This window comes from Pantherophis guttatus, chromosome 2 (assembly GCF_059756535.1).
Source record: "Pantherophis guttatus breed Tessera chromosome 2, ASM5975653v1, whole genome shotgun sequence".
NCBI lineage: Eukaryota > Metazoa > Chordata > Lepidosauria > Squamata > Colubridae > Pantherophis > Pantherophis guttatus.
The window spans coordinates 27,147,882-27,292,060 of NC_142064.1; the positions used below are offsets into that span (position 1 = coordinate 27,147,882).

Below are 144,179 nucleotides of genomic sequence, written 5' to 3' on the forward strand. Positions count from 1 at the left end.
TTTATATAAACTATTGAGTGGTCATAATAACAAATACAACTTTTTCAGAAACTTCATGATGTCAGCAAGAAAATAAATGTATGCCCACAAACTTATTCCAATGTGGTAACACAAACAATGCAGAATTCTCAAACAAGAACCACCATATAAAGAAATTGCTTTCATTATATTTTAGACTTCCTTTCCACCCAGCACTCCACCCCACAGTTCATGAATAGGTACCAAGAAATAGTCTCAGTCATCATATGAACAAGCACTTTCAATGTTTATTTAAGGAAATGTCACATATCACTTTAACTTGACATGCCTTATTTATTTTTGTACTGCCTACAAATTAGACTAAATTTAATACAATTTATATAAGGAAGGCTTGGAGGAGCACCTAGCCAATCTCAGCTGGTCCTTTAAAATTAATAGTCTAATTCCTGTTTAAGATCAAATAATTAAAACTTACTTTTTGTCCTACGGTCCCATTGAGTTTTGTCCCAATTCTGCCTATTTTTTTTTAAAGAATGTCACTCCAGTGTATTATTTAAAAAAAAAAAACATTTCCGTTCTCAGTCTTGAAAAAACTGCATGGCTCTGGTATAGATAGTAGGCATGCCTGGAGTTTTGTATGCGTTTTATGGTAAAGAATTGAAAGCTGATAAAAATGTAGTAAAATGCAGTAAAAATGACCTGGAAACATGCAATAATCAAGAACCTAAGGTGAATGTGTAAATATATGGGGAATTATAAAGCTTGACTTCATAAAGCATTTTACAAAGCCATAAATAAGGTTTTAAAAAATCTCAATAGAAACAAGTAGAAATGAGCCAAGAGCCTCAATAGAAATAAGCAAAAAAATACCAGAAGGAAATTTATATAATAAAGACTATGTAGGCATAATACTCTATGGAGATGACCTTGCAGAAGCTATTCAGAAACATTACAAAACCAAAATGTACAGACACGTGCACTTACAGTAGCCCAAGGAAGTGGGAAAGTACTAAGAGACTCAGACTATTAGCCCAAGGAAGTGGAAAAGTATTAAAAACAGACTCAGACAATTTCCTGGCATATAAGAGAACTAGGTCTAAGACAGGGGTTTGCAACCTTAAACACTCAGAGCCATTTGGACTCGTTTCCCACAGAAAAGAAAACATGGGGAGCCAATAATTTAACAACCAGTGTGACTGGATGGGCATGGCCAACTCGACATCACCCACCAGTCACATGATCCCCCCAGGCACGCCTACCCTGCTGGTCATTAGGGCAGAGAACCGATTGTTAAATTATTTGCCACACCCGGCCCTGCCTCAACCCTCCCCTCCCAGCCACCTCTTGCCACACCCAGCCTTGGGTGTGTTTTTCACCTTTCTCTCTCTCCTCTCTCCTTCTGTGTCTGTGTCTGTCTCTCTCCACGTCTCTTCTCTCTCTCCCTCTTTCTCTGATTTTGATTCTCTGGCGCCTCATCTCTAGCTGGGTCTTGCTGCCCAACAGACAGCAGCAGGAAATGGCAGGAGGCTACTTCTGGCCTTTGTTGGTGCTGGACATGTCTCGGTTGCTCAGGGAGATGCATAACTTGCTCTCTGCCCTGAGACACTGGTGTCACACCGCGGCTAACACTGCTGCTGTTGCCAGGGGTGAATGGGACAGGGTCGCATTGTGGGTTCGTGTCGTAATGGGCTCCAGGAGGAGGAGGGGACTTTGTCTCCCCCATTGTGAAGTGCACTAAATTTCACTGTGCTGTGCAAGGTGCTGAGAGAGCAGCGGGCAGGCCATGGAGGCAGCAACAGCTGCGGCGTTGCCCGTGGCTGGGTTGGGCCAGTTTCTCAGGGTGGAGAGCAGGTCACACATCTCCCTGAGCAACCGAGGCATGCCCAGCACCAACAAGGACTGGAAGAAGCACCCACAAGACCCAGCAAGAGATGAGGTGCCAGAGAACCAGCCCTGGCTGCTTCTCTCCGCAGCAGAGGGATGAAAGGAGGGAACTACAGCAGAGGGATAAAAGAACCACATGCAGTCCCGGAGCCGCGGGTTGCCGACCCCTGGTCTAAGAGAACTGGGAATTTTACCTTGAGAAAGAAAGATTCATAGAGTGCTTCTTCGAGAGCTTCTTCGAGCTTGGAATTGGAGCTATTGAATCCAGGTTGCAGAATTCCATATGCCCATTAGAAGGCAGCAAAGAGACCATTTACAACAGGGGTGTCAAACTCAAGGCCAGGGCCAGATGCGGCCCAGAGGGAGCTTAGATCTGGCCCACAGGGCCACCCTAGAAACAGCAAAGGACCGGTCCGTGGTGCCTCTGCCAGCAAAAACAGAGCTCGGGAGGACCACGTGCAGCCCCCCCTGAGCTCCGTTTTCTCTGGCAGAGGGCGGCAGAAGCCGTTGTAGCTGAAAATGGAGCTCTGTAGCCAGTTTTCACTGACAGAGTGCTTTGGCAACCCCCGACACAAGTGACGTCAAGCTGGCAACGTCCACCCCGGCCCCCAACATCAAACACAATCCTGATGTGGCCCTCAATGAAATTGAATTTGACACCTCTGATTTACAAGGTAATTTTTATGCCAGATAGTGTAAAATAGTTCTATTGAATAGCTGTCACACAGAATAATATCAATGTATGTTCTCTATAGTTTCAAAATGAAGGGACAGAATAAGAATCTCAAGTATAAGAAGGGAGGCCTCTAATAGTATGAACTGTCTGAAGGGAAACAACTTACCTCCCTGGAGCTCCCTAATGAATGAGCTTCACTTCAAAGCCTATTATTAAGAATATCTTGAAGCAGAGATGGGATAGCCAAGGGGTGCTTTGATTTGGATTATTCATCTGAACAGTTCATTGGCCAAAATTCTTCCCAATTCTAGAGTTGTATGAAATCTTTGTACACATAACTGACGTAAGGAGGATAGTTCTAGGAAAGGAAGAAACAGTGATGCAACATTCAGGGTTTTTTTTCTTCTTTTTTTGCAGTTGGGAGTGTTTTTCTTCCCTTCTAGCTCTAGACAGGATGTAATCACAGTGTAGTGAGAAGTCTATGTACCTTAGATATTTTAAAACTCAAAGAAAGGGACATTTCCTACTTATTAATCCATTTATTATATTTATTTCCTGCCTTGATCAAGAGATCAAGATGTCCTTCTTTCTTTGTCTTCTCAAGAATTGTGAAATAACCAAGGCTACTCAGACTTGGTCAGAGGAAAATTAGGTAGTATCAGCATAGATATAAAAGAATACATAAGTTAATGAGTTACTTCTGGGAAGTGTTTGAGTAAAGCAAGTCATACATGTCAGAGTAGTCACAAATCTATGAGTTATGAAAGGGCAAGTCTCCACTTATTGTTTATGACATTTAACAATGTTTTCTTGGTAACTAAGGAAGAGATGGGGAAAAATAAATTTTATTGGAAAACTTACTTTATTGTGCCTCCAAAGATGAACAAATAAAATATATTTGTTGGTCTGGTGTCTGCATACATACATACATATACATACATACATACACATACACATATACAGTATTTGAGTGGGATATATAGCCTGACTTAGTTTTTTGAGTCAGATAACATCAGCTAGGTTCTGTCAACAGCTGAGAAAAAAACCCCCACACGTTTGTTATATAGTATATATGCCAAATATCCAGAAAATTGGGGGGGGGGAATGGGAAATGACATTAGGAAAAAGTGAACTCCCATTTTTTGAGCTGAGTTGCCAGTGGGACATATCCACACAATCATTTCAACCACAGCTCAGAAATGATTTGATACTGCCTTTTTTCAGGGTGCTTTTGACTTCCAAATCTAGGGAGGATTTCATGGTGGTCTTCTTTCCCAGCACAAAGGGGAATCAGCAGTGGCTTCTGATCCAGAAAAAGACCAACAAGCGCCTTCATACATGCTCATACGTGCTTGAGTCACTCTGTCTGGATGAATGGTGACTCCTACTAATTAAACCACTAAAATACTTCTCTTCCAAATACAACATGTAAATCACAACATGTAACTTGCCTTAGGTGCCAGTGCCACATAGTGGCAACAAAAACCACCGCCAAACCTTTCTCTCCCCTTTCGGAGCGGGTCTTTATACATCACACACCCGTCCCTTCCCCTCTTAAAAGAGCCCTTGATGGACCCACGGAGGATGAGAGGAGACAGAGCATCTCTGAAGGGGGAAGTTGTGTTCCGTTCCCCGCATCTCTTCTACTTCTCTCTTCTTATTTTGGCCCTCACCCGAAATTAGCAGGAAGCGGGCAAGAGGCCAGAAAGCTCCTTTTGTTGCACGTAGCGTCTTAAACACCGGAACGGAAGAGTTTTTAATTTGTGGAGGCGGCAAGGGAGGAAAGAGGAGGAGGGGCTTAAACTTCGGCGAGCGGGGAGGAGGAGGAGGAGGAGGAGGAGGGCCGGAGTAGCTCGCCGGTTCCGAGGGGACCCTCGGGGGCGCTTGCAAGAGCGCGCCAGGTGGGCGGAGCTGCTCTCCAAGGACTTGAACACTTTTTTCCCGGCGCCCTCCGTCTCTGCTTCAGTCACGGCTCCTTCTTGGAAACAATGGGTGATGCGAGGCGACTTCTGGGCTGCCTGGCTTTGCTGAGCCTCCTCGGCTTAAGTAAGTTGCGGCGTTCTTTCATTCGGGAGGCGGGAGGGGGAAGGTGGGCAGAGAGAGGCACCGCGTCCCTGTTTCGGCTGCGGGGGGGGGGGGGGATTCCAGAATGGGAATCTCCTTCTCCATCCAATCGCGCGCAGACTCGAGGGTCTCTCTTCTTTTGAAAAGTCTGCGCCCCCCCCCCCCACTCCCAGCCCTCCTGGGGGGGGGGGGAAGCGGCGTTTCCGAATTACCGCTTTTAATTGTCACACGCTCCCTTCCCTTTTGGAGCAGGCTGGAACAGGTGCCGTCTAAACCCGGTGGAAGTTTTAGCGGGCTTGGATTCCTCCCTCGTTAAGTTAAAGCGTGGTTGAACGCCCGTGGATCTTTCTGAGGACAAGGAGGGTGCGTTCTAGGTTGAAATCAATGGGACGGAGCTTTTATTTTTGGGTGGGTGGGTGGGTTGGAAACCATCTCCGGGCTGGGTGACTCTGTTTTTATGTTTGCATATTATTGGCCGCGTTTCCAAAGACTTCGATTGGAGGAAAGTGCTCTACTATACTGTTGAACATAATAGCCCCTGGAAGGCGGCAGGATGAGTAGTCGCGATGAACGAGAGCCTCCTCCACTACCTTAGTGCTTGCTGTGTTGGATTCCAGGAGTAGGGCACTCAAGCTGTGGAAAACGAGGTGGAAACTTGTGAGGAGTTGATGCTGAGCTGATGCTGATCAGGCAGAATTTAGGTTTACTTATAACAGGATTATAACAGGAGCTGAGTTGGAAAAGACCTTGAAGGTCATCTAGTCCAACTGCCGGGATTCGAACCGCTGAAGTGTGGACATTTCTGATCGACAAGCTCAGCATCTTAGCCACTGAACCACCTAGCCAGGCTTGAGCCACCTTCACGGGGTTGTTGTGAAAATAAGTTATAAATGCTGCTTTTATGCTTTTACTATATTATATTGTACACAGTCCAGAGGTCCTCTAAGAGGGAGATAGGAGATTATTATCAAATTATTGATAATAATTTTCTTATTATCAATAGCAATAGCATTTAGACCAGGGGTAGGTTCTAAATTTTTTTACTACCTACCGGTTCTGTGGGCATGGCTTATTTTGTGGGCATGGCTTGATGGTCATGTGACAATTCTTTAGGATTTAGCAGAGGTACTGGCCTACCAGGCTTTTAACTGCAGAGCTGTACCCGGCCACTCATTTGTTTTTGGAGGCACTGGTCTACCCATTTATTTTTGCAGGCATCGGTCTACTCATTTGTTTTCTTTTAACACTGATCAGCTGTAGGGTGGCCCTTTGAAGCCCCACGCAAGAGTCTAAACAGTTTTTTCCCCTCTAACCGATCAGCTGGGACTCAGGAGGCAGCAATAGATTGGGGGTGGGGTCAAATAAAAGGTAAGAATAATGCAGGGGGTCTGGGGGGGGACAGAACCGGTTCAGTGACATCATATCGTCACAACTACCGGCTCGGCGGAACCGGGAGGAACCCACCACTGATTTAGATTTATATACTGCTTTTACAGCTCTCTCTAAGCGGTTTACAGAGTCAGCATATTGCCCCCAACAATCTGGGTCCTCATTTTTCCGACCTTGGAAGGATGGAAGGCTGAGTCAATCTTGAGCCTGGTGAGATTCAAATGTCAAACTGCAGGCAGCCTGCAGCCAGCAGAAGTAGCCTGCAGTACTGCGTTCTAACCACTGCACCACCGCGGCTCTTAAGCAGTAATAATAAGTAAATAAACAAATGTAAGGCGAAGGCCTGCAGGTCCCCTTAAGCATTTAGGAAGCATATTTGTAAATAAATATCACATAGGACTAATGGGGTAGTCCTTGAGTTACGACCACAATTAAGCCCAAAATTTATGTTACTGAGACATTTGTTAAGTGAATTTTGCCCCATTTTACAACCTTTCTTGCCACAGTTGTTAAGTGAATCATTGCAGTTGTTAGTCACACCTTTAAGTTAAGTGATTCTGGCTTCCCCATTGATTTTGCTTGTCTAAAGGTTGCAAAAGCTGATCACATGACCTCAGGACATGTAACTGTCATTTATATGAATCAGTTGCCAAACATATGAACTTTGATCATGTGACCATGGGGATGCTGCAACAGTCGTGTGAAAAAAGATCATAAGTCACTCTTTTCTGTGCCGTTATAACTTTGAATGGTCACTAAATGAACTGTTGTAAGTCGAGGACTACCTGTATTTCTCTTTTCAGATCACTTTAGCTATAAATCTTTTTGGTGTATGGTTTCAAGTCAACATTAACTTCTGGAGACTGTCTGGACTAGTCCCTGCAGTTTTTGTGGCAAGAATTCAGAAGTGATTTGCCATTGCCATTTTCCTAGGGCTGAGACAGAATGACTGGTTCGAGATCATCCAGCTGGCTTTGTGCCTAAGGCAGGATCGGAACTCATTGTCTCCCAGTTTCTCGCTTGGTGCCACTACCCCAAATTGTATCTGTGTAACCCAGACTTAGAATATTTTATTTCAGTAATTCTTATACCCCTGCTTTAAAATAAATTAATATTATCCTCCTGATATCACCAATCTATATGAGTTGTTTCACATATCATGCTTGGTTTTAATTTCCTTAATAATGATTTATTATATGAACTAATAAATGCTTGCATACTGTGACATCAGCCATTCTTTACAAATGCAATGCAGGGTTCATATAACATAATAAACCACATTATGGCTTATTGTGTTGGATGAACCCAGACACTGTGATTTTTGAGAAGTAAGATTGCTTGAATTCAGTGTACTAGCTTCCAAATAAATGAATACAGGATAGTAATCGTTGCTGAGTTATACCTAAATAGAGTACTGCAGTTCAAAACTGAGATGAGATGTTATCTGAAGACTTCGGGGTGAGGCTGAATCTGCTCTTACTTCCAGATTGCAGAAATCATTTTCTTTACTCTAATTTACATTTATAGTTTATACATTAAATCCATGCCAGAATCTATAGAACAGAGCATCTTTTCTTCACCAGAGTTGGTTACTTGAGTTTGGAAATTAGATGGTGCTCAACAAGAAACAATGGTTGGAAACTAATCAAGGAGAGAAGCAACTTAGAACTAAGGAGAAATTTCCTGACAGAACAATTAATAAGTGGAACAACTTGCCTGCAGAAGTTGTGAATGCTCCAACAATGGAAATTTTTAAGAAGATGTTGGATAACCATTTGTCTGAAGTGGTGTAGGGTTTCCTGCCTGGGCAGGGGGTTGGACTAGAAGACCTCCAAGGTCTCTTCCAACTCTGTTATTCTATTTCTATTTCTTTTATTAGCAAAAGCCAGTAGAGATGAAATACATTCACATTAAGTGAATGTGAACTGTGGATATATGAACTCTGTTGAATACTTGGATGGGTTAAGACTCTTTGCAGCCATTTTTTGTCATAATATTTTCACCCTAACATTCCAGAGTGTAAAAATCAGCCTGTTATTTCATCTGAGCTGGTTATTAAGCTGGACGGCATACAAAAACATTTACCTGTGAGAAGTTTCAACTTGTTCCTAACTAAGGGAGACATTGCAGAATGTTAACAGCGCTCGAGGGACGAAACCAGATACAGAGACAATAACCTTTTGCAAGAATTGTGCATGCAAAGTGTCCTGTATTCTGTGCTCTCTTCTGAAAGAACGAATTTTCAGAGCGTGGAACATTCTCTCTGCATTTTTATTTAATCTGTCTTTTATCCTGCTGGTGAAAGTGACTGGGGTTTAAACAAAGGCCCTGGGTTCTAAAAGGCACTTGGCTAGAGTGACAGGGTTATGCCAACGATGTTAAAACACATAATGGATGGAATTTAGAACGTGAAACTGAGTGCCTCGGTGAAAGCCTGTAGCAAAATAAATGCTGATTTAATGACTTAAATTACTGATTATGTTGAATTTAAACTTTCTGAAATGGGAAAAATGCTTAAAGAATGGCTTAGGCATTAATGTTAAGCTATGTTTGCTTATGCCATGGTTTGTGGGATTGCGGGAAGTGGATTGCGGGAAGCCACTCCTTCCCAGAAGAATGAAATATTTTAGAAATATTAAAAAGTCAGAATATTATATTTCCCTAAAGGAGAAATAGAGAAACATGCTCTTGGAGACAGAAAGCAGTGCCCAAGTCTTTCTTAATAGCCCTCAGCAGATGTCAGCACTTAAGTCAGAGATCTTCAAACTTGGCAGCTTTAAAACTCGTGGACTTCAACTTTTAGGAGTTGAAGTCCACAAGTCTTAAAGCTGCCAAGTTTGAAGACCTCTGACTTAAGAGATAAAGAGATAGCTAGCTCTATTCATAGGCAGAAATTCCCTGCAGCAAGGTCTTAACAAAGGTAGAATTAGCCCTCAGCCACAATAGCAATTACCCAACAAGCCCCTTCATTGCATCAACCAAACTTCAACCAAGCTTAGCTCAGACAGACTCCTAGGATTTGTACATGCCACCGTGGGAGTCTGACAACAGCCAATAGAATACACGTTCTTGCACAGGAACAGAAAGTTCAAGTGCAAAGAAGGTATAAAAATCCCTCACTTTCAACTCCATGTTTGGCCAGATTTAAGGAATGAATTTTGCTACTTCAAAAGCTAAGCACAGCGGACTGAAGATTTATTTGCAATTATTCTGAATGGTATCAGGGCTGCAAAAGAGATGTTGTTGTAATTTAACTTGGGGGATATGGTTTAAAGTTTTATCCATTAGTTGCAGTCCCTGCTATGAGTTTTCTCCTGTTCCAACAGCAAAAAAAAGGGTACACAGTTTGTTTTCCTCCAATAGCCCCACCTGCACCTGGTGTGAGTCAGCAGTTATATTCAAAACGTGTGTAGGCTAACTTTGAAGAGTGGGTGGGACTGCATAAATTTTCTTCTCTCTGAAATAATGCCAAAGCATTAAACGTATAAAAAATAATATGGGAAAAACAAGACCATTAAATCATTTTAAGAGCAAATCTTTGCTATTGAATTTTCAATTGTGTCAAGAAAGATGCAGCAATTTCTGGGAAGGAGAATGCCTTATTCATGACTTAAATTACTGATTATGTGAAATTTCAACTTTCTAAAAGTTGAATAGGAAAAGTTAGTCAAATTAGTGGCTCTAATAGCTAAATAGAGAGGTATTAACTACTTTTAAATACCTGTTATTTCAAGGGGTTTCCCATTTCCTAATGCCAACTTCTTGAAATTTAAATGCATCAGGCATTAGAACATTTGTATGACACATAAAACTTGGTTAAGTTTTTTGTGGCTCAGTTTAGTTTTTAACAACATCATAGTTAAGAATAAGTTAAGAGTACCGTCTTTTTGTATCTTCTTATAGTATGGTACGGTACTATAAACATGAGGAAAAAGGAAAACAAATCCCAAAATTAAGCCAGTTGTTTAAGCAGTAAACACTGCAGTTTAAAATCACCTTGAAGGTGATAGATTGAATGCAGAGCTTGTATTAACTATTGTTGATGTTAGATATACACTGTCTTCAAGGATAAAAGAAATGGTTGCTTCTATCAACTTTGAAAATACTGTTTGTCTCTTGACTATCTCCTGTCATTGATAGCATACTTTGCATTGACCAAGAGTAGACAGAAAGGAACATTTAAATCTCTTCATCAGAAACAAATAGCATATAAAGAGTATATCAACAGTATTTCAGCCGCCAGAGCCCAAAGACATTGCAACTAGCAAATAACCCACAATCACTGTAGGAAAATTTGAAGACCAACAGGATTTCTCATTCAGGGTGCCCTCAGGAAGCTTTCTTGTCTTCTGTTTTTCCCTTTCGTTTGAAAGTTTTTCCTCGCCTATTAATTGGGAGCAAAATACATGTGTTATCCACTAGAGAGCTTGTATTTGTCATAAGTTTTGATATCAGGGCTCAAAAAAAGGACAAAGTAATGTCAGGGTGAATAAAAATAAATGATTTTTTTTTTAAAAAAAAATCAGATTTCTTTGATTTAAATCGGATTTTTTTGATTTAAATCGGATTTTTTTGATTTTTATCAAATTTAAATAAAAAACTTTTGGGGTAAAAATCTATTGTAAGATAGTTTTCTATTTAAGATACATAAATAATTTAGTTTATTCAGCATGAAATGGAGCTTAGTTATGTAGCATGAGGCTGTATATTCTGCAACACTGGGACTATCGGTGAGTCAACAGTGGGTCAAAGGAGTAGCAGAGATGACAGTTGCTCTTTAAAAATTATGATTTAAATCGAGTTGATTTAAATCAAGCCTTTTTACTAGTGATTTAAATCATGATTTAAATTGTGATTTAAATCAACTCGATTTAAATCAAATCCACCCTGATTATAGATGCTGTTGTTAATCAGCTTTATTAGAATAACAAAACTTTGCCAGCATTATCCATAGAAAGATTGCTGAATTCACATAGATCAAAAGTTTCAGGCTATCTCAGAAATTAACAAACACAATAGGGTTTTAAGCCGTTATAATTGCTAATTAATGAGATACTTGTGATCTGTTTCATATTTAAGTTGCACCTGCATAGCCACTCTTTCTCTCCCACCTTCCTATTTGTTTTCCAATCCATTAGTTTAATTACTCTGTGCATTTGAAAAGTGAACTACAGTTCACAAAAACGTACGCTTTTTAATAAAATATGTTAGAAAAGGTGCTACTCAACTCTTCTTAAGTTTCCCCTGCCACCCTGTGGGTCAGGATACTGCAAGGAGTTTGGTTCCTGGTGATATAAAGCTGGGTGTTGCTTTTTGTTTTGTCTTCTCATGATGGTCCATCTGTCCCTTTTTTGTTTGATAGGTTCTCTGCTGATTGGGCAAGGGGATTTGAATCACTCCCTTTGAGATCCAAATGGCCATTGAATTATGAGTGAATATGGCACAATTAGTATTAGAAGCTGTATTTATAAAGGAGATTTATTTTACAGAGGTAATTGAATACTGTAGAAAGGAAAAGAACTATATATATATATATATATATATATATATATATATATATATATATATATATATATATATATATATATATATATATATATATATATATATAGTATATTCACCATACAGCCTTCTACTTTCAAATTCCGAAAATAATTCACGTAGAACTCCCAACTTCTGCTAGATTAACAAAATGTTTAAGAACACTGTGAATATAATTCAGATTGGGGACACTGAAGTCAATGGATGTGTTTGTGAGTTTACATCATTTTTCAGAAAGACTTTGCTAAGCCATGAATTCTGCCAAAAGACTGGGGCATTCCTCATTCAGGGCAGTTATTTTCATCTATTCGTTCCAGGTGTTTTTTGGGGAAGCTTTGTGCAGACTTGCCACTATTTCCATGGTTACAATATTGAAAGGCATATGAGACACAAACTGCATGCCAATCAGAATAGTCTGTGAAGCTTTATACCCGAAGCAGAAGTTTGAAAGTTCCAGCAGTTCTTAAACAGAGACTCTAAGGGGATCTTTTAATAAACTTATTTTATTCTTTATATCTATGCCAATTAAGTTTTAGTAATGTGTTTAAATTGAGTCTTTTCCATGTGGGGAAGAATTAATAATAATACTATTAAAGAAATCACAGATTCTGCATCAGAGGTTGATCAAAGCAACATCCACTGTTGCAATAATGAATTGAATGCAGAGGCAGATAATTACCATATTTTTCGGAGTATAAGACACACTGGAGTATAAAACGCACCTTAGTTTTTGGGGAAGAAAATAAGAAAAAAGCTGATTGGCAGGCGGATGGCCTCCCAGAATACCCCCAATCAGCTGTTCCCAGAGGTGAATTTTAGCAACAGGTTCCCTGGTTGTGAGCTCTGTGCCTTGCTTTTTTTTTGCTTTTTTTTCTGCCTCTGAAACTTCTGAAACTCTGTTTCAGAAAAAACTTTTTCCTGCCTCTGAAAGCCTCCAAAACAGCTTCAGAAAAAAAAGCCTCTGAAGCTCTGTCTGGGGGCTTCTTTACTGAAGCTCTGTTTGGGGGCTTTTTTTTCTAAGCTCTGTTTGGGGGCTTTTTTTCTGAAGCTTCATGTCTGATGCTTTTTTCAGCCTCTGAAACCTCCTTTTGAGAAGCTGGGCAGGGCTACATTCGGAGTATAAGTTGCACCCAGATTTTCACCCTCTTTTTTTGGTGCGTCTCCAAAAAATACGGTATCTTTAGTGTTTTGCAGTCTTTCCATAGGCAATCTGTCTGAAGAGACACCTGTGATTCTGCTGAGAGGGAGGGGGCGGGGGAAGTGAGTGAATGAGAGTGAGAGTTGTGGAATTAGGAATAGGGAGACCAGTGAACCAGTTGACTTTGGGCCAAACACTCATGACACTTAGCCTATTTGTTTGTTTCTTTAAACCCCACATTTAATATTTTTACGAATAGCTCAAGGTGACGAACATATCCAACACATTTTTGTCCTCCTATTTTCCCCACAACAACAAGCCTTTGAAATGAGTTGGGCTGAGAAAGAGTGACTCGCCAAAAAATCCTGTTAGCTTTCATGGGATTTGAACTCATGGTCTCCTGCTTTCTAGCCTGGTTCTTATGTGGAGAAATTTAAAAACAATAACAACTGTCTGCCAACCAACTTTGGACTTGGTAGATTTACAGTGAATAGGTCTTCATTCTGCAATAGATGGATTCAGTCTGATCATATGAACAAATAATGCATGTTATGGTCATGAATCCAGGGGAAACTTAAACTTAAAACTACAAATAGTTTTAAGTTTAGTTTAAATTAACTCTAATTGTGCTGCAGAATTGGGCACAGAGAGGCAGGCAAAGAATGGAAAATAGAGAGGAAATAGTAGGACAACACAGAGAGGAAATTGTACAGTTCTGCACTATTGGCCATGGTCCCATCCTCTGCCATTATGCAGCCTCAACAGCTGTACCCTGCGGAAATTTGACCCTTAATTGTAAAAAGGTCACCCTTCCTAGAAAGCATAATTAGGATTGTAGCATTGCCTTAATTTTTTAAGGCAAACACTCAAGAACAGTGTTCTGCCCATATTTCTGTTCTTGGCATTCACAAAGTTTTGTTTCTAAAAATGCAGCAAGAACCGTTCCAGATTTGGCCCTTCTTTCAGCACTCTTCCTGACCTACTAGTACAGAAGCCTCCTTTGTGAACAGAATAAATACAGATAATATGTTCAAAATACTCTTGGGTTTGGCAAGTACCATCAGAATGTGCACATTTAGAAAACAGTCATTTTTAGTACCCACGGTTAGTTAATGATTCCAGAGGTAGTATTGAGTGGCGTTTTACTTCCGTGGCCCCAGAGTGTCATCTGATCATCTGTGACATTGTGGCAAATAAATTTGCCCTCAATTGTTGTGGCAGTCAGATCAATTTTAGAAGAAGAAATCCAATTTGAAAAAAAAAACAATACCGTGCTATATTTGTGGAAGGAATGGAACAAGGACTGTTCTTCATTGATCAGTTTGCTTGCTCCTCTTCACTGTTGCGGATATAAATAGGGGTGTGGAGAACAGGGGAAGCAGACTTAGAAATAGATGTTTCCTGTATTGGGTGACACCAGATAAGTGTTAAAACATTCTTCCCTTCTCCATCCCTTGCAAATTAATAATAAAGGAAACCTTAGCAAACTAGTCCATTAGATTTTTTTGGCTCTTTTATTCGTTAGATTTATATCTGCTTTCCTTCAGAGCTCACAGTTGCACACAGAGTACTTTTTCCCCACAACAACATTCCAATAACTCAGCTAAGAGAAAGTGGCTAACCCAAAATGAGCTTCCGTGGCTGAGGGTGGTCTAGAACCTTCTTCCACGAAAAGCACCCATTTCTTCCAGTTCTTAATCTTTTTATCCTTTCTTCTAAGCATAGTTTCTATTGAATACCATAGAGTTTACTTCTGGGGTAAACATATATGGAATGTTGTTGTTATTAAGCAATGTTTGCTGAAATACAAATGCAAAAAACCCCCCATGTTATATCAACATTGTGCAGGTTTACTTGCATTTCCCTTCAAAAACAAAGGGAGGAGATCATAACAAAGAACAAGCTCCATAGGAACTTTTGTTTTCCTTTTATCTACAAAAAACACTTGGGGAGAAGGGCTGCTTTATTTTGTTTATTTATTTATTTTTGGAACCAGCAATAAATACAGTGTTACTGGAATACCATTCAGGCCTGTTTACTTTATGTTAGAGATGGAAACTTGTGGCTCTCGAGGCATTATTGAATTGCAATTCTCAACCGTCATCACCAATGGTGCAGAATGCTGAGACAAGTAGTTCAACATCTAGTGGTCCCCAGCCCTGCTCTGTATTTCTATAGAGGACTCAATACTGATAATTGGATTAAAAGCAAGGAAATACACAAGGACTGTCAATTATTCAAGATAGTCCAGATCAGGAGTTTGTAATGCATGTCTCCCCTCCCTGTCTTTATGTTCAAGAAAGCTGCCCAATTAACTTTGGACCTGTTTCTATTGGTTCTTCCATAATAAATACTAAATCATCCGCAATGCTTGTAGTTTATATTCTTCTTTTTTAATTTTTATTCCTTTTATTTTTTTATCTTGTCTTATTTTTCTGTTTAAGATTTCTAGAGTCTAGAAGTCTTTTTATGGATGGGGCAGATGGCAATTAAAGACATTAGAAATACTGTTGGAAGAAGGGATTAATTTAACTTGGCTACAGTATAATCAACTTCAACTGAGATGGAAAGAAGAACAAAAAACTGGTATAATGATGCATGAAGAAGAATTGGTTAGACATATAAAAGAGAAAGGTCCAATGCATATTAAGAGGGTTTATAATGTTTTGCTAGAAAGGGACTTGGAAAATGAATTGGTTAAAGATTGTATGATAAAGTGGGCACAAAATTTTGCAGAACCAGTGATGTTGGAAACATGGGAAAAAATATGGGTCCAGAATGTTAAATTTACACAGTCGCAGAATTTGAGGGAAAATTTTTATAAAATGTTTTATAGGTGGCATTTAGATCCTAAGAAATTATTGTGTATGTATCCTAATGTTCAACCAAAATGCTGGAGATGTGATTGCTTAGATGCCACATATTATCATATGTGGTGGACTTGTAAGAAAGTGAAGGCTTTTTGGATAAAAATTTGGTGGGTTATGCAAAATGTTTTGAAGAAAAAACTTCAGTTTTCTCCACAATTGTTTTTATTGGGTATAGTTAAGGGTTTTACATTGGGTGAAACAAAGCTGATATTGTATATGGTGACAGCAGCGAGATTATTGATAGGTCAATATTGGAAAAATGATGCTATGCCCACTATTGAAGAATGGACTTTGAAGATGGCCAGTTTTGCAGAGATGGCGAAGATTTCAGCATATTTAAAAGACTGAACTCAAGAGACTTATGTATGGGAGTGGAAAATGTGGATAGATTATGTGCAGAATAAATATCAAACTAGGAAATATCAGATAGCTTTTAGCTGAATGAATGTATTATGTAGGGATAGATTAATTGAGTTTTATGAAGGTATAAATAGTATACAGGGGGTGGAGGGGTTTAAGTTTTATAAAAAGTATTTTTGATTAGGATTTTATCTTGTGGAAGTCCTGGGGGGGGGAAAGGGGAGGGTTAGGGACGGTTTGCGGGGCTTGGGGGGGGGAAACTGGGGAGAAAATGTATTTGTAAAACTTTTTAAATAAAAAAAAAAAGATTTCTAGAGTCAAAATAAATAATAACGGAGATAGTGGACATCCTTGTCTGGTTCCTTTTCTAATGTCCACTTTTTCTGTCATTTCACCATTTACAATTACCTTTGCCGATTGGTTTTTATATATACACTGCTCAAAAAAATAAAGGGAACACAAGCAGAAGACATCCGAGATCTGAATGAATGAAATAGCCTTATTAAATACTTTGTTCGTTACATACAGTAGTTTTGTGTTCCCTTTAGTTGTTTGAGCAGTGTATAAACTACTGTATGTAATGAACAAAGTATTTAATAAGGCTATTTCATTCATTCAGATCTCGGATGTCTTCTGCTTGTGTTCCCTTCATTTTTTTGAGCAGTATAGTTTTAACTATAGAGAAGTAGAGGAATATGGAGTAGTAGCGGGACTGAAAATTAATAAAGATAAGACAAAAATTATAGTTAAAAACATGAGAGAAAAACAAAAGAAGCAACTAATGGAGAAGTTAGATATTCAAGTAGTGAAGAAAGTGAAATATTTGGGCATCCAATTAACTTCAAGGTGTATTACGGTAAAGGAAGATAATTACTATAAACTGAGAAATCAAATTGAGATAGATTTGGAAAAATTTGCAGTTATCACTAATGGGAAGAATAGTGTTAATTAAAATGAATATATTACCAAGAATTTTGTTTCTCTTTCAAACGATTCCAATAAAGTTGGAGAAAAAATATTTTGAAAATTTGAATAAAATGATGTGGAAATACATATGGCAAGGAAAAAAAAGCAAGAATTAACCTCAAACTGCTCCAAGATTCTAGAACTAGAGGAGGGTTTGGCCTACCAAACTGGGAACTTTAAGATCAAGCAGCGATGTTAACTTGGATTAAAGAATGGATTTTATTGAGAAATACAAGATTATTGTATTACTGGAAGGACATGATTTGCAATTAGGTTGGCATGCTTTTCTATGGTACGGGAAAAACAGGATACATGGATACTTCCAGAGACATTGTGTAAGGAATGGTTTGTTAAACAGTAGGGGAGAAAGTGAAAGAAAAACATTATATGGAAATACCAATGTGGCTTTCAACAATAGAAGCGGGATGGACGTTGACACGTCCAAATATGATTAACATGGAAAATATCGTGAAATATAAGGACATTTAACAGAGAAGGGAGAATTAAAACAGAAACAAGAACTAGAAAAACAAGGGATTGAGACAGACTGGTATATGCGACTGCAAATACAATCAAGATACGACAAAGACTTGAAACAGTATGGTTTTAATTTGGGAAAATCAGAACTGGATGAAATAATGACTGGAACAGATGAAAAATGATTAAGAAATTGTATAATTACTTATTGCAAATTAGATTAGAAGACGAAGTAAAAGTGGCAATGATAACATGGGCAAAAATTTTTGGTTATACAATAGAATTAGAGAGATGGCAACAACTATGGGAAAGGAATTATAAATTAACAATGGCAACTGCATATAAAGAAAACTTACATAAAATGTTTTATAGATGGCATATGTCACCAGAAAGATTAGCAAAAATGTTTAAGGATAAATCAGCTAAATGTTGGAAATGTTTGCACTTGCCAGGATCATATTATCATATGTGGTGGTCATGTATAGAAGCAAAAAACTATTGGATTAGAATACAGGATAGAGGAAATGATACACCAGCGTATAGAATTAAAACCAGAGATTTTTCTATTGGGCATTTTACCAGAGAGATATAGTAAAGAAGATACGTATTTAATTATACACATAATAACAGCAGCAAGAATTGTATTTGCACAAAATTGGGAGGTAGAAAAATTTGTAATAATTGGTTTTAAAGCCAATCGAAGGGTAATAAGTAATCATGTTTGATGGTAAAAATGTTTACTGTTTTGATTATAATCCATCAAGCTGATGTTGGCTCCTAGTGACAAGATAGATAGACTTCATCTAAGACGGGTCAGCAACTCACAGTTCTGAAGCCACATGTGGCTCTTTCATCCCTCTGCTGCGGCTCCCTGTTGCTGCCACAATTTTGAGAGGAGCTTCCCTGTTATGGGGAGGAAAAGCACGGCGCACCAGGAAGAGACTATGGCAAGGGGCAGGTTTTCCGGTTGGCTCCAAAATTGATAGAGCTTTTGGTTAAGACAGGTAGAAGAAAAAGGATGCCGCGCTAGGAGGAGACTATGGTGGGGGAACCAGACTTCCGGTTGGCTTCAGAATTGAACGGGGGGCTTCCGGTTAGGACCTTTGTGGCTCTTTGAATGTTTAAGGTTGCCGACCCCTGATCTAAGATCACCTGCCCTGAACTTGCCCCTTCTGATCTTCCAGTGATACATCCAACATTAATATTATTGAGTCCATCCACTTTGCTACTGTTCATTTTTTTCTCTTTCTTTTCACCTTTCCCATTATAGATTTCTCAAGAGAGGTAGGTATTCATCTTGCTCATATGGAAGATGGAAAACTAAGCATTTCCTATCTTGTTATATCTAGTATTTCTACAGATGCTTTTTCTCCTCAGCCAGATCCCAAATAGTTAGAAGAAAGAAGTCCACCTTCTTCTACTTCTACAACAATTCTGTATTAGTGTCCCCCAGAAACATCCATAGAATTGGAGATATTTTTTGGGGGGGTCAAAATGATTAAAGTAGCATTGTGGCATCACAATACAGACTCTGCCCTTTTTGAACGTGTGTATAATTTATCAACACACATGTAAAAAAGGCAAAAGTTGTGTCACAACTTTTCACAACTGCTTTCATCATTGCCAGTTTTGAGCATATGATGGATGCCTCTGAATACCATTTCTTGTTATTTGTCAGTTTCCTTTATAAAAAATATTTAGGGCTTCTATATTTCATGGTTAGTACATGTTTAAAAAACATGCAATCACAATTCAAAATATGAACATATCTTTGAGTATTTAGACCTGATTCCTGTCTGATGACAAGCATTTGTTTGGTCTTCAAAGGGACCTTAATCACAGGAGATCAAAAATATAACCTTCAATTTGGAAGACAAGAATTGAAGACTCTATGACTTCCACCTGAATAAAGAGTTGTTTGTGTGAGATTTCAATGTTGTAATCATGTAACTTTTAAATCCTAAAAAGAGTTATATTTTTATAGCATTAAGTCTGAACATTTATGCCATTCCAAAAACTTAAAAAAAGAAAACATTTTCTCTAAATAAATCATGTTTTATAGCAATTTGTCGCAAATTTAGTTGTTCCACTTCTGCTACTACTTTTTATTTGTACCTATTGTTTATTTTATTAATATTTTATTTTTACTGTTTTATCCAAATGAGATATAGAGAATAGGAGAATAGAAAAGCAACATATAGCACAAAAACAAGAAATAAATTGAAAGGTCATTATAAGTTGTATACTTTAGGCAGTCTTTTTTATTTTATTTTATTGGAATAGATTTATATTCTCAGTGGGAAAACTATTGTCACATCATTTTCTCTCTGGAGACTTAATCTCTCCAGATAATAAAGCATCCTGCCAAAAATGTTCATTTTCCCTGTTCAAGCTCAAGTTCTTAATTACAGTTTCTGAAGGAAATGAGAGGGACTTTAGGCTTTTTGTAGTTATTTACATTAGAATAATTGACACTTCCACTACAGTATTACAACTGTCAAGTTTAAGTATTTGCAAAATAAGCCATTGAGTTTTCTAAGAAATGTTTATCTACACCAGGATGCAATAGACATTGTACCATCTGGAAAAAGTTCGAAAAGCTGCAGATCAGTGGTGGGTTGCTAACGGATTGGGCGAACTTGTAACGGTGACAGCGGGAGGCTCTGCCCACCTGCCCGGACACTTCTGCGTATGTGCAGAAGCGTCACGCACACGCCCGCGAGCGAACCGGTAGCAATGAGTTTTGAAACCTGCCCCTGCTGCAGATATATCATCTTTTTTCTTTTCCAAACAGAACTCTCATTACCTACCCAAAATGACACTCACAAATATATCGAAATTGTGATCAGACATGTTATGTCCTCAATTTTTTTGAGTGATTTTTTCCTAGAAGTCTGGCTGGGCTTTAAAATTTGAGGAACTTTAAAGGATTTGGGAACTTTTTGGTTCCCCGGAGAACCCCTTGTTAAATAAGTCTAAGTCGTTTTTCACACAGATATCTACTAGTTTCTACACCTTTTCCCTAAAAAAATATGAGTTAATGGAAGAAATTCATATGACGCAATTTGGGCAACCAATTTCAAAAACTTCATTTATATATTGTCATGCTTCTAAATTTGTGAAAAACTGAACTATTTAACTGTTTAAGTTACAGGCCAGGAAAATCAAAAAATACAACTGGAATATGCCTGAAAATGTTGCTCTGTGAAATATTTCTTTTTTCAACATTACAGCCTGCCAACCATCTTTCCTTTCCTTTCCTTTCCTTTCCTTTCCTTTCCTTTCCTTTCCTTTCCTTTCCTTTCCTTTCCTTTCCTTTCCTTTCCTTTCCTTTCCTTTCCTTTCCTTTCCTTACCTTACCTTACCTTACCTTACCTTACCTTACCTTACCTTACCTTACCTTTCCTTTTCCTTTTCCTTTTCCTTTTCCTTTTCCTTTTCCTTTTCCTTTTCCTTTTCCTTTTCCTGGCCCTGCCCTGCCCTGCCCTGCTTATACTTCTTGCTTATGCTTGAATGGGTGTATTTGACTATGTATCAAATACAGCTGTATTTTATGAGGAGTGTAAGTCTTGCCATAGTGATTCACAAGAAACATAATTTAACAGCAAAATGTTGTAATTATTAGTTTTAATTTATTTTTATATGTAAATTTTCTTGAAATTCACAAATTTCTCATAACAGTGCTGAATAAATGTACACTTGATAAAGAGAAGCTCTTATAGATTCACAGGTTAAAGATGTTGTTTTTAGTCACGAAGTCGTGTCCAACCCATCACAACCCCATGGACAACATTCATCCAGGCCTTCCTGTCCTCTACCATCCCTCCATTTAAGTCCATTTAAGTGAGTCCATTTAAACTCACACTGACTGCTTCAATGACTCCTCCATCCAGCCACCTCATTCTCTTTTGTCCCGTTCTTCTTTTGCCCTCAATCGTTCCCAGCATTAGGCTCTTCTCCAGTGAGTCTTTCCTTCTCATTAGGTGGCCAAAGTATTTGAGTTTCATCTTCAGAATTTGGCCTTTTAAAGAGCAGTCAGGATTGATCTCCTCTAGGACTGACCGGTTTGATCGCCTTGCAGTCCAAGGGACTCGCAAGAGTCTTCTCCAGCACCATAGTTCAAAGTTCACCTCAATTCTTCCTTATGGTCCAACTTTCACAGCCATACATTGCAACCGGGAAAACTATAGCCTTGACTATACGCACTTTTGTTGGCAGGGTGATGGCTCTGCTTTTTAGTAAGCTATCTAGATTTAGTAAGCTATATAGCTTTCCTCCCCAGGAGCAAGCGTCTTTTAATTTCTTGGCTGCAGTCCCCATCTGCAGTGATCTTGGAACCAAGGAAAATAAAATCTGTCACTACCTCCATTTCTTCCCCATCTATTTGCCAGGAATTGAGGGGGCCGGGAGCCATGATCTTAGTTTACTTCATGTTGAATTTCAAGCCAATTGCACTCTCCTCCTTTACCTGCATCAAGAGGTTCTTTAGTTCCTTTCACTTTCTGCCATTAGAGTGGTATCATCTGCATATCTGAGGTTGTTGATATTTCTTCCAGAAATCTTAATTCCAACTTGTGATTCATCTAGCCCCGCCTTTCTCATGATGTGCTCTGCATGGGTTAAAGATAGACATATGTAATTATTTGCATATTTGAATACATTTTTCTGCATGCTACAGCTTAATTTAAAAGTACAAAGTAGAATATTCGTGTGGGCCTATGCATAGCAGACAGACTTTAGAAACAACTCTATTTGCATCAGCAAGATGCAGCAATTGACAATAAAGGACCTTGACAAAACATTTTAGTTCACTCCTAGGGCCTACTCCAGCCTTCTCAATAGTGGCAAAGGAGACTCCAGAAATGACATGGTATGAACATGGAATTACTTTTTCAGAAAAAGGTTCACATTGATTCACAAAATAGTTTTGAATAGCCATCCAGTCAAAACTTCTTCATATAGTAGTAAAGCCCTCTTCAAAGTTTTACCTGGCCCTGAATCCTAGCTTGTCCATAAATGACAAAAGAAATGTTGTACGTATTTTAATTGCCATTTCCATTAAACACATTTGAGAATTTACAAGGTACTTGTAGAAAATAGATATTTTGGGGATAACTTCCTATAAGAAATAATGCCAAAATGAATGAGAAAGGGGGAAGCCCTCAAACTTCAATTGGTTTAAAAGGATTACTTTACATATTGTAGTTTAGCTCACTTTCACATGTTCTTTATTTGAGGTGTTGTCCCAGATCCTATTGACATCATTTTAAATAACTTCAAGAAGTATAGAAGGGATCCTTCTCCATGCATTTATTTTCATACTATAATAATAAAGTTAACTTCTAATTTATGCATCTACAGTAGCATCAGTCTTGGACTGGAACTTTTTGCGTGGCACATTGGATTATTTGGGGCCCGTTTCCATCATTTAGCTCAATTTATCCCACAAAGTGCTCTCCCAATGATGTTCAAAAGGAAATTGGACTTCCTTGTTTTTTTTCCCTTGTAACCGTTTCACTTCTCATCCAAGGAGTTTCTTCATTTCTGGTTGAATGGTAGGGAATGGAAGGATTTATATTCTTTGCAATCATATGGTTGTTAGCACTCTGAAGGTCAGTGGTTAGCTCTCTGAGAGTAGTTGAGGCCACTTGGAAGCTTATCTGTATCTTCAGGGTCACCTGAATCAGAGTGCAAATGAGTGTGGAACCTTCTTGATACTGTTGAAAGATCTGTGTAATAACTAGGGGATAGGTGGTATCCTATTCCTCCCCCTCTGATGGAGAGGGTTGTTCAATTTTAATATTGATAGCCTGTTTGAACCCTCTTTCAAAGTAGCAGCCCTGTCTATCCAGCATGTGGAGTTTGCTGTCTTCAAAAGAGTGACCTTTGTGTTTCAGATACAGATAAGACTACTGAATCTTGTCCTGATGGGTTTGTTCTCCTATGTTGTTCCATGTATTTGTGAAGTGATTGTTTTGTTTCCCCAGCATACATTGCATTGTACCACATATACCAAATTGCTCTGTTTATGCCTGGGTGTTTTATCTTTGGGATGGACAAGCTTCTGCCTTAATGTATTCTTGGGTTTAAAGTGTATACATTTGTTGTGTTGGTTGAAAATCCTCCTGAGCTTTTCAGATAGTCCTGCAACTTAAAACTACATTGCCTTCAGTCTGACCTAAGCGTAGTACATAAAATTATCTGCTACAATGTCCTACCTGTCAATGACTACTATAGCTTCAACCACAACAATACACAAGCAAACAATAGATACAAACTTAAGGTAAACCGCTCCAAACTCTATTGCAGAAAATATGAATTCAGCAACAGAGTAGTCAATGCCTGGAATGCACTACCTGACACTGTGGTTTCTTCCCCAAACCCCCACAACTTTAACCTTAGACTGTCTACTGTTGACCTCACCCCATTCCTAAGAGGTCTCTAAGGGGCGTGCATAAGAGCACCAGCATGCCTACAATCCTTGTCCTAATGTTCCCTTTAGTTGTATTCATTTTATGTATTCATAATCATGTTTATACTCTTATCTATTATCTTATATATGCGAAAGAAAGAAAGAAAGAAAAAGAAAGAAAGAAGGAAGGAAGGAAGGAAGGAAGGAAGGAAGGAAGGAAGAAAGAAAGAAAGAAAGAAAGAAAGAAAGAAAGAAAGAAAGAAAGAAAGAAAGAAAGAAAGAAAGAAAGAAAGAAAGATGACAATATTGCTTCATTTATTGTTCTTTTCTTTGTCTGTTGTGGAGGAGCTCCTGCTGGATCTTTTCCTGGATTTGATGAAGGTTCAGTTGGGATAGCCACAGGTTCTGAGGGATTCCTTGATATATTTTAGTTCTTTTCCTTTTCCCTCTTTGCTGGTAGGCAGATCTTCAGCCCAGTGGTGCAGGATTCTAATCACTCCGGTTTTGTGCTCCAGTGGATGGTTAGAATCAAAATGTAAATACTGATCTATGGGTGGGTAGGTGGGTGTTTCTGAATCCTTCTATGTTGAAGTTTCTGTCATCCTTGATTTGTACTGCACAGTCCAGGAACATCAGACTGTTTTCTTTAACATCTTCCCGTGTGAACTTAATGTATCTGTCCACAGAGTTGATGTGTTTGGTGAAGGCTTCCACTTCCTGTGTTTTAAACTTGACCCAAGTATCATCCACATTCGTATACCACTGAGTGAGTGGACTTCTTGTGAAGGAGTTTAGGGCTTTGGTTTCTTCCATGTAGAGATTGGCCACAGTGGAGTAAACCCCGTGACAGAACTGTGTTTTTGTCTGTAGAAACTTTAATTGTATTTAAACTAGGAAGTGGTCAGGCAGAGGTCCAGCATTGCACATATGTGGTCTGGACTGATGTTGCTTCTTACAGCTTCAGTTACTGAAATACAGGTGAAGAATGAAGTGACATTGTCAGCGAAGAAATAACTGCTACAGGACAGCACAATTACAGCTGAAACAGAGACTGTAGTCAGTTATTTAAGTAATAATAATACCCTCTAGTGCAGGGATGTCAAACTCATATCATCACAGCGTCGTCACCTGACATATCACAACTTTTTCCCCTTTCGCTAAACTGGGTGTGGGCGTGGCCAGTGCATGACGCATCCAGCCCGTGGCTTGCGGGCCAGGAGTTTGACAGCTCTAGTGTCAACAGCAAGTCTTCTGATGCTATTACATTATGGGAAAACTAATACACACACTATAAGAAACATCAGTATTATAACAGTAACAGAGTTGGAAGGGACCTTGGAGGTCATCTAGTCCAACCCCCTGCTCACGCAAGAGACCTGTACAAGGGATTCGAACCGCCGAACTGCCGACCTTTCTGATCGACAAGCTCAGTGTCTTAGCCACTGAGCCACCTATGTACTATCAAGAATTGGTCTGTAATTTACAATGAATGGTAAGCTGTGTCTCTTAAATGTTGTGTGTACAATAGTAGCAACACAAAACTTTCACAGTGTAGTAAAATAATACCATTCTAGGACTACTCTCATTTGTAGTAGCAAACAAGCATTTGGACCTTAGACGATATCCATCTTTACCAGTCACAAAGAACTTGCATTTTCTATTTAGACTACCATACAGATGCCATAACCTTGACATGTCTGGGAATGTCACACACAATTGTGTAGTTCCAGTAACTGTTATCTATAAACAGTCTGGGGGTTATGAAAAGGTTTCTGTTTTCTATGACAGGTAGTGGCCTTTCATACTCAGAAATGCTCGGTCATGCAGTAGGTTTCCTGATTTTAATGAGGTCATTCTTGGTTGTTGGACATTTGTTTGTTTTTTAAAATATAAACTAGTTTTGCAATGTGCATGCCGTGCATGGTAATTACAGAGACACAACTTTAAAAAACTTAAATGGCTGTTTTTGAACAGCTGTCCTTATGATGCTGCGAGTAAGAAAGGGTTTCTGCCAATGTAGAGAACTGAAAGGTTAACAAAATATTGGTAAGTAGTTATAATTGTCACAAGGAGGTCTACTGGGAAAAGGGATAAATTGTTGTGTCTATTTGAATTTACTCCCACATATTTTTAGCCCAACATGTAAAGCTTTTCTTCACTGTTTATCTTTGTACAGAATTCTAAATATCTTTATTCATTAAATATCTGCAAGAGAAAAATTTAAATATATTTAATTTTATTCCTACGAGCTCTACAATGATAGCAAATTATATAAACAGTTATATTTTGTTGGGTTTACCGCTAATGCGTAGTTGTTCTTGAACTTAAAAACAAAACAAAAACAGTAGGAAATATCAGTCTGCTTAAAAGATATGCCACCTGGAAAAAGCCAGGACTGTAGCTAGACTGGGAAATTAGGGAAAAAAATGTACTAGAAGAAGGCAGTATCAAAAACTTGGCTATCGTTTTCAAGAAAATTGCATGACTATGACCATGTAGGTTGCCATAGTTCAGTTCAATTCAAAGGTGACTTTATTTCATTACCTTTTTTTTTTTTTTACTGCTGAGTCAGTTCTTATTCTGAGATCCCTTCTTCAAATATTTACATTTAAATGGTCTGAACTTGTAAATGTTTCTGCTCCCTTGAGCAGGCCAGGGTTTAATTCTGTTGGTACCTATGCTATAAAGCTGAGATCTTGGCTAGGTTCACAAAACATACTAAGGTACTGTTGGAAGAAATGCCCATCTGGGTTCAGTTCCAAGTGGGGAGAAAGACACTGGAAACATGGAGGCTGCTTGGAAAGATGGTTTAATGGTGAAGAAGAACCACCAAGCACCTGTGATTCTGGGTAGCTGAACACATGGAGAGGAGAGAGATTTATACTCTCTCTTGGGCCTTGCCTTTGAGCTTCCTGTTCCTGTGGCAAGGAATGTATTCTATTGGTTGCAGTCAGAGTCCCATGTGGAGTCATATTTGTTTGAATCAAGTTTGGTGGAACCTTGCTGGGTGATGTAATGAAGGGGCTTGGTTGTGCCATGTGATGAGCTCTGCTGATAGATAATCCTATTATGTTTTGGAAGGTGAAGGTCTTTTGTTTTGTGGATAGGCTGTTTTGTGGACAGTCTTTTGTCTTGTAGATAAGCTGGCACCAAAATATCTGCTGGGGGCAGGGAGCTGGGGGTGATTTACTGTTTCCTTTTAAGATTTTTATTTCTCTTTTAGGGGAAATATTCTGCCTTTTTAATATTTCCTAGAATATTTCATTCTTCTAGGAGAGGGGTGGGTGCTAACTTTCTTCAGTACAGAGTGGCTTGTTTGGATTTTAGTTTTGCTTGCAGATACTATATAAATTAACCATGTATAACCAAACCTTGGCTTATGTATAGATGGGGAATTCTTTCTACAAATCCTGGTCTATCAAGTGTTATGCCCAGTGAAATATACAATATGTTAATGGGAACACTGAATATACCTAGAATAGATAATGTGATAAAAAATATCATGAATGAGTGTAACTAATATTAAGACAAGAAGTGCACCGCTGCCTTGATTTTTTTATGATAATATTTCTGTTCTTCTTACTAGACATATTTGAAAATTGCTGTGAAGCACATAATATTGGCCTTGAAGGAGCTAAAGTGTTTTCTGGTTCCCGAAATGAACAATTTGGATATTTAGTTCAACAGATTGCAAACCAAGAAGGCAAATGGTAAGCATTACTGTACTTTCTGCACAATAAAAGAGAAGATGAAAGGATCAACTTTGTTATACTGTGTAGGATTCTTTTTTTATTTTTTAAGGAAATGATAATTTGGTTTCTATTTTATTTTTCTCCTTGTTTTTCAAAGAGCTGTAGATAAAATTAGTATATATACATTTACATCTTACTATTTCCTTTTGGAGTAACCAACTTTATGCAAAATATTGAAAAGAAGTAAGTAATCCAAAGAAATTACGGCAGAAGGTTAAAATAAGGAAATAAGGCAACACTCTAGTTTACAAGGTTACTCCTCAATATACACCTTCCTATTTTTATACCTTTACAAGACGTTCTTGCTTTTACCACATCCATTTAAAGATACATATATTCTTTCTTCTTTAAAATTCTCACTTTTCTATATCTGAGGATCCACCTATGGCTTTTTCAGTCTTTCTCTTCTTCTTGACCGTTTATTTTTCCTTCTGTCTTTGATTTGTGATTCAGTTCTTATTCATTCTTTCTGTACAAATCCTCTCCAAATAGATCTTCCATACTGGTCACTCTCCTTTGTATTGAACCCACACACAGGTAATCCTCGATTTAGGACCACAATTGAGACCAAAGTTTCTGTTGCTAAGCAAGACTGTTGCGAGTTTTGCCCCATGTTACAACCTTTCTTGCCACAGTTGTTAAGTGAATCACTGCGGTTGTTAAGTTAGTAAAATGGCTGTTAAGTGAATCTGGTTCCCCCATTGACTTTGGTTGTCAGAAGGTCGCAAAATGTGATCACATGACCTTGGGACATTGAAACCATCATTAATACATGCCAATTGCTAAGTGTCTGATTTTTGATTATGTGACCATGGGGATGCTACAACGGTCCTAACCATTCATTTAGTGACCATTCAAAGTTACAATGGAACTGAAAAAAGTGACTTAAGATCATAAGTCACTTTTTTCAGTTCCATTGTAACTTTGAATGGTCACTAAATGAATCGTTGTAAGTCGACTCACTACCTATTTGCTGTGAGACAATAGAAAAATGGTAAAGTCGCAACTGTAGATAATATAAGTCTATAAATGTTAAAATGTGGAATGTGGTTCCTTGATGGAGTTGCTTAGTTTGATAAGTATGCCTAAGATACTTAACAAAAGTTGACATTAAGTCAAGTTTGGGAAGGGCAATGTGGCTTTATGCCAGGTACATGTGCCAATCAGATTTGTCCTTTTCAAGAAGTCATATGTAAGAAATAAAGATTGGTGTATCTTTGTTGATTTGCAGGAAACATAATGAGTGATAGGCATGAATTATAGAACTTACATACAAATGTAGAAAAAGGATTGTTGAACAGTATATGGAGGAAATAAAAATATGCATGAGAACAAATAGAATATTTAGTGAATAATTTAACATTGAGCAGGGAATAAGATAAGGATACATGATGTTTTAATATATTCATCCACAAAATGAATATTTTATGAATGAAAAGTATTAGGAACACGTGGTAAAAAAACTACAACAAGCAGATAAATTTTGTTTACCTTGGTAGTTTGTTCACTAAAGATAGGAAAATGGATGGAGAAACTGGTAAGAAGGTTCTGGACAGTCTTCAATCATTAGCAAGAAGTAAAAGAGTGTTAGGAAAAATGGGACAATGCAAACCACCTTATGTTTCTGCCCAATATAATATATGGAAATAAGAGTTGAGTATGACAGAAGAGGGACACGGTGGCTCAATGGCTAAGACACTGAGCTTGTCGATCGAAAGGTTGGCAGTTCAGTGGTTCGAATCCCTAGCGCTGCATAACGGGGTGAGCTCCCGTTACTTGTCCCAGCTTCTGCCAACCTAGCAATTTGAAAGCACGTAACAAATGCAAGTAGAAAAATAGAGACCACCTTTGGTGACAAGGTAACAGCGTTCTGTGCGCCTTTGGCATTTAGTCATGCTGGCCACATAACCACTGATTTGTCTTCGGACGCGCTGGCTCTTCGGCTTTGAAACGGAGATGAACACCACTCCCTAGAGTCGGGAACAACTAGCACATACGTGCGAGGGGAACCTTTATCTTTACCTATGACAGAAGGAACAAAAAAAAAAAACCCTCCTTGAATGAAGTGGAAAGAATAAAAATGTGGATTGAACTAAAATATGACCGACTAAATATAAAAGATGTCCCTTCACATGGTTTGGACATATTGAGAGAACACTAAAGAATTGATTGGCTTCAAAACAATCTGTTCCACTGTGAGGAGGGTGGGCAGGCTGGGAAGAGAAAAGATCAATACGTTGGGAACTCAACCCAGGTGAGGGCAAATCTGGGAAAAGAGCTTCAAAGTACTTAAGTAGGAATTAACTCATTAGCAATGAGCCTAAGACATTTCCATGGCAGTTTCCAAGGTTCTGTATTTATGCCAGCAGAGCATGAAATATACTTTTCTAAAATCCATGTATCTTTAGTTATGTAGAACTTGATATGCACTGCTACGCATTTATTGGTACTTGGTGCTGCACCCATATGTATTCTTGAAGGATTTGTTTCCTCCCACAGTCTGTAATCTTTAAACAGTTCTTGATGTCACAGAATTTCAATCCATGGCAAGAACATCCATGAGGAAGACATTCAATAGGCTGACTAATTGTTCCCCACAATAGCTTAGTCACAGTATTGCGCAAAGGAGAGAAACAATTCACAAAACTGCAAAAAGTTGATGTATAAAGTAAGAATGTCTGAAAACTAAATCATACAATGAACGTCTAAGAAAAACTAGACACTAGAACTATGCTATGTTTAGTCTAATGAGCAGAAAGCTTAGAGGAGACGTGATAATCATCTTCCAATGCTTGAAAGGCTGTCACAGAGAAGAGGGGGTCAATTTATTCTCCATAGCACCTGATGGCAGGACAAGAAAAAATGGGTGGAAGTTCATCAGAGGGAGATCCAACCTGGGAATAAGGGAAGAATTTTTCAACAGTGAAAATGATTAATCAATAGAACGATTTGCCTACCCGAGTTGTGGGTGCTCCATTGCTGGACATTTTCAAGAAAAGTTTGGACATACCATTTGTCTGGCATGATATTGTTCTGCCCCAGCGTCGGATTCCCAGAGAATGTGACACATACCAAGCTTTCGCAAACACTGTTTAATTCCAAACAAACCCCTTTCAAGAATGCAGGCTTCCCGTGCAAAGGGTCCTTATCAAAGTTATTAGGAACAAAGTCCGACAAAGGTTGGCAATCAGCCCAGAAAACCAGATATAAGAAGTCGCTCGCTCTCCAAGATGCTCTGTAATAATGAGAAGTTGTTTCTAGCAAGAAAGCACTAGCTGCCTGCGATTTAAATAGGCTAAGGGAGTGGCCAATTATCCTCAAGCCCTACTCTCGAGTAGACCTCCTCCTCCTGAGTAGCCACTCCTGCCTTTTGGCAGCCCTGCGTGCCCAAGCATTGAGGAGAGGCTCCTCCACTTCGCTCTCTCCACTCGAAGGAGCCTCTGGAGGTTCTGAAGGCCCTGGCTGAGTCTCTGTCTCTGGCATCACATCCTCTTCAGTCTCCTCGCTGTCCGACGCGAGCGCTGGCTGCGCAGGCTGCTGGCGCGACACCACACCAGCCTCCTCGTCGTCAGGATCAGTCACGATCCGCGCAGGCCACTGGCGGGCCACAACAGGTATAAGAACTCCTGCCTTGGACAGAAGGTTGGATTAAAAGACCCCCCAAGCTCCCTTCTAGCTCTACGATTCTATGTATGTGTATGTCTATATCTCAAATGTTAATAAAAGAAGAGGGAAAGATAAGCAATACACATTTAACAAGAATTAAAATGCCATTAAAAAAAAAAGAGTGGGAAAAGGGATAGGGGGAAGAGCTATTAGGTTTTTAACTCTCCCCCAGAGAGTCTGGCCAGCGAGCAGATATAAAAACATCAACCAAACTATAAAGTAAAGGTAAAGGTTTCCCCGCGCATGCGTGCTAGTCGTTTCTGGCTCTAGGGGGCGGTGCTCATCTCCATTTCTAAGCCGAAGAGCCAGCATTGTCCGAAGACGTCTCCGTGGTCATGTGGCCGGCATGACTAAATGGCAAAGACACATGGAGCACTGTTACCTTCCCACCAAAGGTGGTCCCTATTTTTCTACTTGTACTTTTTACGTGCTTTTGATCTGCTAGGTTGGCAGAAGCTGGGACAAGTAATGGGAGCTTGCTCCGTTACACAGCGCTAGGGATTCGAACCGCTGAACTGCCGACCTTCAGATCGACAAGCTCAGTGCCTTAGCCACTGAGCCACTACATCCCTAAACCAAACTATAGAAATCCATTAAAAAGAAATGGGGCTGAGGTCCTTAAAAAATCACAATATCAACACATCAAAAAACCCCATCCCCCATGCCAGAATTCCATGATCATCCGATTCCCAATACTTTTGGAAAGAGACATATCTTTATGGCCTTCTGGAAAATCAGTAGTGAAGGTTGTCCTTATGTTGGGGTAGAGGCTGTTCCACAAGAAAGACACCATGATGGAGAAGATATGCTTTCTAGGAACAAGTTACAAATGGGGAGTAACTTACTCTATAATTAAATATATTTCTTTGGCAAATGCATGTGACAACCTCCCCCAATACCTCCTCTGTAATATTGGAAATGTCTCAGAATTTGCTCTTAAAATACATCAATGACAAATGTTTTTTTAAAAGAGAAGTTTGATAGAATTTGATATCTACTTCTAGCACATTGCATACTAATTGTAATTTACTCCAAAACAGACTTTATAGAAATGTTCTAGCAGGGGTGTCCACAGGGAGAATATCCGTATGTGTGTGAGACAAATAAAAATTAAATGAGTCTTTGATTGCATCATTGAACTTCTTGAGTTATTTGAACATCAGTTACAGGTACCCCTGCCCTACATACTGCCTTTCTGACTCTTCTAATATAATTGTCATCAGTACTCAAAGTGGCTATTAGTGATAAATGATAGAGATGCAAGCTACCTGTTTGAAGAGCATCATGTAAGGAAAGGCTTCTGGCAGACCCAAAAATGTGATTTGAAAGGCTAGTATCACATTAACAAAATAGCTCTTTTCAGTTTTTCATTTAAATTGAATCTTCTATCAATTATGTCAGGACGTTTAATAAGAGTTTGTCAATTTTTCAGGTTGCTTGTTTCTTCACCCTGGAGTGAAAATAGAATGGGAGATATCTATAAATGTGCTGTTCGTCAACAGGGATCCAAATGTTCCAAGATGGACCTACAGAGTAAGTTCTGTTATTAGTTTGTTGTGATAGGCATTCTTTGGTGGCCACTTTGTAAAATAGCAACCATTTAATTTCAGCATCCACGTCTTGATTTCTAATGAGTGACCCAGAATCTGAGAAGGCCAGCTATTGGTCACAATCCCATTGGTGCTGCACCAAACAACAGTCAGAAGTAGACCATTTCTGATAAATTTGGGAATAAAACCATTGTGCATTGGATTGGAAAAAACTGCATTTTCTTCCTCCCCACAGTCCATGCACAACCTTGGAGAGATCAAAAGCTGGAGGTCTTTTGTTTGGCTTCTCCTTTAGCAAAGGAGATTGTTTCCAATGACTGTTTGACCAGATAACAGTAAGCTATGGTGTACCAAATATATTTAAGATGCCATAGCTGGCAAGGGAATTCTGGGATTTGAAGTCCACTCAAGTCCACTCAAGTTTCCAAGATTGAGAAATACCACACTATGTTTGCTCCACAGTTTAACTCATAGACCAGGGGTATCAAACTCAAGGCCCACAGTCTGGATCCGACCCATGGGGTTTTTAAATCTGGCCCATGGGGCCAGCTTGGAAATAGAAAGGACCGGCCCACAGTGCCTCTGGCAGCCAAAATGGGGTGCTGGGGGGTGGCCCCTTCCACCCCTTATTTTCAGCCTGGACTGCCTCCTGCAGTACTCTGCGGGCCAAAATGTCCATCCCATCTCTCTCCCACTCCCAGCTGGCTCACGGAGGAGAACTACAATGCTGATCCAGCCCTCAAAGAAATCCAGTTTGACACCCTTGTAAATAGACTAAGTTTCATGTTATACTTTTTAATGTATTGCTTAGATTTACATTCATTTATTTTTTTTAGCTGTTACAAGCATACCAAATGTTAATGAGGTAAAGAAGGACATGAATCTAGGGTTAACTCTCGTAAGAAATCCAAGAACTGGAGGCTTTTTGGTAAGTATAAAGATGTGAGCACTACAAATATAGGTTCTTTCCATCAGTGACAAATTATAGTAGTTTTTGCTTGTCTCTGTGCAGATATTGAGCAGATATCATTCCTGAACAGTAAATCTATTTTCTAAATGGGATACATGACTGAAAATATCAATCTGTTTGATATTATACAGGTAGTCCTCAACAAACGACCATAATTGAGCCCCAAATTTATGTTGTTAAGTGAAAAATTTGTTAAATGAGTTTTGCCCCATTTTGCAACTTTTCTTGCCATGCCTGTTAAGTGAATCATTGCAGTTTTTAAATTAGTAACACGGTTGTTAAGAGAATCTGGTTTCTACATTGACTTTGCTTGTCAGAAGATCATAAAAGGGGGATCACATGATCCTGAGACACAGCAACGGTCATAAATAGGAACCAGTTGCCAAGCATCTGAATTTTGATCACACGATTATAGAGATGCTGCAAAGTTTATAACTGAAAAATGGTTGTGAGTCATTTTTTTCAGTGCCATTGTAACTTTGAAGAGTGGCTAAATGAACTGTTGTAAATTGAGGATTACTTGTATTTAAAGTTGCTTTATCTGTATCATATATAATAGGGAATCTTTCCTTGGATCTTCTTTGGAATTGACAATTTCATCTATAATCCCAAATTTCACCCACAAAGTCTAGAAACTACCTGCAATTATTTTCCAACCAAACATAACTTGATATTTTGCTTACATAATCAATTTTTATTTCGGTCATCAGCCAGCATATAACTAAGATCATCACAGTCACACTAAAATATAAATAAAAATAAAATTCATATTGATGGAATAAAATGAGGTAAAGATAACATTAAGGATAAATTTCAGATATTAAAACTCAAAACAGTCCTATAAACTTACAATTACATTTTACAATGAGTAATCTAAATGCTATAACTAAGACCTATAGGTAGAAAATACATAAGAAATACTAGAATTTATAAAACAGTATGAGAATGTAAGACTATTTGTTCTGACCCAGCTCCCCAAACATGACAAACCCTCTGAAGTGAACTCTAAATTCCTTTAATTAGGAGTGCCGGCAGCAAAAAGTTTCTCTCTCACCGTAGGCCAGGGATCTCCAATCTTGGTAACTTTAAGACTTGTGGACTTCAACTCCCAGAATTCCTTTGCTGGCTGAGGAATTCTGGGAGTTGAAGTCCACAAGTCTTAAAGTTACCAAGATTGGAGACCCCTGACGTAGGCTAACAAGTCCACCCGGAAGATGAATAGTTGTCTGCCACATCTATTCATATACACCCCCTGCCTTTTATCTCCAGAGCTAGGGTAGGACTTCACTAGCAGTGGTGGCACTTCCTTCCCAAGGATCGGCCCATGGATTTCCACTGTTCTTCTCTCCTCTGCCTTTGCGCATTTGCACGTCAGGCACTGGATTCAGCTGTTCCTCTTCTTCCTCATCAGCCATCTCCATCTGAGGGCTGACAGATGCCCCAGACTCCGCCTCTGTCTCTTTCTCTGCCAGCTCCACTCCCTCTTCTCCCTTGGAGCTCTCAGGTTGCCTTGATGCTGACACTGACTCACACGCTGCCTTCTCCTCTGATTTGGCTGCTGGAGGGGCAGGAGCTGATAGGCCACAACACTATCCTAATTTAAGTCTGATAATTGCTGAAGCCCTGCTAGTGTTTGTTGGAATTAAAGCCATTATGTTCCAGACAATTACAACACCCAAATAGCAAAATAAAAGTAGTATGCATAAATTTGAAAGGAAAAGAGAAAGAAAGGAGGGTTGTCTTGATATATAAGACATCAGTGGCCTATTTTTTTTTCTTTAGCTTTGTTGCAACTTTAGTTATTTCTAGGCTACATTACAGTTGTGATGATTTTCTGGACTGTTGACAAAATAACAACCACAGTTTACCATTACAAATTAAAAGAAAGGGTTGAATGTTAAGGCAGTAGCCATCCACAGCTGGATAGAAAAACAATAAACAAACTAAATGTGAGTTTTGCATTTCATTTAACTTGCCCACCACATTCAAGAATATTTCAAGATGAGATTTTTGAATCTTACTTAGTACTTTTGCCTTCTGTCTAGAGCAGTGATGGCTAATCTTTTCCAGACCGAGTGCCCAAAGCGCGTGCCCGAACTCCCAAAATGCAATGCGTGTGCTGCCCTCGCGCATGTGCCCTACCCCCTGTGCATGTGCACGCAGCCCCTGTGTGTGCCCCCCTGCATGCATCCCAACCACCTGCATGCGTGGCAGAGACCCAAAGACCAGCTGGCCAGTGGGAGGCATGCACCCATGTGTGGCAGAGCTGAGCTGGGGCAATGGCTCACATGCCCACAGAGAGGGCACTGTGTGCCACCTGTGGCACACATGCCTTAGGTTCACCATCACGGGTCTAGAGTATTTGTTTATATATAGAGAGAGCTACCTTTGAAGTTCCTGTATTGTAAAATTAGATACATTATTAAATATTACATCATTCAGAATTAGCTCTAAGAAATCTGAAACAGAGCAAGGTTGCTTTTAAACCAGGAATCTTCACGTTAGAAAGGTTCTGTTTCTAATTAATTAATTAATTAATTAATTAATTTGTTTGTTTGTTTGTTTGTTTATTCATTTATTCATTCATTCATATTTCTATGCCGCCCACTCTCTGAGGACTCTGGGCGGCTTACACCAAAGACAGTATACTAAATAGCATATTGGCCCCAACAATCTGGGTCCTCATTTTACCCACCCCGGAAGGATGGAAGGCTGAGTCAACCTTGAGTTGGTGAGATTTGATCTGCTGATCTGCTGAACTAGCAGTCAGCTGAAGTAGCTGCAGTACTGCACTCTAACCACTGCGCCATCTCGGCTCTTCTTTTCTGCTCTATTTAAAGACAAGTCCATTAGATAAGCTCTAAACAAGGAGACAATATAACAAATATCTTTTACAAAATCTTGTCCTAACGTAATTCTTGTTTTGCTGTCACAAATACTTACCAGTTAAAAAGTGCCATATTGGATAGGACTCAGTAGTCCAAAATCTGATACAGGTTTTTGAGTTTTTTCCTATAAACTTTTAATTTCTTGTTATCTAATGAATTTCATGAGTGGATGGGGATTTGAACATGCAAATTCTTGATCCCCATCCAAGATCTTAATCATTACACTATGCTTTCTCTGATAAAAATAAGTAATTTATGTACCACATTTTTAAATGCAATTTACTGATAATAATTGTCAACTCACGATCAATTGCTTAGCAACCATTCAAAGTTATGATGGTGCCTGCCCCCAATGGAACCTACAACCAGGTTCTAAGACCCAACTCTCCCCTGAGTCACATGTCCACATGTTGGGTGCTCATCAACCAGCCGTTTGCAGCAACTCAGTCACATGTCTGCATTTTGTGATGTTTTTGCTGAAAACTGGCATTTGCTTCCAATATTTATGGCAAAAATAGCCCATAGCAAAAAATGAGTTCACTTTATGACTACATGTTTGCTTAATGACCAGCACAAAATTAATGCAAAAGTAAATGTCACACGGAGACCCACTTTACAATTGTCATGACTTATGGCCATAATGGGCCATAATGGGCCATCCATTATAATTGTGATGACCCGGGGCCTGGCACGAAAGCAACACAGCCAAAGAACAAGTCTAATTCCCCTTTATTGATCCAACTTTGGCCCCAAACATCCCCATGTTTACTACAAGTCCTGGAGCAAAGCTTCAACAGCCTCTGGCTGCGAGTAATTCAGTAAGCAAGGTTAGTCAAATAGTAACCAGGGCCAGCAGTCCAGTAAGCCAGGTTAGCCAAGCAGTAACCAGGGCCAACAGTCCAATAAGCAAGGTTAGTCAAACAGTAATCTCCAGGTGTCAGCACACAAGGCTCCACAGATTCAACACTTATTCCCAACAAGTGCCTCTCCCACCAGCACCTCCTTACATCTCAGTCCACAGGTGTGCCTTATGAAAGGGAGGTGGGTACTCTCCTCCCTTGTAGCCGGCTCAGTCTGCGTTGTTCTCGCCTTCTCTCTTCTCTGCATGCCCTAGGATTAGGAGGGAGTGGTCCTTGCTCTTCGCCTGAGCTCTGTCTCTCCTGCTCCTCCTTGTCTGCAAGCCTTTCTAATCCTGAAAAGCCTTGCCCGGACTGACTCTGCCCTTCCCCAGTTTCCTCCAAGGCCAACGTAGCCGCCCTCTCACTGTCTGTCGGCTCTTGTTCCAGCTCATCTTACCCCGCAGATTCAGACTTTGACAGGGACATAACAATAATCATAAGTCAAGGACTGTACTGTACTTGGAGTTATTTCTATAGAATAGAATAGAATAGAATAGAATAGAATAGAATAGAATAGAATAGAATAGAATAGAATTCTTTATTGGCCAAGTGTGATTGGACACACAAGGAATTAGTCTTCGGTGTATATGCTCTCAGTGTATATAAGGAGAATAAAATACATTCATCAAGAATAAAAAGATACAACACTTAGTAATAGTCAAGGTTACTAATAAGCTATCAAATTGTACTAGGAAACAAAAACAATATAAATTGAAAATTACAAGTGACATGGTTATAGTAATAAATCTAATCCTGAGAATTAAATTCTAAATTTAATTTAATTTAATTTGCATATGTATTTAATGCCAATGCATGAGGTCTGAGGAAGCAAACTTAAAAGTAGAGTTCACTTTTGCAGTCCCAGCAACATTTTTTGTGCTTACTGATAATGCGATTTGAACTTACGTTTGGAGAAACCTTTTAGAGTACATTATTTACATAGTCTTGAAAAGTGCAGTTCAGTAGGTTTAGTTTATATATTGCAGACACACAAAATTAAGTCCCTTATGACTTCCTTGCGTTGTGGATAATGTTTCCTATACTACAGAGACTATTCCAACATAGTGCAGCATTTATGGGAACTACTAAAAGCGGATGCATTGTAAAGTTATGCACACGGCAATATAAATATTTTCAGAAGTTCAACAACTTTGTTGGAGTTTAGCCAGATGTTGGCCATCCTTGGTTTGTGATGTAATTCAATTTTTAGTCCTGTTAGAAGTGCTCAGGGTTCCCCAATCCTCCCCTAAACCAATCACAAAAGTCTTCCTGATCCAATTCATCTATACACATAGGTGATTAATGTTGTGTGTTGTTCTTAATAAATAAATACTTTTAATAGCAATTTAAAAACTGCCTTGAGTTCTGCTTTTTTCTGTTAATTTGTCACTATCTTTTTTGTTTGTTTGTTTTTGGTTCGTTTTTGAAGAGAAGGAAAACTGAACATTGCAGGTTTAAACTAAGAAGACTGCACAACTAGTTCATATGGTATATTCCCCATTATATGCCTGATCACTTTCTTGTAATCCTTTCCACTTCAATTTCTCTGCTCTGCAAGGTAGAGGAGGGGGAGAAAAAGCAAGAGTCAGGTACAGGAGAATGCAAAGGAAAAAAAAAGAAAAAAGAAAAAAAATTAGACAATCTCTCCAGTGCACGACCCATTTCCCATTTGCCTTGCAGAGTGGAGAAATTTGAGAGGAAGGGATTACAAGAGAATAAACAAACATACAATGGGGAATACCCATCAAAGGAAATGGGCTAACGCCAGCAGACCTGAAGGTGCTAGGCAAATAGATGAAAAAAGAGATCAAAGTTATGTCTGCTCTACTGTCGGATGCTGTATTTTTGGTTTTGCCTTAGAATATTATTTCTCTTTTTGTTTTTAAGGCATGTGGTCCTTTGTGGGCTCAACAGTGTGGAAGCCAGTACTATGCAACAGGAATCTGTTCTGAATTCGGTCCCAGTTTTCAGATCCTGAGAAGTTTTTCACCTGCAGTGCAAAGTAAGGCAATAAGTATCAACACATTTATTATAAGAGATGTTTGAAAAAGGAGACATAATAAATGCATGAAACAGAGGATCGCCAGATTTGGATTGCAAAAATCCAGGTGACTACTAGGTGGCAGAAGCATTTAGAGCTATTTGAATCTCATTGTTGCCATCTAACAATCACCAAGATTTCTGCAACCCATATTTGACAGCTTAATATAGGATAAGTGGTGCAGCCTTTAAGTATGATGAATGTTTCATGTGCCCTTTGGACTAGAAATGTTAGTCTCTAGATCTCATGAGAGAGATATTTAACAATACTTATTTTTGCTAGAATTTTTTATATGTTTAGACCATTGTGATTGGTGGCTAATTGCTGTGATTATAGAAATGTTTAATAGTACCTTTGGCCTCTTGCCCATATTATTTGGGGAATTTAAAAATCTTTTATATTTTAAATTTAGGTGAGCAATTATACTGAACCACTTTTAAGTGGTAACTAACAAAATAATATAGAAAAAAGCAAGGCTTCATATTATGTTTTAGTATTTAGCATTTACATATTGAATGATCATAGCAAACATCCATATAAATGTAATTATCTTTCTTGTTATGTATTGAATGTATATAGTTGTGTTAAGCCCTGCTAAGTGAAACTAACCTTTAGATGACCCTAACTGTTAACCCTGCTAAACTGAAACTAACCTTTAGATGAACCTCACTGTTAGCTCCAACTGTTTTCGAGGGAAACTTTGAGTGTTCATATTTGGGCAGGCTTTTTCAAGGATTATGATCAGTTAAGGCCCTGTGGGCCTAGAGTATAAATTACAGCCATTTGCCTGCTGTTCCTCAGTTCAAGTTTTGAGTCAATAAATGCTATTGTAGCTACGCTGGTCTGGTTCTTGCCTACTGAAGCCCACTACACAATATTTCTCTTCCTAATCTTTTTCAATATCTTCTCTCTCTAGCTTTTTGAGAGGTCAAATAGCTTCCGGAGGGGAGTGGTGGCAGGAATAGGATTGAAGTTTATTGCACTTAGCACGGAAAGAGTTAAATCTCTGTGCTTTCCACTTCACAATGTCCTGTAATTCTGAAAAGAATACAAGTAGTCCTCATTTAGAGGTCTTATTTAGTGACCATTTGCAGTTAGGATGGTGATTCTGGCAAATCCTCATATTTCCTACCTTCACAGATCTATAAAGCAAAGGAAAGTTTTGATCACTAGCATAGTTGCAGTTTCACACAGCACCTACTTTTGCTCAATGACCGAGTTGCTGCTCCCAATTGTGGTCATTAAACTAGATAAAGCTGTCTCTGACTGACCTGGGAATGTTTTTTAGTCCTTCCATTCCACTACAAAACAAGATACTACCTGTATCTTTTCTTCTCTTAAAAATGGAGATAGTGGTTTCTCCTTACTTGAATAAGGCAGCTTTCCTTTCAATATATTAAGGATATTCTTCTTGCGCTATTGACACTACTTCATTGTTAGAGTCAATGGAATTTAAATATAATTTTCAGGAGGCAACTACACTTTCTTATTTTTTTTTTAAAGACATTTTGCTTCTCATCCAAAGAAGCTTCTTCAGCTCTGATTGGATGGTGGGGAATGGAAGGATTTATATTCCTTGCAGACAGCTGGTCGGTTGCATCCTTTTAGAGGGTCATTGAGGCCACTTGGAGGTTTATCTATGTCCTCAGGGTCACCTGAGTAGTGCAAATGGGTGTTCGGAGCCTTCTTGGCTGCAGGAAGTTTCCTGCTCTGTGTCCCTTCACTGTTGAAGAAAGGCGCAGGCTGTTGGGGATGAGTCTGGGTTGTCTGCATCTCAAACTGAAGTGCAAATGGTTCCTGTAGCCTGCAGTTTTTCTGGAAATTCGTTGATATTCCCGCATCATTCAAAAGGTGTTCATCCCAAAGTTCATAGCTAAATGTCTATGGAGATTCTCAGTCATCCAGGTCATGGTTGTCCCAAAGGTGCTTTTTCTGGAGTTTCTTGTTTTTCTTTGAAGACATTTCGCTTCTCTTTGCACTACTCAGATAAACCTCCAAATGGCCTCAAAGACTTTCTAAAAGAATGCAAATGACCAGCTGTCTGTAAGGAATATAAATCCTTCCATTCCCCATCAGCCAGCCAGAGCCGAAGAAGCTTCTTGGATAAGAAGCGAAACGGCTTCAAAGAAAAACAAAAAAGTTGCCTCCTGAAAAAGCACCTTTGGAACAACCATGACCTGGATGACTGAGAATCTCCATAGAGAAATTTAAATGCAAGTAGCAAAAATCGTTTCCATGCAGTTTTAATTTAACTCTGTAAATGTTTTAACACCAAGTGGCACAGGTTTCAAAGGAGAGAATTGTTAGAGAAACATGATTTCTACCCTCTTCTTTTCAGACTGTTCTTCAGCCGTTGATTTGGTGATCATATGTGATGAGTCAAACAGTATTTATCCATGGGATGCTGTGAAAGAATTTTTGAAAAAATTCGTTCAAGGTTTAGATATAGGGCCAACCAAAACACAGGTAAGCAAATTAAAACAATATAAATGCAGATGTAGATTTTGGCTCCTTGACCAATATTTATTTTCCTTAGCCCTGAAGACTTTTTTTTCCTGCAGTTTTAGCATGAGAAGCAGAAAAAACAAAATAACACAATACAAGAATTAAAGCTGAAGAGCCTTGGTGGAGCAGTGATTATAATGCAATATTGCAGACAAACTCTGCTGTCTGCCTCCAGGAGTTTGATCCTAACGGGGTTCAAGCTTGATTTAGCTTCCCATCCTTCTGAGGTCAGTAAAATGAGGACCCAGATTATTGGGGGCAATATGCTTACATTTGTAACTGCTCAGAAAGTGCTATAAAGCACTATGGGATGATATATAAGTCTAAGGGCTATTGCTATCATCAAATTACTACTAGGTCTCTATTTCTCCCAAGATAAATAGAGGGGGCCTCATAATATTAGTACTAGTTTTTCCTTTCCATATTTTTATGCATTTTTGTTCCAGCTGAGACAAATGCATGTTTGTTGTTTTTGACTGCATCTTAGAAAATAAGGGACAAGTGCATTAACACATCTTTACTTCTGCTCTAATGCATTATTTCATTGATAATGGTATCAGATTGGCCTGCAAATCATTGACCTTGCCTGATGAAATACCTCTGAAGAGAAGAAATGGGCCAATATTATCATTGCTATAAAGACATCCAATTTTTATGGAGACTTTGAATTCATTTCCCCCCCTGAAGTTTATTAGTAGAGTACTCTCTGGTTCATAGCACCCACTAAGTTATACTATGGTTGATCTTGTTTTGCTTTAAGAAATTGTATGAACCCGACCAATTATGGCTATTCAGGGTAGCATAATTAAACGGTAAGTTAGCATGATGGATGGTGATAAAAAATATTTGCAAGAAATATGTAAAGCTTCAACTTTGTGTCCATGGTGTTACCATGTTTTCTTGGAATCAATATTCAGAAATAATTTTAATCCAGTTTTGAATGGAAGTTACCTTCTTGGTTATAAAAGCAAGTGTTCCCTTCTCAGTCATTGGTTTGTGTATATTGGAAGCCTTTGTACTAATAAAAAACACTTTTGCTGCATGAAATGTAACGCTGAACTTTGGATGGTGCAATCCATCTACAATGTCCTTTGATATCACATTCCAGATGTTGCCAGATCAGAGCAGAAAATTGATTGATATGGAAAATCTTCTAAAACTGTTTCTACCAAAATAGTTTTTATTCTAGAAGTTCCATTTACCTGGTTTATTACTGAATTCCATAGTCCTCAGAAACTATTCTTGGAAGCAGGAGTTGGCCTGCAGTGTATTGAAAAGATTAAATGTTAACGTTTTGCATCCATAAGATACAGCCATAGTAAGAAAGTTTCAGTTTATGCACAAATTGAAAAATAAACCTACATTTCATATAATGCAGAGAAACAGATTAATGAAGCTAGTTGATTATACTCTTCTTTTTATTTCTTTTAACAATTATTTCAGGTAGGCTTAATTCAGTATGGCACTTACCCAAGAGTTGTTTTCGACCTTAATACCTACATTGACAAAAAAGAAGTTGAACATGCAATGTCAAAAACCTTTCAAGATGGAGGGATTCAAACTAATACATTCGAAGCCATTGAGTATGCAAGGTAAACCTTAAAGTAATGGGCAGTTCTGGTAAATGGGTATTCTTTTTAATACTAAAGAAATCTGAGGGCTGTTAATGCCAACAGATCTATATACGAGAGCATGTTTAAAATATGGGGACTAATCATTTGGCATGAAAAAGCCTTTTTTAAAATCAAGAAAGATGGCCAGTTTTGGATAGGACTTTTAGGGTTTTTACTTGCTTGGATGGACTGGGATCTTTTTATTTATTTATTTATTTATTTATTTTTAATTTGATTTATATGCCGCCCTTCTTCGGAGATTCAGGGCGGCTTACAATGCAATCTATGCATTTTTTAGGTGTATTAAGCTAGTCCAACACCTTACACATCTTCTGACTTTGATTTTCTTCTGATAATCATGAGGAACAAGCATCTTTGCAATTTGATGGTTTCCTGTTGAATTTCAACAGCCTGATCCTAGGGACTTGAGAAGATCCAAAATGAATTCCTGTGGCCCCATGGGTTCCATTGGTTACTGATCCCAGATTAAAGTGATATTGGAATAATTATTTTTGTACCAAAAGGTTACTGTCTCCCCCCTGCCCTCGAACTTTATTTTGTTGCTAGGGAAAACTGGTAATGAAATCATGTATAAAAAGCAAGATTCGTGTCATGTGAATTGCATCTGTGGTTTATTGCAGGCAACATGCTTTCTCAAAAGAAGCAGGTGGGCGACCAACAGCCTCCAAAGTCATGGTGGTTGTTACAGATGGTGAATCGCACGATGGCTCAAAGTTGCAAGAAGTAATAACAAAATGCAATGCGGATAATATCACAAGGTTTGGCATAGCTGTAAGTAAAGATTTCATTCTTGCCACTTTAGTTTCTGTTAGTCTTGTATAAATAAAACATTTTTTTAAAAAAGTTTTAAAATGTTTATAGCACACTCAAATCAAAAGACTCTGGTTGCATTTTAATACGTATGAAGCAACAATAGTAATAAATCAAATTATAAATCAATTTTTCCCCAAGACATATGCTAATAAATCTTTCTAAGAATCAAGGCCCAGAAAAATAAAATTGCCTTTAATTATCTTCTGTCTTTTAAGATCTTGACTGAAGATCTACTCACCTCTTGATAAATCCAGAGCCATGTCCTCAAAGAAGTCAGTTCTTCTTTTGGTAAACATGGCCATCCCACCCAGGACCCAGCCTACATCTTAGTTGTGCATTTGAGAGTTCTGTTGCATCAGGTTTCCTCTGCATAAAGCTCCTTAAATAGGTTTATTGCCATATGCCTTGAGGGAAAATTGAATAAAAACTATGTTGCTCTGATACTCTAGATCATGGATGTCAAACTTGCCACATCACATTGCTGTCACATGACACTTTCCCCTTTGCGGAGCTGGGGTGGGGGTGGCCTGCATGTAACGCATCTGGCCCACATGCTTGACACCCTTGCTGTAGATCAGTGTTTCTCAACCTCAAGAATGTTAAGATGTGTGAGATTCTGGGAGTTGAGGTTCATACACTTAAGTTCCTGAGATTGAGAAACACTGCTCTAGGTGAATGTATAGTCAGTAAAGAATAATCATGTAGCATTTTGAAATCAAAGGCAAAAAAGGGCTTCAGAAAGCATAAAGCTCCTTACCGAACACCATCTGCAACTCTTTAAATAGCTACATCTTTTCTCAGGATTGCATGGTTGCCCCCAAAAGTGTAGCATGATCCTGAGAAAAGAGGCATTTGGTTGAAGGAGTTGTACCAGTGGTGGGTTGCTCCCGGTTTGCACCGGTTCACAAGAACCGGTAGTAAAAATTTGTAGTAGTTCAGAGAACCGGTAATAACATTGGCTGGCCATGCCCTGAACGTGTTCCCGGCCTGGTGGCCGCACGCTTACCCCACCCACTCACCTCATAGAGGCTTTTTTTTTTTACTTTTAAAAGCATTTTTTCTACAACCTCTTTGGCCGAAAAAATGCTTTTAAAAGTAAAAAAAAAAAAAAAAAAAAAGCCTCTGACGATCACGCGGCTCAGCTGGGATCGTCAGAAGCTTTTAAAAGTATTTTTTTACAAACTTCATCAGCCGAAGAGGTTGTAGGGGAAAAAAAGCCTTTAAAAGCCTCTGGCGATCCCAGCTGAGTTGCCTGATCGTCAGAGGCTTCTAAAAGTATTTTTTTCTGCAACCTCTTAAGGTTGTAGAAAAAATGCTTTTAAAAGTAAAAAAAAAAAAAACTTGGTCATGCCCACCCAGTCACATTACCTCCCCACCAAGCCACGCCCACAAAATAAGCCACGCCCACAGAACCGGTAGTAAAAATTTTTAGAACCCACCCCTGAGTTGTACCTCTCATTTAAAAAATTTTCTTCACACATCTTTAATTCTCATTACTGTGTGCTTAGTGAAGGGAGAAAATAACTTTATTTAAAAGAAAACAAATAACTGTTTCATTGATCTCTCATTGCCAACAATTTTAAAACACTGAATTGGTTAAAGGAATAAAAGAAGAAAGCACATAACAAATGCACAATATTTCAGATTCCTTATATAGTCTCTTTTTGCATTTCTTTACATATGTTTTTTTCATTCTTATATTTTCCTAGGTATTAGGATATTTAATTAGAAATGACAAGGATACTAAAAATCTGATCGAAGAAATCAAAGCAATTGCTAGCCAGCCTACATCAAATTTTTTTTTTAATGTGTCCTCTGAGCAAGCGCTTTTAGAAAAAGCAGGAACACTGGGGGAACGAATTTTCAGCTTAGAAGGTAACAAATATACTGTTTTTAAACTACATGTAAAAATGCAAAATATATGATGACCAGACTCTGTATATTTGCATGATGAGTTGTTGAGTTATTAAAGGCAAATGCTATCTATAGGAGAAAGTATAGACAATTTATAATAAACAGAGAACAAAAATAGGATTTAGTATTTTTTAAAAAATCAGCAAACATGTAAATGTTCCTAAAAATATTTATCAATATCTCCCAACTATTATTTTTTTAAAACAATAACGCAGATTTTCTGTTGCATTGCATAGTATCATATTTACCTGAAATAACAAGGTCTGGTAATTCCTCCCCACCCAAAGAAAAATCAAGCTTATAAGCCCCCTGAAACTCCTACACATTGCCCTGTCAATTACCGTATTTTTCGACTATAAGACACACTTTTTCCCTCCTAAAGGAGGCTGAAAATTTGGGTGCATCTTATACTCTGAATGTAACCCCACGCGGTGCCCAAAATGGCTATCCAGAACAGCTGCTGCCTTCTCTTACCCCTTCCACGCTTTGCCTTCTTCAGTCACTGGAGCTCCCTCCAAGGATCAGCTGTGCTTTTGAAGCTGTTTTTCAGCACCAATGCAAGCAAAGCAATCTTCTATGCTTTGCCTGCTTTTCTAATTGCTGCTCCCTCCAACAATCAGCTGTGCTTTAGAAGCACAGCCCCAACCAGCCCCAACCTCAAAACCAGTGAGCGAACTAATGTGCTGGGACCAGATGAAGGTAGGCAGAATTTTTTCCCCCTATTTTCCTCCCAAAAAACTTATACTCTGATGTGTTTTATACTCTGAAAAATACAGTAGGATTTGCAGCTCTCTCTTTAAAATTATTTTGGGAATGGTTCTCTGCCTACAGATGTAATACATTTGTATATCTGGGTGCATATGAGCAGGCCCAAAATTGTATTTTAACAAAGAATACCAATGGCAAAAATAATAAATTAAACCTACTGGTTAAAATTAATTACCTTTCAAATAAAATATCTCAGTTCTAAATGCAGTTGATCCCTAACTCATTTTTATATACAGGATATACCATTTCTCTTTTGCACATACATACATACACACACACATGTAAACCCTGTGTGTGCAAACCCTAAAACTGTGAAGGACTGAAGCAAAAAACAGATGGAATGCATACCCAAGCCAGAAACAAATAGCGCACAATCCATTACATGCGAGTGAGAGAAAAGACATAAGATCAAAAATGTTGGGGATAAAGCAGGCTAGATTGCTAGATTTGTCAGTAGATGGACAAACGTATATCTTGGATGCTTTAATCTGGATTCCTGCTTTGAGCAGAATGTGGGGCTCATTAGCATAAATGCCCCCTTTCCAACTCTGTTACTATGACTGGATACTTATGTAGATATTTAAAATATTCAAGTATGGATGAAAGCCTGTATCTTAAGTCTGCAGTCCTTATTGTATCTCAATTAAAACTCTCCTTTTATGACCCTGAAGTCCATATTCAGGGTAGAGACAGAGTGACTGGGTGGAACTGGCCAGATACCGTTCCTGATGCCTCTGGAGAATTGGCAACAGATATTTTTTTTCTTTGCACCATAGGAGAAAAACAACTAGGCTGCTACCTAGGATTGAACTCTCAATCTTCTGAGTGGAAGGAGAGCGTCTTCACCACTAAACTACCATGCCATTTTTTAAAATTGGATCTCGATTGTTTCTTGAAAACCATGTCTTATTTCTATGTAATATCCTTGTTTGTTGTTTAGAACAGTAGTGTTAAGTATATGAATTATATATTTTTTTCCTTCTCACTAGGTACTGATCAAGGTGATTTATTCCAGATGGAAATGTCACAAGTGGGTTTCAGTGCTGCTTATTCACGTCAAAAGGTAACGGAGATACTATAACAAAATGTATTGGGATGCGACCAACACTGAACATCAAAATTGTTTTGGGAATGCCAATTTAAATTGGAACATTTTCACCCCCTCCAAAAGGGTTTAACTTGGATTAAGACTGGATCAGTTTATTTGTTTGACTTAGTTTTATATTCCATTCCAGAGAAGACTTTGAATAGCTTTTAATCTGCTTATAATAATAAGATTAAAACCAATGCGAAGAATAAAGAACAGCAAACCTCCAAGACCTTTTTCTATGTTCAGGAAATCTGAAGTTGTGGCACTGCCACCATTCTAGAATCTTACTCAAAACAGATATGAGACTGGCTAGTAATTACCTAGAAGATTAGAAGCCAATAATGACTTGGTATTATCACTGCTTCCCTTAGGCCAGGGCTGTCAAACTCCCTGCCCATAGGCCGGATGTGTTACACGTTGGCCACACCCACGCCTGGTTTAGCGAAGGGGAAAAAAGTCCCGATATGCCATGTGACACCTCCGTAACAACGTGAGTTTGACACCCCTGCCTTAGACAGACCAAAGATATGATTAAGACATAATGGTCTCCTATTATGACATCAGTAACAGATTAATGTTGAATCCGTTCCCATAGATCAGTGTATCTCAACCTTGGTAGCTTGAAGATGGGTGGACTTCAACTCCCAGAATCCCCCAGCCAGCAGCGCTGGCTGGGGGATTCTGGGAGTTAAAGTCCACCCATCTTCAAGCTTCCAAGGTTGAGAAACACTGCCATAGATGGTAATATGTACATGGGATTTTCAGGCAGGTACAAATAACATGAATTAATAATATACCTGTAAAAATAGTCAGGTAAGGCATGTAATTCAGTCTGCCCATGTGATTATCCTTTTCAATGTTGCATGGGATTAAATTTCCAAGGTGGTGGGAGAAAAATGTGTTTAGCCTATGACACCTGCACCTCCCATTCCAAGAACAATCAGTTATGACAGTGGAAAGTATTGCTACTTAGAATAAAGAATGGAGTAAACTGCACAGGATACATTAGAAGTCTCTGACTTAGACAAAGTGAGCACTACTCACGATATTTTAACTGCATCACTAGAAGCTTTTAAATGAAGCACATTTAATTATTTGCCTTGATTTGGTTTCCTCTTAAGGACGTGCTGATGTTGGGTGCTGTTGGGGCCTATGAATGGACTGGAACAGTGGTCCAGAAGAGAGGACGAAAAGACACTATATATCCCAATACAACATTTCAAAATGTTTTGCAAAACAGTCGGAACTCCTACTTAGGTGAGAGCACTAATTCAAAAAGCTTCAGTAGAATATTTGTCCAATGTAGCTGAAGATTAATTTAGTTCTTTTAAAAGGCAATGAATTAATGACTGAATTCAGTTAAAAATCACTGTCTTAGACAAGATTTCTCCATCCTTATTTCCCAGTGAATTCTGGGAGTTATAGTCCAGAAATATCTGGACGTTGGCACCAGTTTTAGAAGATAGGTCTAGAACAATGATGGCTAACCTTTTCCGGACCAAGTGCCCAAAGCGTGCATGCGCAAATACGTGCGTGCGCCCCTGAACCCCCAGAATGCAATGTGTGCATGGCCCCAGTCATGCGCCCCACCCCTGTGCATGCACGTGCTCCCTGCATGTGTCCCACACCCCTGTGCATGCACATGAGTTCCCCCACATGTGCCCAACCCCCATGTATGTGGATGCACACGCACACACACACACACCCCGCGCATATGTAGACAGAGACCCTGTGCATGTGCAGAGGAGGGCAACAGCTCACATGCCCACAGAGAGGGTGTTGCATGCCATCTCTGGCACACGTGCCATAGGTTCACCATCACTGGTCTAGAAGGATTAGGCTGGGGAAAATTTCCTAAGAGTTCAGTACTGAAACTTCTCAGCAGCATTTAAGCATTAGGTAACTAAATAAAGTTTTAAAATAAATTTACAAATTTAAACTAATCAGTATAGGTTTAACATCTTGATCTATCCCATTTATAAATATTTCTAAGTCCTTATAACTATAATTTGGACTTTCAGGTTATTCTCTTGCTGTTCTTTCCATGGGAAACTCAGTCTATTATGTTGCTGGTGCTCCCCGTTCTAATTACACTGGCAGAGTTGTGGTTTATCAGGTTGATGACTCTGGCAAGATAATCGTCATTGACTCTCAAAGAGGAGAGCAGGCAAGTGCTGCATTTTAATGCTAAGTTTGCACAATGGTGCGTTTATTCTCTTTGTCCTGAAAAAAGAATTTGCTTTTAAAGTAGACTTTATAACAAATTTTTATTTTCGTAATGATAGTTTCACACGTTTTCAATGTTCACATAAATTTCTTACAAAGTAATGGCTTCTCTGCCCCGTTTGATAGCAATTGATTGTGTCATTTCAGATTGGCTCTTATTTTGGCAGTGTGGTGTGCTCTGTTGATATCAATGGAGACTCCATAACAGATGTGTTGTTGGTTGGGGCACCCATGTTTATGAATAATTTTAAAAAAGAAGAAGGAAGAGTCTACATGTTCACGGTCACAAAGGTACCTGTAAAATGTATAAGATATCATTACAATAATTACAATATATTTATCTAATGAACATTTAATGTTTTGTTTTTCTTTTTTCTTATTTTTTTCTTTTTTAAAAGCAATTGTATGCATTTTTTATTTGGGATTGTATGTATTTATTGTCAACTTGCAAAGCTTTCAAGTTGCCATGAGCAGGAGGGAGGGAGAACTGAAGTGAATTCCATACATTTTTCTGACCGCAATCAGAAGGAGGGTGTTAGGTTTCACAGCCAGCCAAAGTGGTTAATTGGAGAATGTGATTTATGACATGGCCAGGGGGGAGGGGAGAGTCAGGGTCATAGGGGAACGTAAATCTACGTGGGATCAGTCCTGATTGCATCCGAGTATTGCCGGAATGTTGCTCCTAATAAATCACTATATTTCTTTTGAAGTTTGGATCATGGCTCATGAATTAATTAGGGCATCTTTTGGAAACTTTATATTTATATTATCATTATCTTTGTGTTTTGTTTCTTTTTCTGTTACTATTTTAAAAGCAAAAACATTTAAAACATTTAAAAACACACAAAGCATTCTGTAAAATGGCTAACTTCCATACCACAATACCAGGTTTTCCCACAAGTTTTTTCCAATGCTCCTTATATTTATTTTTAAAAAAATCTATTTGAGTATCAGAATCTTAAGTTAATAAATTAATAGAACACTAACATAAATTTCCTTGTGTTTCACTTCCATTCATTTTGATCTTTTATCAAAGGGAATTTTGGACAAACGAGAAGTACTGGAAGGTCCTGAAGGACTGGAAAATGCTCAGTATGGATCTGCTATCACTGCTGTTTCTGATATTGATTTGGATGGCTTTAATGATGTGGTAGTTGGAGCACCATTAGAAAACGAGAATACTGGTGCTATATACGTTTACAATGGCAAACAAAAGACGTTGCACGCTAAGTATTCCCAGGTAAGGAGTATGATGCTCTATTGTGCAGAATAGTTTTGATTTAGGATATGTTATTTTTTTGTTCTTTGCCTAAACACTTTTTTCCAAATTTGCAGAAATTTTATTTTGTTATATATATTGACATTGGCAGGTAAGTACCGTAGTTAATATTTCAGCTGGCTTCATTTTTATCATTCCAGTGTGTTCGCTGATGAATTGCCAATCATGGAATTTCTCATATGGATGGCCTTATAGTCTAAGATCAATTGAAAGGCAATAATTTCATTTATATTGTGTTTAAAAGCCAGATGGGTTTTTTTTTAAACTATGTACTTTTGTATACTTTTTCAATGCCATCTGATATTGCTACTTTGATTGTGACATTGCTTAATATCTGTTCAGTTTGTCAACATTCCTGTTTTGCTTTTAACCCTTCAGAAAATTTCTGGATCGAACCCTGCATTTGCTCAGAAACTCCAGTATTTTGGAAGATCAATAGATGGCCATATTGATTTAAATGATGATGGAATTACTGATGTATCTGTGGGTGCCAATGGAAATGTAATTCAGCTCTGGTGAGTAGAAGATTTTTAAGGAAATAAAGAACACCTTAAAGGAAGAACCTCCTCACTTGAGTTAGCTTTCCTCCAGACTGTATTCTGATTGACACACTGCATATAAAATGAATTTATCCATTCATACAGCTAGACTCAGATTTAATTTGGATCATCAGAAGATTTGGTCCACCACAATGGTCAGATGTTATCCTTCAAATATGTATTTCATCACAATCCAATTGGCATTTAGAAAAAGATCCAGAAAAGATGTATTAGCATAGTTAAAATGTAATCAATAGCATTTTGAACATTCAACCATAAATCTCTTTTATTTCCTGCTTTTGCTTCTCATAACAAGATTCAGTAATCAATGCTACAGATCTGAATCTTTTATCCAACAGCTGGACTGGCCACTTTGAGTGAGACAATACAGGGCTTGAGCAAATGTAAAGTGCAAAGAAATATGTCTGCAAGTTAGTGATAGCAGTACGATCAAAAGTTGTTCTTAAAACCAGGCTTAAACCATTAAAAGAAAAAACATTGGGGTTTTGAACAATATAGTATAAGGAGCAAAAAGGATAAGTTAAGGCAGTGTCTAATTTACTCAAGACTCATTTGATAGCTTTAACTTAGAGAGCCTGTTTGGCATAGTGGTTAAAACACGGGTGTCAAACTCGTGGCATCACATTGCTGTCACGTGACATATTGTGACTTTTTTCCCTTCACAGAGCTGGGGTGGGTGTGGCCTGTGTGTGACGCATCCAGCCTGCAGGCTGCCATTTTGACACCCCTGAGTTAAAGCATCAAGCTAGAAACTGTGAAACTATAAATTCAAATCCAGCCTTGGACATGAAACCATCTGAGCGGGCTTGAGCCAATTGCTTTTTTGTCAGCCCTAGGAAGTTGCCAATGGCAAACCACTTCTGCAGGGACTTCTGCGCAGTCTCTGAAAATTGGACATGATTGAATGGAAGAAAAAAAATTAACATACCTTCTCAAGAAAGATTAGCACTTAGCACTTAGTGCTGCTTTACAGCCCTCTCTAAGTGGTTTACAGAGTCAGCATATTGCCCCCAACGATCTGGGTCCTCATTTTACTAACCTCCGAAGGATGGAAGGCTGAATCAACCTTGAGCCTAGTGAGATTTGAACTGCCAAATTGCAGGCAGTCAGCAAAAGTAGCCTGCAGTACTGCACTTTAACTACTGCGCCACTGTGGCTCAGATTAGATACAATTGTGGTTGTGTTTCAGTTTCAGAGGCAAAAGAATTTTCAGAGGAGATAGGAATAGACTCATAAACCTTTCTATATACCAAATCTTTATAAACATATCCCACATATTCTGGGATCATGTGGCAAATGTAGAGGAAAACATGCTACAGCAGGCCCTCAAGGCACCTTTTGGCTTTTCAGTTTGAAGTGCTGCATGTCCCTGATACATTTTTTTTTTAAATTTGATTTATATGCCGCCCTTCTCCAGAGACTCAGGGCAGCTTACAATGCGCTAAGCAATAGCCTTCATCCTTTTGTATATTTATACAAAGTCAGCTTATTGCCCCCACAACTGGGGCCTCAATTTACCTACCTTAGAAAGGATGGAAGGCTGAGTCAACCTTGAGCCTGGCGAGATTTGTACCTGCAGTAATTGCAGGCAGCTGGTCTTAATAACAGGGTGCTTTAGACCACTGTACTACCAAGGTTCTTGGACAGGAAGTTGATATTTACAGTTAGCGAAATATTTAGTTTTTGCTGTCCTCCAACATGCATTAGCGCATGTATGAAAGCCTTTTAATTTTTGCCATTCTATTAGAATTAGATTCTTTTAGGGTCTATTCAAGATACATTTAAAAGAATTGTTGTGTTTAGTGTATACATAATTAATCATGAATTTTGAAATCAGATACTCAGGGAAGTTTATTCCCTAATAATAGGATTGCAGCTATTTTTTGTTTAAAATTAATTCTGTAAATTCTAGATATAAAGTCGGAACACCTCTCCCTCCCCCCTCCCCCTTTTTTTTTATGACTTCTCAGTCTCACAGAACTCTGCCTGCCTCTCTTTCAGGTCACAGAGTATAGCCAATGTGACTGTACATGTTTTATCTACTCCTACGAAGATTAGTCTGCAGTACAAGAACACAGAAATAGATTTAAATGTATGTTTTGGTGTAACTTTTAGACCTATCCATACAGGTGATAAAGTGGGTGAGTATTTCCCTTAGTTAATTTCCTTTCATTAGAGACATTTGCAATTGTCAGCTAAGTAACATTCTATCTCTGTCATACACACAAACTAATCTGGATGCAATGCAAAATTCATAATAAATGTGTAACTTTTATTTTAATGTAAATGGCTTTATTGCTGCAAATTCTACCAAAAATATAATAATCACACTGGTTAACTGCTACTGTCATAAGTATATTATTTTAATTGCTATTATTTCTGAATATACAGTACTTAACGTGTTTCTCCGAAAATAAGACCCTGTCTTATATTTTTTTTGAACCCTGAAATAAGCGCTTGGCCTTATTGTCATGTGCTCAAAAGCCCAATTGGGCTTATTATCAGGGAATGTCTTATTTTGGGGAAAACAGATAGTAATAACAGCAATTAAATAATAGCAATTAAAATAATAGTTTTTGAATATTTTAGTTGTCAAATCCAGAGGTGAAATCCGGCCGGATCTATCCGGCTCGCATGAACTGGTAGCATCGGCGGCAGGAGGCTCTGTCTGCCCGCCGGGACGTCATTATGTCCCGTTTTTGACCCTCTGCACATGCGCAGAAGGTTCTGTGCATGCACAGAACAGGTGCATGCACTCATGAACCAGTAGCAAAGGTAAATGCATTTCACCACTGGTCAAATCTCAATAATAACAATGTCATTATGGAATGATGAATATTTCCCCATTATTTTATCTTCTTGTTTTCAAACTAGACTGCACATGAAAATAAATTTGAAACATTTCAAGTGTTTCACAGTATTTTGCCCATAACAATTTCATTATTTTGCCACTGTGTTAGTTCATGGCGATATTCCCAAAGCAGCGCCATCCAATTGTGCACTGGTGTTGTGACATATAGGATTTGTAATCCAATACATTTAGTGCTACCTGGATAGTCCAGGTTAGAGGACTTTTTTAATAAAATACCATGTTAATTCTTGTTGCTATCATGACTGAGAATCTCTCTCTCTTTTTTTTTTTTTACATTCATAAATGTAAAAATTTTTGCATAGAAATATATATGAAAGTGAATAGAGGGCTTTACCCTCAGTTAAACAATAGGTTGGTTTGCACCTTGAGGCTGTATCTTGACACTTATATCATTTTTTTCACCTTTAGATATTAGGTACAATCTAACATTGGATGCGGATCTCTTATCTTCACGCATTACCTCTAGAGGATTATTTAAAGAAAACAATGAGAGGTCTCTGCAGGGTAGCATCGTAGTCCACTCTCTGAAGACGTGTGTGAATCACATTTTTAATGTGCAGGTAAAAACTAGCCCAGAATTACCCAAACGAAGTATCAGAACTAGGCAGCTACTTTTGGACTCTTGTCCTTAACTCAGTTTCCTGAGTTGAATAGGCTGTCAAAACATTTCCTATAATGTGATGCCATTAGAAGATGAAGGTCAGACATTTTAGCCCATTTTTCACTCAGGTTTGGATTTGGGCAACAGCGTAAAGATGGCAGTGAGTGTCAGGGTTCCAAGTAATACCCCCAACGAAAGAAAACTCCAAGGCTTGAATTTCCTCAAAGTTACATTTTGTTACAGATGTCATATTGGCACATCTGGGAAAACGCAAATCTGAAAGCTTCCAGGTGTTCCCCACCCAAAGGAAAGTTCAAGTCCCTGCCCAACACCACAAGTCCATCACATGGACCAATCAAAGCACTGTCACAAACTGGAGATGCCTCCTAGTTCCAGCCATCCAGGTGCAGGCCAAAATGTCCTTGAACCTCTGAGAAAGGAATGTTATTATGACTATATATCACCCTGCTCCATACAATCCCCCCTCCCAATTTCCCACAGTAGTAAATGTGGCAGGTCTGAAGGCCCAATACAAAAGATGGCTTCCAGGCCTGACAGGAGAGAGCATTTTGCCTCATGGGGGGCTTGCACTCCAATCCCATCCTTAAATTCTCCCCAGTATACAATGGGCTGTTTTGCCACTAAATTACAGCACAATGATCTTGGGGTGTTCTGCAGATCACAGATGAGGTGCTGAGAAGCATATGTAGCCCATTGGCCATAATTTCATTCACCAATATTTTACATGTGTAAAAATGAATTTAGGTTATTTCAAATTAAAGACACAGTATTAAGTGTTTGATCAGATTTGTTCTTTCTGAAGTGGTGGAGTAAAATCTGCAGATATGCAGAATGGACATTTTTGTTCAGAAAAGTAGAAATTAGCTTTCATATAATGTATTAGCATTACATGATATATGTTTAGTCATTTGTAAAATCTTGTGATTAGTATTAATAATAAAAGCAGAGGTACAGTAGTGGCCAAAATTGTGGAAACATTTGGGGAAAAGTGTATTTTTGAGGTTTGATGGCTAATAACACCACCCTTTTTTGGAGTTTCAAAATAATCATATTCCACTGCTGGAATGGCCTGGGAATAGCCCAGAAATTAACCCAATTGAAAATCTCTGGAGCCGACCAAAGAAACTTGTTAGTCAGAAGCGACTCAGCAATAAAACCCAGTTAATAGAAGCAATCATTCAATCTTGGTTTCACATAATAACAGCTGCAGAACTAAAAGACTTGATTCATTCCATAGGAAGACGTTGCAAGGCCGTAATTCATGCTAAAGGTTACCCAACTATTAATTGACATGGTGATAATTTTTGTACATCTTGTTTTTTCTATGTGTTTCACTTTTCTTCTTTATACTGTAACTGCTATTCTAATAGCAAATCCTTCATAAAAGTTATTGCATTACATTCTTGATTAAATTATCTTTCCATTGATATATATAATTTTATGGTACTACTAAAAAAAAAAGTGGTGTTATTAGCTAGTTTTAGAAAATACACTTTTCCCAAAAGGTTTCCACAATTTTGGCCACTACTGTAAATGAAACAAGAATACATTAACATAATAATAAACTCAGCTATCCATGAAATTCTCATCAGAGTAAATGTGCTTTCACCTGGGGCTTAAAAGTAAAGGTGGCCAGAAGCATTTGGGAAAACGGTGAACGGTGTTATCACTGGGATGTGTGAAAACACCACCAGCAAAGGGTGTCCAGTTGCCAACAGCCTGAAATCTGAAGGTGATATTACCTCTATAAGAGCACAATGCCAATTTCAACTAGGCCAGGTTCATATGAGAGCAAATATTGCTTTGAGCCTCCCTCTTGCACTCTGGCACTGAGCTAACCTGTTAGGGGAGCAATTTCATCTTATTGGCTAGCTTGGCAGTTTTCCTTCCCAAAGTATTGGAGATCAATTGAATATATGCAAGCGAAGAAAGAGTTGCATCTTTAAAAAGAACTTTCTTTGTAAACTTGTCCCATTGAAATGTTCAGAAGTGCCTTTGCCAAGCAATATTTTAATGTTAATCGGCCATTAGTTACATAAACTTAAAATAAGAAAGATCAAGCAAGCAAATCAAAGGTTTGTATGGATATTTATGCTTTGTGTATGTATTTACGTTTATAGGCCCCTTCCGATGCTATTGACTCCCTTAACGTGCTCATTGATATTGGGCTCAAGAACCCCAACTCAAGCCCTGTTCTTGATAAAACATCTCCTACCCGTCTTGTTTACAGCGTAAGTAAATTAATATGCTTTCTTTTTATGTGTTTTTAATAAAGTTGCTACCTGGACAGGATGAATATTTCCATGGTTTCAGAAAACTAAGTGTGGTCGTAATATTACAATGTTATTGGTTTAATGATGTGGTCTGCCTCAGTATCATCTCCATAATTAGAACAAACAAAAATCAAATGTGTTGATAGTGGTAGTACTAATAATGTTGATTATTCAGATGATTTATATTCCACCTTTTATACAGAAGTTACCCATGCATCTTCCTCTAAGCCTTGTAGCAAATATTTGCCTCCAAAGAGGGGTGAAAACTACAAACTTGAGATTCTTCCAGACCCACATAAAAATGCTGAGCCAAAAAATATACATAGCTACCAATGTCCCTACAACTAGCCTCTAAATTCTGGTAGGGGGCATAGAGTAACTAGTTACTGAAGACTCTACTTGCATTTATCAGTAATTTAATTTAATTTCCAGATCAAACTAAAGGCCCATGTAATGCAACTTTTCCCACAATACCCAATAAGATATTCATGGGGAAAAAAACAGTAAGTGGGGCATAATACTACTACAGGCAGTCCTCAGCTTATGATCCCAATTGGGACCAGAACCTGTGCCGTTAAGTGAGGCAGTTGTTAAATGAGTCTCACCTGATTTATGACCTTGTTTCTTATGGTTAATAAGTGATCTTGGTGTTATACAAAACGGGGGGGGGGGGAAACCCTTTTCCATTAATTAATTGATGTAAGAACATTTTGAAGTGGCATAATGTGTTTAATAAAGGGAATAGTGCAAGGCTTTAAAATGCAACACATAAAATAAGATGTGGAAAGAATATTTGTAACATACCATATTTTTCAGAGTATAAGACGCACCAGAGTATAAAATGCACCTTAGTTTTTTGGGAGGAAAATAAGAAAAAAGCTGATTGGTGGGTGGATTGACCTCTCAGAATATCCCCAATCAGCTGTTCCCAGAGACGAATTTTAGCAACAGGTTCCTTGGTTGTGAGCTCTGTGCCTTGCTTTTTTTTTTTTGCCTCTGAAACTTCAGAAACTCTGTTTCAGAAAAAACTTTCTTTCCTACCTCAGAGCCTCTGAAGCTCTGTTTGGGGGCTTCTTTTCTGAAGCTTCCTTTCTGATGCTTTTTTCAGCCTCAGAAACCTCTGTTTGAGAAGCTGGGTGGGGCTACATTTGGAGTATAAGACACACCCAGATTTTTACTTTTTTGTGGGGGGGAAAGGTGTGTCTTATACTCCGAAAAATATGGTAATATTAATCCAGAGAATACTTGGATGAAGAGAGAAGGTTTGAAGAGCTCCTGAAACATGGGTGATGCATATTCTGTAGAGTGAATAAAGAGTTTTCAAAGCATCCTCTTGCATTACTGTGTCTGCAAGTTATGACTTAGTCGACAAAATCTATTTATCAAGGTCTGGTTCTGTCTTCTCTGTTGTGTATCATGTTCCCTCTTCTCATTTTATTAGTACAAAAAAAAATCCAAGATCTTTCCCCCGGGAAGTTGCTCCAGTTTCAGATCTTCATCATTGTTCTTTTTTCTATACCTAGATATTCTGTAAGCAGATTCCTTTTCCATAGAATTTTCCTATTTGTGCAGAAGTTGAATTTTGGAGATGCATTAGTTATTTGCTTAATCCAGATTTATACCCAGAAATATACTTCTTCGAATCATAAAAAACCAAACCAGCAGTTTAAATGCTGTAATAAGAGAGATGTAAACATAGATCCTTTACTTTGAACAAAGAAGATGAAAAGCTTTGGATTGCTTTTATATTTTTCTAGATACCATTTGTCAAAGATTGCGGTGAAGATGAAGTTTGCAAGACAGATCTCATTCTGGAAGTTGAACAGAAAAATATTGGGTAAGAAATGCTTGTGTTGCTATCTCTTAATTCTGTTCCATAATAGAAAATGGCCTGTCTGGTTTGAAAATAAACGAAGTAGATGTTTAGAAAGGAGAAGAATTAAGCTTTAAAAGAAGCATGAGATAACTATAATCCGTAGTATTTTCTAGATGAGAATAAGTCTCCATTTCTGGAGGGATCAATGAACATATTTGTCATTTGTAGATGTTAAAGCAAACTGATACATGGAGCACACCTAGGAGTGAAATCCAGCAGGTTCTGACATGTTCTTGAGAACCGGTAGCAGAAATTTTGAGTACGGAGAATCAGCAAATGCCACCTGTAGCTGGTCCCAGAGTGGGGTGGGAACTGAGATTTTGTAATATCCTTCCCCCAGGAGTCAGGAGGGAATGGGGATTTTGCAGTATCCTTCCCCTGGAGTGGGGTGGGAATGGAGATTTTGCAATAGCCTTCCCCAGGAGTTGGGAGGGAATGGGGATTTTGCAGTATCCTTCCCCTGCCACACCCACCAAGCCACACCCATAGAACTGGTAGTAAAAAAAATTGAATTTCACCACTGAGCACACCTACTTTACAACATGGTAGCTTTTTAAAATTAAGTTGAAATTTAAAATAAACTTTAAGAAGTAAAATAGGATGAAGGAAGTAAAGAGCAGCAGCAGGGAAAATGTCTGCAGAAATAGAACCTCTGAGGAACCCAGGATTCATTTTCATTTTTTTCCTTCTCCAGGAACAACAAACAGTATTTTCTTGTCACCAGTAAAAACAAAAGACTGACATTTGGTGTGAAGTTGAAAAACATGAATGAAAATTCATACAACACTAGAATTCAAGTGGATTTTTCTGAAAACTTGTTTTTTGCTTCATCTGTTTCAGCGGTATCTATAATCTCTATTCTTACTGCTCTGCTCAGTGCAAATAACACCAATTATTGTGTTAAAGAATAATATCTTTTTTGGGATGTGTGCTGGCATACTGTGTGTAAATAGGGAACAAATTCCACACTCGGTAACAGTGATGATGTTACCTAGTTGAGAAGTGAAATGTCTGCAAGCAAAAAACCAGTCTCGGGGAACGCCAAGGATTTCATAATTATATTTTATCTCCTTTTCTTATAAGTTAGTGAATTGGAAAAAAATGTTCATTTGAGCTATTCCTGGATGTTAATCTGAACTTAAAATATGTTTATCCTTTTTTGCCTTGGCAACAAAGTTTGCATGCCCCAATCAATATCATCATTCTTACTCTACACTTTCTAAAAGAGGAAGACTGCTTAGTATGTCTATAGGTGAAAAAAACTGCAGTCCTATCAAATTTAAACCTTGGCATGTTTTTTCTGAAATCAGCACTATTGAATTAGCTATATTTGTCCATAGCATTGAGAGTTGTGATTCAGTACCAAGATAAAGTCAAAACTAAATCTGCTAACCCTACATTCAGGAAATAGAAAAATAAACTGACTCTGTAGTTTTGGGAGATGGGCATGCTCGATATATGAATAGCTTAACTTCCTAGTTCATATTTGGAACGTTGTTATTGAATGCTAATAGATTGTTGGGCGCAATATGCTGACTCTGTAAACAGCTTAGAGAGGGAGCTGAAAGCACTGTGAAGCACTATATAAGTCTAAGTGCTATTGCCATTATTATTATATGACACAGTTGCACATGTGAGAATTAACTCTCATCACTTACCTTGTTCCTCTATTGAGGAATCTCTGTTGGCTCTCATTTCTTCCACAAACAAAAGAAACCTCCTATTAGCAGAAGACCAATTTCTTAATCTCATCTATTATCTACATCGTTATCCCTCAAAATATCATATGAAAGTTTCATTGCACAATAAACATAAATTTCATTCTAATAAAATATCTGCTTTTTATTGTTAGGTGGATGAAAGCGAAGTTTTATGTCAGATGGCAGTTGTCCATCATCTTGTTGTCTGCCAAATCAGCTATCCTGTTTTTAAAGCAAGGCAAGAGGTATCTAAATAAGACATGCTACAGGGGTTCAAAATATCAGATCAAAATATTTTAAATATGCAAAATAAAAACAAAAGCATTATGTTCAGCAATGCAAAATACGTAGGCTAAAAAAAATTGAATTCTCAAGAACTATTCGTCAAACAAGGAAGGGAAAGTGGGGAATGGGGAATTGTGGGTTAAATTGTTTGTAATCCATATTTTTACCATGTTATAGTTTTAATTGATCTATTAAATTAGCATTCGCAGATACAGATTGGGTGCATTGGTCTCTTGGAAGACAAGCATTAATTCGCGAAGACATGGCCTTTCAGAAGATTGATATTCCCATGTGAAAAGCATCAATAGCAGAAAGGTGTAGGCAGGTGTCCCGTCTCTCACAGCTCAAGTAAAACTGGTGATAGTAGGCAGTGCTCCGCAATAGGACTGCGAGGGGAAGGATGCTTACTCTTGACCATGTCATCACCAGCTTTATCATTCATTGGTCATATAGCTAGATTTATTTGAAGGCAAGGCATCACTTTAGCAGCAAAACGATTTTAGGCTGCCTTTTCAGTGGGTTAAGGATGAGACAGAGGCAACCTGATATGGCTATATCTCTTAAAAATGGTTATCAAGGGTACTTTTATGCTGCTATAAGCAGAACATGACAATGAATTCTTAGCAATCAGGCTGATGTTAATATAGAATAGAGGTATATTGTATTTGCAGCTCAATTCTGAATTGGTGCTTTGGAGTATCCAGAGCAGCTGTGTAATCTTGGGAAAATATGCAGTTGCTTTAATTAGTTCCAAACATGCTATATTCATGTCCCTAGCGGTTAAGAGGCTGGTCTTGTTGACCAGTAAGTTGGCAGTTCAAGACCAAGTACCACATGACAAGTTGAGCTCCCATTCTTGCCCCAGCTCATGCCAAACTAGCAGTTTAAAAGCGAACTGGAAATGCGAGTAGATAAACAGGTACTGCTTCAGTGGGAAGGTAACAGCGTTCCGTACATCTTGGGGTTCGGTAATGCTGGCCATCTAAAGGGACGCAGCTCAGTGGCTAAGACGCTGAGCTTGTCAATCGAAAGGTCAGCAGTTTAGCGGTTCGAATCCCTAGCGCCACGTAATGGGGTAAGCTCCCGTTACTTGTCCCAGCTTCTGCAAACCTAGCAGTTCAAAAGCACGTAAAAAACGCAAGTAGAAAAATAGGGACCATCTTTGATCGGAAGGTACTGTAACAGCGTTCCATGCGCCTTTGGCGTATAGTCATGCTGGCCACATGACCATGGAGATGTCTTCGGACAGCGCTAGCTCTTCAGCTTTGAAACGGAGATGAGCACCGCCCCCTAGAATTGGGAACGACTAACACATATAGCAAAGGTAAATAGCATTTACCTTTAATGCTAGCCATATGACCACAGAAGCATCTTCGGACAACACTGACTCCCTCAACTAGGAAATGAAGATTAGATTATCCAGTCTAGAGTTGGACACGACTGCACAGGGAAACTTTTGCCTTTTTTATGCTTATCAAATATTTGTTTAAAATAAAATTGGAAGTGCTATACAGTAACACCCTTTTATGGAATATCTAATCTTATTCTTTAAAGCAAATTGGGTTACTAGTGATAATGACTTTCCCGATTTTAATGTTATTTTCCATCTTTATTTTCTTCGTAGGTATCCTTTGATATTAATTTTGACTTCAGTTTGAAAAAACTTCGGAATGTGGCAGTATTACATTTTCAAGCCTTGAGGTACACTGTAAATTTCCTGCTACATTTCAAAACAATATTTGCAGCCAAACCCATACTTCCTTAGTCTGAAATGCTGTGTTCTTCAAGATATCCGTTTTCACAAACAAAGAAGTTATTAATCAAATAATAGTAACTTTATAATAATGTTAATACAATCCAGAAATTTTCAAAAAGCTAATTAATTGCTAGGCCATCTTTAAAAGCTCATGTAAGAGTTCAAGTCAGAAGTTTTACTTATTCCAAAAAGAACTTGTTTTATTATAACTTGCTATCGGAAGGTACACAACAGAACATACCCACCAGAGCTGGAGGAAAACTATTCCTTAGACTGGAAGAGTTTACGGTAAATAGTATAAAAGCCATCCAGATACATTGCACCCACTATATCTCACATGTACAGATAAATTTTTAATTTGTGACTTCCTTCCTTCCTTGTGACTGAACTGTTCTTAGTCAAATTTCCTTTGAGCCTCCTGATAGAACTTATAAATTTAGAGATTATAACTTTGTAAATGTTTTCAAATATATTTTATTTTTTTTACTGAACAGTGCAAGTAATGAAGAAGATTATACAAACAATCAGGTGAACCTAACACTTCCACTTCGTTATGATGCAGAACTTCACTTAATGAGGTAATTCTAAATTGGCCTTCTGCTAATTCTATTGGTGTTAATAGACCCTAGTCTGTGATGTATTATGTTCTGTGCTAGCTGTGAAGTCCACACAGCTTAAAGTTGCCATGGTTGAGATACATTGTCCTAGAGATTTTGTTGTAGTGGTTAAGGCATCAGGATAAAAAACAGATCATGAGTTCTAGTCAGGGGTGAAATGCTCCCGGTTTGGACCGGATCTCCTGATCTGGTAGCGATGGCGGCGGGTGGTTCGGAGAACCGGTAGCAAAAATCCCTACAGCCCCCCCCCCCCGCCATGCCCAGCTGAGCTGCAGGATCATCAGAGACTGTTTATTTAAATTAAATTTTTTAAAAAATGCTTTTAAAAGCCTCTGACGATCCCAGCTGAGTTGCCTGATCGTCAGAGGCTTTTAAAAGCATTTTTTTCTGCAACCTCTTCGGCCGAAAGAGATTGTAGAAAAAATGCTTTTAAAAGTTAAAAAAAAAAAAAAGTTGGCCACGTCCACCCAGTCACATTATCCCCCACCAAGCCAGGCCCACAGAACCGGTAATAACAAATTTTTCATTTCACCACTGGTTCTAGTCCCATCTTAGGTAAAAAGCCAGCTACGTTACCTTGGGCCAGTAACTTTCTTTCATTCCTAAGAAGGAATCAATAGCCAACCACTTCAAAAATCTTGCCAAAAAAACTGGAAGGACTTGTCCAGGCAGTCCCCAAGAATCGAGCACAATCGGGGGAAAAAAAAATAGATTCTAATCCTAGATGAATTTATGGGGCATAACATTGTGGCTCATCCTCCAAAGCAAAAAATACCCAGTATGCAGTGGAGGGATTCAGCCAGTTTGCACCACTTTGGGAGAACCAGTTGTTAACTTTCTGAGCAGTTTGGTGAACTGGTTGTTGGAAAAAATCATTAGGGCAGAGAACCGTTTGTTAAATTATTTGAATCCCACCACTGCCTGTGTTTGTAAAGACACAGATGTTTTTCTAGCATTCAAAGGATCCAGGAAAAAGATGAATAGGGATGCAGAGAAGGGGGAAGAACAATTTCAGATAAGCTGCCGGAACAGACAACGTCTGTCAGCTGTTGACATTCTCACAGAGACACAAGTTATTTCAAACCTTCTTTGTAAATGTCGAGACATTCACAATAACACAGGCATAGCTGTTGCTATAACACTACTTTTTAAAAGTAAACAAAAATATACCTGGATTAAAACAATATCTTCCACATCTATTTCCAAATTTAAGAGTTTCTTAATATTTTAAGGAAAACTTTTATCCTAAATACCTATTCTGATTTATTTCTCCCCAGGTTTACCAGTATGGACTTCTATGAAGTGTATTCTAATCATAGTGTTTACACCGTGGTGAATAATTTTGATGAGATTGGACCTGCATTTAATTTTTCAGTTAAGGTCAGTAAACATTTTCAAGTATCTTTTAAATATATAAAGACAATCATCTGTTCACAAATCATGGTAAACTAAAACACGCCTTGCTTTCAGTTTAGCGTGGTGATGAAACTTACCTCTGTGGTTTAAAGATAAAAATCATATGAAATTAGCTACCACAGGAAGCTTCGGTTCTCCAAACCGCTTTGCTTCTAGATAGGGTGCCCTACAATCTAAATAACTCCAAAGTATACATCTATTTCATGGTTGTAAATGTGCCAGCCTGTCTTCCTTTCTAGCATTAATTAAGAGAAAATGATACTTACAATGTAGGCCATTTACTATTGGAATTAAGCCCGGTATTAATCCCTCTCTTGCTTTCCAGGTCACAAGAGGAAGTAATCCAATCAATATGGCAACTTTAAAAATTCATATCCCTAATCAAACTAAGGAAAATAACCCTTTGATGTATGTGACTGCAGTGCAAACCAGTCAGGTGAAACAATGGTTTATTTTAAGTATAAAACAGTAACGAAGATGATGCAAAGCTAAATGTCTATGGAGGTCATAACTGTCCCAAAGGTGCTTTTTCAAAAGGCAACTGGACTTTCTTGTTTTTCTTTGAAGATGTTTCTCTTCTTATCCAAGAAGCTTCTTTAGCTCTGACTGGATGCTGGGGAATGGAAGGATTTATATTCCTTGCAGACAGCTGGTCATTTGTATTCTTTTAGACAGTCATTGAGGTCAGCTGTCTGCAAGGAATATAAATCCTTCCATTCCCCACCGTTCAGTCAGAGCTGAAGAAGCTTCTTGGATGAGAAGCAAAACGTCTTCAAAGAAAAATAAGGAGGTCCAGTTGCTTCTTGAAAAGGCACCTTTGGGATACAAAGCTACCATGTTTCCCCGAAAATAAGACCCTGTCTTATATTTTTTTCAACCTCGAAATAAGCGCTAGTCCTTATTTTCGGGGAGGCCTTATTATTTTGGGCGCATGGAGCAAGATGGGGCTCCTCTTGCCGTCTTACCTGATTTCCAGCTCTGTCTCCCTAACCAGAGGAAATGGTGGGGACCGGGTGCACATGCATTTAAATATTTTGGGGAGGTCTTATTTTCGGGAAAACACGGTAACTAATACAAAAACTTCACTGATAATGATGAGACAAATTTAAGCCTGTCAAAAGCTGTCAAAAGATTCATACCTGATTAATGTTGCAATCTTATATATACTCAGTAGGGCAGGGGTCTCCAACCTTGGCAACTTTAAGACCTGTGGATTTCAACTCCCAGAATTCCTCAGCCAGCGCTGCTGGCTGAGGAATTCTGGGAATTGAAGTCCACAGGTCTTAAAGTTGCCAAGGTTGGAGACCCCTGCAGTAGGGCATAAAATGTATAAGATTGCACTGTATGAGAGTTCTTATAATGGATTGTTCCTTCTCTCCTGCTTTTGTGAGCATCTACAGATGCTCTTGAATCAATATTAGTATGAATGACAAAAGTAGTTTTAGGATCCAAAGTGGGTCGGTCAATGGGAACAGAGGTTTAGCCTTGTGAGATTTTGGATGGAATTCTTCTGGTCCGAAAGCTCAGAAGACTAAACCTCTGGTCCTAGTGACCAGCCCAGATTGGATCCTGCAGCATTAGGATGCTAATATATTCACTATTATTCATGAGAAAAGTAGTTTTTTAACACTATGGTGGGCAGTTCAGTTCTTCTTCAAATAAATTTCAGAATAAATGTACTAATCTTTTATCTTCAGATCCTGGATTCTAATTTGGTGCTTAACTGGACCATGTTGACTTTATATATAAAATTGCATTGATTTTGCAGTTGTGCACTTGCTGTAATCTGAAACCAAATGCAAAAGTATACTTGTAGAGCCAAAAACATTTTAAAAAGGGGAGCAAGGGAATAACGATGCAGAATAGCCCCTCATTTTAAAGAACAAAATCAGAATCTATAGGAAAGTTTGGCTATAATAAACTCTAGTCCTGCTTCTTGAAGTTGTAGAAATCTTCTCTGTTCTGGAGTGCTTGTTCTTCTCATCTTTTTTCGGAATACCAAAATGTATTATATCCCCAGTGTTTGTCTAACTTGTGCTATATTTATTACATATACTAAGGCTATTCCACTGAGCAATACAATGGACATTAAAGTACCAACTGCATATTTCATGTGTATTTTATATTATTACATTCTCTTTATAGGGCAGCGACATCAACTGCCACGGACTCATCAATCCACATAAAATTGGGTCACAAAGCTATGCTGCATCATTTCAGAAAGAAAACTTCAAAGATTTGAAAGAATTGGTGAGTTAAAGGCATAGCTCCAATATCAAGACCTAATGTCAGATCTGGAAGCCATTCTTTCTACTTTTGTGCCCTCGGGCTTCAGGCCTACCACAAATTCTACTGTGGGAAAATGGGAAGGGGGGATTGTATAGAGTGAAAAAGATATGTAGTCAAAATAGAATTCTTTTAGAAAGTCAAGGCCAATGTGCCCTGCAGCTGTGTTGAGAAGAATGAGGAGGTATCTTCTGTTCCGAAGGGTACCTGATTGGTTTGTGTGATGGACAGTGGATGAGGGGCGAGGACTTGAACTTTCTCTTGGGTGAGGAAAACTTGGAAGCTCTCAGATTCGGGTTTTCCCAGATATGCCAATATGATATCTCTAATAAAAATTAGGTTTGAGGATACTCAAGCCTCGGAGTTTGATTTTGTTGGGGGTGTTACTTGGAACCCTGACACCTAAATTCTTATGAATTGCTCCGGAATAGTGATGGACAATCACAATTGACAAAATAGAAGTTCTTCCCTTGTTATGGTTCCCAGCTAAGTCTTCCCTGTATGAGCAGGCTCTAATGGGACTTGCTACAATTGTCCAATGGTCTACTTCAACAGGAAGGTGGATTACCTGAATTTCAGGGTCTTGGGATTTAAGCCATAAAATGGGAAAAACCTGATGGCGGCAGTCTAAATGCAGCTACACGCATAAGAAAAAGAAGGCTCTAAATCAATGTTTCTCAACCTTGGAAGCTTGAAGATGGGTAGACTTCAACTCCCAGAATCCCCCAGCCAACGCTGCTGGCTAGGGCATTCTGGGAGTTGAAGTCCACCCATCTTCAAGCTACCAAGGTTGAGAAACACTGCTCTAAATGGAAGCTGAGATCGGGTGAAGAGAAATGTGAAGTACATTGCTGAGCACATTGTAAGCCGCCCTGAGTCTCCGGAGAAGGGCGGCATATAAATCAAATTAAAAAAAAAAAAAGTACATTATTTTTATATCATCATATTTTAAGATAATAAACAACAATTTTTGATGTTTTCTTATCTGAAAGAACTGCAAGAACGTTCGATGTAATACGATCACGTGCATGTTAAAAGATATATCCCTGAAACCTGAAAATTATGTTAATATTTCGACTAGAATCTGGAATGGGACATTTGCAACTGTAAGTAATGTATGAGTTTTATTCTATTACCAGCCTCTGGATATTTAAGAAATTGGGGGCGGGGGGGAGGAGCCCCACTCTTTCCTTTTATTTTACAAAATATAGGAAAGGTGCATTATAAGCTATTGAAATAAAATGCAAGACATACCAACTTTATAGGGAAAATGCAGAGCTGCAATTTCACTGTGTATTTTTTCGTTTTCCTAAGTAAATATGAAACTTAAAAAACTGAAAGTACAAAAAAAGGGGGCAATTAACTTTTCTTCCTACTTCTTTTTTTTACTATAATCCCTATAGTAAAATTTTTATAAAGGGAAAAAAACAATTCTATTGATACCAAATTCATCTTAAAAAAACGAACATGTCTACGTGAGGGTGAGTTCAGAGGTGAGTAGATAAGAGGATTTGAACCTCCCAGGCTTATCTGTGGCAGTTGCAACCCTATTTGATTACTTGTAGAAAAGCATCGGTGTGTTACATTTACAGATAGATTTATTTGGCTTGTGCAATCCTTCCAAAGAAATGCTTAAGTACACCAGGGAGTGGCTATGGAGCATTTCATTAGGAATGATTAAAGCAGCCATGCTCTTCTCTGGCACATGGGCTGCTTCAGAATCCTCTCCTAGCCACCTTTGCACGGGGGTGCATGATGCCACATCCCTTAAAAGAACTGCCTCTGCAGATGCTCATATTCAAAAAATAGCTAAAGCAGTTTCCGGGCAGCTGAATCAGTCTGGAAAAAGACACAGCTGCTTTAATTGTTCAAAAGTAATTTCCCAACAAACTCTCAAACATTCCAAAGGACACCTTTCAAAAGATTTGCACAATCTTAATACTGAAGAAGTATGGCACTTAGTCACACATGAAGCAGGATGGGACCCTAGAATGTAGCCTTGGTTTCCTGGGTTTTATTACAGACTAAAGGTTGCTTTCACTTTGTAAAGGAACCTGCCAACAGGCACTCTAGGAATACAAAGTTAACAATTTAGAGATAAGGATTCTGGCCCAGCTCCCAAGTAGATATTTATTTAGATGTAATAAAATAATTGCAATTCATTTCAAACTGGCCAGATTACAATGAAACAGCGGCCCTACAAGCTCGATCTTTGTCCAGTTGCTGAAGTTCTTTCTTTCATAGCTTTTAAAAGTTTTAAAAGGTAAAGGTTCCTTTCGCACATATGTGCTAGTTGTTCCCGACTCTAGGGGGTGGTGCTCATCTCCGTTTCAAAGCCGAAGAGCCAGTGCTGTCCGAAGACATCTCTGTGGTCATGTGGCCGGCATGACTAAACGCCAAAGGCGCACGGAACGCTGTTACCTTCCCACCAAAGGTGGTCCCTATTTTTCTACTTGCCTTTTTTACGTGCTTTCGAACTGCTAGGTTGGCAGCAGCTGGGACAAGTAACGGGAGCTCACCCCGTTATGCGGCACTAGGGATTCGAACTGCTGACCTTTCAATCGACAAGCTCAGCATCTTAGCCACTGAGCCATTGCGTCCCTTTTAACCACCCTAAGCGCACTCTATTTCCCTTTCTACTATATATCGCAGTGAGGCAAAGAAAAAAGTTAACAGTTTTTCCTTAAGCTTACTGAGACACAATTTTGGGGTTGGTGGTTATAAAACAAGAAGGACGAGAATTTTAAATGCAACTGTATGCATACCTGTTCAAACATATTGAAATTAATGGTGTTGCAGTTTTAAATACATGAAGAATATGATAAAGAACATGAATGAGCTTCCTATTGATTTAGTCCTGTGCACATTTATTCAGCAGGAATTTAATTGGGAGGATGCTGAAAATTTCATCTTAACACAAAAAGTTAGATCAACAATCTTTCATTAAAACTATGGAAGATAGTTGTGAGCAGAAGATGTTCTAAATGACAAACTGTTTTAAATGCACTTGAAACCTTAAATCAGGGGTGTCCAACCTTGGCAACTTTAAGACTTTTGGACTTCTTTCTACTCCAGTGGTGGGTTTCAAAATGTTTTACTACCAGTTCTGTGGGTGTGGCATAGTTTGGTGGGCATGGCAGGGGAAGGATACTGCAAAATCCCCATTTCCTCCCGATCAGCTGGGACTTGGGAGACAGAGAATAGATGGGGCGGGGCCAGCCAGAATTTTTACTATCGGTTCTCCTAACTACTCAAAATTTCCGCTACCGGTTCTCCAGAACTGGTCAGAACCTGCCTGGGGAATTCTGGGGGTTGAAGTCCACAAGTCTTTTTTTAAAAATATTTTTATTAATAATACAAAATTAAAACAATATTGGACATAGATATGACATCACTGGTTCCAAACATCTTCCGTCACTTTACAGTAATTTAGTACTCATATAAACATATAGTTTTTAAGCTTTGTTCACTATTTAAGCATAATATGATATGATATTAATACTTTCCCCCTTATTTCTGTATATTTATTTATCTCTTAAACATACATTTATCTATAATATCTATATTTTTGTTCTAAAACTATACATTACACTATACAAGTCCACAAGTCTTAAAGTTGTCTAGGTTGGACACCCCTGCCTTAAATACTTTAAATATTTGATGAAATGTAATTTTTTTTTTAAAAAAATTGTAAAGTACCCTATATAAAAATATATTTTTCTGTTGCAGTCAGCCTTCCAGAAAATAGAATTATCTGCAAGCGCCGAAATTGACACCCAAGATTCCGAGTTGTTTATAACAGGAGAGAGCACTTTATCTGTGAGTGTGGCTTTATGTTTCTAGGGTTACTCTAAATTTCTTTTTGAAGTTTTAATGCTAAAAGGCTGCAGCCAAGAATCATCCGGTTAGACAACTTAATCCCAGGCTACCCTTAGGTGAAACTAATTTGTGCTGGAACAGAAAGGGTTTCATTGAACTGCTTTTCTGTGTTGTATGAATCTGTCCTTTTAACCCTATACTTTGCAATCCATGGTTTTGAAATTGCTCAGATTATTTTCTTTCTTTTTATAGTAATTTTATTAAAAGTTACAATTAAAAAGATAAAACCTAATGCAAACTAAAAGAATAAAAAAGGAAGTCCTTAAAAAGGTATTTAAAGAAAACAGAAAGAAAATTAGGAAAAAAAATGAATATAGTAAAGAAAAAGAAAATAAATATTTAAGAAATAGCAATAGCACTTAGACTTATATACCGCTTCACAGTGCTTTACAGCCCTCTCTAAGCAGTTTACAGAGTCAGCCTATTGCCCCCAACAATCTGGGTCCTCAAGGACTGGCCAAAAGTCTTTTGTATAGCACAGTTGTAACTTCAAATGTTTGCTGAAAAATGGTCACTAAGTGAGGACTGTGTATGGTTGTGTCCATGCAATCATATAAACTCAAAGGAGATATTCCCTAAACTTTTCCTGTTATCTTGCTGTTTGATATAAATTAGAAAAGGACACCTGGTGGATTCATTTATTACAGTGAAAACATTACCTAATTTGCTATCTGATTTGTCCATCATTCCTTCATAGGATTCAACAAAGAAGCTATATTTTTTTTTCATTTTGGCTAGTTTCTATAAACTATTTACTGTCTTTTAAGTCAAGGTTTCCCTAAATGGCTTATGATAACTTGTAATGAAATCACAATGTGACATTTAAATTAAACTAAAAACAATGCGATATAGACACATAAACAACAATAAGCAGAAAATTAACTTAAAATACCCAGTTGAGCATTAGGGTTGAATACATATTACGTTAAATCTCCAGGAAGAATAAAAAAACCATAAGCAAATTCTAAAATAGGAGATTACTACACCTTACACCCTTTAGGAAAATACCACCTTTGCTTTTGGGACAGATCTGGCACAACAGGGAACTATAGGTGGAAAAAAAGGGGGAAAAAATCATTTTCAACTTCCTATTTACCGTTAAAAGTCATTGTATGGAAGAGCAGAAGAAAATAACTGAAAAAAATAATCTTGTTTTAAAAACAAAGCTGTTTCACTGTTCCAAGTACCTTTGCTGACAAACAAAATTCACTTTATTTAATGAAATTTATTCCTATATCTTGTTTGGGAATCTGAGCCTGTATCTTTCCATAAAATATATTAACTGCTGCCCTCCTGTGGACATTAGTGATGTTACATGTGACAGGTCATATAAAATATCCAATACGGTAGGTTTTTGCTACAGTGTATTTCCTTCATATTTCTCTATTAAGATTATTATTAATTGTCGCAGATAATGTACAGGAAGCCCTCTTTCACATAACACTGGAATGGATCCAGTGAGAAATAGCTAGCTTAATTGGTGCATTAATTCAGATTTCCTAATGGTAGATATTCACAGGACACTCATGGGAAATATCTGATTGATTTTGCTTTTGACTTGGCATTGTAGTTATTTTAATAGTCTGCTCCACAGTGAGATGTTTTTGGACTTTTCTTTAAAGCTTAGTCTTTCCATTAAACTATCTACAGTTTTCTTACTTGCTTTGGGGGACAGGATTCTTTTCAAGACGTCTCCTAATCCTAACAGGATTAAAATTTCCACCAATACATGAAACTGTTGTTCCAAGGATTTCTTCCCTCCCCCCCAAATTTTATTGATTTTTTATTAATTACATCTCTTAGTTCTTAATAAATGTCATGTTGTCTCGGAATTTAATTTGCTTAATAATTCTGATTACATTCTTAATCTCCACCCCTTTTTTCCAACCACAATAAAATAGATCCGTGTTGGATAGTATTCTGTGTCTTCTTTCTGCTTAATTGTCAATGTCAATCTATCCATCTCTGCACTGTCTAGTATTTTTTTAATTATCACTTCATCTTGTGGTGTTTCTTCATTTTTCCAATATTGTGTGAATATAATCCTCGCTACTGTTACAACATGTCATATTAAATACATACTTTTCTTATCTATTTTTTCTGATATTATACCTAATAAAAACAGTTCAGTTTTAAAATTAACATGATTCCCTATGTTTTTCCAAGGATCGCTATCACCAGTAGGATTTGTACTCAGACCCAGTTTCTTTGGGACAGTAATTTAAAGCAGGGATTTCTGGGAATTGAAGTCCATAAGTCTTAAAGTTGCCAAGTTGGACATCCTTGATTTAAAGCAGACTTTAAATTAAGAACATAAACTATTCTGATTTGCAGAATAGTTGGGGTTGGGATTGCACCTGGTGCCTCCTTTCAAAGCTCTTTTTGAAGTTTCCTCAAGGAGGAAAAAAAATACTCCTTGAATATTGTGGCTTCGCTCACTTCAATGTTAAGATGTTATAAATTTGATGGAAGCATATTGATATACAGTAGATAGATGTACTACTGATGGAACTGTTCTCCATCTGACTAGGAAAAAATGTGCTCTGGGACATGGGGCATTGATTTCATCCTGGTAAGGAACTGGGCCATGGAGGTTAGCATTTCTCTGAACAAAAGAAGCTGCCTCATACTTGCTAGAACCAACAAAAGACTCAAGGAAGGCACTTGAGTGTGGCACTCTTGATGCACACCATTCCTGTTATCAGGTGTCAACTCTGAAGCGAACCTGGCTGAAGCCATCTTGTGCTACCTCATAGTTGCCACAAACTCTGAGAGGGGGAAGGGAGGGGGAATAGATAGGCTGGCTAAATAGTCAAAACAAAATATTTTCTTGTGGGAACCAAGATCATCCCAACTGGTGCCAGTTGAAGGAGGAGAGGAGTGACCAAGCAGCCTACCAGCTACTTTCATCGGACAATGTAACCGGTGACATCTGGGGAGGGAAATATTTGCTCTTTTAATTAGGAGAAAAGCCACGGGAACTTTTAGAGTTGGTTTTCACTAGCTGTGCCGATTTGATGCCTCCAATAAACATATTCTTTGAGGAATCTACCTGCCTCAGAGTTCTGCTTTTAGTGAATCCGTTACTCAGAATGCTGACATCAGGACTTTCAGCCATGCTTCCTCAGTTGACAAAGTCTTCTCAACTGGGAGCCCAATTCTACCCATCACCAAATTTCTATTCACTTGCTTTTGCTTCATTCAGTGATCAGTTTTCAGCTTTGTGTTCTTGTGTATCAGCAGTAGCAGCAATGCTTAAGGAAAAAAATCCATAATTGCTGTCGTAAATAGCTTGGTTTACGATCCACTTTCTGACAAAAATGACATTGACTATGTTTATAAGCTCCTTGCTTTGTCATTGATTTTTATTTTCATCTGAAATTAATTTCTGTGAACATCTTCTAGGGCCTTTCTTCCCTTGTGGTGAATTGTTTCTTGTTCTCTACCATTTGCTCTCCTGTTGAAGGTTGTGACCTTTTTTTTTCTTTTAAGCTTTCCTTATGCCTGTTTTCCCTGTTATTCTGGAAGTCTTTTGATGAGTTGGGGCGTTATAAATGCTTTTTGTCTTTGCCTTTTGCAGTTGGTAGCTTACTGGCAGATCTGACTGTTATTTCATCCAAACTTTCTTCTTTGACTTGACACTGGTCTGTTAGGTTGTATTTCTCTTTCTATAATGGTCTTTTCAAAATAGATCATTATAGTTGCAGTTGGCCCTGCTCAGAAGACTGCAGCATGTAGTGTGATCTCATGAAAACAGTTCTGCAAAAGAAAGCCATAGGAATACATACTATCCTAGAGAGCATTTCTGAAGCCAGTGTTGTTTTTAAACATGTATTTATAATCAGCTTCAATTATAGCAATAACACTTAGACTTATATACTGCTTTCCAGTTCTTTGCAGCCCTCTCTAAGCAGTTTACAGAATCCGCATATTGGCCCCAATAATCTGGGTCCTCATTTTACCGACCATGGAAGGCTGAGTCAACCTTGAGCCTGGTGAGATTTGAACTGCCAAATTGCAGGCAGCCAGCAGAAGTAGCCTGCATTCTAACCACTGCACCACCATGTCTCATTTATGGAAAATTCTAGGTTTTGGAGAAGAAAGGAAATGAAAGAGGAGGACAAATTCTATTTCACAATGCCATACTTACTTCCTTAGTTCAGCTATTTTGTCTTTTTGGAAGAATGACTATCTGAAAAATTGAACTGAAAGAGAGGGAATCCTACCGTTCTGAAATTCCTAACTCTAGAATGAAAATGTATCTGAACATTGAAACAAGAAATGAGTGGATTTGCTCATTCTTATACAGTTTAATATGACCACAGTAATTAATGTGCTATTAGCTAATATTTAAAGTTTATTTAATAAATATTTAATTAAATATTTAATACGTGCAACTTGGATATTATCATTTTTTATGAAAATGACCACTTTCATCTTTGATATAACTGTTTTGTTTTGTTTTTAGATTCCAATTACAATAATCAAATCTGACGAGAAAGCAGAAATACCCATTGGAATTATAATAGCAAGTGTCCTTATCGGTCTTCTCTTGCTAATCATTCTTATTGCTGTTTTATGGAAAGTAAGTAAAGGTTTAGAAGTGTAAAAGTTAATTAAATGAAAGATTTCTTCTTATATAGTTGAAAGTATTACTTAAAGATTGGGCAACCTGAGTCCTCTGGTTAAATTTATATTTACCGAGAAAGAAATAAAGGGAGACTAGTATAGATCTATTTCAAGCTATTTAGCTCTCGTCAGATAGATCTATACTAGTCTCCCTCTATTCCTTTGTTGGTAAAGTTAAATTTAACACAAAATAGTTTGTTGTGAAAGCAACTGCCTGTGAAGGATTGGAGCTGAAAGGTGAAAGTGGAAGCAGTATGCTCTGTCCCTTATTTGGGTAGACCAGGTTGCCCTGATAAAAAACACTTGCATTCTGGGAGTTGAAGTCCACCCGTCTTCAAGCTACCAAGGTTGAGAAACACTGCTCTAAATGGAAGCTGAGATCGGGTGAAGAGAAATGTGAAGTACATTATTTTTATATCATCATATTTTAAAATAATAAAATGTCCCTTGCATTCCCCACTGTCCTGTCAGAGCTGAAGAAGCTTCTTGGATGACAAGCGAAACGTCTTTAAAGAAAAAAACAAGAAAGTCCAGAAAAAGCATCTTTGGACAATGATGTCAGAGAATGTTTGAATTTAAGATACAAATCTCTTAAGCAATTCTGACTTATATTGAGGTGCCCAATTAATGAAGCCATGTTCTTCATTAATTAAACACTTCATTTGATGTGTAATCACTGCCACAAGGCATATCATTTCCTAGTTCATGCTCAGAAGTAAGTCAATTTGAATTAGAACTCCTCCCCCCCCCAAAAAATGCTTTGAAGGTCTGCTGATTTTCATCTATTAAATGCACATACTGTACTATAATGTCTAATGCTCATTTCAGATATATTTAGGTTTTATGTTTAACTGAATTTGGGATTATGTGCATATATACTGCTTATTTGATGTAGTCCATCCAGTGGAGCACTTGCAGTAAATGCAGTAAGTTACATTCAGTCCTAGAACTCAGTTTTCATACTTACTTAGGGAAGGAAGATAAGCTCATCAAACATAGGGTAGGTTTATCTGCTTGTGGGATCCTAGACTGTTGCTTCTTGACTTTCACAATTTGAAGATGTATGGACTTCAAGTCCCAGAATTCTGCACCCAACACTGGCAGGAGATTTCTGGGAATTGAAATCCACAGATCTTAAAATTGCTGAAGTTATGAAACATTGCCTAGACTTTTAACAGATCTTAGTTTAGCAGCCCTCAGAGGTTGACCATCTACAGCAGGGGTGTCAAACTCAAGGCCCAGGCGTTGGATCTGGCCCACAGGGCCACCCTGGAAACAGCAAAGGACTGGCTCGCGATGCCTCTGCCAGTGAAAACAGAGCTCAGGAGGGCCGCACATGGTCCTCCCGAGTTCCGTTTTCACTGGCAGAGCGTTGCAGGAGGCATCGCAGCTGAAAACGGAGTTTGGGAGCCTGTTTTCACTGGCGTTCAGCTGGCCACACCCACCCTGGCCACGCCCACCCCCAGCCACCTGAGGTCAAACACAATCCTGATGCAGCCCTCAATGAAATAAGACTTTGACACCCCTGGTCTACAGTTAAGATTTGTCAAATTTAGATTAAAGGGCAGACAACAACCTATTACTAAAAATCAAAGTTGAAGAACAATAGAAACTGGATCCTATCCTTGATGCTACATTCTAGCATTAAATAATACCAAATATAAATCTTCTCAAAAAATTTCTTGCAGCTTGGTTTCTTCAAGAGAAAATACAAGAAAATGGGAACAGATTTGGAAGATATGGATGAGATTACGGGACTTACTAAAGACAGAGAATAAACAGAGCAGAAATATTCCCGAATGTACAAATCTTGAGCCACAAACAGTGTTTCCAATCCACACTGTTTAATTTCTACGAGTGCCTTATTAAAAGGTTTTACGTTTTTTATAAGTGAAAATATTATACATATAACTGCTGGTCGGTTTGGGCTTTTGTTTACAGTTGTATAAAGATTTTGTTTTTATATTTTGTACTGTTAATAATGGATCCTCTAAATTGGCAGGGCCAGAACTAATGCTGAAATCTATCAGGAATACTGCTTTGTATCCTTGATAAGGGTACATGTGGAATAGTTTGTCTTTATTTACCAGTATAACAGGACCTGTTATTTTCATCCTGTCCTTGAGCAGTGCTAGCTCCTCACAATCGGTATCTGGATTCAGATATTACATTAAACCATAAATTGGTTGGTTTACTTGTGACTAAATATGACATGTGAACAGGAACATTGTAGCTTAGCACAGAATTGCTCAAGAGTATACAACTATTTGTAGCTTATTGTGGCACCAAAGAAAGGATAGCACTTATTAGTTTAGGCATTGTCTAAAAAAGCTGGAGATGTGATTGCGAAGATTGCTGTGTTAGAGCAATATTGTATGTCATGTTAAGAGCATGACATGGCCTAGTACTGGTTGCGTACCCAAACTGTAACAATAAACTGTACATTAAGAATAGACATTCTAAAATCATGTAGAAACATTCATGAATCATTCATTCTGATTGGTTTTTATTATACTGGTTAACCTTTGTTAATTATTGAATACTGATTTTATTTTAAGTGCTATATTGATATAAGGACATCCACATGCAATACTAATCAAAACGTCACTTTGAAATTTTTAATTCAGTTTTATACAACATGTAAAGCTCTTATGCCTTTTTAGCTCTTTTTTCTAGGTGGTGCTTCAAGAGCTTATTTCAAATAGCTCTTGAAATAAGCAAATAAACAATAAAAGGAAACTCGATTTCTTTTCAGGGTTTTAAGGAGCAGTCAGGTTTTCTGAAGCAGTAAATGTTATAATTTAGATACCAGCTTCCAGAACCTTCAATGTATACTAGCCAAAAAAAAACAAAAAAACCCAGAGTTTATGTCTCTATCACAAAACTGTTGAAGATTTAATTAGATTTAAGGACATTTATGAACCAAATGAAATGGAGAGCAGATTGGCTGGCCTTATTTTACAATTCTTGGTGTAAAACAGTATTTGTAAAGGACTAAGGTACTAATTTCTGAACATTCTGTCTTCCAATAATTTGTGTTTTATTCCAGGAGACATGGATTAACCATTCCATAACACTAGTAGCAACTACAGTTGCTACTACCGTACAATTCCTCCCTTAGCAACTACAATTGAGACTGGCAACTTGGTTGTTAAGCAGAGTGGTTACCAAGTTAAAAATTACATGACCATGACTGTGCTTTTGATTGAGAGAGAGAGAGAGAGAGAGAGAGAGAGAGAGAGAGAGTGAGTATCACAAATGTGATGTTTGGTGTAAAGTTGTTTCCAGCAAGGTCATAACTGCAAACAGTAGCTGCTTGAGGAAGTTGCTAAGCAAGGACTACTAGTAATTTTCTAGATCTTTTCAGAATTAAAAAAAAATGTTTAATTTTTTAAAAAAACAATTCAGTATTAATTTATCACTTAATTTATCCCTTAATTAATTTATGTTTCACCAATTGTTCTTTTCATTACACTTTTCAAGATGGCAAATCTGTGGGTTTTTTTTAAAAAAATGTGTTTTTTATAAGATTCCAAAGAGCATTACTTTAATGGGATTTGAAGCATATTAAGCTTTCAGAACAGAAATAGCTGGATTTTTTTTATTAGATGTTGCAGAAGCAAGAGACAAGTATTCTTGAGAACAGGAGCAAATTGTATGTTTAATTTCCTCTTGCATATCTGGAGTGTGCAAATTCTTTAACTCTTGTTTACAATGTTATTTATCCATTAAGTTTGTTCTTGACTATATTGCATGTACTTAAAATCTTCAAACCCATCCTTCGGAACCCATTGCATTATTCTTTAAGGGGAACATTTTAATTTTGAAATTGGAATGTTCTGATGGGGAATTAGGTTATTCTGCCTAGCTGCAGCCATTTATACCACTGTTTCTGCATTCTTGACTAATATCAGAAGCATATATGCTCCTATCACTTATACCCTTACAGCAGTGGTGGGATTCAAGTAATTTAACAATCGGTTCTCTGCCCTAAAGATTTCTTCCAACAACTAGTTTGCCAAACTGCCCAGAAAATTAACAACCGGTTCTCCCGAAGTGGTGCGAACTGGCTGAATCCCCTCACTGCCTTACACAGCAGTAAACTCTTAATGACTAGAGTAAGGCATAACTTCTGAATGACTCAAGTCCGTAACACTGGAAGATACAGACTTTTACCTGTAATATATTACCTCTGTTGAAAATAACTAATAAATTATTATCTTTACTTTCGTTTAACACTGAAATACCAGGACTCTTTTTTTAAATTTCAGTTTATGTTTGCATGGGGAAGAAAAACAGCTGAGTTCCCCTCCAGCCTAACATAATTAACTATAAGTCTGATTCATCATGTCTCTACACATCCCAACAGCATTAATATAAATGTTCCTGATGAATTTTAATTACCATTCTGCTCCAGTCAAGCATTTTCATTGCTGTTGGATATGATGTAGAAAATATTGCTTTCTGTAAGATGGATATTCACACCAGGCACAAAAATGGTACACATTTTTACTCCTAGAATCAAGTTTCCTAGGACAAGGCAGGCAAAAATGTAAGCAGCTTATGTGAACCTAACTGCTGTGGTTAATTTAAAGTTCAAGCACATTGATTCAATAAATGTTTGTGCTCTTTTATAATATTGTAGAATGTATGTAACAATTTTGTACTTTTCTGTATTTTTTTATTTTCGTTAAAAAAAAATAGCAATTCAGTAAACAGGGGTATTGTACAGACAAAGCCTTTTATGTATATTTTGCACTTTGTACCAAAACAAATGAATATACTGAAGCTTGTGTTCTAAAGAGAGATGAATCCTGTTGAATAAATTTTGAAACCATCCCACTGTAGACTTTCATTGCTGAATTATATTGTCTGGAAAACTAGCTAATACAGACAGAAGTATATTGTTTGATCATCTACCTATCTGTACTTTGTTTCTCTTTGTTTTATTAGGCATGCATTTTAGGAGATACAGAATGGTCAGGGAACGTCAGGGCATTATTTGGTTCAAAAATTTGGAGTACACTTGTTTGCATGGAAATAAGCAGCATTTGCAAAAATACACTTCATAAGTTTGTTGTTGCTGGTCTTTTATATTCTCCTAATGCAGTTTCCTGCTAAGAAAGCCAGATTGGTGTAGTGCAGCACTGTCAAACTCCCAACCCGTGGGCCGGATGCGTCACGCTCTGGCCACATGCACGCCCGTTTTAGCGAAGGGGGGGAAGTCCTGATATGTCATGTGATGCCGCTATAACAATGTGAGTTTGACACCTGTGGTGTAGTGGTTAAGGCATTAAGTTAGGAACTGGGAGACTTGAGTTCTAGTTCTGCCTTAGCACAAAGTCAGCAGGGTGACCTTGGGCCAGTCACTATCTCTCATCCCTAGGAAGGAGACAATAGCAAAACCAATTCTGAAATCTTAAATTCAGACCTACCCAGTCAGTCACCGGGAATCAACATGGACTCAAAGGTGCCAAAACAGCAACAAAGTTTACGTTTGTGTAGAATAGACAATGTACATTCTCTTACCTAGCTTTGGTTCATGAGAGCACATGGATGTACAAGTCCTTGACTTACAATCACAACGGGGAATCTAAATTGCCATTGCTAAGCAATGAAGTTGTTAAGCTGTGCCCAATTTTATGACCCTTTTTGCCATGGTTGTTAAGCAAATCACTGCAGTTAAATGAATCGTGCAGTCATTAAGTGAATCCAAATTTTTCACTGACTTTGCTTGTCGGTAGTTGGCCAGGAACATCACAAATGGTGATCAAATGACCCCGGGATAAGCAACTTCATAAATGCCTGCTGGTTGCCAAGTGCGGGGATTTTGGCCACATGACAATCGTCAGAGTTGACTCGTTGCAAATCACTTTTTTCAGTGCCACTATAACCTCAAACAGTTGATAAATGAATGGTTCTAAGTCAAATGGTTGTAAATTTTGAACTGTTTCCCATAACACTTTGCATACTTAAATACTTTAATTTTGTTTCCATATTTTTAATAGAATTAGAGAACACTCTGACCATCACCTCAATTTTATGATGACTGGGCAAATCACCTAAATTTATGATAGGGAGCAAAAGTAACACACATTTAACAAACATTACAATGCTTCAGCTACTACAAGAATTTGGAGATACTCAAAACATAAATTTGATCGAAAAGAATAAACAGACAATGATTACAAAGAAGCCCGTGAAAGCAATAATATTCCTAAATAACTGGGATAAAAGATTTCATTATCTCATTCCATTTCAAAGTTGGAGAATCATAATTTGTACAAGTTCAATTTTGGAATACAATTCTATTTTTGAAATGTCCTGGCTTTAAGGATTATGGCTTAACAACACAAGAGAAAGAAATCTAAAGATTGTATATTTTAAACAGTTGGCCATGTTGCAAATACTTCCTGTATCTCTAAAAATGATCTACCAAAAACTGAATTGAATTTCCCAGTTCAGTTTAACACCCTGAAGCAGCTTTTCTTCTGCTTTCTTTTTTGGCACATTAATATTTTATTTTTCTCCCTTGATCCAAAAGCACTCCTTATTTTCTTTCCAAGAAGAGTCCTCTTCATATACCTCCTGTAAGCAAAGAACATCATGGGTAAGAGAAATTGTGTTACAAAGCTGACTCTTTTATCTGAGGTGGCGCATGGTTAGAGTGCAGTACTACTTCTGCTGACTGCCTGCAATTTTGGCAGTTCGAATCTCACCAGGCTCAAGGTTGACTCAGCCTTCCATCCTTCCGAGGTGGGTAAAATGAGAACCCAGATTGTTGGAGGCAATAGGCTAACTCTGTAAACCACTTGGACAGGGCTGTAAAGCACTGTGAAGCGGTATGTAAGTCTAAGTGCGGTTGCTATCTACATTTTTTTCCCTAGCTTACTGTCAGGGCTGAATTAAAATATGAAAAAAAATGTAGATACAATTTAGGAATAAGCAAGATATTTTCCAAAAGAGCCTTGACATTTTAACATACTAGATGCACGTATGTTCTCTGTGCATAAAGCCCCCTGTTGTAGAAATAGCTTGAGTACCAATCTGATGAGATAGGAAAAAGTTGGCATTTGTGTCCCATGCAGACTTTCTTTCCTGAGGCCCAAGCAGCACGTTTTTGTTTGTTTTTAAGTGTATCAATTCTCTGGATCAAATATATAAACATCTATAGACTGCTCAACATCAATCCAGGGGGATATCTCCAAATGATCAGTAGAAAGTATGCACATTATAGAGGAACACAAATTCAAAATACTGGCTTTGGCTGGCAAGGACGTTTGCACCTGCTCTCCTCTTAAATGGATGAAGGTTATTTAGACCAATATTTCTAAACTTAGCAACTATAAGATGTGTGGACTTCAACTCCCAGAATTTCCCAGCCAGCAAGCTGGCTGCAGAATTCTGAAACATAAAATCCACATGTAGTTGATATAGTTGAGAAACACTGGTTCAGACCAGCCACTGGTTAGACTTAAGTTGCGAGAGAGGGCTGTTTTAAATATTATTTTCTCTAAGATGAATGGATATTCACATCAGGCACAAAAATGGTACACATTTTTACTACTAGAATCAAGTTTCATAGAACAAGGCTGGCAAAACTGTAATGTAATGTAATGTAGTGTAATGTAATGGATAGGATAGGATAGGATAGGGTAGGGTAGGGTAGGGTAGGGTAGGGTAGGGTAGGAGTAGGAGTAGGAGTAGGAGTAGGAGTAGAATAGGAGAACAGAGACTAGACTAGAATAGAACAGGAGTAGGAGTAATAGGAGACTAGAGACTAGACTAGACAGAATAGAATAGAATAGAATAGAATAGAATAGAATAGAATAGAATGGAGTAGGAGTAGAATAGGAGACTAGAGACTAGAAGACTAAAACAGAACAGAATGGATTAGGAGTAGGAGTAATAGGAGACTAGAGACTAGACTAGACTAGACAGAATAGAATAGAATGGAATGGAATGGAGTAGGAGTAGGAGTAGGAGTAGAATAGGAGACTAGAGACTAACTAGAATAAACTAAAATAGAATAGAATGGAGTAGGAGTAGGAGTAATAGAAGACTAGAGACTAGACTAGACTAGACTAGACTAGACTAGACTAGACTAGACTAGACTAGACTAGACTAGACTAGAATAGAATAGAATAGAATAGAATAGAATAGAATAATTCTTTATTGGCCAAATGTGATTGGACACACAAGAAATTTGTCTTTGATGCATAAAGCTCTAGTTAATTTAAAGTCCAAGTACATTGGTTCAATAAATAATAGTTTGTGCTCTTTTATAATATTGTAGAATATTACAAGAGTTCTTATAATATTATATTATAAGAATACTGTTTTAAATATCTGGTCCATTTTGAACCTCCATTTAGGAAATTAAAATTTTCCAATGTCAGAAAACAGCAGAGGAAGAAGAAACATCTACCATCGTGGGAGCCTGCCTTCAACTCTGCAGGGGGAAGCCAGACCATGGCATAGGCATAAGCACAGGCCTCAAGGTGAGATGGGTGACAAACATATTTGATAAGAAATAAACGGGTTCTGGGAAACTGACCTGTGGACAATGTGATGTTCAGCACTGCACTCTTTTTCAAAACAAAAGTCCTTTAAGTTACGCACATACCTTTTTCCATATGGGGACAGTAGCTTTTAAAGTATTGATGCAATATTGCAAGGCATTGAGAGACTCTGCTCGGTGAGGGGAGGAGATGGCTACAATCACGCTGGCTTCACTAATGGGAACCAAACTAAAGAGAATGTGAAAAGTAACATTAGCGGTGGCTTTTAGCCACATTAGTGTAATCTCTCAAGGACAAAAAAAAAAAGGTCTTGTTGACAACTACTTCACAGACATAGATAAACAAGAGGGGCTGTGTTCTAGGAAGATCAAATTAGAGAAGCTGAATGTCTCATGATTATGTGTTCCAAGGTAAGATTCGACAGGAAAACAAATTAAGGGGAACTAGAGAAGACAACATCTGCAGCAACAGCCTGATGCAATCATTTAGATCAGGGAGAGAAAAGCAGAGTTTTCTTTCCTAAGAGTTTCAAGGCAGAAATAATCCACCACCCCAAATAATTTTTTAGGGATATTCCAGAGGTCCTGTCAGTCATTATTCCATCCCTTATACAGGTAATCTTTGATGTACAACCACAATGGAGCTCAAAATTAAGATCCGAACATCATTAACACCAAAGAAAATCAACCTTTCCTAGATGGATGGCAACAGTGAGGCTAAGCATAGCATTCAGAAAACAGGCTGGTCAGGAAAACAGAACTAAGTCAGGGAAGTGAGTGGCACAAGATCCAAAGGGGTGATGTATACATAAATATTTAACACCCCGTGTTAATAGGAGGAAAAAAACGTATCTCTTAGCCATCACTGCTGAACCAAATGTTTGCCTCATCTGAGAAACCAACCAATTTTTTTTTTAATCAAGTGGATGCACTTGAAAAGACAGAAGAGATGCCATTTAAAAAGTGAGCAGCTCTACTCTAAAATGGTTCTCAAATTTAGCTTACAATTCATCTATACGTGTGATGGCGAACTTATGACACATGTGCCAGAAGTGGCACACAAAGCCATCTCTCCGGCCACGCCAGCCGTCACCTGTTGCTCTTCCTTGTTTTCACATGCACGGGAGCTTCTGGAAACTGGAAGACCAGGTGACCAGCACGCATGCACACGCCGGAAACCAGAAGCTCAGCTCCGTGCCGGGGAACTTCTCTTCCAGTTTCTGGTGCTCCCCCATGCACACATGTGGGCTCCCACTTTGGCACTCGGTGTCAAAAAGGTTAGGGAACACTGATCTATACTGTACATTCATTCCAGTTGGAATATTTTCCACCTCGACTTTTTTCTCCCTTGAACCACAACATAAGAAAGTCTAAATCTGAAGACAAGCTGCACCATTGCCAACGTTCAGAACAAACAAGGATCAGATCAGAGACTATACCTATCCTCAAATGTAACCCTTAATTTGAATGAGGAATTTGAATGAGGAATCAAGCATGAAATGTCTGAGAGCTGCCGTAAGAGTAAGATAAAATTTAGTGCTATGAGGCCACTTTCTTTTCTTTTTTCTTTTTCTTTTTGTTTTGGCTAGTCTAGTGAAGAGAAGGACCAGGGGAGACATGATAGCAGTGTTCCAATATTTGAGGGGCTGCCACAGAGAGGAGGGGGTCAAGCTGTTTTCCAAAGCACCTGAAGGCCAGACAAGGAATAATGGATGGAAACTGACCAAGGAGAGATTCAGCCTAGAAATGAGGAAGAACTTTCTGACAGTGAGAAAAATCAACCAATCTTGCCTTCAGCTTGCCTTCCGAAGTTGTGGGAGCTTCATCACTTGAGACTTTCAAGAAAAGATTGGATTGCCATTTGTCAGAAATGGTATCCTGCTTGAGCTGGGGGTTGGACTAGATGACCTATAAGGTCCCTTCCAACTCTGTTCATCTAAATCCATATGGCCTCATCCAGAAAGGAGGCTAAAATGCTTACCTATAAATCTGTCTCTATCAAATTCACAAGCACAAAATCTTAAAGCAAGAAGAGCATATGCTTTGAGTGTATTTACCCAAGTCGATGATGTATTGCTATATGCTTCACGGAAGGCCATTTTAATCTAATATCTTTGCATATTTTCTTCGCTTCAGCTTCTGCCATTGTTGTGTAGGCTTCATATTCTAACTGTACGACTTTTTTCCCTTCAAAGTTATTCCTTGTGGTGCCTGAAACAAAAGGACAACCCTTAAAAGACATTCTGGGCTGGTGAGAAGTTTAGCTTGACAGAAGCTTTAACAATTAGAAATTAAGAGTTTCTCTTTATGCTAAGCATGGTTTTGCCCATGCTCTGAATAAGCCCCAATAAGCTAGTTTCTGCCTAACATTTTGCTGTGGGCTACAGACCTGCAATGAGTTCACACATCTCTCAACCACATTAAGGTTTGGCCACAGATTCTCTAACAGTTACACATTCTCCAATAATGCCAGTTATTAATAGGGGCCAAGCTCAACAATGACATACTTGCTCTGTATATACAAAAAGGCTTAAATTTAATTTCTAGCATTGCATTTATTAATAAATGAATTACATATAATAAATAAATATTTATTTACTAAAAAGGATAGATGGGGCACTACTAGGCTAAATGTGTTCCACTTCAATGTTTTCATGTGTTGTGGGAATTCTCAAGGACTTATCAGATAACTGAGATTAGTACAAGCGCTTCTCAAACTAGTCTTCCATATTTTTATTTTAGGGATGCAACACACTGCTGTAACTGTTGCAATCCTCCCCCTTAAAAAAAAACCAACTCAGACCATTGAAGTTAGTTCAGGCATGCAAACTTGTTCTAACACAACTTTGCAGGCTGAACCCTCCATTCTTTTCAAGATAAGATGCGCTACATGTCATCCGAGATCTCTCAAACCAACCATCATCATCATCTTTCTTTTAACAATCCCATAATTCCTTGCGGGGTGGAGTCTGGTCAACTGAATGGAGCTAGCAGAATGTTTTCATGGCCGGATGCCCTTCCTGTCACCAATGCGGAGTTTTGTTCAGCAAATATACTCTCAGTGTGCCCAGAGAGAGAAATACCTGTTTCTACCTAGGATCGAACACACAGCCTCCTGATTATGAGGCGAGAGCGCCACCTCTAGGCCACTGCACCACTTTTTCTCTCAAACCAACCATATGCATGTGTAATCAAGGTGAAGCCTTCAAAAGCACATAACTCATGTGCAGCATCAAGACTTGTTTTGGGTATATGGATGCCCCAAAGGCTCCAGGCTTTCCTGGCAGTGACAGTTCTCACAGCTGCCAGAACTATAAGTTCCATTTTATTTCTCTGTAAATGATTCCAATCCTCAAGGTTAAGAACTTTTTTTTTCTTTAAGTTTGGATGTTTTTTCCTTGTTCTAAGCTTGGTCTAAAACAGCCTTGTTCCATTGGCTCCTACAACTGCTTATCTAACCTTCAATCTCCAAGTTCTTTTTTTTTTAAAAAAAATAAGTGGGTTCAGTTCTGATTAAGAGTTTCATGTGTCAGACCTACCTACAAAGAAAGATACAGCTCCACAGCAGGGAGAAATGACCAGGGCTGCTACTTCATCTAATGAGAGCTTCTCAAACTTCAATTGAATCACATCCTTGGGTTCATCCTCAATTTCATTCATGATTTCTCTAGAAGTAAACGGTGATACAATGATTAATTTGCAAGTTTCTCCTATCCTGGCTATGGAGATTAAATTACATCACAGGTTACAAGCCGGATTACTGCCCTATTTGTTTATTCATTCATTTTTAATTCACCTTTATTATTTTTATGAATAACTCAAGGTGGTGAGCATAACTGATATTAATTTCATCCTAAGGCAGGACTAGACCCCTCCTGGTTTCTAGCCTGAAGCCTTAGCCACTATTTTAATTAATTAATTAACTAAATTAAATTAAATTACTTAATTTCTATTCCTCAAAGAAATATTATAGCCTCTTAACCAATGGATCCTATGGATCCTTTCTGGTCTGAGTTCAGATCAGGATCCTAATAAAGGAGAATATTTGTATCAGGGTTGAAATGCTCTCTGAACTTGCTTGTTTTCTTTCTTTCCTTCCTTCCTTCCTTCCTTCCTTCCTTCCTTCCTTCCTTCCTTCCTTCCTTCCTTCCTTCTTTCTTTCTTTCTTTCTTTCTTCTTTTTTTTTTGCTTTAATTTATATGCCGCCCTTCTCCAGAGACTCAGGGAGGCTTACAATGCGTTAATCAATAGCCTTCATACTTTTTGTATATTTATACAAAGTCAGCTTATTGCCCCCACAATCTGGGTCCTCGTTTCACCTACCTTAGAAAGGATGGAAGGCTGAGTCAATCTTGAGCCTGGTAAGATTTGAACTTGCAGTAATTACAAACAGCAGATGTTAATAACAGTGCTTTAGTCCACTGTACTACAGGCTCCTCTTTCTTGTTGGCATTTCATTACCCAAACTAGGTAACACCATCAGTGCTAGACACTGGGATGGCATAAGGTCCAAAACGCTGTTTCCAAATTATTTTTTAAATGTGCACTGTCATACTGTTCAATCTGGAGCCCTTCAGTTGTGTTTTCCCTCCCATCTTCTCTATATAATACAGCCAAAGATCATGTCTGGGAATTCTGGGAGTTATAGCCATGATCAGTTTGAGGTTATGGTTTAAGTTATTCTTCATGAATATATTTTCAATAAATGTCATTACAATGTTACTGCTTCATTTATGCAGCACGTTAAAACTGATGTCCAAAAGCTGCATCAGACCGTGCAGGAAAAGACATAGCTGCTTGAAGCACATTTTGGAAACCAAACTCAAAGCTCTCTAGAGAAATAACAGCTTGATATTCTCCTTCTTCTCCTTGTCCATCATCATCATCATCTTCCTTCCCATCATCAAGTTTCCAGATTCGATATTTTAACAAAACAAAACACCAACACATACCTGTGAGTATCTTTCTAGAGTTAACCTCCACTAAGAGGTGGGATGATGGCAACTTCGTCCCCTGTGTGGAGGATGAATTGCTGATCCCCAAGGGGTACGTACTCCTGACAAATGGCAAAGATAACTTGATCTTCGATATCGGCAAGACTGAAGGAAACATACAGTGATAAAAATTAATCATTGATCTGCTTCTGCAACTTTTTCTGCTCAATGTATTTTGGATTCTGCTCAATGAATTTTGAGGGTCTCACAAAATGCACATGGGAGGGGTCTCCATCCCCAAAATGGCTACTGAGTCAATTAAAACCAGTCACAAAGCTCCGATTTTAAAAAAAGACTGCTGGGGGATTGGCAACATTCCAAATTCATTCATCCATTCATTCTTGATTGATTCAATTCTATGTAGAAAGTCAGTTGAATAAGAGACATGGGGGGGGAGGTATGTCACCAGCCATTCGGGGGTTATGTGCCTTTGCAGGGTACCAGGGTACCAGTTGTGCTATTTCCTGGATCAGGAGGCTCTTTGGACAGTGACCCATGCTCTTGTCATCTCAAACCTCTTTAAGCTTCAGTTGGCCCACAGTTGCACAAGGAAAGACATGTTTGCCCATACTGCAGCTTTGCTCAGCAAGGCTGCATGGTCTGCCAGTTTGCTTCTTATGCCTTCCAGGTTCTGTCATCATCTACGGAACCCTACATGGCCCAGGACCTGGTTATCTCCCATTGGGTTTGCCTGGTCAGTCTAAGATGACAAGGCTTTGGGTCTCTTCAATTAGACCAGGGGTCAGCAACTTGCAGCTCTGGAGCCGCATGTGGCTCTTTCACCCCTCTGCTGTGGCTCTCTGTCACTCAAAATATGCATCACAACCGCCAATGTGCGACACCCACCGGCACGCGATTTATTGAGCTTTTCAAACCCGGTAGGCCAACCATGGATAAATCCAAGAAAAGAAAAGTTTCAGAAGAAAACAGAACATTTAATTCAACTACATATGTTAGTTTTGTGGCCGTTCAAGAAATAGTCAGGCACGGGAAGGGTTTTGTGGCTCCTGGTGTTTTTTTTTCTGTGGGAAATGGGTCCAAATGGCTCTTTGAGTGTTTAAGGTTGCAGACCCCTGAACTAGATGGTGTCATCTTTCCGGATTGTGAACCCTTAGGGCTGACTGTTCTTTTGAGGCCCTGGGCTAGATTGGCTGGAACTGCTGTGGGCCATGTCTGTGTATTTTTTTTAAAAAAATTGTCATTTTGTTCTTTCCTTTTTACTTGATTGCAGGGTGGGGGAGGGTATGGCCCAAGGATGACTACTTCTTGGTCACCATAGAAGATGACAATGGAGTGTCATGACATTAAAGTTGCAATTCTGTGTGTAAGAATTGCAAGAATTGCAAAACGCAAAGCCCCTTATTGTAAGAGCATGAGGAAAGCATCAATTACCGATACGCGTCACTGTACCTCGAATGCCTCTTGACAATTTCTCTCCACAGCTGCAGTGAGGTTATTCGTTGGGGTACAGAAATGTTCTCTGTACGCAGCCCTGCTAATTCAGCACTTCTGGCAAAATACAGCACTGTGACCTGTTTTCAAGAAGAAGGTAAAAACATTTAACGCTAAGCCCACCTCTGATTTAAGCCCATATGGATCTCGTTTGTATTCCATTGTAACTAAAATTAAATCGACACATTAAAGCTTCAGGTTTGGAACAACGGGTAAGTTAAAGTAATGGAACCATTCAAAACTACAAGGAACGGGTTTCTGAAATACAAGGAGAATAATATGCACCTGTATGTACCTTGTAAAAGGTATCCTGCCCTAATAGAATAGGATAGGGTAGGGTAGGGTAGGGTAGGGTAGGGTAGGGTAGGGTAGGGTAGGGTAGGGTAGGGTAGAGTAGAATAGAATAGAATAGAATAGAATAGAATAGAATAGAATAGAATAGAATAGAATAGAATAGAATAGAATAGAATTATTTATTGCCAAGTGTAATTGGAATTTTTCTTTGGTTCATATGCTCTCAGTGTACATAAAAAGACAAGATACATTCGTCAAGAATCATAAGGTACAATACTTAATGATAATCATAGGATACAAATAAGCAATTAAATCATACTAGGAAACAATCAATATAAATCGTAAGGATACCAGCAACAAGGTTACATTCATACAGTCATAAGCGGGAGGAGATGGGTAATAGGAACGATGAGAAGACTAATAGTAATGTAATGCAGCCTTAGTGAATAGTCTGACAGTGTTGAGGGAATTATTTGTTTAGCAGAGTGATGGCGTTTGGGAAAAAGTGAATGTCCTCAAAAAAGGGTGCAATCACTGAAAAATGGAAGCAAAAATTTCAAGGACTTTTTGGGCACAGAGGTGACTATAATGTGAGAATGACTTTGGGAGAAGGACCTACAGTCTAAAACAGCGGTTAGACAAGAATGGGAATGGAGAAAGCATCTCAGAAAGGTTCCTTCCTAATTCCGTAGAAAGTAAAGACAAGGGAGGGGAGAAGTGCTTTCAGACCTGCAAGATTCTGTTAATGTCATCTTACAATAAAGGTTGTGTTAATATGCATGGTTTTGGTGGTCTGGACTATTCTGATGCAGTAACGGTGACAGGAAGGAAGTGTTTAAAACTCTGTTCCATATCTCCTAGAAGGCAAAGCATTTCAAAATTCAATTTGCAATTATGCTGTTTACATACAACTTAAGGCAGAGAGGTTAAAAAAGCCTATTTGGCAATCATAATCATTTACCTTCTCTTGATGGATACCTCTGATTTAATGTATCATTGATATCCCACAGCTAGGGAGAGGGAACCTTCAAAATACTCCAGCTCCCATGAACTCCCAACTAATCAAAGGCAAAGGAGCTGAAGTACTCCTTCTTTGCTATTACAACCCTGGCAAGAACTAAAATTACTCCAGAAAAAAAATGTGGTTCATCCTGGATGGGTACACAGGAGAGTTGTCAAACAAGTTTTAAACACTCTCTAGAGATTAGAAATGTAGAGATAAAATTACTTTCAAAAACTCCACACCGTTCTATTAGAATCAGAGTGAGACACCAAGGACTATAATTAGCTGCATTCAAAACTAGAATAATGAGTCAAAAGAAAAGTGCTCAGAACTACAAGCGCTTATGAAATAAATTCATGGGTACTTCAACATTTCAAAATATAGGCAGACAATGCAGTCAGTGGCTTCCAAAGTGGGGATATACAAGAAATATTAGAAGCTCTGTTATTCGCCTAATTCCCCCTCCCCCCTAAATTGAATTAATTCAAGAAGCTACAGAATCCACAGAATATATATCTATATGCATAGGTGGTAAAATGTACATATTAGTAAACTGGTACAGGCACATAATGTATAAGAAATCATACATAAAAATGCATGTTCAGCATTTTTACTAATAAGACAGACACAGACTTTAGAGGATAATTAGAACTGTAGAAAAAGCAATTGCTACCAACCTGCCTTCCACTGAGGACCTGTATACTGCACGAGTCAATATTGTGAAAATATTTACAGACCCCTCGCATCCTGGACATAAACTGTTTCAACTCCTACCCTCAAAACAACGCTATAGAGCACTGCACACCAGAACAACCAGACACTAGAACAGTTTTTTTCCCAAATGCCATCACTCTGCTAAACAAATAATTCCCTCAACACTGTCAAACTATTCACTAAGTCTGCATTACTATTACTATTAATCTTCTCATCATTCCTATCACCCATCTCCTCCCACTTATGACTGTAATTTTGTTGCTTGAATCCTTACAATTTATATTGATATTGTTTCCTAGTATGATTTGATTGCTTATTGTATCCTATGACTATCACTAAGTGTAGTACCTTATGATTCTTAACGAATGTATCTTGTCCTTTTATGAACAGAGAGCATATGCACCAAAGACAAATTCCTTGTGTGTCTAATCACACTTGGCCAATAAAGAATTCAAATCAATTCAATTCAATTCGAATCAAATTCTGTTCTATTTTTTTTTTCAATTCAATTCAAACCTTTATTGTCAATGCACAATATGCATACAATGAGATTGGATGAGCCTCCCTTAGTGCAGCCTCCCAAATACAAAATACATCTCAATAACTCATAAGTGAAAGAAAAGAAAAAAAAAACCCATAACCCAATAGATCTTACTAACAAACACACAATCCTATATACCTATACGTGCATAACATTACATTATATTATGTTGCACCACTGTAGACATGTTACATATTGTTCTGGCCCTGCAAGTCTATCATACTAAATGGTTATGGTGTTCTATTCTATTCTATTCTATTCTATTCTATTCTATTCTATTCTATTCTATTCTATTCTATTCTATTCTATTCTATTCTATCCTATCCTATCCTATCCTATCCTATCCTATCCTATCCTATCCTATCCTATCCTATCCTATCCTATCCTATCCTATCCTATCCTATCCTATCCTATCCTATCCTATCCTATCCTATCCTATCCTATCCTATCCATCCTTTCGAGGTAGGTAAAATGAGGACCCGGATTGTGGGGGCAATAAGCTGACTTTGTATAAAAAAGAACACCGCTTGGGGGGGCCCCGAAAGCCCTACTAAGCAGGTATATACAAAAGTATCAAGGCTATTGCTTAACGCATTGTAAGCCGCCCTGAGTCTCCGGAGAAGGGCGGCATATAAATTGAACCAATAATAAATTGAACTAATAAATAATAATATTCTATTCTATTCTATTCTATTCTATTCTATTCTATTCTATTCTATTCTATTCTATTCTATTCTATTCTAGGCTAGGCTAGGCTAGGCTAGGCTAGGCTAGGCTAGGCTATTCTGTTAGGTGCATTATCAATAACGTTTGGAAACCACTGTATATTGGGCTGCAGCGTCCACCATCCTGAAGTGGCCGGAGCTAAGGGGAGTCGAGGTTATTGCGAAATGATTGCGAGGTTATTGCTGAGCTTCATAGGCTCGATCCAAACCCATTTCAGGGAAAAGCCGGGACTCAACATTGCACACACGGCAACGTTTGAGCAAAATAAATAACTAAATAAATCAGGCGCAGGGGGCCCGGCCCTCAATGGGGACCCAGTTCTTTTTCTCTCTCTCTCTCCCCCACAGGGGATTCGGCTTGAGGGACAAACTGAGGCTCCGAGAGCTTCTGCAGGTCTGCGTCTTTCGGAAAAAAAGAGTCGCGCGCAGATTTCACTCCGGCTAAAGTTGGCGTACCTCGCAGCTCATCGATGCGCCGACCCTGGGGAGGCCCCGAAACAGATCGCCCTTTCTCCGCTAGCCACTATTTTGTTTTTTTTTGCGACGGGCCCAGGAGGAGTTGCGGCTCCAAAGGGCACAGCGCTCACCGCCGCTTTCTATAGCCCAATCGCTTCGCACATCACCCCCACCCCCAAACAGCTCCACCTTTCCTGGGTTGGCTCTCCAGAGCGGGTGGGTGTGTGCAAGGCTTCCAACGGGAGTCGGTTCTAGTTTGAAAACAAGTCGGGTACCTTTAGAAAAATTTAGATATTTAGAATTAATTAGAAATTAACTAAATGTTAGTTATTGGAAAATTTTATTAACTTATTTTTTTGGGGGGGGAGGAGGCGGTTTGCAAAACTTAGCACCTTTAAAATGCATCTTTCGCACGCCCGCGGGCTTGCATTGAACTCAAGACTTCTGAACTTTTTTTTTTTTCTTCCCCTCTCGTAATTTGCCCTGTAAAATAATCTGGGAGAATCGGTTCTTGTAAAACGGGTCGATCGATTCACAAGCATAAAGCGATTCATTAAAGCTGCTTTTTGGCCCAGGCCTGCGAGTTACAGCAATCCATGGGACTACAATTCCTACAATCCTTCGCGTACGCAAGGGCCCGTGTTTGCAAGGAAGCCTGGGAATTGTAGTTCCAGCGCACATAGAGGGCGCTAAGCATTCGGAAGGCGGTTTTAGTTTCGCTGGGTGCCTTGAGCTATCGTACCCGTCGCCTCCCAACAGTCACAACCAAATTGATGGGAAAGCTGGGCCAGGCATGCCTAGGGATTTACCCGGATAGGGATTAATTAAATGAGCCATTCACTAAAATGCAACATAAAAAAAAACAACAACTCCATTCTCATTATTTCTCTCTGCAGAGAAATCACAAGACCTTAAAACAGCTGATATTTCAGCCCATTTTATGGAAGGAAAGATAAGCCCCGACCCAATTCAGAGTCGCAAGGAAGGCGGAGTTTCGTCCCAAAATTGCTCAAGTACAGCAGCCTTTGGAAACTGCGTTGCTCCTGATTCTCCTAATTCCTCTGAATTTTTCTACACACCTGTGTAGAAAAATCTCCCGTGACGGGGGAATTCTGGGAATTGAAATCCACACTGGTTAAAGTGGCTAAGGTTGAGAAACCTTAAACCTGGTTTAAGTTAAAGAGTGAAGGGAAAGGGAACACGCGTGAAAGTCTGCCAGCTAGCTAAAAGCATTTGGTTTCCTTCCTTCCTTCCTGGTAAGAGAAGCTAGAAAAGTCACAGCTGGTGGCAGTATCTGTCTGAATTTTTCTAGGGCCAAAACTAGGCAAGGATCTTAGTCTAGTCAACAGGTCCCAGAGAATCCAAATTTATAGCTAGATGAAATTTTTTAAAATGTTTTTAATGAAGACAATGGCACACCTCTTCTGTATTGTTGCCAAAAAGAAAACTTGTCTGGATATTGCCATATATTCTCCAGGAGAGCAGTTCAACTCAAGGCTATTTTTATCTTCAGTACTAAGAAAAGTTTTTTTTTATCTTGCACAACATCTTTTTTTTTTTTTTAGATTTGCAACTTTTCGGCAACAAAGAGCTCTTCTGAAACTAAAATGCAAATCTTAAACTTGTTTTGGAAGAAATATCCACCTGGTTCAGTTCCAAGTGGGGAGAAAGAAACATGAAAGCTGTTTGAAAAGAGGGTTTATTGATGAAGAGGACCACATGGGTTTGAGGTCCTAGTGCAGCTGAACACCTGGAGTGGAGAGAGAGGGTTATTTATACCCTCTCCTAGGCCTTGCCCTTGAGCTTTCTGTTCCTGTGGCAAGAGCATGTATTCTATTGGTTGCTGTAGGCAGACTCCCATGTGGCCATGTGGAGTCATGTTTGTCTGAATCAAGTTTGGTTGAACCTTGGGCTGATGCAATGAACCCTCAGGAAATTTTGCAATGCAGTCAGCCCTGCTGCTAGATAATCCTATAATATCCTGGAGGGCCATGTCTTAATCCCATCACCCTGGAGCTGGAGATCGTTTGTCTTGTAGATAGGCTGTGCACCAAAATATCTGCTGAGAGCAGGGAGCTGGGGTTCTGTTTCCTTTAAGATTTTTATTTCTCTTTTAGGGGAAATATTTTATCCTGCCTTTTAAAATATTTCCTAAAATATTTCATTCTTCTAGGAGAAGAGTGGGTGCTAATTTTCTTCGCTTGGTAAAAAGAATATATCTACTCAGTTCAAAACTCTTATCAAAACATATGTTAAATGATTTATAAACATGTACACCAAGGCACTTTATGAAAAATTGAATATTTTGCCATTTATTTCACAAAAGCATTAGGAAGGAGAACTGCATGTATAACCATTTATTAGCATAGTGAATAACAATATTTCAATGCAAATATCTGAAGTTCCATTTATCCAGAATTACACTGTTTGAAAAATGCAAATTGACATTTTACTCTCTGATATCAGAGCAAAATGTATACTCAGTTTAAAGGGAGGAAGATAAATGTATATTTTCTTATGACTATGCTTTTCCAGTCAGTTTTTTCATATGCCTTGGTTTTACTTTCAGGAAAGTGAAGATTGTTACAGTGAGAATAGGTTTACATCAATGGTGGGTTTCAAAAAATTTTACTACAGGTTCTGTGGGTGTGGCTTGGTGGGCGTGGCGTGGCTTGGTGAGCATGGCAGGGGAAGGATACTGTAAAATCTCCATTCCCTCCCCAATCCAGGGGAAAGTTACTGCAAAATTCCCATTTCTTCCCAATCATCTGGGACTTGGGAGGCAGAGAATAGATGGGGACGGGGCCAGTCAGAGGTGGTATTTACCGGTTCTCCGAACTACTCAAAATTTCCGCTACCGGTTCTCCAGAACTGGTCAGAACCTGCTGAAACCCACCTCTGGTTTACATATTTCAAAATAAATTCAAATAAATTCAGTGGAAACTTTTTTTCTGAATATGCCAAGGGTCAAGTTCCTGCTCTTTGGTTGAGAAATCAAATGGGAACATAGAGTTTGCTGGGGGGGAGGGTTTTTTTTTTTTTTTTAGTAAATCATCTCCTCATCCCAAGTTTTAGCCCTGAAATATATTGGGATTGCTTGCACAATTATTCTAGAAGATTTATTCATGTATAAAATTTATATGGTTCAAAAAGGGACTCTGTGCTGTGACTTAAAAAAAACAATAATAAATAAAAACAACATGATTAAAAATATTAAAAAGGACAAGGCACAAGAGAAGATAAATATTAGCCACAGTAAAGGAGCCACCTCAAAATCTACCTCAGAGGTCTTCAAACTTGGCAGCTTTAAGACTTGTGGACATCTTAGCCTATGCCGGCTGGAGAATTCTGGTAGTTGACGTCCACAAGTCTTAAAGCTGCCAAGTTTGAAGACCTCGGATCTCACTGGTCCCCTGTGATTTACCAGGCCTAATGACCTATCCAAGTCTTGAGAGATTTCGGGAACATTATCAGGGATAGAGTTGAACTCATGCCTGTAAGGAAAAGATTCCATAAGGCAGGCGCCATAGCGAAGAAAACCTCCTGGAACCCAACTAGTTTCCTAACAGATGGGACCCAGCGCACCCTTCTTTGCCAAATTTGATGGGGCAGGCAATTGGGGAAAGCCAGTCCCCACCATACCATGAAATGCTGTAAAGGTGAAAACCAGCACTTTGAATTGGACCCAGAAGCAAACTGACAAGCAATGCAGCTTGTGGATCTATAAGGTGTAATGTGTCAGTCTAGAGGTGCACATAACTGCCAGTACTGCTACATTTGGCACCAAGTGAAGTTTCTGGATGCTATTCATGGGAGGCTTCGTATAGAGAACATTACAATAATCCACTTGGGAGGTGACTAGGGTATGAATGACAATGAGCAGAGCCCCCTGATCCAGGAACAGACACAACTGGCACACAATGCTAAACTTTGCAATATTGCAATATGTTGCTTAAAGTAAAATTAGGCTGATAAGCCCTTCTTTCAAACAACACCTGCATGTTCTTTCATAAGCACCCTTTGGGCTGCTGAAATGAAGACTACTTAGAATAATGAATACTGCTTGGAATTTAAAGTAAAGTCCAGGAGAAGTGTGAAAGGATTTTAACTCAGTTCTAGCACTGGGGGAAAAAATCCTAAATTCAGAACAGGATCAAATGCACATTCTTTAATTCTAAGTGTATCTCCGAGTTGAGAATCTTTTGTTGGTTCTGTGCTGAATCTAAAAATTTAAGACAAAGCAAACAAATTAGTTCCACTAACCAAGTCTGTTACCCCTATTGTAGCACAGAAATTACTGCAACGTAGAGAGAGTATGGATTTAAAAATTCCACTAATAGCCATAGGCCTTATTTCCTGATGGTTCTGTCCTCACTCTTTTCACAGCTATCTCAAATATGTTGGTGCAAAAGAATGGGTTGAAAAGAATAGCACTGGTGAGAGGAAAGGAGGTGGAAACCAAAGAAAGACAAAGTGAATAGAATGTGGTAAAAAAAGATGACACATGTAAATGGATAGAGCTTCAACCACACTGTAATGGTTACCATCTTACCTTCTACCATACCCTATGGGGCATCCAGGATGGCATTTGGGTGATGGAAGTATATGGCTTGACTGATCTATTACTGGCATGTGAACTCTGAAAGTTACTGAGATAAAAAAAAATATCTCCATAATTTTAATTTATCAGTAACGCTAAAAGCACATATCACACTTTCATCTCAGTTTTGCTCACTTTTCTTATTTATCCATAAGCCATGTAGTTTGTGATATATTTCATTACTCTGAATCTTGAAAGTGAGACTACAGGAGTCTGAAGTTGAAAGCATGACAAATATGTGAAATGTGTGTATGGAAGGGAATGAGGACAATAAGTGCATTTTATTGACTAATGCCCAGTCTGGATCATTAAAATTGCTTTTGTTGCAGCTAGACTATAGTCCTGTCTGCTCCTGTTTATATGTCTGCCCCTTGCCCTGCTTTTGCCAATTCCCATCACTTTCACAATGCAGGGATTGTTAGGCTATTCATCCACTATGACATTTACTGAAATATTGATTTCTTACTAAAGCTCCGGTGTGATACACATTTTATGCACTGTCCAGATTTTGATTTGTTTATCTACAGGTCCACAGTAAAGTGATGAAACAGATCAAGTACCTGAAATTGTTTAGTGGGAATGGGGGAAATGCTGCCTCTTTAAAAGCCTGGATTAACGGGAGCTGACACTCTTTGCCAGAAGACAAAGATTTTTATCCTTTTTTTCAAAATGCTATCAGACTCTTGATATCCATTTGGGGTCTGGGGAAGGTCCCTGAAAAATGTTGTATGCACCAAACATAAGCCATGAAAGAGCCCCCTTCTGAAATCACACTCTTTTATCGTGCAAAGCTTATTTGTGTTTTTTTAACCTCCAGGTCAGAGGTTTTTAACCTGCGGACTTGGGTTCACTGGTGATTCACAACCATGCTACAAATAATCTCCTGGCATAGACAAAAAATAAATAAATAAAATAAAATGTCCCAATAGCCAAAATGTCCTAGATCACCAAATTTTGAAAGAGTTTGGCATTCTCAGCCAAGATCTCAATTTTTCTTTTAAAACAAATTCCATTGATTTTTGTTTAATTTTGGATACTACTGAGGGAGTCATGTGGGCTCTGATGCCCTTAAACACAATATTATCAATCTCTAGATTATGTAAAGGTAAAGGTTCCCCTCACACATATGTGCTAGTCATTCCTGACTCTAGGGGGCGGTGCTTATCTCCGTTTCAAAGCCGAAAAGCCAGCGCTTTCCAAACACGTCTCCATGGTCATGTGGCCGGCATGACTAAATGCCAAAGGCGCACAGAACGCTGTTACCTTCCCACCAAAGGTGGTCCCTATTTTTCTACTTGCATTTTTTACGTGCTTTCGAACAGCTAGGTTGGCAGAAGCTGGGACAAGTAACGGGAGCTCACCCCATTACGCAGCACTAGGGATTCGAACTGATGAACTGCCAACCTTTCGAACAAGAAGCTCAGCATCTTAGCCCCTGAGCCACTGCGTCCCTCATTACTAGCTGATGTAGTAATCCTCTAAAGCTATTAATAATAACATAGTGGTATGTATCAAGGAAATGTTTTAGAATCACTGTTCTAGGATAGATATATGCAAGGTCCCCCCCCTCTTCTTTGAATGATATGTTGGAGGCCCAAAGTCCAGACTAACCTTTGCTAGGATAGGACAAAGAAATGGATGGAGCCAAGGCAAACATTTGATTTAGTAATTAATTTTTAATTTAAAATAAATGCTATGTACATGAGTACTCTCCAAAGATTTCATTATTTTTCCCTCCTCTGTCAAATCAGAAATAAAGAGTTTAGAAGAAAGATCTTTGAAGGTTGTTAGGATAGATTCAAGACCTTGCAGCTATGGAGCTACATGCTTCCTTTACTGTATTGCCAGACAGTTCATAAATCACAAAACCCCATGTATAATGCTTAAATATTGTAGTCTTGTCATATTGTTCCCAAACAGCATATGACAATACTAGTTATCTTCAATTAAATGCTGTTTTAAGGTCCAATGTCAATCATGAGTGCAAATCCCACAATCCTTTACCACATTTCTTGCTGCCTGAGTCCTGTAAGAGTTGTAATAGCAATAGTATTTAGACTTATATACCCCTTCACAGTGCTTTATTGCTTTACAGCCCTCTCTAAGCGGTTTACAAAGTCAGCATAATGCCCCCAACAATCTGGGTCCTTATTTTACTGACTTCGGAAGGATGGAAGGACAGTTATAATTTAAAGTATATGGAAGGCATCAGATTGGGCAAAAAATCCATCATAATTACGTGATTGAAAATCAAGTCAATTTGAAGTGCACCCTAAGATATTAAGTACATTTGCAGTTGTTAGCTCAAAATCTCGTCTTATCATTTGTACACAACAATTCAAGAACATTCAGGTGGTCCCAATTCTACCAGCTTTTGTAAAGTGCTAATTTATTGTTTTTAAATTGCTATTATCATTGGTTATTTTAGATTTGTTTTCTGGACCTGGAGTTGTGAGTTGAGTGAGCAGCCATACATAGTACATTTAAATAATAAAGAATCTTTCAAAGAAACCTAGTAAGTAGATCAATGAGACAAGGTCTGTGAGTATTTATTAGAATGATGTGACAAGAGCAAGCATGGGTGTCTTAAGAAATATCATCTCACATTAATCTTATTCCTTTTTTTTTAAAGCCACATAAGCTATACAGTCACTTTTATCTTTTTTCAGATAATCTTTCAATAGTGTTTCTTCTAATGCTGTTCTTGAAGTAGTCAAATATGGGCTAAATAATATTATTGATATGTTGTAAATATAATGTCAAGAGCCGTGGTGGTGCAGTGGTTAGAATGCAGTACTGCAGGCTACTTCTGCTGGCTGCCGGCTGCCTGCAATTTGGCAGTTCGAAACTCACCAGGCTCAAGGTTGACTCAGCCTTCCATCCTTCTGAGGTCAGTAAAATGAGGACCCAGATTGTTGGGGGCAATAGGATGACTCTGTAAACCGCTTAGAGAGGGCTCTAAACCCCTGTGAAGATGTATATAAGCCTAAATGCTATTGCTATATACTGTATTTTCAAATGCCTATTGATGGTTCATTGCCATCTTGAAGTGATATGACAAAGATCCAATCCTGTGACCAAATTTGTTCAAAGCCTGCACAAATTATTTGCATTAAGGATTCAGGGTAACTGTAACAAGAGAAGAAGGGGATCAAAATTATTAACGTGAATTTCAGCAGAAATTTGGATCTGCAGTTAAATACAGAATGGTTAGTGCTTGGCCTGAGAACAGAGCATTGAAAAGGAATTAAGATTTGTTAATAGTCCAGAACCTAAAAACAAAACATCATTGCCGTCTAGTTAGTTAAATGGCTAATGCGATTCCAGTTTGCACCTACTCAGTAATTATCTGCATGCAATCCTAAACCCAACTGCCTGTGAAAAAGACGAGTATGAAGTCCATTTCCATATTGCTGCCATGAAATCATCAGTAGGAATCTGACTTGAAGAACATTTTTTGAACAGAATAATATTTTTCTTTTGGATAATGTTGCTCAGTTAAACAACAATCCCATGTATATTTACATGTAAGTAAGCCCTTTTGAGGCCCAAGTAAACATCCAAAAGACTTCACTGCAAGGTTATAAATGAGAAAACATTTTGGCAAAAGCAAGATTGGGTTTAAGTGACACAAAACAGATCTTGAAAACATACACAGGGCTTCACTCACTTCGGGAAGATTTCTCAAAATGGTCATGGTCGCTTAAACCCGTGTGATCGCTGTCCAACTCCCTTAGGCTAGATTAAGTCTGAGAGGCCCTGGAATTAGAATTTTACTGTTTTATGTATTTGATCTCTTGTTCTGAGACTTTCAGAGGTTAATTTTATTGCAGTCAGGCATAAGTCCCCATTTGTAAAAGACATGGATGATTAACTGCTGTTGCAAATTGAACAATGTTCAAGACATCATGCGCCGATCAGGTAAATAACTGCATCCCCTTACAACTATGCACAATTCTTTCATTGGATTCTTACGGAGGCTGCAAATGTTAAATGCCTGACATAAAATCCATCACTTTCATAGGAATTACAGAAGTGGGGCATGGATTAGCCTTCCTGCAAGAGTTGCCAACTGACCAAGTCTTAAAAAAAGAAAAAGAAAAATAACTCATTCCTTTAAAAGTAGCTTCGTTCTCCCAAATCAGCAATTCAAGTTTTTTCAAGGCTGCAGAGCATAAAGAAAGCATCTCCATTTGCCAAGGATTTGAATGCCTATGGGCTGTTAAAAGAAGAACCAACAATACACATAGAGAATCAGAAAAAGTAAGAAGTAGCATTTATACTGAAAAACAAATGTCTAGTTTTCAATTTCAACATGAGATGTTTGAATTTGACCATTATAATTCAAAAACACTGGTTCATACCAATGGTGAAATGTAAAATGTGTTACTACTGGTTCTGTGGGCGTGGCTTGGTGAGGGGGTGCAATATGACTGGGTGGGCATGGCCAACTTTTTTTTTTTTTTTACTTGTTTAAAGCATTTTTTTACAACCTATTCGGACGAATGGGTATTGCATTGTAAAAAATGCTTTTGAAAGGTTAAAAAAAAGTCTCTGACAATCACAGCTATGGCGCATGATCGTCAGAGCCTTTTTTTAACCTTTTAAAAGCAGGAAGTAACGACATCTGGAAGGGTGGGCGGAGCCCTATGCCGCCAACCATCTGCCACAATCGCTACTGGATCGCCCGACCCGGTCCAAACCGGGAGCATTTCACCCCTGGTTCATACTTTAGTATTGTGTGAGTGCAGATATTGTGACTTGTTTAACAAATTATGATTAAGAAAGGACATAGTGTAATGTTTTTAGCCATGTCATCAGTTTACTATACTGAAAGGGTCCACATTTATAGGATCTCTCATTTTCAGGGAAAGACAGTTAAGCTTAAAAGTTAGACAAAATCTTTGTGTCAATTAACCTAGCTGATGTTCAGGATATTAAATTCTCCAGCATTCTTCCTCTGACTAGCTGTTTAAAAAGGGGGGTGGGTGAGGGACAATGGAATGAGGAGGGGAAGCATAAAATTTCAAAGTTAGGCAAGCAGTTATCTCTAGGAAGAATGTTGCTAATTGGAATGAAGCTTAGTAGATGAAGTGCTCGGAAGGGCCAACAGCTCAATAAGGGAAAGAGTATTTTTCCCTTATTTTCCGTTATTATTGTTTCAAATATTGTTTCAAATACAATATTTAAAAATGGTGGGGTTTGTGATAGGTTGGGAAAGAGTGAAGTCCTACACTTGAAAAGTTTTTTTGTGGGGTGGCCCATAAAGGGACAGGCAAATCTGGCCTTAATATGAACAATTTTGTATGATATATTCAACATCACTTTTATTTAATAGGATGATAACTGCATGCTTCCTGTAAAATGTGTGCAGATATATTCAGTAAGTACTCACAGATCATGTATTGATTGGAACTAGGTAAGCATAACCCCAAACTGTTGTCTTTTAAATGTTAAGACAATGTTACATTCATATTGTATCCAGATGCCTTCTAAACTACAACAACATTTAGATAAAAGCAAAGAAATGTTTTCCATTGAAAAGGACAGTTCTTTCTTTCTTTCTTTCTTTCTTTCTTTCTTTCTTTCTTTCTTTCTTTCTTTCTTTCTTTCTTTCTTTCTTTCCTTCCTTCCTTCCTTCCTTCCTTCTTCCTTCCTTCCTTCCTTCCTTCCTTCCTTCCTTCCTTCCTTCCTTCCTTCCTTCCTTCCTTCCTTCCTTCCTTCTTTCCCTCCCTCCCTCCCTCCCTCTCTCTCCAATTTATGGTCATGTTTTGTGCTAATTTTCTTTTTACAAGCAGTAATGGATATGGGCAAATAGGCAGCAATATAAATCTAATAAATAAATAAAATATATTGTTGGGGGCTGTAAATAAATATATTTTGCATAGAGCACTAGATAATGCATTATGAATTGAAATATATACTTGCAAATCTCAAAATGTCACATTCGTATCATGAACTTTGGCAGGTTTACAGTATTTTACTCCTTAAATTTTTGGAATTTTTAGAAGTATGCAAATATGCATTATTTAGTTTTTTACATAGAGGATTTTTAATGGATGAATACTCTATACCATTTATTTATAATTAGCAGAAATCAAAGATATAGGCTTGTTCCATCATTGGCTTTAAATGTTGTACCTACAGAATTTTTTTCTGGCATACTGAGGTTAAAAAATAGGACTTCTGCAAGTGTGGTGCAGACGATAAATAAATCGATAAATAGACCTTCCTACTTTTATTGTTTCACAGATGTAATTGCTTCTCTTTTTATGGTTAACATTATTCTTCTTTTGAAAACTCAACTAAACTGTCTCTCAATTTCATCAGACAAAATGCAAGATAGATTTGAATCAAGAGTAAGAATTCATCCATTTCAGTACATTTCATCCAGAGTCTGATTTCACCCCATACTCTGCTGGGATGATAAAATAAAGCAGTTTTTCATCTGTTTTAAAAAGTAAAGAAAGTTTTTTTTCCCAGAAATTTCAGCAGCTGAAGCAATAGCAAGTAAAAGAGAAAAAAAAATAGAAGGATAAATAAAAATACAGACCAAGGTGCTGTGACCTCAGTGTTTTCATGTGTAAAAGAGACATCTCTAGTCTTTTGACCTGTATTTTTAACATTGTTTTGGCATGCTTTGATATTACCATTGCTTAACAGATGGTGTAATAATTACTTTCTGAAGAACTAATCTAGTATAATAACCACATCTGGAACTAATGTGTAATTCCCTAAACTAATAGATCATTCAGATTTAAATAGGCATTTGGTCTAGAAGATGCCCCAAAATACAAATAATCTAAATCTTGATGGCTACTTTGAATTTTATCTCGCATGCTACTGGCATTAAGAGGGTAGCAATATTGCAATATTGCAACACCTTGATGTTTTCTCTCCCTTGTCACAGTGCATACAATGGAAGAGCAACAAACGAGGAGGTAACTGGGTTTGACTTGTTCTCTTTTTCTGGACTGCAAGCAAATAGCCAGGGCAAATACAGATGACCAACTGGATCAAAACAGTGGGCTAGTGGTGAGAATTACCAAGGACATTTCCCCCAAGAATAGAGTCTCATTCACTCTTTATGTTTGGTAGCAGTGCACTGCTGTGTAGCCGATTCTTGAGAGTGAGACTAAGGGATCTGATTGATGATTAAAAAAACAGGATAAATCCAGAAAGTTTTTAATTTTAACCTTCATATATAAATATCATAACCTAGTAGCACTGGGGATTCGTCGGAAACACGTGTCCAAACCACCATAGCTATTTTATACAATAAATGTGGCAAATCCTTTGCACTGCTTATTTCTTTATCTTTTAGTAATAAAGTGCGGGCATGATCTTTGCATGCGCATGTGCGCCAGAAACCAGAAGGTCAGGTGGCCGGTGTGCATGCAAGAGCTGGAAACCGGCTCACCGGGTGGCTGCTTTTCTGGTTTCCAGCACTCCCGCGTATGAAGACCAACTGGCCAGCACGCTGGAACCCGGAAGAGCAATGGGTGACTGCTCGCGTGCCCAGAGAGATGGCTCTGCAGGCCATATACCTAGAGTATATTTGGCTGATGGGATATTGCTTGTGAACTTAAGCAGCACATGATTATGCTGCTTAAGATGAGCAGCTATACAAATGAAGGAATGAATGAACAAATTATTTCCTATCACATCCGATGATTCAATGAAACTGTTTTATGGTATTTAAAAAGTTGGTTTTTTTAAAAAATGTATTTTTGTAAGTATGTGTAAAGCACCCAGAATCATTCTGTAATCAGATGGCCACTAAATCTAGATGGCAATAATGGTAAATGTGAAAGTAAAAAAAAAAATTAGGGAGAAAACCCATCAATATAGTTTCAAAATAGGTAAAGGTAAAGGTTCCCCTTGTAAATATGTGCTAGTCATTCCCAACTCTAGGGGCGGTGCTCATCTCCATTTCAAAGCTGAAGAGCCAGCGCTGTCCGAAGACGTCTCCATGGTCATGTGGCCGGCATGACTAAATGCCAAAGATGCACGGAACATAGTTACCTTCCCACCAAAGGTGGTCCCTATTTTTCTACTTGCATTTTTTACATGCTTTCGAACTGCTAGGTTGGCAGAAGCTGGGACAAGTAACAGGAGCTCACCCCATTATGTGGCACTAGGGATTCGAACCGCTGAACTGCTGACCTTTCGATTGACAAGCTCAGCGTCTTAGCCACTGAGCCACCGTGTCCCCTTATTTCAAAATACTTCTTCATAATTTTAAAAATACAACATGGCTATGTTTGGAATTCTTATATGTGGGCTAACTTGAATTTATTGTATGTTGTCAATATATGGGAGTTGTATATTTTGTAATTCTTACAAAAATGTTTTGTGGTCTATATACTTTTTACAGTGAAAATGTATTTTCTTTTCCTGGATGTAATAGCAGTCATCTCCACTTGAGGGCACCAGTTGACATCCTCTTACCAGATTTAATGGCATCAACTAGCTCCTGAAATAAACACATCTCTCAGCAACTATTTTCCTCTGTGTACCAAGGCACTACCTTGTCACTCATCAGATACTGACTTCCAAACGTTCTCTTGTAAACACAATAATGTACATGACAATTCAGCATAAGTCTGGTAAGACCTACAAGCTTCATCCTCAGTTGATACAAAGTTCATACAACTTTCCAATTTGGCAGTACAGAAAACAGTCATAAACCAAAGGCAAACATAGGGTTTGAATTGTTCTTCTCTAATAAGAAATAAATATACAGATAGCTTTAACATTCAACAATTGAGCCCAAAATTTCTGTTGCTAAGCGAAAGAGTTGTTAACTGAATTTTGCTCCATTTTACGACCTTTCTTGCCATAGTTGTTAAGTGAATCACTGCAGTTGTTACATTAATAACATGGTTGCTAAGTGAATCTGGCTTCTGCTTTGACTTTGCTTGTGAGAAGTTTATTAAAGAGTGGGGTGGGTGGGGCCAGCCAGGGGTGGGATTTGGAGGTTCTCCAAAGAAGCCATAACTTTAGCTACAGGTTTTCCCAAACCGGGTGAACCCCTAGCAGCCTACCCCTATAGGTTGCCATTTGGACTATATATTATCAGCAGTAAACCAGTTGTCTTTATTGTCCTGAGAAATGATGATGAACTTCATAATGCTAATATATTTCCACAGCTAGTAAAAGTCTGATGAAGCAATAAAGTGAATAAGAGAGCCAATTTAGTGTAGTGGTTAAAGTACTAGGTTAGAAAGCAGGAATCTGTCACTTCTAGTCCCTCCTTAGACATGAAAAGTCAGTTGGGTAACTTTTGACCAGTCCCTTTCTCTCAGCCGAATCCATGTTATAGGGTTGTTGTTTTGGGAAAAAGAGGAGGAAGAAGGTGTGTTTACCTCAGCTTCTAGTGCCATTTCATTCAACTTCAGTGTAGATATTGGAAGCCGTATTGTCTTTTAGTTCAGACAGTAAAGGGGCCAACATTTTGTCTTCTTTAGTAAGATTATATATGTCTACAGATTAGTAAAAATGTATATTGCTTATAGAATTATACTTTGTCCAAGTTCTCAGTGTGAAGAAGAATTCATTTGAACATTTTGTGGTCAGTAATGGTTTAGCAAGGCAGGTATGGAGATGTTCTTCCCACGCAATATGTCTACTGGCTGTCCTCAGCAGGAGAAGCAATGCAAATCTCCTTTCCAAGCAAGAACTTTTTCTGGAGGAGAGTTCTTCTAATTGGCTCCAGCTTCTGATTTATTCTCTGGGTTCTAACTCCCAACCCAATGCCAATCCTGCTTGGCATGCCACCTCCTATTTTCCAGTCAATGAATGCCTACAACTCAGCTCTAACGCTGTTAATGAAGAATGAAAGGCCACAATTCCCATCTGGTTGCAAGAATGTTCAACGTTTGCAAGGCACAGGAAGAATGGAATTTAATCCTTTCTTTTTAAATTGTTCACATGAACAGAAAGATCATTGGAATATGTAATATTGGTTTTTAAGCCATTTTTGTTGCCTGACTCTCTGGTGTATTCTGACATTAGATTTGATTTAATTTAATTTAATTAATTCAATTTATATGCCGCCCCTCTCCGAAGACTCAGGGCGGCTCACAATACATTTTTAAAAAATCATTATAAAAAACATTTAAAAATTAAAAACATTAAAAACTCATTCATGCCATTCATGGCCAGATCTCACCAGATCACAAGAGCGAGATCAATGGCCCTAGGCCTGCCGGAAAAGCCAGGTCTTCACCGCTTTTTGGAAGGCTAATAGGGTGGGGATGGTCCGGACCTCAGAAGGTAACTGGTTCCAGAGAGCTGGGGCCGCCACAGAGAAGGCCCTCCCCCACGGGCCCGCCAGCCAGCATTGTTTAGCTGACAGGACCCAGAGGAGACCAACTCTGTGGGATCTTACCGGTCCCTGGGAACTATGCGGCAGATGAGAAGATGAGAAAATGTTGACTGTAAAAATATGTCATTTGGGATCAATTGCTTTCTTTTAGATATTGCATTCTACTTTTGTTTTGTTTTTTCAGTGGCTTCACTCAGAAAGATGATACAGTAATCTAATTTATGGATATATGCCTTGATATCTAAGAAAATATTCTTGCCCTTTGTTTAAAATCTCCAAAGAAAGAGATTGATCATCCTCAACAGATTATTTTATATGTGAGTCTGTTTCAATTTTGAACTGAGCATATTGAATTGAAATGTACAGGAAGATTCAGATGGCAAAGTCAGGTCAATCACTGCTCCAGTTTTTAGATTTGGAAATGATCTGAGTTTAGTACATGATAAATCCTGTTGGAAGTATTTTCCATATTTTTTCCAGTGAGTATTGACTCTGAAATCCTCTTTCACCATCTTGTGGTGTGGTCAGATTACTTGTGTGATTTCCCAAATAAACTAACATAGTGTTCACTGTGATAAAAATGTTAAGTAAAACCATAGGAAATACTTTAAACTATTGCCATGCCTTAAAAAATTGTTTGATGACAGAAGCTATTCAAAATGATGTTAATTCTAAAAGAATAATGAAATAGATATTGGGAGTTGCAAAAAATGAGTCAAAAGTTATAAAGTAAGTTTTTCTTCAATACCCAAGTTAAGATGTATCAAATACATTTTTAAAAACACAGAAATGATATGTTGTTGGTTTTTAAAAAAAAATATCCAGTGAAGACAGTTTTACTCATGGAAGAAGAAGAAATCATATTTTGCACTGTTCCCATTGAAATATCAAGTTACCGCTAACTACAGGGAAAACCTTAGAAGAAGTAAGATGTTCAATTCTTTCTTTGAAATTCAGACCTTCACCTTAGTGACTGCCTTGCAGAGTGGAATTAGGTAAGAAGCCCAGATGATCTGCTGTATTCATTACTGGTCTGTGGTGAAAGCAACACTTTGCAGAATGTCTAAAAGAAAGCCCAGTATTAAAAAGAGATCCATATACAATTCATGTACTTTGGCCACATTCTATGATTTCGTCTTTTCTGTGTACAGTGGCAGCTACTTGCTTGTGCTGTTCAATGTATGTGGTTTCTGCCTGTGTCTTACACCCTGCACTATGTGTTGGACTGTCTCAGATGTCTCTGATGTCTCTCTACATAGTGTGCACCTTGGGTCCTGTCTAATGTGGTTGAACCAGGGGTGGGATCCTACCGGTTTAACAACCGATTCGCTAAGTATGCACGCCAGACACACACTGCACGGCATGCACAGTTTGGAGAAAACTCGCCTACTGCATTGCTGCCGGCAAGGAAAACAATTGAGGCACGGCAATCCACTCTGCCACGCCTATCAGCTGGGCTTCAGAAATGGAAATATATGTGAGTATAACACAGAGGTGGGCAGACGGACCCACTTCAAAATCAGAGCAAACCGGTTCACTCACGGCTGATAGTCGGAGCTAAAGGTTCGCCCGAACTGGTCTGAACCGGTAGATTCCCACCACTGGGTTGAACCCTGCTTCTGTGGATCTGGTGTTTAGGGCCTGTCCTTGTGCTGTTACGATCAGTGCCTCAGTAATTGTGTTTTAACCCAACCTTTTCTGGCCACTGTTATGATTTCTCCATTGTCTGCCACCTCAGCTGTCAATGGTAACTCCCATGCAAGGTCTTATCTTGCCACGGCGTTTCCTTTGCTTGAACTTCCTCCCATGTCTGCTGCTGCTTCAGGCATTCTCTCAGAAGCTCATCTTTAGCAGTTTCAATGTCTTCCTTTGGCCAGCTCACTATACTGGCAGGATTTCTGATGAAAGGCAAGGTATACATGTGGATGGTATCTTCCCATTGAGCTGGCTGATACTTGGATGTTGCTGTCTTCCTTACCTCCTCATTGTGATTCACATATGATTGTAGGATACCAAGGTCCTTGTAACTGGTCTGTATGTCTACTGTGTGACCCATTGGTAGTTCCATTTCATCAGTCTTAATTACCTTCCCACTCTTGACTACTATCTAGCCACACTTCTCCAGTCTGAATGACTTCCCAATGTCCTCACTGTAGATCCATGTCAGATCAATATTTCATTCACTCTTAGGGTATAGCTTGATGTTATCCATGAAGACGAGGTGACAGGTGGTAGTTCTAATCTTGAATCTGTACCCATATCCAGTCCTTGTGGTTATCTGGCTGAGGGGGTTCAATCCATTGCAGAACAGCAGTAGAATAGTGCATCACCTTTTATATGCCACACATGATGGCCACTTGTGTGGGCTGTCTTGAATTGACTTCTGGTGTTGTTTTCCACAGTCCCATTGAGTTCTTGTGGAAACATTAGTATTCTATTGACTTTGTATAATGCCAGGCATTTTTACATCCGTGTGTGTAGCATTGAGTTGCAGGCTTTCCTGTACTCAATCCAGGGAATGCTCAGATTGGTCTGTCTATATCTTGCATCTTGGCTAACTGCTCTATTTATGAGCAAATGACATTTTGAGCTTCTATTATTATTCCCAATGCCTTTCTAAACTGTGCTCATGTACTGGCCATAAGATGTATAAAGAAACTATGGATGGAGAATAAGTAGCTAATGAATGGGAAAGAGAAGGAAGGAAGGAAGAAAGGAAGGAAGGAAGGAAGGAAGGAAAGAAAGAAAGAAAGAAAGAAAGAAAGAAAGAAAGAAAGAAAGAAAGAAAGAAGAAGAAAGATACAGAAACATACATACTTTGTATACAGTATATCCTCTTTCATTCTGAACAATATCTTTGGAGGCACACCCTATTTATCTATCAAGTATTATCTATATCTATCTATCTATCTATCTATCTATCTATCTATCTATCTATCTATCTATCTATCATCTAATTTATATATCAATCTTTCATTTTCATATTGGGATGTTCAGCATTTAATATAAGAACATACAGAATTTTATTTCCATTCTAATTTACTAAGCATCTTTACTCCTTTATTTCTGAAACTATTTTATAGTAATACAATAATAATTGCATCACAATTTTGGCATTGCTGCCTTTCTGAACTATCATATTTTTCCATATTTGTGTTTGTATGTGTGTGTTTTTTAATATTGGCCAATAATTCTTTACTTCTTGTCACAGGTCCATGGCGTTGCTATTATTAGATGCATAAGAGTAACAACAACAACAATACTTATAAGTTGACACTCAAGTAATTCCAAGCATTCTGGTATTGTGAGTTTGGGACACATACTGTAAATATGCCAGCATTTCCAAGCTGCAAACTCAAAAATATGACGCTGCTGTTTGGTTGAATTTTTGGTTTCTCTAGTGGAAATTTCTCAAAGAGAAATTTTATTTGAATGAATGATGGATCAATTTAGATTCTGCAATGACATATAACTAAGTTAGTATTTTCAAATTCTAAGCCTGGATTCTCTTGACCAAAAACTTCTTCAAGGAAATCAGCCTCAGACTCCCGATCTTGCAAATCTGAGGCTCACAAAATCTCCCAGACGTATCAATCTGATTTGCCTTTAAATTAGGAAATAGGAAATCAGCCTATTACTTGTGGAAATGTGCTAGTGGATATAAATTATACTCCTGAATACTGCTGTGCAGTATTTACTGTGGGTGTTATAATGTTGTACTGTGACAGTAAGTGAAGGGGCATAGCTCAATTGCAGGACACAATGTTTTGATGTTGAAAGCCCCTGTTCAATTCCTGTAATCTGAAAGGAAGATGAAAGGTTTAGAGAAGTTACTAGTTACTAGAATAGCCAATACTTAAGGAGATGGATGGATGAATGGATGGCATTTCCTGGTATAAGTTTCCTGTGTTCTCTTTAAAACAAAATCGTTGTGTGAGACAGCAGTAAATTTTGGTTCACTGGAAAATTTATATCCTTATCAGGAATTGGTTTATTAGGCAGAAGGTTCAAGGACTGAGCAAGATTAATCTCTTTATTGCAGGCAAAAATGAAGGCAGGTATACATTGTAGTACACAGAGAGTCTGAGCTCAAGGGTTAAATTATAGGAGGATGAATCTTTTCCTTCTTGTCTTTCTGAATTTTTGATCATCCTTTTGATGGTTTTGGAAGGGACCTGATCTATGTTGACATATTGCTTCTCTCTAGCATGAAAACTGTCCATTCTCACATTGCTAGACTATTTTTATCCATGGGTCAAGAAAATGGGTTTGAAAAGTACATTCCTTAATCAGATTTTTAAAATGAATATAAATATTCATATGGAAGGCTGTTTCATCTCTTAATTATCCAGTGAGAAATACAATCTTCTTATTGTGTTCCACTCAGGATAGTCAAAACACACAATTCAAGCTAGATGAATCACAAGTAGTTTCCCGTGTTTCTATGTGTCAGGTCTACTATTTCAGCACTACGCAGGATGCCAATATTAATACTATGTTGGACTTAAATTCTCATAATCTTCAGTATACTTGGTTTCATGAGATGCATTACTGGAGTGGATTGTATCCTATTTTAACAGGAGGTGGAGGTTATGGGGTTGAAATCCAACAATGGAAGACAGCAGTCCAAGAAGGTTCAGCTAACAAATAGAATATTTAACCAGGAGGTGGATGTTGTCAACAGGAACTTTCTACAAATATGAGATGATGGCCACTGTTGACACTATTTAGGATCAGTTTTGTAGTCCAACAGCGAACAAGCATCATCACCAGCTATCACTAGGAAGCCATCCTTGATCATGTTCACAAGGATCTGAGGTCTTGAATCTGAAATCATTTTCACAATCATGTCTCTTTGCATGATTGTAGAAATCTACTGATAAAAATCATGGTCAAGAGAATAGCTCTATTCAAAGGAACAAAACAAAATATCTTATTTGTACAGTTCATATGTAGGCAATGATTCTGAACCACTTATAGTTTCTGTGATTTGTGGGCAGCCCAAGGAGCTGCTATTTATTTTTCTATGTCAACCATTGCCAGAAAGGAAATGGAAATCTTGCCTGCATGGGGTCTGCTTAAGCTGGGCAATATTAAAGCTTCTTTCCCCATTAAATAAACACGGAGCTATACTCTCACTTCTTTAAGTGATAATTAAAAGAAAATGGTTATGTATTTATAGATTTGTTCAACCAGATTTGCAGCTCATTTTGATTGCCTGCTCTTGTACTAGATGTACAAAAGGCATTCATAAAGCTGTTTTTGTTTCTGATTAGTAGTAGTAATAGTAGTCATAGTAAACAAACAACAATTATAACAATCAGGCTTTCCAGTAGTTTTACAAGGTTGGCATAAGGAGCTCCCTGCATTTAGAGATAATTCTCCCCAATGCCAGGATCAATTTAAGCTGTCCTTGATAAGCAACTCATTTTATTTCAACCTGCCAAAGGTTATTAACTTGCATTTTTTCCCCCAAGACTTTGTTTGTTTTTCAGATGAAATGCTTTTTAACCTTGTAATGGAATGACTTGTATCCCAAATGGGGTTGTTGTGAATAAATGTTCCCAGAATTTCAACACAGCTCACGAGAATGACGTCTTTACTGGTTGTTTGTTTTCCTCTTCCCACCTCAAATACCTTGTTTAGAAGCACTTTGCAGACAGCAATCAATTTGTTAGTCTTCCTGTTAACAGAACAAATCAGACAAACAAGCACTATATTTCAATGTCCCATTAGATATTTTCTGTTCCTTCCTTTAAAGATACAACTATAGGAAAATCACCCCTGTTTGGTTTGTTCATTTCCCATTTAGTAATACCTATAATGATGAAAGAGGGACGTGGTGGCTCAGTGGCTAAGACGCTGAGCCTGTCAATCGAAAGTCGGCAGTTCAACGGTTCGAATCCCTAGTGCTGTGTAACGGGATGAGCTCCCGTTACTTGTCCCAGCTTCTGCCAACCTAGCAGTTTGAAAGCACATAAAAAATGCAAGTAGAAAAATAAGGACCACCTTTGGTTGGAAGGTAACAGCCTTCCATGCGCCTTTGGCATTGAGTCATGCTGGCCACATGACCACGGAGACGTCTTCGGACAGTACTGGCTTTTCGGCTTTGAAATGGAGATGAGCACCACCCCCTAGAGTCAGGAACGACTAGCACATATGTGCGAGGGGAACCTTTACCTTTACCTTTATAATGATGAAGCCACTACTTACACAAATCTTCTCTCCTTCTATTACTCTCTTTATCTGGTTTGGGCTTCCTGTGGTTGCAATTTTTAAAAACTATATATTAGATATTGTAATATAATCTGGATCTTATAATGTGTTAGTGTAATGTGGATTGACCTTGGGAGACAGGAGGGAAAGCATTAGACTAGGCAAAAGAGGTAGATGAGTCTTCAGAAGGAACATAGCAAACATTTGAGAAGAACTGTTCCTAGTTTCTTAGACTATAAATGTGACAGGGCAGAAATTAGCAGTTGGGTAAAATCTTATCTTCATAGCCTCAATGGTCAATATTTTGTCTGGAAAACAACTAGTAACTCAGGAGGTTCTTTAAAGGTTGGAGATTATCTATTTTCACAATGGTTGTGGAAAGAAAGTTTATTTAGCAGCTAACTTTTATTCAAAGAAACCTGAAAATGGAGCACTGCTTAAATATAGGATGAGAGGCAGATTAAATATATTCAATTCTACATTTTTCGAAAGAAGAAAGAAGAAACAGAAGAGCTGGAGTTAAACTGTGAATCATGTTCATTATTTTCGTTACATGATTTGGATAGCTTTTCTGCAATAAAGAAATAAAACTATTGGGTATATCTGACTATTTGATACTGTGGTTACTACCAAAGTCATTCTCGTTCAAAAAATGAAATGCAAAGTTGAGTTGACCAGAGTCTTCTTAAACAGGTCTAATTTTATAACAAAACAGACTGAAATACTATCAGAGAACATTTCTCATTTTTGAGAACCGCAGATGGTTGGGAGAAGTCTGATTTCATGCTGTTTGGTTTCCTCTAACAACAATTAATATCCACGATAAAATCAAATTGGCTAAAGAAAAATTAACAATGGAATTTTGGTACTGGATATTCACATAGTTGCATTCCTCAAAGATCTCAAGAAAATATTATGTTTGTATTAATAAACCGTATGGTTTCTTTCTGTTAAAAAGAACATTAAAGAAACGTTGAATATGTTTCTCTGATTTCTTCTTTTCCTCAAGCTTACATGAATTTATGGAACACCATAAATGAATCACTGTGCTTATTTCTATTAGTGTAGTTACCAATGTCTTTGGAACCATGTTAAGTAAATCCAGCTTCCCCAATTGACTTTGTTTGTTGGAGTCTTATAGGGGAAGGTTCCAAATGGCAGACACATAATCTAGGGATGCTCCAACTATCATAAATTCATACTGGTTGCCAAGCATCTGAATTTTGATCTTGAGATCATGAGGATGCTGCAAGTGTTGTAAGTATGAGGACCAGTTGTAAGTCACTGTTTTCAATGCCATTGTAACTTCAAATGCTCAGTAAATGATTGGTTGTAAGTTGAGGACAAATGTACAGAGATATTTAAGTGCAGAGCCTTGTATACCAATATGTAATACTATAATCACTATATGTGCATGAATGCTTGCTTTCTCGGGAGAGAAATGGCTACAAGGCGTTGACTTTATCCATTTTTACTGCTTTACTAAATTGGTCAAATTGCACAAGCTGAAGGACAACCAAATTTGGGCCCTCAATTCCAGCCAACCTGACTTTTTCTTTATATGGGTCTTAGTTTTCTTTCATTCCTACCAGCAGCTATGTTTAGACCCACTCTCTGGATTTTTTTCTTTTTCTTTTTCTTTTAAGTTTTATTTTTATTTTTAAATATACATCAATATCAATACATGAACATTAATAATATCATTGGCATTAAAATGGAACATTGAATTATCGAATAACTACTCTAAAACAATCATGTATATTAATACTAGGATTATATGTAAGTTGATTAATGTAACAACTGTTATTATTATTATCATTGCTGTTTGTATCAGAATGAATTATATCCAGAGGCCACACTGTTCATGTATATCTAAATTTCTTTTGTAGTGTGCTTCTACTATCAAATCTGACAGGGATAAACCTACTTCGTTGCTCTCAGGTGCAAGTTAGGGAATTCTCTCTCAGGGTAAGCCCTAAATTGAGATAGATGGTTACCCATCTGAGCTGGTGGACAGTTTTTAAGACCCAAGTAAAAATCCCCGTGACAATATATTCTTTATTCATTGTTCCAGCATTATATTCAAGTGAAAGTGTCATAGCACCAAAAAGAGGAAAGATTTTAAAACTTTTGGTACCTTGATCCTGTCACAGAGATAAGGGTTCAAGGAAGGGATTTTGACTATCATCTAGCCCTGGATCTGCAACCTTAAATACTCATAGAGCCATTTGGACCCGTTTCCCATAGAAACGAAAACACCAGGAGCCACAGAACCTGGGTGGGCATGGCCAACTTGATGTCACTCACTTCCACCAGTCACATGACACCCCCCCCCCAGCCACACCTACCCAGCCGGTCATTAGGGCAGAGAACCAGTTGTTAAAAAACACCGGGAACCACAAAATCCTTTTGACATCTCTCTTTCTCCCGTCCCTCCCTCTCTATCCCCTCCCTCTCTCTCTGTATCTCTCTGTCTCTGCCCTGGCCGCTTCTCCATCCCCTGCCATCGCCCTTACCTTCTGAGGCCAGGTGAGGAGTGACTGGGAGGGGAGGGCGAGGGGCGGGGCTAGCCAGTGGTGGATCACCTGACAGGGAGCCACAGCAGAGAGCCCAAAGAGCCACATGTGGCTCCAGAGCGGTTGCTGACCGCTGGTCTAGCCCAATGGAGGCATCTACTACTTCAACATCCCTGCCAAATGGCCATTTAGTGTAGGGAACAAGGGTCCATCATTTCCCCAGGCAGCCTATTTCATTATTTAACAGCTTTTACCATTCAGTTTTTCCCAATGTTCTCTTGAAATCTTAGTTTAAACCTATTTCCTGAGGTTCCTATGGAGGTTCTCAGTCATCCAGGTCATGGTTGTCCCAAAGGCGGTTTTTCAAGAGGCAACTGGAAGTCTTCAAAGAAAAACAAGAAAGTCCAGTTGCCTCTTGAAAAAGCACCTTTAGGACACCTACCGTATTTCTTGATGTTCTCTTTAAATCTTAGTTTAAATCTAATGTTTTTCTGCCTTGCTTTCTGGAGCAACACTGACAGAATCAACAAGTCCATCCTTTTCTTAGACTGAGCCTTGTTATCATGCCACCATCAGTTGCTCCAGTCATAGTCTTTTGCTCAGGTAGTCATTAGGTAGCACACGAGGGCAACCCAAAATGACTGATAGTAGGATGTGTGTGGGTCTTAGTCAAAACGTTCTCATGAAGGATTACTGGGAAATTTGGTTACACTGCAAAAATAGCCTGAGTGATCAGCTGCTAAGGTTAAAACACAAAAACTATAAAACAGAGAACAGCTTCTACCAAATTCAAACCAAAGGTTGCTTGGGAGACAACAAGATCCCCATTGCCAGAATATCTGGCTGATGGAGGAATATCAAGATCTCCTCCATCTATTTCTTTGTCATTTCTGTACAATCAGAAACCTATCCTACCTTTCTCTAGAGCAAAGTTTCTTAATCTTGGCAATTTTAAATTGAGTGGACTACAATTCCTAGAATTCCCTAGACAGCATGCCAGGTTGCCAAGGGAGAGAAACTTTGTTCTAGAGATTTGAGTGAAGGACTGCCTGGCTATGGGTAAAAAGCAATGGTGAAATGTAAAATTTGTTACTACAGGTTCTGTGGGCTTGGCTTGGTGTGTGTGTGGGGGTAATGTGACTGAGTGGGCATGGCCAACTTTTTTTTTTTTTTTAACTTTTAAAACCATTTTTTTACAACCTCTTTGGCTGAAGAGGCTGTTAAAAAATGCTTTTAAAAGCCTCTGATGATCCCAGCTGAGCTGCGTGATCATCAGAGGCTTTTTTTTTTTTTACTGTTAAAAGCATTTCTTTTGGCTGAAGAGGTTGTAGAAAAAATGCTTTTAAAAATAAAATAAAAAAGCCTCTGATGATCACGTGGCTCAGCTGGGCATAGGGGAGGGCAGGGATTTTTGCTACCGGTTCTCCGAACCACCCGCTGCCATCGCTACCCGATCAAGCGATCCGGTCTGAACCGGGAGCATTTCACCCCTAGTAAAAAGTAATTTCTGCTGTGTGAAGCATAAGCCTCTTGCTTATTTAATGTTTTATTTTTTAGGTAGCTGATTTTATTCTGCTGTGATGCCAGTTTGAAACAAAGTCTTCAAATGGCTCAAAGTTCCCATCACTGTGTATGTTAAAATAGACAAATGTTTGCACCAACATGGACTTCAAACTTGCACTGAGATTATTTGCTATTTTTTAAATCAATCTGAGAGATATCTTTTAGGAACACCTGACTGTCATCTGGGATTGGTACCACAAAATACAGACTTTTGGCAAAGCGTTTAGCATGGATCCATACACTGTGGTTTAATAATCATGCTTCGTGGTTTATGTATATCCTCCATAATGACATGTCTGACAAACCATTGTTAAAACCAACCATATTTTAATGTGTTGTGGTCTTAAAACTAAATAAAGGTTTCAGTGTCAGAATACAGAATAACAGAGTCGGAAGGGAACTTGGACGTTTTCTAGCCCAACCTCTTAATCAAGGAGGAGACCCATTACCCATGATGGCGAACCTAAGGCCAAGATGGATGTTAATAAGATTTGAATCTCTGGTTTTGTAAAAAGTGGAATAAATAGTTCTAATTCATTTCTTAAGAATAGAAATATCGTTTCATTTGAAAAGAAACAGACTGGTAAAAAGCTTAACAAACTGTTTCATAATTTGCCAAATAGATTCCATCTGTGTAAGCTAATATAACCCAAATGATGGCTTGTTTTATTCTGTAGAGTTTGACATATTAACATGTGTCATAATGTGACTGTTCTTCAGATCTTCCCCATGCAGGGGAAAGTATATAGGTTTACATACAGTGTGAGTATTTATTAACGTATCCCTGTATTATGCATTAATGCCTTCCTTGTAGCTGCATGTCTTAACTGCAAGATCTGTATGTTAATATTAAACGGACTCTTGAACAAAGCAGCATCTGCTTTCTCAATTAAAGATATTACATTGCTATTAAATTTGGAGCATTCCGTTCCTCATATAAAAGAGAACGTGATTATTTGCCATCGTACTGCATCATTAATTCTAAGATCAAAACTTAGACTTAAGAATAGGAAGAGCTTCCAAATCCACATTACCAAATTGATCCAGTGTGGAAATACGTCCAAACCAAGTCTGGGGATAAATTGTCCCTCCTCTTATCCCCTATTAACATACATAGGTGAGAAGCCCGTATAGCTTTCAAAGTCTTCAACACTGCTCTATCAAGCAGCACACAACAATCAAACCCCACAATTGGCACCAGCAGAATTTTTATTTGCTTGTTTTCTACACCTTTTTGTGTAAAAGGGAACAAAATGACTTAGAGGAGAAGCTTTCAGCCTTACTTTGGGTGTCTGGTTTTAATCAGGGCTTGCTTCAATGCACAAGAGCCAGTTTGGTATAGTGGCTGAGACACCAGATTGAAGACCAGGAGACTGTGTTCTATTTCAGGCATAAAACCTTGGGCCAGTCCCTCTCTCTCTCTCAGCCATAGGAAGCAGGCAATAGCAAACCACTTCTGAAATCTTCCCAAGAAAATTGCAGGGACTTTCCTGGTACAAAGGCACATAACCACGCACAGAGCCCTCATGCACAGTTAAATATTTTTAAAAAAATAAATAGAAAAGCAGCTAGATGATGTTGATTTAACCTTTATGTAGAAGATATTCCATAGAAGGTATTGCGTTTCACCTGTCCTATGTCAGCTTTGGAAGCCATATTAGCACCGGAAGCTTCCACGCTGCCACCTTCTTGTGTGTGAGAAAGTAGGAGGGGGGATTTAGTAGAGGGAATGTAGTTAGACAAAATAATATTCTTCTTTTCGGTCAAGGTCATGACAGTCCTGCATCTGGAAAAGGAGTGGTTGGAGTGATGTCTCGAGATAGGACGGGTGGTGATTGGACCATGTAATGGACTAATGGGTGCAGGGGATGGATTTGGGGTTTTTGATTTACTGAGGAAAAACCAGATGTGCCAGTATACCTACTCTAATAAATGAAACTTTGAAAACATGCTTGCCTTGGAGTTTTTAATTGGGGTTTTCTGGAACGCTGACATCCTGTCCATCGCTGGACAAAAAAAATGCATTGCCTATTGTTTTGATTTATTCTTTGGCAGAATAAACAGAAATAATTGTGAGCTGTGGTGCCGCAGTGGTTAAAATGCAGTACTGCCGGCTACTTCTGCTGACTGCTGGCTGCAGTTTGGCAGTTTGAGTCTCACCAGGTTCAAGGTTGACTCATCCTTCCATCCTTCCGAGGTGGGTAAAATGAGAACCCAGATTGTTGGGGGGCAATCAGCTGTCTCTGTCTGGAGAAATGCCCACATGTATAAATTTAAAGGAATAGCTGGTCCTCTGATCAGCTGTTTGGTGGCCACACAGCAGAACCAGTGATAGTGAGATTGGAAGCCCTCAGCAATGCATTTTTCAGGATGGTGGTGGTCATGGTAAATGTAATACTTTTTTAAAAAAATACGAGCAAACTAAACAAGACTGCTTGGTGGGCTGCATATTGATAACATGTATCTGATAACATATGATAGAGAGACGCGGTGGCTTAGTGGCTAAGACGCTGAGCTTGTCAATCAAAAGGTCGGCAGTTCAGCAGTTTGAATCCCTAGTGCCGCATAACGGGATGAGCTCCCGTTACTTGTCCCAGCTTCTGCCAACCTAACAGTTCGAAAGCACATAAAAAATGCAAGTAGAAAAATAGGGACCACTTTGGTGGAAAGGTAACAGCATTCTGTGCGCCTTTGCATTTAGTCATTTATTTATTTATTTTATTTTATTAGTCATATTTCTATGCCGCCCACTCTCCGAGGACTCTGGGCGGCTTACACAAAAGACAGTATACTAAATAGCATATTGCCCCCAACAATCCGGGTCCTCATTTTACCCACCTCGGAAGGATGGAAGGCTGAGTCAACCTTGAGCCGATGAGATTTGATCCGCTGAACTAGCAGTCAGCTGGAGTAGCTGCAGTACTGCACTCTAAACACTGCACCACCTCGGCTCATATACCGGCCGGCCACATGACCACGGAGACATTTTCGGACAGTGCTGGCTCTTCGGCTTTGAAACGGAGATGAGCACTGCCCCCTAGAGTTGGGAATGACTAGCACGTATGTGCGAGGGGAACTTTTACCTTTACCTTTTTATCTGATAACATTCATATGATGAAGAAGGATTAGGTTAGGTGGAAATCAATGAAATCAATGCAATATACTGTATATATAAAGAATATGCTGTGATGGTCTGTAAAAAAAATCTTAAACCTGAAATGGTTCAATATCCTTATTTTGAAAATGCAGAAATTTGTGGACAAGTACTCTGGTTCTAAAGAACATTTAATTGAGCAAATTTTCACTATACAAAAAGCAAAAAAAAAAAAAAAAGCCCGAACAGAATTATGCAGTGTTGTTATTATTAAGGAAATCCGTTGATAGCTGGGTTCTACCAGATGAATATAAAACAATGAAACATGCATGTTCTGAGTTCAAGAAATATTTTGGTTATAAATTTTAATTTTTCATGTTTATTGTTGCCTAAGTATTTTATATCCTGAAGCTCAAAGTGGCACACATAGAGCAATTTCCTTCTATTTCCTCTTCCATACACCCCTGAGAATAGATTGTGCTGAGAGATGTAAACTTCCGTAGCTGAACATGGAACAGAATGTAGTCGAATACCTTAACTACTAAATCCATCTTGAACTTGGAAGAATTTAAAATTGATTAGAAGGCCATCTTGGTTCTTTTCACATGACCACCTCTGCCTGGACTGAATGGCAGAAACATTATATTCAGAAATTATTATGTAAACAATCTTCAACTCTAGATTATATAGTAATAATAACATGCCGATTATTGTATTTCATTTCCTATCTACCAAAGCAGTCTCTTATCCTAGCGTTCTGCAGATGCTCCTATCTTTCATAACAATCCTTCTTCATCATCCTGGCAACTTAAAATGACCTTGAGTGTTTCCTGGATCAAACGTATTTGTTGAACAACTTGTAGTCAATAAAACAATATTGCAACATTCTTATTTGCTCTCTCATGTGAGTTTGTCTGCGTAGGTGTTTCAGAATATTTGTCTACAACCCTGGACCACGAGGTGAATTGGCAAGCCATTGCTGATTCTGTAGATGCTTTCATGCTGGGTTAATGGGTGCATCATGGATATCTAGTTCAAGTTCAAGACACTTGCTCTGGCATTAGCAATAATTATGTTTTATTCTATGAGAAGAGCTAAGTTTATGTATTGCAGAATTAAGGTAATGAAGGATGGAATACTACCGCTAATGGATTCAGGCAGGGTTTGATTTATTTCTCACTTTGTTAGAATACTGGGTTGATGATTTTCAAGCCCGCCTTAGAAGCACGAGTGCTGCTGCGTGACAGAGTGAGCTCCCAACATTTGCTCCAGCTCCTGCTGACCTAGAAGTTTGAAAGCATGCAAATGTGAGTAGATAAATAGGTACCACTTTGGTGGACTCATTAACAGGGACATGAAAGGAACCCCCAACTGGGCATCCCCTGGGCAACAGTGATGTCACCAAAAGTCTGTAGAGATTCTCAGTCATCCAGGTCATGGTTGTCCCAAAGGTGCTTTTTCAGGAAGCAACTGGACTTTCTTGTTTTTTCTTTTGAAGATGTTTTGCTTCTCATCCAAGAAGCTTCTTCAGCTCTGACAGGATAGTGGGGAATGGAAGGATTTATATTCCTTGCAGACAGCTGGTAATCTACATCCTTTTAGAGAGTCGTTGAAGCACTTGGAGACTTATCTGTGTCGTCAGAGACACCTAAGTGATGTCACCAGTTAATCCTTCCACCACAAAAGCGCTTTGGTGCATCTCACATGGAAGTATAGTATAGTATGAGGATGAAAATGTGTTGTTCACTGGCAAAGGACTTTAATTGTTGCTGTTGTAGCAGATACCAAGGATTGGGCGGCCTCTCCTTGATCTTCTTCCCCACTGCCCCTGAGAATTTATTTATTTATTCGTATCCCTCCTTTACTATTTTTACAAATAACTCAAGGTGGAAAACATTTCCAACATACCTTCTTCCTCCTCTTTTCCCCACAACAACCCTATGAGGTGGGTTGGCTGAGAGAGAGTGACTGGCCCAAAATCACCCAGATGTGGAACTTGAACTCACAATCTCCTGCTTTGCATCCAGGTGCCTTAAACATTAGACTAATCTGGCTCTATTTCTGGTAACAACTAGTAACATTGAGAGTCCTGAAACTAGAAACACAATTTTTTGATGGTCTGTGAAAGTAAAAAAAAATCTATATATATAAAAGCGAAAACCACTCACGCATTAATCACAGAAGGGGAGAGGAGAGGCTTCTGTGGGGCAAGCCTGAGGGAGAGAAGGGGAGAGGAGAGGCCAATCGTAACTACTCATTAATTTTCAAATTCTAAGTGTCGATTTATCACATAGTTTCATGGCGGAGCACGGGTTTTCAGCTAGTATGTTAATATCCATGGACTTACTGGGTCAGACGTACCAAGCTCCAAGTATGCTGAAGCTGTTGCCCTCGTGGAGGCACATCTTTGCCCACGGTAATCAGTTACCAAACAAAAGTTGAATGCTTTTAAGAAAGGCCCAAAAGAATGCAGAAGAGATTATTATGATCAACCCTGGCATTTGACTATATTTTGTGACTTGAGAGAGGGCCTGCTTTGTGGTTGTTTTATTTGTGGATTAAAGAAGAAGCAGTCCAACACTGCCTGCTTCGTGAACCAGATCTGACCCTCACTGCAGCATAGGGAAAGGTTTTGGCAACAGAAGCTGCACCACAACACGTGAAAGAAATCTGTCATGCAGATTTTTCCATTGTGCTCAGACTTCAAGATGAGCAGGAATCAGAGGTTGTTGTTTTTTTTCCAACCAGCTCATAGAAGCCAAATTATTCATGGACTTGCTAGGGTTATGGTGAATAACATAACCACAACGAGTGACAATTCAGGAATGCAGAATGTTACACTTGCAAGAAAAGGGGCCATATTTGTTGAAGACTTACTATTTCCAGTTTAGCTTGCATCCAGCACATTTCTGGTCAGTCCCAGCAGCCAGATCACAGCAAACACACACCCCTTTCAGTTCAGCTAGCAAAACTACAGACTGCTAACTTCCAACATCTGCTAGCTTTCAAATGTGCATGGCCAGGGAAGCTAGTAGTCCTTCTTGCCTCAATGGAAACCCACCCTGTCTGCCATTAGATGCAGGAAAGACCAACAATTTGAATAGATTTCTGGATGAGAAGAAAGGCAACTGCCTCCGACCTACCATGACAAAACCTTTTGCTTCTCAATCTTAACTGCTGGAGTAAGCTCAGATATAGTCTTTTGTCCACCCCTCCAACTCTGGATAAGAGTATTTTCAAGGCAGGCAGTGGTAAATTTAAAAAAAAAGCTTTCTTAGCCTCTCTAATTACTTTAAGGTAAAGGTAAAGGTTCCCCTTGCACATATGTGCTAGTTGTTCCCGACTCTAGGGGGAGATGCTCATCTCCATTTCAAAGCCAAAGAGCCAGCACTGTCCGAAGAAGTCTCTGTGGTCATGTGGCCGACATGACTAAATGCCAAAGGCGCATGGAACATTGTTACCTTCCCACCAAAGGTGGTCCCTATTTTTTCCGCTTGCATTTTTTACGTGCTTTCAAACTGCTAGGTTGGCAGCAGCTGGGACAAGTAACAGGAGCTCACCCCGTTATGCGGCATTAGGGATTCGAACTGCTGAACTGCCGATCTTTCGATCGACAAGCTCAGCGTCTTAGCCACTGAGCTATATCGGAGTTAGTTGTGAAATAAACATACTGACTCTCTCAAGTGCTACTTGTGTGGACTGGGACAGGATAGTTATCTGGCATTTTTGCCTAAAGTGTTTTCCATTGTAATTTGAGTTTACTGATAGAGACTTTGTATGGAGGAACATTTTATAAGCCTATACATACAGTAGAGTCATAGATTTAAATCTTGTTAACAAGAGCTGCTAAAATGTTGAATTTTATCTCAGTATCTGGTGATGACAGGAAAGCTGAGTAATGAATGAATAAGAAGCTCTTACAAGAAGAACCATTTCAGACTAAAAATGACAAATTGAGGAATTTCTTCTGTTTCTTTTTAAGCTAGAAGCAAAACTGCATGTTCTTTTTCTGCAAATAGTTTTAAAGTCCTTACTTTTCCAATGGTGCCATTGGGCACTGGAAAATATTTGTTCATTTATTTAATGTCTGTTCAACAGTGTAATTTAAAGAGTAGTCATTCCTTTTCATAGATGTCATTGTCATGAAACCAGTCCTGTGTGGCTTATGTTACAATGCAACTCATGGTTATGACAAGGACAAGAAAGTTAATTTAGAGCAAGAATACTAGACAGACAAAATAAATAATCTTCATTATGGCCAAGGACTGTAATAAACAGACTGTAATTAGGACTATACAGAAGCCAATCAGTGTGTGAACTAAATGATGTAAAAACTCTGTTCCAAAAAGAAATATGAGATCAAGGGAAAATTCAGATAGGCTTAATGCAATTTTTGCCTTCTGTTACCCTTATTTATCTTATATGTGACCATATGCTTAGATGCTATTTATCTCTTGTTCTTTAAAATAGTAATTTTATTTTTTTAAAAAGAATACAAAGATAAAATTAATATAATTGCCCAGAGTCAAAATGATTTTGTCAGGTGTCCATATAAATGCATAAATAAATCAATATATCTTTTTCAAGTCTTAGATTAGGCCTAATATTTTAAGTATCTATTCTACTGGGAATGCCTTGATTGATTTTGACCCTGGACCACTTATAGTTTTAGTAAAGCCTGCAAACCAGAAAGTAATGTCTTTTTATGTGTATGTCAAGACTGAAACGCTAATATCTTTTGTAATTAAAAAAAATAGTTTTCCTTTATTGAGAAATAAATTTCATCCAAAAATTTTGGGGAAGAAATTGTGAACTAAAGATGGTTCCACTTTTACAAGTGCAGCATGTACACTGAAATAATTGCTCTCTGGACAAGAAGAGCATTTGAGATTGCCTACAAGTTTTCCATACGGTTGCTTCTCATGAGAAGACTGAAGTGTACAAAGGACAAAATCCAGAGATAATGAATATAAAAGCAATAAAATGGCAAGCAGAACTAAAAACTTCTATATAAGTCACCTATTAGGTGAGATGAGCAACTTTCTTTCCAATGGCAGCTATTTGGTGAGCAGAACTAAGAGAAGAGTAAACAATTTCAAGGAAAAAGAAGTAGCTTGAACGTCATAGATATTAGCACAGTAGGGTTTGCAAATTCTCTACCCAAAACTAGGTGGACCCAGGCTACTTGGAATTAACCATCTTCTCTGGAGTAGACCATCCATTTGAAAATTTCTTTTCAAATAAATGGGCTTTTCTGAAAACCTTTGACCTTCAATTGTAGAAAGCACCACTACAGCATTAATGCAACTGAGAACCAGTTTGGTATAGTGGTTAAGGCAATGGTGATGGCCAGGGAGACAAATCTTAATACTGCCAAGTTTGAGAAACACTGTGTTAAGGTGTTACAGTAGAAACCAAGAGACTATGAGTTCTAGTCCTTTTTTAAGGCATAGAAGCCAAATGACTGACTTTGGGCCATCATTGTCCTTCAGCCCAACCCACTTCACAGCATTGTTATTGTAGGGAAAACAATAGGAGGGATCATTATGTTCACTGCCTTCAGTGGTAAAAATACAGGTAGCTTATACCAGGGGTGAAATGCTACCGGTTCGGACTGGTTTGGTTGAACTGGTAGCAATGGCAGCGGGTGGTTCGGAGAACCAGTAGCAATGGCAGCGTGAGGCTCCGCCCACCCACCCGGTTGTTGTTACCTCCTGGTTTTAACCAGGAAGTAACCTGTTTTTCACCCTGTGCATGCACAGAGGGTCCGCACATGGGCGGCGCATGCACTTCCGAACCAATAGGGAAGATAAGTACATTTCACCCCTGTCTTATACATTTCAATAAATGTTTTGTGGGCCACTCAACCAGACTTTGGATCAGGTTAACCTATGCAGAATCAGAACCAGGGAGCATGATTCTGCTTCATTTCTGATGTTAAATCCTAATTGGTTCTTCATTCTGCCCTTCCTTTTTAAAGACTATTCATATGATAAGCACATGACAGTTAACAGGTAATTCAGCAATTGTTATTTTTCAGCACAAACTGTATAAAAATATGTACTTAAAGCCTCAACCTGTCTGGAAGAACTGAGTTGCTTCCTTAATTTCCTTTCATTTGGGTGTCTTATCTTTTCAGTCTGCAACCCATAGAATTGGGCCTGCCTCTTTCTTTTAACTGGTATGAAATCTCAATGGAAAAACAGGAGAAAAATAAAGTGAACAAATAAAATAACTTGTTGGTAATGATTAGGGAACACAGAATTGTGGATCCTTTCCCCCAGTTAGAAAGTATTTTTGTCCTGTTCTCCCAAAGGCCATGTGGTGGCAGTCCATGTCAGCCCACAGTGTTCAATGGATGGACTTTCCTTTTCCTAAAAAATAAAAATCAAACTCGGCATTCTTCACGACAAACACATCTGCTTCGAGTGCCAAATTATTGCTAAGCTTCTCAAGATGGTTCTGAGAAGGTCACAGTACACCTCTTCTAAATCTAATGTGGTATAATAAATGTAATCTATGGGAACACAAGATTCAAAATAATAAATTGTTTCTGAATACGCTCGTACATGCTCACATGTGCTGCTGGTATTTTTATTTCCAAAACTGATCATACAATGTTTATTTCTTCTGATTCTACTCCATTGAGATTAAATATATTCTTCCAAATATCAGAACTATCCTCCTTGAATATCACTTTTTGTTTGTAAATTATCTTATTTGAGGATCTATTTTACTGTATTCATCCTAAATCTAAAAAGAACATTTTCACTAAGTGAAATAAGATTTTAATGTTTTTAATAAACAGCAAAATAGTGATTAAAATTATAATTTTAGAAAGTTACAAATGCAGATAAATTTGAAATAAAATTTGGGAAATAAGAATCCTTCCCATGGGAAAATTTAGTTTTGAATTGGACAGTAGAAGTTTGTGAGTCAAGATTAAAAAAACAACCTGTAGCAATTTTTAAAATAGAAATAATTATTGTTGTATTTCCCTCAGTATTTGATTTAGTATTTTTCTATTGTTAATTTTGTTTTTTTATATTGTCTTTTGTGTCATTTTTACTGTGTTTTATTTGATTTTTTTTTCTTCCTGTAGTGTATTAAACCACAATAATAATAATCTCCCAGGGAGGCACTACCTTGATATGGTTGTGGGGTTTGTATGCTCTGAGGAAGATGAGAACTATATTAGAGGTTCAACCATACTGTACAGATCACATCAGAGGAGCCAGATGAAGAGGATAAATCTGATAAACAACATGGTGAGATGTGATTTGCAGAAACCCATATTGGAGCCATTAATGCCCAGGTCAACAAAGACCACATTAAGTGTTGGAGTTCCTGGACACCTGGTGACAAATGGACTACAGGAATCAGGATCATTGGATGAACCCCTAGGACCAGCAGCTGTAGGATTGCTAGAAGAAAAAGTGTTCACCGGAGGTGGTATTCAGCCAGTTTGGATCAGTTTGCCCGAACTGGTAGTGGAAATCCACCCATGGGCCCGCACATGTGTGGAAGGCACGTGTGTGAAATGAGTGAGCGTGTGGCAAACTGGTAGGAACAAAATATGAAACTCACCGCTGGTGTTCACCCATTGTAAATATAAAAAGATTGAAAACAAAAAAAAAATAACTGTCGATTATTGCAAACCAAGCCCAATAAGAAGAGGATATTTGAAAATAATGCATCGCCTAGCTAGGTGGTTCAGTGGCTAAGACACTGAGCTTGTTGATCAGAAAGGTCGGCAGTTCGTATATAATGTCTTTGAAAGTACATGTGTATCTTACTTCTACCATACCATAAAAAAGCATGCCAACCCAATTGTAAATCATGTCCTTCCAGTGTTAATAGTCTTATATTTCTTAATTCAATCCATTCTTTCAACCATGTCAATGCTGCTGCTTGGTAATATAATTCCCAATTCAGGAGTCCAAATCCTCCTCCTAATCTTGTATCCTGAAGCATTTTTAAACTTATTCTTGCTTTTTTGGCTTGCCATATAATTTTCCTTATTATCTTATTTAGATATTGAAAATAAGTCTTTTCAATTTTTATCGGTATTGTCTGAAATAGAAATAATAATCTTGGTAATATATTCATCTTTATAATTGCTATAAAGCTTCCCATAAGTGACAATTGAAGATTCTTCCATTTCTCGAAGTCTTTCTCAATTTATTCTTTAAGTCTATAATAATTGTTTCTTTGATCGTTTCACATCTTGAAGTCAAATATTTAACTTTTTTCACCACTTGTATGTCTAATGTCTCTTCTATCTCTCTTTTTTGTTTTTCTGTAATATTTTTCACCAAAATTTTTGTTTTTTCTTTATTTATTTTCAGTCCAGACACTTTTCCATAGTTCTCTATTAGAGCTAATAATTTTGCACAAAATTGGAAAGCAGAAAATATACCTTTGGAGGGAGAAGTAATTAAAAAAAATTAGATTGTGCAGAAATGAATAGATTAATTATGATGATAAAGAAAAGAGAAGATTCAGAATATTTTAAGATATGGAATAAATTTTATTATTGGTTAGAAAAGAGATACAAATAAGTTTTTAAAAGAGACTGAAAAAAAATTGGTTGTAATTAGAATATTATATTAGTGGAAAATCTTTGTAATGGATTTGGTGACAGAAGAGGTAGAGAAGAGAAGAAACTTTTGAAGATAACACCGAAATGTCACATGGAAGAAATGAATGATGTACTAAATGTTTGCTTGTATTAAAAAATAAAAAAAACTTTTTTAAAAAAGAAAGTTCGGCGGTTCAAAACCCTAGTACAGGTCTCCTGCATGAGCAGGGGGTTGGACTAAATGACCTCTAAGGTCCCGTACAACTCTGTTACTGTTACATGTTACAGTTCTGGAAAGAACATCCAGAATAAGAAATAACAGAAAAGAGGCTAGCAGAGCAACTTCAATTTATAAGACAAAATAAGGTATCCACAGAAGCAGAATTGGAAGAACTGTAAAGGTCTACTCAAGGCAAATATGTATGATCTATGATTTTCTTGATGGCTGACTCCCTCTGCTTTGTCACTACAGTCTGAGCTATTTTCTGGCAAGGCTTTGATTTCTTTGTCTTGAGTAGACCTTTGCAGTTCTTCCAATTCTGCTTCTGTGAATACTTTATTCTGTTTTATAAATTGATGTTGCTCTGCTGGCCTATTCTCTCTCTCTCTCTCTCTCTCTCTCTCTCTCTCTCTCTCTCTCTCTCTCTCTCTCTCTCTCTCTCTCTGTGTGTGTGTGTGTGTGTGTGTCCCCAAACCAAAGAGAGAGAGACAAAGAGAGAAACACACCAAAAGTCAAGCCCCATAGAAAAAGTTGAGTTCCAGTGATAACTTATTATATAAATTATATTAAAAGTTTGAATTGACTGCCATTTTCTTCTAAATGCATCCTTATTCATTTCACATAGGAACACCGAATATTCCTAAGTACAGTAGCAAATTGCCTGAAAAAGTATTAAATAATAAATTGTATTGTGATTGGCCCTATGGGGCCTATCTATCTATGTGTTTATGAATTTAAAAAGAAGGAAAATTAGCTCAATTATTACAGCACTCGTTATTTCCCCTTTTTTGTTTGCTTTTTAGTACCCGCATCCTTATTTTCCTAAATTGTCACATGTCATTTATGGCTAGTATAGTTTGTTTAGAAACAGTCAGACAATTTTTTTTAATGTATTTGAAGCAGGGGTGAAATCCAGAAGGTTCTGACAGGTTCTGGAGAACCGGTAGCAAAAAGTTTGAGCATTTCGGAGAACTGGCCAATACCACCTCTGGCTGGTTCAAGGGTGGGGAGGGAATGGGGATTTTGCAGTATCTTTCCCCAGGAGTGGGGTGGGAATGGAGAGTTTGCAGTATCCTTCCCGTACCATGGCCACCAAGCCACGCCCACCAAGCCACACCACGCCCACCAAGCCACACCCATAGAACCGGTAGTAAAAAAAATCGATTTCACCACTGATTTGAAGTGGTCACATAGGTTGAAGCCCCATGAATTCAGATATGCACTCTGTTTTCAATTGCTTTCCCCCGCCCCCAACATTTACAGTATAAAGTAGATTGAACGATTAAAACCAAATTTAGAAGGGAGAAAAGGAGTCAGTTGTAAAGCATTCTGAATTTTCTTTTTAAAATCTTGGTTAATCTTTGTCTTTGATTCAACTAATTTTTCAGTTCATTGTTTGTTTGCACTGAGCTACTTTTTGAAATAGTTTACTGAACTATTGTACATTTTGGCTGTGGACAAATACCATCTGTATCAAGGTAAACACGTATATGTGTGTTTGTGTATGTATGTGTGTTTGGCTATGCGCACATATGTTTGTATGTGCATGCTACTACAAAGGAAAAATGAGGAGGGAAAGATAATAAAATGAATAAGTAATTCCACAATGAAAAGAAGGAAATTTAGGAGGCTTTGCTTAAAAACAAAAAAGACTTTTAATAAATTAATGGATTATATTAACGCAAGAGTTTAAATTGAATACTGGCAAAGAACCTGTGGAATGTCCTTATAGAAAGAAGCCAACAAGAAAGGAACCACTCCCTTTCCCTACTCTTAGATTACCACTGGATAGTAAATTCTACTGACTGTCATGTGATAATCAGATGAACCTGTCACATTTTATGTTTCCATTGCTGATTGAAATATATGGGCTGGAAAAATTCCACAAGAAGAATCATATTTAGAAGAAAGATGCTCTCTAGAGGAATTGCATTGAGTAAAAGATTTGAAACAGAGCAAGGCAACTAACAATCTGTCCTATTTCAGATGTTCTCAATTATGCTCATACAGCATTATGTGCCATTGAGTCAGAGACAATTCTTAGCAACCATATAGATTGAGTTTATCCTTGATGATCTGACTCTAATCTGATCTTTCAGATCTTCCAAAAGTGCCCCCACTGTATCAAACTCCATCCACCTTGCTGCTGATTGTCCTCTATTTATATTTCCTTCCACCTTTTCCAGCATTAAAGAACTTTGTCCTTACATAATGAGTCTGAAGTAGGATAAATTGAGAGGTCATTTGTGCCTTGAGTGAGAAGTTTGAGGTGATGTGTTTGATGATCCATTGTTTTGTTTCCTTGGCTATCCACAGTATTTTCAGGAGTCTTTTTCAATACCAAACTTCAAAAACATCAGTACTATTCCTATCCTATTTCTTCAGAGTCTAAATTTTATTTCCATAGATTGTGTCAGTGAATACTGTTACTTGCATCTTTCTGTTCCTCAGTTGCAGGACTATTTTGATCTTTAAAGGTACAGACCAGTGGTGAAATGTAAAATTTGTTACTACTGATTCTGTGGGCATGGCTTGATGGGGGGGTAATGTGACTGGGTGGGCGTGGCCAATTTTTTTTTTTTTACTTTTAAAACCATTTTTTCTACAACCTCTTTGGCGAAGAGGTTGTAAAAAAATGCTTTCAAAAGGCTCTGACGATCCCAGCAGAGTTGCCTGATCGGCAGAGGCTTTTTTTCTTTTAAATGCCTCTGACGATCCAAGCTGAGTTGCCTGATCAGCAGAGGATTTTTTCTTTTAAAAGCCTCTGACGATCCAAGCTGAGTTGCCTGATCGTCAGAGGCATTTAAAAGAAAAAAAGCCTCTGCAGATCAGGCAACTCAGCTGGGATCTGAAGAGGTTGTAGAAACAATGCTTTTAAAAGCCTTTGACGATCCCAGCTGAGCCGCGCGATCATCAGAGGCCTTCTTTTTTTATTTTTAAAAGCATTTTTTCGGCCGAAGAAGTTGTAGAAAAAATGCTTTTAAAAGTAAAAAAAAAAAAGCCTCTGATGATTGTGCGGCTCAGCTGGGCATGGTGGGGGACAGGGATATTTGCTACCGGTTCTCCGAACCATCCGCCTCCATCGCTACCGGATCGGGCGATCCGGTCCAAATCAGGAGCATTTCACCCCTGGTACAGACCAGGGGTGTCAAACTCAATTTCACTGAGGGCCGCATCAGGGTTGTGTTTGACCTTGTGGGGAGGTGGGGGGCTGGCCAGAATGGGCATGGCCAGCTTGATGTCACTCGTGTCAGGGGCATCTGTCAGTGCCCAAGAACTCTGCCAGAGAAAACAGAGTTTGGGAGGGCCGTGTGTGGCCCTCCTGAGCTCTGTTTTTGCTGGCAGAGGCACCATGGGCCGGTCCTTCGCTGTTTCCAGGGCAGCCCCGTGGGCCAGATTGAAGCACCCTGCAGGCCAGATCCAGTTCACAGGACTTGAGTTTGACACCCCTGGTATAGACACATCGCAGCATTTTTAATAATGTTTTTCCTTGTGAATATAGAAGCAGAATAGTATACAGGAGAAGTAGGATCTCTCCTTATGGAACTGTTCATTTATTGAAAACATTTATTTGGGAAAGTTTTGAAACAGAGTATGCTTAAGTAGTAGTATGGCTACAAGCTTTTCCTCCCCCCAACATTATCAATATTGGGTTGGATCCAGACTTGGTCATTATAGAGTAGAGTAGATCTACTCAAATTAGCATCACTTCTATATATAACTCATTGCACAATGATAGAGTTAGACAGACAGACAGATTTGGAAACTCATGCAAAAATTCAGAGAGAAAAAAGAAATTCAGCTGAAAAATGTGACTGTGGAAACACATTCATTCCTGCACATAATGAGTATTTCATTATGATTTATTATGATACTTCTGTGTGAGTTAGGAAGATACTTAGGAAGATTGAATTCTAAACACTGTTTTAGCAAAATCCTCCAATTAATTTTTTGAAATATAAACGTTACATTTTAGTCAACATAGCAAACAAGGAAATAGAGATTCTGAGTATAAGAATAACACTATCATACCACAAGCTAATTGTTGGGGTAGATTTAGACTATTGTCTCTCTTAATTGTTTATCAAATACTACAATCCTAAGGCAAAATAAAATCCACAAAAATCCAACAATCAAAATCTCACAAGAAGGCAGTAGCAAACTGCAAATTTATTATTGCCAAGAAATCTATATGTGTAGGTCAATGAAGGTCATCTACATTTGACCTTTTCTTAAAGTAAGGTTTATTTTTTTTTATCATACAAGGAGCTTTAAATCTGATTAGGGGAAAAATTATTTTTCTCTCAGGTTCTTATGTACCTGAGAACAGGAAAGAAAATACTTTTTTGCAGGGGTGGGATTCAAAAATGTTAGCATCTGGTTCTCTGCCTGGTTGCTGGGTGGGCGTGGCCATGGCCTACTCATCTTCCTGCACCACAGCGGGGGGGGGGGGTTGCCCTCCCCAGGCTCCAGAGGCTTTTGTTGAGCCTCTGGGAGGGCGAAAATGGCCTCACCTGAGCTCCGGAGGCCCTCTGGAGGCCGGAAACAGGCCTGTTTCCAGATTTCCGGTACTTCCGGTAGACCCGTTTTTCATCCTCCCAGATGCACTTACCTGGCATCAAAAACGGGCTGCGTGGAGACTCCTGGGAGGGGAGGGGAGGGGTGGGTGGGGCCAGCCAGTCCTTGCAACTATCGGTTTGGCAAACCAGATTAGCATCCAGTTTGCCCAAACCAGTCCTAACCTGCTAAATCCCACCCCTGCTTTTTTGCTATATTCACTCATACTGGTAAAGAAACCATTCGTTCATTCAATAATCCATCAGTCTAAGGCAGGGATGTCCAACATTGGCAACTTTAAGACTTGTGGACTTCAACTCCCCAAAGTCCCCAGCCAGCATGAGTGGCTGGGAAATTCTGGGATTTGAAGTCCACAAGTCTTAAAGTTGCCAAGGTTAGACACCCCTTGATCTAAGGCATCAAAAACTGAAGTACTTGAGAATTCTAATTATATTTATAAGCAGTTTGAAGCAAGAATAACATTCCTTCTAAATCTATGGTTGTATTACATTCAATATTCTGTGAATATTTGTTAAACTAATTGCCAGAATGTGATAATATTTGTGTTTCAGTGGTGGGTTCCAACCGGCGTTACCACCGGTTCTTTTCGTGTATGCGCTTTGTGCGTGTATGCTCGCTTTGCTCACATGTGCACTGAACTTGTGCTCCACACAAGCATGTTAGGTTTCTGCCCAGCTGAGGTGTGGCAATCCACTCTGCTGCGCCTATCAGCTGGGCTAAAAAAAGAAGAAATAAAGGTAGGAATAACGCGGGGGTGGACAGGAGGGCCCAGTTCCCAAACAAAGAGAATCAGTTCGGTGACATCACATCGTCACTGCTACTGGCTCGGCCGAACCGGGCCGAACCAGGAGGAACCCACCACTGCTGTGTTTGTGGCATCCTCTGTTTATAGCAAAGCTAGTAGCAGTAAATTGGCTTCCAGCCTTGCTCAAATTGACTTGAGCTTTGTTGAACGGCTTATATATTGGTTTGAAGCTGTGTGCTTTTTTTTTTCTTGCTCTCTTTTCATTTCATAGCCTTGAGGTGTTAGCCAGGGGATAATTTTAAACTGCAGGTTTCAAATCTGTGCTACAGAGACAAGGAAGACTATCTACCAAAACCATTCGTCCTCACAGAAAAGCAAGGGGATCTAAATAGACCCCACTCCTTTCACTTACCTACCTCACACTGTAACACAGGGACAGATCACATTTTTTGCAGATAGTAGCTATATCCCCCCCCCAACTTTAAAAATTGCAGGGATTGTGGCTGATGATTTAATGATCTCGCTGAAATGGGTGGTGTTGAAATGTTCAGCCTGTTTTATGATAGTTAGGGGATTTACAGGACAAATAAATGTAGAATGTTTTCAGAGGCCTAACATATCCATTCTGTCCCTTATTTTTAGGGGAAAAAATAGAGAAAAATCAGGGTTGTTTTTTTGTTGTTGTTTTTTGTTTTTTGTTTTTTTTTTGGTTTTTTTGCTATTTCAGTGTTCCAAATCTGTGAGTGCTCACAAAGTCACAAAAATGAGCCAGAGATTGAATATAGACTGTAGCCCATGGATAGCTGCCTCTTGTTGCAGTACATGGATAGAAATGTCCATCACGCAACAAAGCTGTGATTGTAATTTTACAATGCTAAAAATAAGGGAGTAGTGGGTCTTTTTCTTGGTGTTTATCAGTTGTTTGGAATACAGATTCTAACAACTCCATTGTCATAGTCGAGAGCAGTTTTAGTCCAAAATTTCATGGTTCACACAACAGGAGATAAGCCTAGTCTGATTTAATACTAGGTTTCTTATAGGATATCTGAACTCAATAATTCAGCAGAATACTTATCAGATCAGAGTGCCTGTCTATGAGAATAGGGCCCCCCTCCAATATTGGCCTTGCGAGAAGCAAGGCAGGGGGCCGGGGCAAGGAATGAGACTAGAGAGGAAACAGAAGGGACAGGTGCAGTGTGGGAAGGAGAGAATGTTGGAGGGAACAGAAAGGGAGAGGTCGGGAAAGAAAATATAGAGAAAAGATTAGGATTTCCATTCCTTGCTCATTTTCTTTCTCTAGGATAGAATCTCCTTCAAGTTGAGTTTTACTCCAGATGATTTCTTCAATATGTCCAAATGGTTTGCCATTTTTGTTCCTAGCTTATATTTTCATTAGTATGGTTAGTTGCCCAGTGAGCCAGATGTTTAGATTGGATTTGACATTTTTGGCCATCTATTGAGACCTTCCCAAGCACTTGGAATAAAGCAGATGTTGTTTGGTGGTGTTAAAGGTATTATCACAGGATGTAAGCTGTTCCAAGTAAAGCTGCTTTTTGCAATTGACAGTGATTTTGTCAATGCCAATGGGGTTCAAGTGCTACTCCTGATGTTTTGCATCCAAGATATACCCTGTTACTATTAGTACTACCTTTCCTTTTTTTGACCATAGTTTTTCTACTTCTATTGGCAGCTCTTTATATTTTGTGATTTTTGTCTAGTTCTTTCTCTTCTATTAATAAATTAATTATTATTTAATACGTGTCTCTGTTCACAACAATGCAAAGTCACAGCTGCCAGTACTTTATCTGGGGTTGGCCTTCACAGGCATCAAGTTCTTTCCAAGAAACTGGGATGTTAGAGTGAATTGGCATAGCATATGTGCAGTTCCAAGCAGTGTGGCCTTTTGTAATTGACAGATGGAATTTTTGTCAATGTACACATTTTCTAATTTGTAAAAAAATTTCTTCAAATTTTCAAGGCTTTTTGTTTTGGTTTATGCCAATTTTGACTTCAATTTTCAGATCTTGAGATTATTCTGATGATGATGGTAGTGAAGATGATTTTTCAATTTTTTTCCATTCAGAATAGAGCTGGAAGGGACCTTGGAGGTCTTCCATTCCAACCTCTGCTCAAGCAGGAGGCCCTATACCATTTCAGACATGTGGCTGTCCAGTCCCTTCTTAAAAACCTCCAGTGATGAGGCACCCACAACTTCTGAAGGCAAACTGTTTAATTGGTTAATTGTTCCCACTGTTAGGAAGTTTCTCCTTAATTCCAGGTTGCTTCTCTTCTTGATTAGTTTCCATCCATTGTTTCTTGTTCTGCTCTCTGGTGCTTTGAAAAATAAGTTGACCCCCTCCTCTTTGTGGCAGCCCTTCAAATACTGGAATACTGCTATCATGTCACCCCTAGTCCTTTTCTCTAAACAACCATTCTTCATATGTTTTTGTCTCCAGGCCTTTAATTATCTTAGTTCAGGAGTGTCAAACTCGATTTCATTGAGGGCTGCATCAGGGTTGTGTTTGATCTTGGGGGGACAGAGTGGGCATGGCCAGGGTGGGTGTGGCCAGCTGAACATCACTCGTGTCAGGAGCATCTGTGGTGGCCCGAGTGCTCTGCCAGAGAAAAACGGGCTCCTGAGCTCTGTTTTTGGCTGCGACGGCCTCCTGCAACCCTCTGCCAGCGAGATTGGAGCTTGGGAGGGCCTTGTGCAGCCCTTGTGAGCTCTGTTTTTGCTGGCAGAGGCACTGTGGGCCAGTCCTTTGCTGTTTCCAAACAGGGTGGTCCCACAGGACAGATCTAAGCACCCCACGGGTAGATCTGGCCCCTGGGCCTTGAGTTTGACACCCCTGTCTTAGTTGCTCTTCTCTGCACTTTTTGCAAAGACTCAACATCCTTTTTGTAATGTGATAACCAAAACTGCATTCAGAATTCCAGATGTGGTCTGATGATGATGGTTTCTTTGTTAACCTACCATCCTGACCTTTCCTATATTTCTCACATCCAAGAAGTAGCCATGATGCTGATTTGTTGAACTCCGCCAAGGAAATTCCAAGATTGCCACTTTAGTTGTGCACCTCCCTAAAAATTCTTTCCTAAGCTTGTTTGCAACTGATACAGCTGGTCAATACTTGTTAAAATGAACACAAGCAAATGAACAGGTGCCTTTTTTCCAGTTGCAAAAAGTGGCAGTTCTCAACATGAAGAAAATACATTCACAAGAGGAGATGAGAACCAAAAAAAATATTCTGCTTTTGGCTCATACAGCTTGTGATCCAACAAGCCAAACATAACTCACCAGCCATGTATTTATGGTGGCCGCCTGCCAGGGGTTTCACACGCGCACACCCATACATAAGCACATTTGTACTTTCAGGCAGCCAGAAAAATGAAGAAGTTTATTAAGCCTCTGACAAGCCACTCTGCATGACAGATGGCCAGTATTCAATGTGATGGACCTCAACATTGCACGTTGCATAGGCAATGCAGTATTTGGTTTACCAGTTCTGTTTAGAAAACAGAGGAAAGGAAAGAAAGATAGGAAAAGGGTAAATTGCTGGCAAGTTCAACAAGTAGGGTGGCTATTTATCTTTTGGTATCCTGGTTTCACTCTATCATCCTTATGTCACAACTGGAGCTGAGCACAATATTTACTTCAGAACTCCAAACCCTTCTGAACTGAGCTTTCGTTCCAAGGTTCACTCAGTTTATGAACATCAGCCAGAACTCTTGAAAGTCTGGCAAACAGGAACTGAGGTTAGTCACTTAACTTGAAAGGAAGCAAGCCTACTGCCCTAGATAGCCTCACAAAACCTACTTCCACCTCCACCCATTTTAAATCTCAGCTCATCCACCACTCCCCAACACCAGCCAATCAAAAGCCAAGGCAAGAGATTCCAGGGGGAGCCAACAAAATGTGATAGAGTGGCACAACTTTAGTGTGTAACTTAATTCTAAAGGTGAGGAAAGACATCATTGCCTGTAGCTATGAACCCTTGGTATATGGCTGCCAGCTTTGAAATTAAGGTTACTGAGGATGGATGGATGGATGGAAAGAGGAAAAATTAGAAGTAGATCAGATCATGTTGGCTGGGTGACATGGATTTTAGCTAATGTTATGAGCAGCTCTGTAGTTGTGTTGGTCCAACACATTGAACTATAACCTGGTCAACCACAAGGAATGTCCTACCATAACGTGCAAATTCATTGGTTTATGGTTCAGGTAAACTGTTGTGGCCCACCAGTGAAGCTGGCAGCCAATTTGGACAGTGAGGAGGTTGGGGAAGAACATGGGCCAGTCCTGGAATCTGGGGAAGGCCCTGATGAGGGCTCTGCATCAGAGGCAGAGAGGGGCCAGGGCCGTATGCCAGTTATCAGCTGCCTTCAGAGTCAGACATCAGTGAGGCAGACGAACAGCTAGAGCCTGTTCCCAGTGTGCTCACACGCAGAGTTGCCAGACGAAGAGAACAGCTAAAGAACAAGGGTCGACTTGGGAGTAAGGCAGTGGTGGGATTCAAGTAATTTAACAACCAGTTCTCTGCCCTAATGATTTCTTCCAACAACCAGTTTGCCAAACTGCTCAGAAAGTTAACAACCGGTTCTCCTGAAGTGGTGCGAACTAGCTGAATCCCACCACTGGAGTAAGGCCACAGGTGGATGATGAATGGCACCTCCCAGAAGGAATAAAAGAGGAACAAAAGGGGAGTGGAAATTGCAGGAGACAATTAGTTTGCTTAATTGGTTCGTGACTCCTTGCCAAGTTTGAAGATACCACCGGGGCAGCTCTCCAAGCCAGATAAGGTCTATGACTGTAAATTCTCCCTTGAAAGACTTTGCTGGATGAGAATGAGAAGAATTCACGGTAACTTAATAAAGAGAGGGTTTTGTCAGGACAAGGAGTCTGCTTCATGCTCTTGGGAAGCCTAGGTCAGAACATAAACCATGGGGGAGATTGTCAAGCAAACTATTTATTTATTTATTTATTTATTTATTTATTGATTGATTGATTGGTTTGATTTATATGCCGCCTTTCTCCGGAGACTCAGGGCGGCTTACAATGCATTAAGCAATAGCCTTCATACTTTTTTGTATATACCTGCTTAGTAGGGCTTTCGGACCCCCCCTAAGCGGTGTTCTATTTTATACAAAGTCAGCTTATTTCCCCCACAATCCAGGTCCTCATTTTACCTACCTCGGAAGGATGGAAGGCTGAGTCAACCTTGAGCCTGGTGAGATTTGAACTTGCACTTTAGTCTACTGTGCCACCAAAGCTCTATCTTTTGATGCTGGGAAAAGTACTTTTTACCTTCCAGAGACTTATATCAACAATAGATGAATGCTGAGGGGCCGGTGCTGTGGTGATATCAAACTTGAGTTTGAGTTATGTCAACTTGAATCAGAGATAGAAGGCTTGCATGCAATGTGGGAATGACCTTGGGAGACAGGGAGAAGAGATTCAGCCAAGAAGCTTTGTGCCCTGTATCTGATGATCAGCAAGTTCTTTCTGAGACTCTGACAACATACTATGAATCCACAAAGATTCGCATTGGAGTTTATGTGTTTACATGTGTACCAAATTCACTATATTTTATTTTACTCATGGAACCAGGGGAAAGAAAGTCGAACTGAGTACAGGATGTAAAAACCAGCCTTCAAGTAGTACCCAGGATGAAGAAATGAAGCTATAGACTTAATCTGAGAACACTCTCAAATTGAGCACTCTTTAGATTAAGACCCCAAAATGTATAGTCCTCCAGAGAATCTCACTGTTTTCTCCGACTTCCAGAATGTTCAATTTCCCTAGTACTTACACAACACACAACACACTGAATCATAAACTGCCTAATTTTAGCTTAATTAGTTATGCAATACTAGACTATATGGTTGATGGAGATACTATCATCTCTTTAAATCAAGGAGACTTATAACAATTAGAGCAAATGGCCAAGATTAGATCAGGAGAAGGGTATTCACACACTGCCTCTTGTGTCTATTTCTCACCTGGCCAAATGTTAGTCACTGTGTGTAGGAGACAAAGCAAACGTTTTCTCTGCCCTTTCTCTTAATTTTCTTTCTTCAAGATGCAGTTTAAAGACAAATAGGGCTTTTGTATCCTCATGTCTTTTCTAATAAATCTAGCTTTTATTTCAAAACATGAATGCATGTTAGCATTCATTGATAGCCCGTAGTCTGCATCCAAGACAACAGTATTATGACCATTGTCTTTTCAACGGGACAGTCTACTACTTTAGAAATACATTTTTCAGCACTCCGATTATTCAGGAGTATATTCTCTAGCAAGGGCTGCTGCTTCACTTTTCGTCAGCATGGCCTCTAGACACAACACTGCAAAGTGAATAAAAGAGTAGAGCTATTCTAGACAGCAGTTCTAATATTTAGAAGGGCAATTTGTCCAAATTTCATTTCATTTCATTTTATTAAATTTGTATACCACCCTACTCCCGAAGGACTCAGGGCGGTGAACAGCCATAAAATAAAACATATAAATACAAAA

At 38.6% G+C, this 144,179-nt stretch overlaps 3 protein-coding genes and 1 long non-coding RNA gene across 4 annotated transcripts; 1 reads left to right on the forward strand and 3 right to left on the reverse strand.

Annotated features, from left to right (window-relative positions):
* The first annotated feature begins 4,297 nt into the window (after positions 1 to 4,297).
* On the forward strand, positions 4,298 to 81,361 carry ITGA2 (integrin subunit alpha 2). Its single transcript, XM_034440857.3, has 30 exons — positions 4,298 to 4,585; positions 27,343 to 27,466; positions 32,607 to 32,707; positions 33,561 to 33,652; positions 39,369 to 39,483; positions 41,861 to 41,988; positions 43,471 to 43,619; positions 44,282 to 44,432; positions 46,184 to 46,349; positions 48,146 to 48,219; positions 49,368 to 49,503; positions 50,268 to 50,413; positions 50,620 to 50,763; positions 51,509 to 51,712; positions 52,130 to 52,266; positions 54,313 to 54,452; positions 55,592 to 55,743; positions 57,926 to 58,036; positions 59,836 to 59,915; positions 60,649 to 60,796; positions 61,807 to 61,899; positions 63,564 to 63,640; positions 64,190 to 64,273; positions 65,590 to 65,692; positions 66,054 to 66,164; positions 67,874 to 67,978; positions 69,007 to 69,120; positions 71,744 to 71,833; positions 76,362 to 76,478; positions 78,211 to 81,361. The coding sequence occupies exons 1-30, from the start codon at positions 4,528 to 4,530 to the stop codon at positions 78,298 to 78,300; spliced, it is 3,540 nt and encodes a 1,179-aa protein (XP_034296748.2). The 5' UTR covers positions 4,298 to 4,527; the 3' UTR covers positions 78,301 to 81,361.
* Positions 41,750 to 48,639, reverse strand: LOC132711506 (uncharacterized). The gene is made up of 3 exons (XR_009622393.2): positions 48,567 to 48,639; positions 43,230 to 43,287; positions 41,750 to 41,926 (listed from the first exon to the last, which is right to left on the reverse strand). It is a non-coding gene; the product is annotated as an uncharacterized LOC132711506 (long non-coding RNA).
* On the reverse strand, positions 81,182 to 88,704 carry LOC117679179 (molybdopterin synthase catalytic subunit). Its single transcript, XM_034440858.3, has 4 exons — positions 88,583 to 88,704; positions 87,101 to 87,254; positions 85,149 to 85,272; positions 81,182 to 83,110 (listed from the first exon to the last, which is right to left on the reverse strand). Exons 1-4 carry the CDS (start codon positions 88,701 to 88,703, stop codon positions 83,042 to 83,044), a joined length of 468 nt encoding a protein of 155 aa, XP_034296749.2. The 5' UTR covers position 88,704; the 3' UTR covers positions 81,182 to 83,041.
* Positions 88,705 to 90,015: 1,311 nt separating this feature from the next.
* On the reverse strand, positions 90,016 to 95,403 carry LOC132711505 (molybdopterin synthase sulfur carrier subunit). The gene is made up of 3 exons (XM_060690701.2): positions 95,223 to 95,403; positions 91,448 to 91,569; positions 90,016 to 90,142 (listed from the first exon to the last, which is right to left on the reverse strand). Exons 1-3 carry the CDS (start codon positions 95,232 to 95,234, stop codon positions 90,016 to 90,018), a joined length of 261 nt encoding a protein of 86 aa, XP_060546684.2. The 5' UTR covers positions 95,235 to 95,403.
* Positions 95,404 to 144,179: the final 48,776 nt, after the last annotated feature.

What these genes read in the sequence shown, in the direction of transcription:
- ITGA2 (XM_034440857.3), top strand. Translation starts at nt 4,528, where the DNA reads ATGGGTGATGCGAGGCGACTTCTGGGCTGCCTGGCTTTGCTGAGCCTC. An exon ending in TAGGGCCAACCAAAACACAG is followed by an intron (nt 41,989 to 43,470) that starts GTAAGCAAATTA and finishes CAATTATTTCAG; the next exon opens with GTAGGCTTAATTCAGTATGG. An exon ending in CAGTCGGAACTCCTACTTAG is followed by an intron (nt 49,504 to 50,267) that starts GTGAGAGCACTA and finishes TTGGACTTTCAG; the next exon opens with GTTATTCTCTTGCTGTTCTT.
- LOC132711505 (XM_060690701.2), bottom strand. An exon ending in ATTGTCAAGAGGCATTCGAG is followed by an intron (nt 90,143 to 91,447) that starts GTACAGTGACGC and finishes TGTTTCCTTCAG; the next exon opens with TCTTGCCGATATCGAAGATC.
- LOC117679179 (XM_034440858.3), bottom strand. Translation starts at nt 88,703, where the DNA reads ATGAATGAAATTGAGGATGAACCCAAGGATGTGATTCAATTGAAGTTT. An exon ending in AGCTGTATCTTTCTTTGTAG is followed by an intron (nt 87,255 to 88,582) that starts GTAGGTCTGACA and finishes CTTTTGTTTCAG; the next exon opens with GCACCACAAGGAATAACTTT. An exon ending in CTGTCCCCATATGGAAAAAG is followed by an intron (nt 83,111 to 85,148) that starts GTATGTGCGTAA and finishes CTTTGCTTACAG; the next exon opens with GAGGTATATGAAGAGGACTC.